The following is a 144179-nucleotide window of genomic DNA, read 5'->3' on the forward strand; positions in this document are numbered from 1 at the left end:
GTACCTGTGCGCCTGCGAATAGTCTCCTCATTTCACACTGGGAAAGGTGCTCAATCACAGTGACGGGGAATTTCAAGTAACAAACGGTTGCTGAGCTTTCGGTCTGTCATTAACTTGCACTATGATCAGTGACGGCAGGGATCACAAGCCTGTCGCTTTTTTCCCCCGAAAAGTAACGTCGCCCCCTCTCCCACCACGGTTCGTTTTACTCAGAAGTACATGCTGTTCCTCCTACCAGGTTTCCAAGCACGCAGAACCACAGACGTCTGGAGGAGAAGGGGACCCTGGTGACCACGTGGTCTGGTCCACAGAGGCCCACGTCTCTCTCGCTGATCTGACGTGAGACCTTCAGTAGCAGCATTCTCAGAAAACGCACTTAGTTTCCCTGAAAAGAAAAGTCCCCTGTACAAGGTCATCTGTTTCTGATGGTGTTTGTCAAACAGCTTCAAATACGGTGACTCATAGTCACAGGTCGGGATAAACCTACTCGCTATCATTTATTAAAAATGAGTTCTCACCACCTGGGTAGGCTGACTGCCTCCTGTAAATCACGTCTCCGGAGCCCAGGGGGGATGAAATCATTTTTAATGACACAGTCTTTAGATAGCCCTGGCTTCATTTTGTTGTTATTTTGTCTATTTTGGTTCATAACACATCCTCTGCTAATATTTTAGCCCCCGAATGAGGTTACAGAACCATTGCCTGGTGAGAAAAATCCGCATTCTTCCCTATCCTCCCAGAAATGGCATGGGTTCCATGGGACAGAGGGCTGGATGAAAGGCAGGCAGAAGGAACTTGAGGAGTGGAGGCGGGGAGTGTGGCTAACATAGGCATGGGGCCACTTGGGCAAACTGCTTGTCCTCTGCTCCGGGCATTAGCCACCCACTTAGTGAATGGAGGGTTCCGGACTGACCAGCTGCCAGTCTCTGGGGCAGATCCCCTTACCAGATCTGGTCTTCTGGTTGGAGTTTCAGATGCAGGTGTTCTGATTAGACATACAGGAACACAATTATTATACTCAAACTCCCAAGAGTAGATGTTTGAATTAGAGTAAGAAATATAACCATGAGGGGACCAGAGGACAGCTTACTCACTGGGCAGGTCGTTTTCTCTCCGTAGACTTGTGTATATGAGAAGCCAATTATAATTTTAAGAAGGGCCTTGATACAGCTAGAATTAGAGGGAAAAGAGTGAATTTAGAATGTACATCCAATTTTAGCTACCCCTTCATTGTTCTTGTGTGTGCAGCAGATTTGCTAAAGTAAAACAAAACAAAACAGCTTTTCAGATGATGTGCTGTTCTGTCTTTTTATTTACTACTTACTATTATTCTTGGATAATAATAATAATAATAATAAACATGCACATGTTAAAAAATTCAAATAAAAAAAGAAGATGCAGTGAAAGCAGAATCACATTCCCATGTATGTTCCCGGTTCAATCAATCCCTACCAATATCTGTGCTTCCTTTGAGACATATTCTATATGTGTAGAGACATATGTGTTTCTGTATTTCTTTCACTCGTATATGAACTTCTGGTAGTACTCTACACGCACCATCATAAGCCTGGTTTTCTCACTTAACATTATACCTTGGATATCTTTCCAAGATGGCTGATTTTTCCATTGTATGGACATACCATAATTTGATGGACATATCTGTTGCTTACCATCTCTTGCTACAACTGCTGAAATAAATGATTTAAGGGCTGTTTTTAGCATGGACTGCTCTAATAAAATATCCATCTCTTCCAATGGAGTAGAACTCTCTTCTGAATGGAATGGTCTTGTTGACCAGACTCGGTGGATTTCTTCCAGGACACCAATAAACACTGGCAAAGTCTGACCCTTCTTTCTTTCTTTTTTTTTTAACTCTCTCCCCTCCACCCTCCTGCCCCACTAAGGTTTCATGATTACCATTACCCTTCCTTCTGAGCACAATGTAGTTAATTAGTCTTTCTAGTTAGACTCCTATTTCACTAAGTGCCTCTTTGAGATATCTAAGCCATAACCAGGTTTTGGCTTTCCCAAAGCTTTTCAGCCATATCTTTACAAAAAACTGTGCTACTTTTAGAGATGTATAATATAGAGATGTAGTGTATGTGTGTGTGTGTGTGTGTGTGTGTGTGTGCATATCAAACTTGTTTTTTGGTGTTTTGTTTTTTTTTTTTTCTTTAAAATTTATTTTATTTTTTAGTTTCTTCATTTAAATTGAAGTTGGTTAACATACCATGTAATATTGGTTTCAGGAGAGGAACCCAGTGATTCATCACTTACACATAACGCCCAGTGCTCATCCCAACAAGTGCCCTCCTTAGTACCCATCACCCATTTAGCCCATCCCCCCGCCTACCTCCTCTCCAGCAACCCTCAGTTTGTTCTCTGTATTTAAGAGTCTCTTATGCTTAAACTTGTTTAAGTTTTGAGAAAAGGAGGTTTACATTTCAGCAATGTAAAAATGAATATTTGACATCTCTGGGTTTTGTTTTGTTTTTTGTTTTTGTCTTCCAAGATTTTATTTTTAACTAATCTCTACACCCAGCATGAAGTTCAAACTCACAACCCCAAGATCAAGGGTCACATGCTCCACCGATGGAGCCAGTCAGGCGCCTCCTGACACCTGTGTTTTTAAGAGTCCCTCCAGCACATTGCCACAAGAAATTTCTTACTGACCACATGTCTGCAAACTTCAACCTGTGCCCTGCCCTCTTTCAGAACCTACCCTGTTTCTTATGGTGTGTTATTAAAAGCTTGTATAGCTAACCCTAACATTATCAACTTCTTCTCTCCCTTCCAAAAAGATTAGAGTATACATCTCTGGGTATTTAGTGCCCTAACAAGAACAGATGTGGGGCCTGAAGGCACTATAATGATACTATCATTTATCAGTACCTCTTAGATACATGCTTGACTCTCAGGAGCCATGTCACTGAAAAATAAAACCCATTAGAATAGGCTAACTGCTACCTTATTGGTTATTTGCTATTTGTACCTGCTGTAACAAATAGACTCCCAAGTACGTAATAGTTCTAACACATTCAAAATTTATTTCTTGCTCATAGAACAAGTGGGGGATAGAATAGTTCAGCAGGATAACCCTCCTCCACATCATAAGTCTGGGACCCAAGACTGACACTCTATCCATTGGAAAGAGAAAAAAAATGGAGGAGCCCTGAATGGCAGGGTTTTATGGGCCGGACCTGGGAGTTTGTGCTGTCTGTTCTGCTCACTTTCTCCTGGCCAGAACTCAGTCACGTGGCCACCTACCTGCAAGGGAGCCTGGGAAATACAGTCTCTGGCCGGACAACCACTTTCTAGCAAAGATTCTATACCATGAAGAAGGGAGTGCTGATATTTGTTGTGTATATATATATATATATACACACACACACATATATATACATACATATATAGTTATATGTATATGTATATGTATATATGTATTGTATATGTATATATATATATGGTGTGTGTGTGTGTATATATATATATATATAATGTAACTCTCTAACAAACAGCTATTTGTTGCAGATATTATCATATTTTATAGCTGAAGAAACCAAAACTCAAAGATTAACTTACTCAAGGTCACACATGTAGTACATTTTGGAAATGATTCAATGATTCAAATCTCAATCTACCTGACTCGAAAACCCCGTGCTTTTAATTTTTATGTTACACCGCTTAGGAAGAACTGGCACTTTGAGGCTTTAATGGCTGAAGCAAAAGACAGGGACCAACCCAACGTTCCTCTTTATTTTGCTCATTTCTAGAGGCACCGTAGAGAAGGCCTGATGTTCTTAGCAATCGTGGTTTTCACACCATCCTGTTATCTCTTCTGCCTTCATCGTCTAGAATCTGGGTTATTATTTTTTTTCATGACTTTGACAGTCTTTTTTTTTTTTTTTTACTTTTTTTTAATGTTTATTAATTTTTGAAAAAGACAGAGACACGGAGCGTGAGCAGGAGGGCCAGAGAGAGAAGGAGACACAGAATCCGAAGCAGGCTCCAGGCTCTGGGCTGTCAGCACAGAGCCCGACGCAGGGCTCGAACTCACGGCCCGTGAGATCATGACCTGAGCCGCCGTCTGTTGCTTAACCGACTGAGCCACCCAGGTGCCCCTAGAATCTGGACTATTTTTAATCATTCTCAAGGTTTCAATTATTATTCATGTAAGGGTGACTCCCAAATATGTATCTTCAGCCCCAACATTTTCACTTTGGCTTACATTCGCACGTCTGACCACATACTCACCACCTCCATTGGCTTCCCAAATCCAACATGTCCCTGAACATTGTCCTCACACCCTAAGACCTGCCCATTCCTCAGGCTTGTCAGTCAACAGCTCTCTGGCTTTGATTAGCTCCCCAGGGTGGGAGTACTGAATTTGTTTTCCCATCGCTCCTCACCTCGTAAAGATTAAGCAAATGCTTGGCTATTTTGCATGTTTTCTAGACGGTCCAAATGTCATCACTCTTGCCGGGAGGGTCGAGGGACTGTTTCGAGATGGCGATGATGATTATCTCAAGAAAACTTCCTCATGTGCCTCTTCTCAATTTCTGTTTGACACCGAGGAAGTTGGGGATGGCTTCGAAATCATGTGCATCCTCAGCCACTCAGACCTGGCCTGAGTCACGGACGCCTACTCATGCAGACACATTCATTCATACCGATGAAAATGATCATGTAGGCCACATGGGTACCTTCCACTATCTCTAATCCCTCCATGCAACCTGTTCTCTGCGGGCATCTCTTCTCGCCCTGCCTCTCCCGCCTTTCAGGTGATCCAAATACAGAAAAGATCCCAGTACGTCAGAGGTTCACTTTCACACAAGTATTCTTGAGGGCTTGTGGGAAGGTGGTACTTGTCCTTAGCAAGCGGGGCCCATGGAAACATAGAACCCTCTCTGAGGCCTTTCATCTCCAAGGAAACCCAAGCTACTTGCTACTTGATCCTGGAACCAGTTCCAGTTAGGGCTGGAAGGCCAATCACTAAATTAAAAATAAACACACACACACACACACACACACATACACACACCAAGATACCCTAGAATAAAGAATCATGTGAAAATGGCAATAATGTGAAAATGGTACTCAGAGGATTTAAATTCTTATTTTCTGCTACCTTTTCATTGTTTGCCCAAAGTAATTTTTTATGAAATGTGAAATAAAATATTTATAGCCGTTGTTTAGTTTCCTCTTCAGGGACCAGGCATTGCTGCCAACCTCTATAAAAACCTTGCAGGGTAGGTATTGTGTGCATTTTACAGATGAGGAAACGGACCTCACAGAGGCTAGCTGACAAGCCACTTTCTACTTAAGTGAATAAAGTTTTTATTTCCCCCACATTTTTCTACCTGCAGCCACAGACCTAGGCAAAGGACCATGTGTGCCCTCTGGGCTGCTGTTTCCCCAGAGTTAGTCCAACTCCAAGTTCAGAGGAGGGCCTCGGTAGATAAAGGAATAAAGGAATGAATGAAATTCCGAAGTGATTTAAAACGACAACTCCTCCGCCCAGGGGTGGTGTTAATTGAAATGGGCCAGGTTACAGTGCGGTAACAAGCAACCCTGAGGTTTCAGTCGTTCAGAACAGCAAAGGTCTGTTCCTTGTTCTCGCTCTGTGTCCATTGCTGGCCGTCTGGGCCACCGCTCACGGTACTCACACAAACACCCGGGTTGATGGAGCTGCTCCTACCCTGAAGGTTGCTGGTTGCACTGTAATTAACATTTAAACCGGAAGTGACGCACATCTCTTTTGCTCACGACTCCTTGGCGGGACCTATTCACGTGGCAACCAATGAGCTGCAAGGGAGACAGGAAGTGCACTTCTCTTGTGTGACTGGAAGGGGGTAGATCTGGGATTATTTAGAAAATAGCTGTAATGACTACAGGATGTAGGATGTAGGACTCCAGTGATAGGAATGATATAAAAATGCTTTTTATCATGAGGGACAGTTGGTGGTTAGTGGTGATAATTAGGGATAAAAAGGCCTTAAGTCGTTGTGTTAGCTTCCGATTAGGTTTTGCATCAGGAATTCATCCTGGGAGGTGATAAAAAGGGCCTGCGACCTGTAAAAGAGAATATCAAGTCCAATCTTGATCTCTTTAAAAATTTCAGGGCAGTCTTTGATTCACTTTCTTATTTTCTTAAGCTTATTTTATTTTGAGAGAGAGAGAAAGAAAGCATGAGTGGAGGAGGGGCAAGAAGAGAGAGAGAGAGATAGGGAGAGAATCCCAGGCAGGCTTCATGCTATCAGTGCAGAGCCTGACTTAGGGCTTGAACTCATGAACCACCAGATCATGACCTGAGCTGAAGTCGGAGGCTTAACCACTGAGCCACCCAGGCACCAACCCCCCCCCCCCCCCACCTATGATTCATTTTAAGTTCCGTTTGTATATGGTGTGAGGGAAGGGTCAGCCTTATGTACCTGTTTATAATTTTACATATGAAAATCAAATTGTTCTAGCACTATCAGTTCAAAAGATTACCCCACTGGATTGCCATGTGTTATTAATCTTCCTACTTACCTGTGTATTGCTTATGTTCCCAACTCAAGATTAAGGCCTCGTTCTTCTTTTTCTTTTCTTTCTGGTTCTTGAACATTTCCTTTACTTTCTGGTATGTCCAACATACATTATCATGATAGCTTTTGTTTGTTGTAAGTTACCAAGGAACTAGTTACATTTCAGTGGGAGCAGGCTCTTCAGAGAGTGTGGTCTACCATACTGCTGTCACCCTCAATTTTCCACCATTCTCTGTCACTTTGTTTTAACTCGACTTCTTTTAAAACACTATGAAGAATTCCCTTGCACCGTTATCCAGTTTCAACAATTACCAACATATTATCATTCTTACTTCATCTAGTTGCATCTTCCCTCATTCTGCTTGGGTTTTTTGTTTTTGTTTTGAGAACGTGAAAGCAAGTCGTTGACATTTTATCATCCCATTCATAAGAATGCTGGTATTGATCTCGCTCCTAACATAACTGTGATACTTACCATACCTTGGTAACAGATGCCCTGACTGTGTAGACATTAATTTTCCACATGCCGTTTCCTTAATCTATTCTCCGAGCCTCTTCTCTTGCCCCCATAATTTTCTTCTCTGTATTCTTTGAGGTGTTCTTGATTTTTGAGGCCATCAACTTAGATAAGAACAGTGAATTCAGCTACTAAAATTTTCAGTTTACAAAGCATATTTTTAAGCTGCAGGATTCTGGAGTTTGAGGGTCGTTATTTTATTTTCCCCCCACCTCAGATGTCCAGCTATCACCTGCAATAACTCTGTTTCACTGGCCTGCATTCTGATAATTTAATCTCATCCTTCCCGGCCGCTCCAGCTTCTCAGGTGGGCAGCTATTTTCTCTCTGGGACATAAGTCTGGTTGATGAAATACCTTTGATGGCAAAAATCTCACAGGCTGTGAAAGCAAAAGTGTCTTAATTAATGCTCGTTGAGTCAGTAATGAATCTATAGCCAAGGATTTGTGTATCTATTACTGTTGTCCTCTGAGTAGACTGAAGAAGTAATACAATTGTCACCTGAACAACTGCTCTGAGTTTTCATTTCTAAAGGCATCCTGTTCCAGGAAAAATGGTCTCCCCTAGATGTGTTTAGTTGTTATATGAGCCGTGCCAAGTTGGTCTTGAAAATGCCTCTTGGGTCAGAGGAATATTTGTCATATAGGGCAATTAAACTAAGGATGTGGGGATTCTGTAGGGATATATTGTGTGTGTGTACATGTGCATGTGTGTGTGCATGTACTACAGTTGTGAGAGGGACAGGTTGAGGCTGCCAATTGCACAACCAGAGGTTTAAAACAATTATAGGGTTTAAGGGGCACCTGGGTGGCTCAGTCAGTTAAGCATCCGACTCTTGATTTCTGCTCAGGTCATGATCTTGTGGTTCGTGAGATCAAGCCCCACGTTGGGCTTAGCGCTGACAGCACAAAGCCTGCTTGGGATTCTCTCCCTCCCTCTGTCTCTGCCCCTCCCTTGCCTGCATTCTCTCTCTCTCTCTCTCTCTCTTTAAATAAATAAATAAATGAATAAGTAAATAAAATAATTGTAGTGTTTTCAAAGGGTGGTTCTTGGGGTGCCTGGCTGGCTCAGTCAGTAGAGCATGGCAACTCTTGATCTTGGGTTCATAAGTTTGAGCCCCATGTTGGGTGTAGAGATTACCTAAACATAATAAATAAATAAATAAATAAATAAATAGGTGGTTCTTAACTTTTAGTTTTCTGTTAAACTTAAGTCTTTTTTCCCCAGAAAAATAAATGAGTGCAAACAGACATAAACATCTGCATGCAATTGAATGGGGTCATGTTTCCAGAAGCTTCTTCAGAGGTACCAGGGAACAATGCAGTTTGGAGATGGGAAGGGAAACGAAGCACTGTCTTCAGAGTGACAAGCATGTTGTGTGAGAACCAGAGTCCTGGGTATTTGGCTGGGAAATACAGGGCTTTGGAGCATATCTGTCGCCAGCTAGCTGTGCAATCTGGGTGAGTCACTTACTGTGAAATGGATATAATCATACCTACCTCTTAGGGTTGTTCTAAGGATTCACTGAGGCATGGCAAATTGCTAAATAAACGTTAACAGAATTCAGTAGTGGGGTCCTAAACACCGTGTGTTTGCTTCTATAAGGTTATAGCTATGTTCTGGGATTCGCCTCCAGTTGTCCCAACACTTCCGGACTTTTGGTGGCAATGGCTTTTCAACCATGCACAGAGCATTCCTGTACAGAATTAACTTGGTGTTAGTAAATAAGTGTTACTTTATATTTAAAAATCCATTTCAATGTTAATGCCCTTTTCTCTTAAATGGGTCTCAGTGGAAAGCCTGTCTTCAGCTGAGTGAATTCACCCTAAGGGGGAAGAGGCATAGTGGGATTCATCACTGTTAATGGAATAATTAATAGACTGTGTTTAAGACTGAGAATCAAATGCTTAAAAAACCCTTGATCCAGGTTACTGAAAATCAGGCCTAGGTTTTCCAGAGAACTGTTTGTGAGTTAGCTTGGTATCATGAGTACCATGTGAGTAGTCTTTGGTAGGTGAGGAGGAGGGTAAGTGAGAAGGAAAGGAGAAATGTGGGCACGGTGTAACAGGAAAGGAAATTGTAAGAGAAAAGGCTGTTTAAAAATAGAGAAAGAAGGAAGTGAGCTGACCTATTGCTTTTCCCCTTTAAGAGAAAAACCAGGTGCCTTAATCTTCCAGAAATCAGAATGTTATGACTTTTCTACACAGATGGGGTGGAAGGCAGGAATGGACGTGATGATGTACTTTCAATGTGACTCACCCTTCTTTTGAAGCTGGGTGTTCCCAGGAAGTACTTTTCCAGAGGGTCTGGCTGAATGGACAGAGCAGGGCACAAGGATTTGCGGGGGGGAGTGGGGGGTGAGGTTAATAAAGACAGAACCTGGAGAGCTTGCTCAAGAGAGAAACGGATGATACGTACAAAGGAATTGTGGATAATTCTGTTGGGTGTGATAACAGCAGTATGGTTATGGTTTTGTTAGTGACAGCACTAAGGGTTCCGGACGTCTTGCAGCATTACGGCACAGAAGCCATGTCCAGATGTTAAAGAGATGCTGGAGAAATGCGGTATCACGATGCCTCTGATTGGCTTTTAAAAACATGAAGTAGACCAAATTTTTAACAGTCATTTTTGTGTAAAAGGTGTGGTTAGCCATGGCCTCTCTGCCAGTCAGGAATATAAGGAAAATCAGAAAAAAAACAAGCATGTTTATGTTTTGGCAAATGGAAAAACAGTAACGCCATTTGCAAACTAAAAAAAATGTCTATGTTTTCATCTCTAGAACCAAGTCCCTCCGATAAAGCTCCGTTGGCTCTGTTGCCACTCAATTAAAAGCAGAAAATATTTGATTGGGTAGCAAGACCCATCGCTTCCTGTTTGCCTGCCAGTCTGGGAGGAGAAGAGCTGTCACTGTGTAGAATCATCCATGGGGCCATAAAGGGCATTCCCGCATGGCTGTCTGCAGTCCCTGGCTGTCGTTAAATGAGGCATTTGCTTTGTCGTAAATTGAAAAACGTATCTTCCATCATTCCCTCGTTCCGCCCACGAATGCAGCCTCTGCGTTTCTCAGAATGCAGCGAATACACATTCTTTCCACAGATCACCATTCCCGGTGTAGGAGATGCAAACACTCATTCATCCAACAAACGGTTTGGGCCGTCAACTATGGATTTGGCATGACGGGACACAGCGTGGTGACAGAGAGAAAGCCAGAGAGAGGCTCAGCCCTAGAGAGACTCACCTGCCATCATAGTGAATTAAAACTTCATCTTTGGCTCAATGGTTCTCAACTCGTGGCTACTCATTAACATCAGGTGAGGGGAATTTAAACATTAGACCAAACCTTCATTTCCACTGAATCAGAATTTCAGGGACTGGGGCAAGGGCATTGACATTTTTTGAAAGGGGCTCTGGGATGGTTCAGTCTGTTAAGCATCAGACTTCGGCTCAGGTCATGATCTCGAAGTCTGAGTTCAAGCCCCGCGTCAGGCTCTGTGCTGACAGCTTGGAGCCTGGAGCCTGTTTTGGATTCTGTGTCTCCCTCTTTCTCTGCCCCTCTCCTGCTCGTGCTCTCTCTCTCAAAAAATGAGAAAACATTAAAACGAAATATTTAAAGCAATCCCCATGATTCTCATGTTTAGCCAGGGTCAGAAAGGACAGATTTCAGCAAAGAGGGGCCAGGGTGCAGAACGTTACACAAATAAAACCGTTCAGGGTGCACTGGTCACAGCTACACTGTAGGAAGGTCTAAAGGAGCTGAAGGGTGAGCTGTGGATGTGTGGTCATGGGGACAGGAGTGAGGACAGTGCTTCTTGGACGCACATGTGCCCATGAATCACACCTGGAGATCTTGTCGAAAAGCTGACCCTGACTGCACAGGTCTGAGGCAGGGCTCGAGATTCTGCCTTTCCAACAAGCTCCCAGGTGATGCTGGGAATGTTGCTCCTCTGGCCGCACCTTGAGGATCCGGGACAAGAGGCACTCAAGGCTTGATAAGAGGCAGTGTGCATGAGGACGGAGACAACCAGGATATCAACCCCAGATTTCCTGGCTTGGTGGCCCAGTAGAAGTTGTAAAAGCTGTTACTTGGCAACAGCCGGACTTGCCTAAGAAATATCAAAGCCGTGTTCCATCGCCACTGACTCTGAACCAAAGAGGACAAGCACCTGGAGCGACACCCATGACCTAACGGAAGTCTGGGGCTGGTTTCTCACTAGTTTTTTTTTTATTGCTTTTTATTGAAGTGTAGTTGACACGCAATGTCACGTTAGTTTCAGACGCACAACACAGTGATTTGACAATTCTAGTGTTATGCTGTGCTCACCACAAAGGCAGCCACCTTCTGTAAAGGGCTTGTTTTTAACTGTTGGCAGATTTCCAAATTCACTTTGGCCATTCCAGAGTAATAGTTTTCTTTTCTTTTTCTTTTTCTTTTTTTTTTAAGTTTACTTCTTTCTTTCAAGAGGTGGGGGCAGGGGCAGAGAGAGAATCCCAAGCAGACTCCAGGCTGAATCCTTTGGCACAGAGCCCGATGCAGGAGTCAACTCAAGAACCCACGAGATCACGACCTGAGCCGAAATCAAGAGGGGGATGCTTAACCGATTGAGCCACCCAGGCGCCCCAACAGTTTTCAATTCTTAATTACAGTGATCATCACAAACTCCTCATCTTCAGCACTTAAAAAGCGTGAATTTTTCCCTGGCAGGGAACTACGTTTTTTAAAAGCTCTATTGGTCTTTCACAACATCATACTACTCGGCGGACAGGGAACACAGGCGTGGGTGGGGGTGTGTGGAGGGATAGGAAAATGAGTTCAGTCTGAATAGGTTAAAATCTGTGGTGCCTTCTGATGGGCAGGTTCGAGGCACACACGCGGATGCACACAGGGCAAGTGTGGGCTGCAAAAAGGGTTCGAGAGCCATCAGGAGGCACGTGGTAGTGGGACCCACGAGAACGAGTGAGCTCACCCTGGTGGAGGGAGGTGGAGATGGGCTGGCGACGAGGCAGCAATGGAAACCCACGCCCGGTTTGGGAGGGGCTTCTCCTCTATGTGGAATTTTCCCAGATGGCCCCCTTGTCCCTCCTAGAGGAGCTCGTACAGCTCTTCACACACAGTTGCCCACCTGTGGAGGATGCACGCCCATGGGGCAGAACTACCACGTGGGTTCCAGAACCACGCTGCCCCTCCTTCCATTAGGTGCTGAGACTAACAGATCTGTCTTCTTCCCTCAAGTTGAATTTTCATTCAGAGGCCTAAAGTCCCCTTTTCTAGTTTGGCTTTTGCCTGTTCTGCAATTTTAGTCTCCTAGTATCTAAATGTGTCCAAAAGTGTCTGGGCCCTAGGGGACCCTCGTCCCATGCAAGTCGGTAGAGACATGTGTAGGATCCCAGTGCCAGATGCATTAAAAGCTTAGCTTTGGCCCTGCCAGCCTCCTTGCTTAATAATAAAGCCACTGAAGCCTCTTGCTGTGAGGTGGCAGAGGAAGGGGGACAAGGAAAGAGCTGAATTCTAAGACCACTGGAGTTTATGAGAGGCCAGAGAACAGAGGATCAGCTAACAGAGTGCCTGAGGTCATGGTCACCAAACTGCCCCCACACTCATTCACCAAGTGAACATTATGGGAGAAAAAAGCAAAGCAAAACAACAGTAATCAACACCCCACCTCAACCCAACATCACCAACCACAAAATCCCAACTGTGGCGTGATCTCCATGGTTATTACGTTAGCCTACATTTTAGCTGCTGGCGGAGGTGGCTGTGTGTTTTCGTGATCCTCAGCCTCGGGGTTACTGGGTGGAAGGGCCACCTAAGAAAGTCTTCTGAGGCACTGTCCCCTGGAGCAGAGATTCCTGGCTGAGTCCCTACACCCTTAGATCGTGTAAAGGAAGAACCTGCAGGAGTCTGGCGTGGTGGGGGTGAGGTCAGCACCTTGAATCGTCATTGACTCATGGCAAGGCTGTGGGTTAACAAAAATCTCAAGATTCCGTGCTCTTGACTGGATTTTTACCGACTCATTCCAGAATTCTGTACATCTCGTGTTCATCAAAACATCTGACGGGCACATACTGATATATTCAATGAATATAAGTGGGAAAAGTAAATTGCGAATGAATGCACTTTCCTTGGAAAGAAACTCTTACGAACATGATTTCCATGATGCTGATAGCAGGGCGGGGCGGGGGGTGAAGCTTTTTCTTGGGGACAGGTTAGAACATAGTGTTGAATGGCTGGTATTCCAGAGCCTCATATGAGTGGCCAATATGATATAACAATTTATGCAGATGGTATTTAATATTCAAGTCAGACAATAACATGCTGGTATCTGCCAATGTAATTGAGGAAGACACGTATCCGTCAGATTAAAAAAAAAAATCACTTACACTTCTCCGGGGGTTGCTATGAAGCCAGCTCATTTCATGGATGATGCCTCTGAAGAAACACTGAGGTAGGTAAGGGAGGCAGAAAACTGTGGATTTAGTGGTTGTTCACGTAGCCAGAGGGTAATGATGTGGTATCACCCTTTTCACATCACCCTAGACATGGGGAGGGAACGGTTGGCTAAGGAAATTAAATATTCACTCACAGACACATGAGAGGACACCTTCCCCCTCACCCTTTGTTTTTGAAACCCCATGACAAATCGATCAGTTTTTTTCTATATAGTCCAAACCCCCAGATGGGTTGTGTTGTTATACAACTTGTGCTCATGCAGGGAGATTATTTTATGAATTTTGTGTCAGTACGTGTCTCGGTTTAATAAAAATAACCCTCTCTTGGAGACAGCTACGGACATCTGAGCACAGCACGGTCAGGGTGAGGGGTCTCCTGCAGGTACTATTTTGTGTTTCCTTTTATGAGAAAACATTACAAAAAAGTAAATAGCAAATATATCTTGCATACTCGTTAGTGGACATAAACTTTTAGTAAAATGCTAACCATCATTAGTTTAAAAAATTTTTTTTAATAAAATTAAAAATCAAGAATTTCAAACAGACTAACTGTACATAATCTAAGTTTAAAGGAAAGTAGTTCACAAAAGAGACACCGGGAAAAATAACCGATAAGGGAATTTGGGGCACGGAGAAGTTTTGAGTCACTGTTTTTGGGCTGGCACAAGTAATATAACTGAGTGGACATCATCCACTGATGAGATATTTTTGGTTCCATCTCAATTTGAGCTCAGGCTCAGGCACTACCATTTACTCTCCACTCACATGCCAGCTGGGCTGATAAATCCCTTTCCTAACGTAAGTCCCTATCTGTAAAGAAGAGTCGGTTCCTTTTCAGGGCAGGTCATTTTCCTCTTGCGCATATGGAGGCTGGGACACTGTATGACACTCTGCTCCAGGAGATCAGAACTCGCCCAGGGTTTTAAAGAACACGAATATGCAGAACCAGGAGAGCCTTTAGAGATGAGTCACAAAGCTGACTTTCTAATGCTGGAGGCTAAGGAAAAGCCAAACGAACTAGAACTACTCAACCCCAAGAAGACCGGACGTTGAATATAATAAACAACCATTCATATTTGAAAACAGTAACAATTCCCACGGAGACAGGTGCATCGCACGGGAGTTAGGAAGAATTTGCAAATAATTATATAAGAAACAAAAAAGGGAGTTGAGCATTTGGGTGCTAGCGTGGGATATTACATTATTATCTGTTAAGATAAAAAGAGCAGACAATCTGACTGATAAAAGGAGGACTTTTTATTCTCCCAACCGATGATGCCACAGCATCGACTATTACTCATGATGAATCACCACCCACGTTTAGTTAACGCCCCACACATGCTGAGGTGATTTCTAGGCAGAAGGGGTACCTCATGGCTAGTTGAGAACATTTACTGTTGGTAAAGAGATCCTCAAAGAGGAAGAAGGAAGGTGTATTTTCATTATCCTATCCTTTTAAGGAGGGTGTAGCCCATGGGACTCCTCAGATAAAAATAACCCCTTTTGGCAGCCTATGCTACATTTTTAAGGAAGTGATAGTTCTCAAAAAGCCTGCCTGCTGAAAGCATTTCTTACTGATCTCTTCGTGTGTGTGACGTGATTCCCTCTAAGGGCCAGAAACTCTCTCGAGGTGTTTGTGTCCAAGAAGAAAATGTCTTGACTGCAGACGCGAGGCTGCCCATGGCCAGAGGACTGGCCAGATTCCGAGTCCGGTGAAGGTCGGAGCTGACGCACGCTCACCTCACGTCCATCGTGGACTCTTGCAGCATTCTCTTTGAAGGAAGAACTGCTCAGTTGAGAGGATTTAAACCTTGATTGGATTATAATGGAAAAAAAGAAGCATGATGCCAAGAATGGTATTTTTGTGTTTTCGTTTTGCTGACAATAAACACTAGTGTAGTAATCAGCCATGACAGAAGAATGCTTCAAGCAGCCTCCAGAGGGGGATTTTTTTCCATCAGATTCTAAATTACATTCTTTATCAGAGTAGAAGAAAATGCATTAAATAGCCCTTGGTGCCCGATCAAGTGGGTGAGCCTATGCCCTTGTCTTGATTTTCACCTACCGAAAGGCTCTTCATCATTGGGTCAGCAGTAGATGTGAGGGCCTGTGTTCACTGTCCCGATGTTTGTGAGTGATATTCATTATGCATGGGATGATTATGAACACGGAGCTAAAAATCCTCCTCAAGCTCTTTTTATGCCATTAGATTCTCAATGCTTTTCAAGTCTCTCTGTGAGAATAACTGTTTTTGTAGAAAACCGATTGGCGTATGGGCGGTGAAGGAAGCCACGGTTAATGTCACGTAGCAAGAGTATTGTCAGACCTCTCTCGTTGGCCCATGTTTACTCAGGATACAGAGCTAGCTGGAGTGGGTTAAGGGAATGAAGCAAATGGTCCCATTCCAGAAAGGGGAATGAAAATCTATTCTTTTGTGCGAGGCTGGCTGAGCCCCATCTCTGGGCGCCGAATGCGCACCTCTGTAAGGTGATCTAATGTAGTGGTTACGATCACAGCTTTTGGCACCAAGTAGGCTTGGACACATATCCCCTTTGGCATCACACAATCTGGGTCTGATTACCAGCTTTCCCCTTCCTACTCTGTGGCCTTGGGCAGATTCCTTCACTTCCTTGACCCCATGTTTCGTCATCTGGACAACTGGGTGAATAGCACCTAATTTAGGGGGTGATGTAAGCATTAAGTGGGATAATGTTGAAAAATGAGTTTAGGACTGCCTGGCACATGCTTGTTTGTTAAATATTCCGGTTAATGTCATCAGAGGGGAGGATGAGCAGTGAGAGTCGCCCCGCAGGATTTAGCCAATAGGCACTCCCGTTCATTTCTTTTTTAGGGTGCCCTTAGTGCACAGGGTAGAAGGCCTCAAACTACCACACTTCCCAGATTCTTTCAGTTAGAAATTTGCTTCCTTTCATTAGATTTACTTGTGTGATGTTTGCAAGGAGGAAGTGAGATAGTAACCATTTTCATGCTGCTTTTCGCTATTTGCTACAGGCAAGCAAGGTCAAGGGATGATGGAATTTTCTGGAGTACCTGTCCAGCTCTGTGGGTGATCAGAAGCACTGACTTTCTGATCCTAACTTTCAGATCCCAGTTTCTTCAGCCCTAGATTGAAGCTCTAGTGCCATGTTCTTGAACTCAGTAGATTCTAGAACAGCCTCCTGATTGCCTACTTTCTTGATTTTAGGAGAGGGAGCCACTCACTGGTAATCAGTTCTTTGGCATTCTAGGAGTTTCTCCTGGAAACTCATCTAAAATGCCACTTCTCTGGCTTTCCCACCACTTCCCTAATTAAATCCCTGTGGATTCTGTTTCGGGCACCAAATCCTAACTTAAAAAGTAAACAAGTCCCATCAGAGAATGAAGATAGAAAGTAAAAGGAAAGGTCATGTTGGGAAAGAGAAGTTTCAAGCAGTAAGAAGAAATTCTTCTTCTCCTTGTCCTTCTCTTCTTCTTTTTTTTTTTAAAGTAGGCTCCACAACCAGAGTGCAGCCCAGGATGGGGCCTGAATTCACAATCCTGAGATCAAGACCTGAGCTGAGATCAGGAGTCGGGATGCTTAACAGACTGAGCCACCCAGGTGCCACAGAAAGAAATACTTTTAATTGATAAAGTAACAACCACAATTGAGGACAGTCCACATGGAACATGAAAACCTTAAGAAGGGAAGAGTAAAACTGCCCGAGGTCAGGGTTTAAGGCCTTAATGTTATCAGGTAGACCATCAAGGATCACACTGATCCCATAGGAACTTGAACAAATTCCAAATGCCTGGTCACCAGATATGTGTAAACAGTGGAGGTCTCCAAGACTCCCTTTGATTAGAGCCTTTGAGTGATATATAGAATCTTTCCACTGGCCGCTTACTCAACCAAGGAAGTGTTAAGAAACAGCTTCTCTCAGAGAATTATCCCATAAATGGTTTGAATAATGAAGTTTGATGGAAAAAGATCACTTTGGTTGCTGTCTTGATTAGACTGGAAATATATCGACTCTAGAAGCATCCCACGGCTGGGAAGTCATTACTTGTTGGTGCTTTCCTACCTGAGGCTTGATGAGTAAGCTGCGTTTCCCCTGGGGCCGTGCTCCTATTTCAGAGGCTGATCTGTCACGAGCATAAAGGGGATTAAGTATTACAGAGGCATTCTCGGCTATTAAGCATAACACGCTGTTCTGATGATGTTTGCATTCAACCATGGCTTGGAATAATCATGGATCTAAGAGCCCTTAAGAAAAGTCTCTCATTAGCACATTTATCCACAGGTGCCTAGAGATAACAACTCTTAGAGAAATGTCAGCATGCTAACTGGTCTTCAGCTAACACTAGTTTATCAGCAAGGGTTCTGTGAAAAAGGCACTTGAGTATAAAAAAGCAACCATTTCCCTGGCAATCTGTCGTGGGTAGCAAATTGGGACCATTCTGCCTCCTCTTCCTACAAGACACTGGCGACAGAGTTTCCGAAAAGGTCTGATGTGCCTGACCTTATCAACAACCACAAAGACTGTAATGAGGCTACAGCTGCCCCATCACAGCTGGAATCATTTTTGGAAAAGGCTTTCACTCCCATCCTGTTGGACTGGCATCACCAACGGATACAGACAGAAAACTAGGCATCGGTACAAGAAAGGATAAAGTTAGATGGATTTCTTGATGTGGGAGATTAAAAACAGCACAAAGCTATTTGTCCCTTGCAGCTTGTCCCATCAAGGGGTGAAACCCATTGCCCTACCCCTTCCACCTGGGCAGCCTTGGGACTGCCTTTGACTAATAAAATGTTGGAGAGGGTTATGTTGCACAGTCTCCAAGCCTAGGCCACAGGAGGTCTTGCACCTTCTGTTCTTGTCCCCCCAGAAATGCCACCACTGCTGCGTAAAGAAGCCCAGGCTAGCCCACTAGAGGATGAAACTATGCAGAACAGAGATGAACCAACCTAGCTAGGACCCCCAAGACCACCCAGCCCCCAGCTGACCCCCCAAGACTGCAGCCTCTCTGAGTACTCCAGGCCACACAGGCAAAAGTTACCTACCCCGTTGACCTCAGCCTACATTACTGACCTCCAGAATTATGAGTAAATAAGATGGTTTTTATTTTAAGTCACTAAATTTTGAATTGTTTGCTCTGCAGTAATAAATAACTGACACAATCAGCTATATTGAGACTGACCAAGCCAAGGAGAGAGGGAGGGACGTACAATGCTGTAGGTCCTGATGGGCAAGCCAAGAGTTAAAATGATTTTATATCTTCAAATTGGACTCTGTAAGAACCATAATTAGCAATTTTTTGCATGCCTTGGGATGAATATACTTCCCCACATAGAAACATATTCTTAAATGGCGCCTTGGAAAATGGTGAATTCAAATACTTTTTTTCAGTTTATTTATTTATTTTTGGGCAAGGGGGAGGGGCAGAGAGAGAAGGAAAGACAGAGAATCCCAAGCACGTTATGGGTTGTCAACACAGAGCCCGACACGGGGTTCGATCTCAGGAATGGGAGATCATGATCTGAATCAGATGCTCAACCGAGCCACCCAGGTGCCCCTTAACTACTTATTTCAGACATCTTCCTGGCCTAGGTTTTTCTTCAACATAGATATTTACAGTTTGTGATAAAGTAAAAAATACACTTGGTCTTTATCCCAGTTCTTGGCAGAAAGCTCTTCAATCCTTGGGGTTTCCTCAGTGATAGAGTGTCTTTTGTCATTCATAAGGAACCCTGTTTGAGCTCATATTAATGAAGTGACTTTTGGAAAGCCCCTCAGTAACCTAAGGCTGGAGCTGGTTTTGGGGGGAACAAACCATGTAACTAGAGGGTTGGAAATTTCAGTCCAAACCCTCTGCCTGCCTTCCCCCACTGAAGCTCTCCTTGGAGAGAGAGGGACTGAAGATTGAGTTCAATCACCAATGGCCAATGAGTAAACCAATTGTGCGTATGTAATAAAGCTTCTATAAAACCCCAGAAGGACTGAGTGGGGCCAGAAGAAGGTTTCCAGTGTGTCCAGGCTGGTAAACACGTGGAGATTCAGGGACAGTGGGGCGCTCAGAACATGGATGCTCCAGGCCCCTTCTCAGTCACTTGGCCCTGTGCAACTCTTCATCTGGCCGTCCCTGGGTTAGATCCTTTTATAATAACCTGGAAATCTAATAAGTAAAGTATTTCTCTGAGTTCTGTAAGCCACTCTAGCAATTAATTGAACCAAAGGAGGGGGTTGTTGGAACTTTCAATCTGTGGCCAGTCAGAAGCACAGGTGAGAACCTGGAGGGGGCCAGTGTTGTAGGACCGGGCCCTTATCCTGGGGGATCAGACACTATCTCCAGGTGGGAAATGTCAAAATTGAATTAACTGCTTGACAGTGTTGGAAAAACACACAACAGACAGGTCTTTTTGACTCTTCATTCCTTCTGTAGTCAACTGTTTCTAAACATCTGTATTGCTGGTAATTCAGGTCTCTCATACTCTATTCTTTTGAACTTGAAGATATGTTACATTCATAACCATTATCTTGCTGTTTTGCTCATTATTCTCATCTATTCCATCAGTTAAAAAAAATTGGTCATGCCTTCCTACTTCATGTTGCATATGCATCTGATGAACACACGTCATGCAAATTATTAACAGTGGAACTGGACAGGTCTGAATGTATCTAGGCAGGAGTGGCCCGTGTATACACATTGCTAACATGGAGGAGACTTCTGGAATCAATGAATGTTAAGCCCATAGCACAGAACTCCTCAGTTGTGTGATTTTCTTGGTATGGAAACGAAGTGGTAATGAAAGCAGGGAGGAAGACAACGGTGGGGCATTATATTTGTTTTATAGCCCATGTAACAATCACCCACAGGCTTGGTGTCTTAAAACAACACATTCATTATCTCAGAGTTTCTGTGGGTCAGAAGCCCAAGTGCGGCTTGGCTGGTTCTCTGCTCAGCATCACACAAGGCTGTGTGATGAAGAGGTACTCTAATCTGGAGGCTTCACTGGAGGATAATCCTCTTTCAGACTGATTCAGGTTGTCATTGGGATTAATTTCTTGGTGACTATATAACTGAGGGCCCATTCTTCTCCTGGCTGGCTATCAGATGGAGGCTGCTAGCCTCCTGGAGGCCACGAACAAGCAGTTCCTTAACAATCACATTACCTCAACATGGCTGCTTATTGCATCAAGCCAGCAAGGAGAAGCTCTCCAGTGCACAGCAGCAAGATGGAGCCTCATCCATGTAGAACCTAATACAATCATGGTAGTGACATCCCATCACCTTTGCCACATCCTATTGGATAGCAGCACCAATGGATTCTGGAGAGAAGCAAGTCCCAGGCACCACCCATATGCGAGGGTAGGGGATTACAAAAAATGTATGGACATAGGGGTGACCCCAGTGTCTGTCCATCATAGGCACGGAGTTTTCCAGAAGGACTCCTATAGGACACAGGCCTGTATTTTTTTTAAAGATGGAAAATAATGAAAGGGAGATGTGAGACGACCTAGAGCCCCAGACTGAAGAATGATGGGAAATAACCTTGGCTGATGTATTAATTCCTATAGCAATAGGCTTAAACCGAATGGTGTGTTAGACTGGATGCATCCTGGCTCACAAGAACGGAGTACTGAATTTTCAGGAAATTTGCAAGTCAGTTTTAAAATACAGCCATTATTATGATTCATTTTTTATTTTTATTTTTTAGGTTTTTTTTTTTTTGAGAGAGAGAGAGAGAGAGAGAGAGAGAATCTCAAGCAGGCGTCACACTCAGAGCAGAGCCTGACGCAGGGCTTGATCCCATGACCCTGGGATCATGATCTTACCTGAAACTAAGAGTCAGATGCTCACCAGACTGAGCCCCTAGGCACCCCAATATGACAATTATTAAAATTAAGTGGTATAAATGTACAATTATATTACAAAGATAATAAATATACAAAAATCCTTACATCCTAATTATTTTAGTACATTTGCCATCATCTGTGCTCCCATGATTATTTGCATCTATTTTATTTTCTAGTTAGAATACTATATACCAGTGTGGTATTATGTATCTCTTCTCATCTTTGCATTCAGGGACATCACATTGGTAGCTTGAAATCAGCTTCAGTGGGAGAATTTATACAACAGAAAATAGCAAATGCTAAAAATCTGGGCTTTTTCTCCCCCGGGGGAGCTGGAAGTTATCATTTACTAATACTCCAAGCCCACAAGTTTGTTTATTTTGATTCCTCATGCATCAAGAAATCTGGGCACAAGTGATGGCTACTGTTAGCTCAATGGCCCAAGGATGTCGGGGCCAAGGTCTCTGCGAACTCTTGGGTTTTCCTTCATAGTTCCAAGAAGCCTCTGCAGTTCTTAACATCATGTCCACATTCTAAGCAGGAAGAAGAAAGGAATTAAGTGGAAGAAATAGTACCCACATTTATGAAAGCAAACATCTCCAAGAAGACTTTTGAGATTCAAGGAGGGATAGGATGTATAGCTTGTTTAGCTGAGCACAATGCCTTTCCCTCCCCAACACACCTGGGTATCTGTTAGTAAATGCAATGGAGACAATAGATTTTAGGTAAATGGCGGTCAGTCTGCCACAGTTGGGTTGTTGAATGGACAGATCATACTTCACAAGAGTGTAATGTTTTATCATTTACATGAATAAACACATTCTTCCTTGTGCAAGCTCCCCGCTTGCCCCATATTACCACAGAATTTCAGTCCCATATTGTGAAGGATATTGAAATCTAGCAAGAAGAATTTATAATGAGTTCTTAAAAATCTGACAAAAATTAGAAGGACAGACAAAATATCAAAAATGGGAGGGCAGTAGAACGAAGACCAGAGGACATGTATTAACACTTTGCTCTATTTTTGCGCCAATACTTGATATTTATAGCTTACTCTCTCACAGTTACTTCCTGCTGGTAGAATCGAGGCCAGTGGTTTGATGCAATTGCCTCAGGGCTTTCACATTTGCTTCCTGAAATTTGTTCTAGGTAGTTCATAGTTCATGGTAATTACCTAAGTCCTATTTCAATGTTGGCCTCACCGAGTTCTGCTTATTCTGGGGATTAGCTAGGGCTCATTCCTTGGTCACCTGTAATTAGAAACCTAGATACTTGAGGAACTGACAACATCAGTTGTCTTCACAAAAACAGCAAGGTGAAAAAAAAAAGTAAATTTTGTTTTCCATGGATACTTACTTTCTCTACTATGAAACAGTATTTTAAGAACTACTTTTAAAGGGGTAAAGCTGTGCTATACCCCTAAAATATTTGGTTTAAGAGCTTAATCTCTTAACCACTGAACTATGTTGCCTTTCAAATTAGTGCATAAAGTGCCAGTTATTTATTAGTATGGCTATGCAATAGTTCATTGAATGAGGGGTACCTGGTTGGCTCAGTTGGTTAAGCGTCCAACTTCGGCTCAAGTCACGATCTCGCGGTCTGTGAGTTCGAGCCCCGCATCCGGCTCTGTGCTGTCATGACAGCTCAAGAGCTGGAATCTGCTTCATATTTTGTGTCTCCTCTCTCTCTGCCCCTCCCCCACTCACACTGTCCATCTCTCTCTCTCTCTCTCAAGAAGTAAATAACTATTAAAAATATTTAAAAAAATAGTTCATTGAATGGAACTGAATATATTTACCAGTTCCCTATTGATGGATTTGAGGTTGTTTGCATTTTTGCTAGTGCAAATAATGCTTCAATGAATAAACTTGTATAAGTGTGTATCAACCACAGTTTCTTATTTTCTGTATTCTTGATGCTTGGGCATCTGGGGCCTTACCAACTGGGGAGAGCCCCTCCGGGGCTAGCCAACTCTCGGAGCGAATGGCCCACTTGTGAGTGTGCTTTTCAACTGCAAGCCCAATAGTCCAGAGTCCATGTCTCTCAACCAGGTCCTTTCTTGAGCTCTTGTTCTCCTGGGCTGCTACCCATCTGCCCTAATCATGCCGGGGCCAAGTGTTAGACAACTAGGGGCCATCTCTATGCCCAGAGCCCACAGAAATTATTCACACTAGTTGATCCTAAACCTATCTATCCTACTTACCTTGCCTCACCCACTCTTGCCCTCAAAAACCACAACAGAGGGGCACCTGGGTGGCTCAGTCGGTTAAGCGTCTGACTTCGGCTCAGGTCATGATCTCGTGGTTCGTGAGTTCGAGCCCCGCGTTGGGCTCTGTGCTGATAGCTCAGAGCCTGGACCCTGTTTCGGATTCTGTGTCTCCCTCTCTCTCTGCCCCTCCTCTGCTCACACTCTGTCTCCCTCTCTTGCAAAAAGAAATAAATAAACTTTAAACAAAACAGCAGCCAAAAAATAGCCACAATAGAGACTCTTGCTTATCTTAGCCTTCACTCCTTCTGCCTCCTGGCAGATGCTAGTGCCTCTCCATATGACCCTGCATGGTGTGGTGTGCCTCCTACTCGAAGCCCCCAGGCCTAAAACCCTTCTCCCTGACAGTCATATTCGCATCTGCACGTCTTAGCATACCTGATAAAAACAACATGCTATTTTGCACACGGGTGAGTAGGATAAATTCCTAGACGTGGAATTTCTGACTCAACAGGTAATGTGCATTTTCAGTGCACATTTGATAGAGAAGAGATATGGCAAAATAGCCCCTCCAAGAAAGTCTATCAGTTTACCATCCTACCAGTAATACATGAGAGGCCTTGCTGACAAAGGGCGATCAACTTACTGATTTGTCCATTACGAGAGGGGTAAGAAAATGGTGTACCTTTATTATTTTAATGTGCATCCTCTCACTTTGAGTGAGACTGAGCGTCTTTTCATACGTGTAAGTGCCATTTGTTTTCCTTTTCTGTGAATTTTGTTGCCCTTCTTTGCCCATTTTTTTTCTACTGGGTTGTCTTTTTCTTCATGGTTTGTAAAGACTGTAAAGCAGTCTTTACTGCTGATATGGATAGTGTCCTATCAATTTGTAGCAGCCCTCTGTGATACAGGGTCTAAAAACAAATGCAAAATCTGAAAAAGCAGCCTGGAAAAAGACACAGAGACTAATTCCCCTAAGCAGAGCAACAATTGGACTGACAGCTGGCTTCTCGGCCACAATAATGGAAGCCAGGGGACAATGGAATGATGAATTCAAAGGACAGTAAAACCTTGGTTTGCGAGCATAATTCGTTCCAGAAACATGCTTGCAATTCAAAGCACTTGCATATCAAAGTGAATTTTCCCATAAGAAATAATGGAAACTCAGAGGATCCGTTCCACAACCCAAAAATATTCACATAAAAATGATGACAATACTGTAATATAATACAAAATAATAAAGAAAATACAAAATATCAAGAAAAATAAGCAAATGAATCTGCAATTACCTTTGAAAACCTTTGTGGCTGGTGTGAGAGAGACAAGCAAGAGGAGGGTTATCGTGTAGGAGGACTTTCACTATCCCTAATGGAACCACTGGTATCTATTAGCTCAATGGAATCTTTTTCTTTTCGTGCAACTTTCATAAAGAACCTATCCAACGACCTAGAATGAAGCAAAGTTTTTGTAAGCTTACTCTCGTATGGAAAGGCAAAGGCCTGTCCATAGGTGCTTTAAAGTGACAAAAAATACACTAGGTGCCAGCTGTGGGCACCTTCAACATCCTGAAAAACCACTGATTTCTGCCAAACACCATGGTCTGAGATCAAGCATCTGAGCATGAGAGACAATCACCCACAATCCCACAGTGAGAGAGAGAGAGAAGAACCATTGGCTAAGTTGTGATCACGTGACAGTGTCACCTACTACTCCTATTGTAAGACATTGCTCGTTTATCAAGTTAAAATTTATTAGAAATTATAGCTTAAAGCTAAGAGATGCAGAAAGAACAACCTGAAAAGTAAATATATGGGTAAATCCAAATAAAAATGGAATATATAAAATAATAATTAAAATGTTTCACAGATTTGTAAGTATGTATAACTCAAAAGGCATGAAACCATGGTACAAAAGCATGAATAATTAAATGGAGTTAAAATGTCCTAAGGTCATTGCCTTGGCCAAGAAGTGACAAAGCAGTGGTTTACATTTGACTTAAGCGAAGGGTAAATGCCTCAATCTCTAGAGTAACTGATGAAAGACTGGTTTTTTGAAAAGTATAATTAGCCAACAAATAGAGCAGAAAACTGGAGTAATGCAAAGCACTTAATACAAAAGAACATATGAAAGAAAAGGAAAGGAACGTAGCATAGGTAGGACCTGGATGCCTGGGTGGCTCAGTTGGTTAAACGTCTAATTTTTTATTTTGGCTCAGGTCATGATCTCACCATTCGCGGAACGGAGCCCTGCGTAGGGCTCTGCGCTGAGAGCGTGGAGCCTGCTTGTGATTCCTCCTCCCTCTCCCTCTGCCCTTTACCTGCTCACATTCTCTCTCTCTCTCATAAAAATAAATAAACTTAAAAATAAAAAAGAATAGGTAGGACGAATAGAAATTAATGGTAATGTAGTATGTTAAAATAATCAAATGTGTCAGTAATGATAGTAAATGTAAGGAGATTACTCCAATTAAAATACAAAGCTTATCAAGATGGATGAGGAAATACTCAAATTACATGCTGCTTATAAGATACTAAAAATAAGGATACTGAGATGTGAGATGTAAAAAAATACAAAAAAAAAAACAAACAAACAAGAAAAACCCACCAGGCAATCCTATTAGACAAAGTGCTGTATCAGACAAAATAGGCTTTAAGGAAAGAAGCATGATTAAATTAGAGGGGATATTTTAGAAAGAGAAATGTGCAGTCAATCATGGAGACATAATAATTCTAAATTTGTAAGCACTAATAACAGTGCACACACACACACACACACACACACACATACATATATATGCAATTGACAGAACCGAAGGGAGAAATTGACAAATAATCATTGTGGAAATTTTAACACTCCTCTCTCAGTAACTGACAGAAGTAGCTAGCAAAACCGAAACCAAAAATTCAGTAATGAAAAATAAGATTTGAACAATATACTGAACAGAATTGACCTAATCAAGATTTCACTCAACAAGTCCAGGAATTATATTCTTTTCAGAAATATCTAGAACATTTACCACAATTGGGCCATAAAGTCATAACAAATTTAAGAATGAAATGGGAAAGAATTTCAGAACACTGTAGAGAAGAACACTCTTAAGTCACAGGGAGATTTAGTAACAACAACGAGAAAAGAAAATCCCTGAGCACTTGGACATTAAGTGATATGTGTGTACATAACCCATGGATTTAAGAAAAAAGCATGTATTTTTTTCTTTTTTTAAAAAAACTTATTTATTGGTGCGCCTGGGGGGCTCAGTCAGTTAAGTATATGACTTTGGCTCAGGTCACGATCTCACAGTTTGTGGGTTTGAACCCAGATTGTGGTTTATAGCTCAGGGCCTGGAGCCTGCTGTGAGTTGTGTGTCTCCTTATCTCTCTGCCCCTCACAAGCTCGTGCTCTGTCTCTCGCTCTCTCAGAAATAAACATTAAAAATTTTTTAATTTTATATATATACATATATATATATATATATATATGTATATATATTTGAGAGAGAGAGAGAGAGAGAGAGAGGGACCTCAATCCCATGACCCTGGGATCACGACCTGAGCCGAAATCAAGAGTCAAATGTTCAACCGACTGAGCCACCCAGGTGCCCCAAGAAGAAGGTATATTTATAAGGAAAATAAAAATATTTTGAAAAGAATTATAATGCAAAATGTATCAACACTTGTGAGATGCACAAAAGCTGTGTTTAAAGGAAAATTCACAGTTTTAAATGTTTATATTAGCTGAAAATCCATGATCTAAGCTGATATACAGGAAGTTAGACAAGTAACAGAAAATTAAAGTGGAAGGAAGGAAGGAAGTAGGGAAGGAAGCAGGTAAAAGGGAATAATAAATGTAAGAGCAGAAATCAGGGCAACAGAAAACAATGTACCTAGGATCAAAAAGCCAAAAGAAGGGTCTTTAGAAAAATCTAATAACGTTAATAACCCCCGGGTGAGACTGATTAAGAAAAAGAAGAGAAGGCAGAGATAAACAATATTAAGAATTTTTCAAAGCAAATTATAATATTCTACAGAGAAAAATAAAGAGATGAAAAAGTACATCATGGACAACTTTATGCTACACTTTTAGGAATTTAGATGAAAGGAATATTCCCAGAGAAACATCACTTGGCAAAATAGACACACACAAAAATTGAAAATTTCAATTGTCTTGTAACCACCAAAGACTGAATCTCTAATTCAAACCTTCCTTCAAAGAAAGCATCAGGCATGGATGATTTCAACAGTGAATTCTTTCAAGTCTGTTAGGAGTAAGGAAGACCAGGCGTTTTCAGAGAATAGAAAAAAAAGGAAATACTTCCCACCTTAACACCAAAACCTGACCAGGACGTTACAAAAGAACAAAAGAAGTAAGCATTGGTCAATATCTCTTAGAAACAGAGGTGCAAAAATTCTAAGCAATATACTGGAATTTGAAAATGAAATTCAGAAATACACAATATAGCTATCATGACCAAACTGGATTTATCCTAGTAATATAAGGAAAATCAGTGCAATTAACCACATTAGTAAAATAAAGGAGAAAAATCATACGATCATCTTAATAATGCATAAATAATATTATATTAAATTTAACACTCATTTAAAATAAAAACTCTTAGCAGAGTAAGTGTAGGTGTATTAATTGTCTCTCTTTTTTTTTAATGTTTATTTATTTTTGAGACGGAAAAAGACAGAGTGTGAGCAGGGGAGTGTCAGAGAGAGGGAGACACAGAGTCAGAAGCAGGCTCCAGGCTCGGAGCTGTCAGCACAGAGCCTGATGCGGGGCTCGAACTCACGGAGTGTGAGATCATGACCTGAGCCAAAGTGGGATGCTTAACTGAGCCACCCAGGCACCCCTGTATTAATTGCCTTGGCTTGGAATAAACCAAGTACTCCAAAACTCTGTGGCTCAATACAACAATCAACACTTATCCTTACATTTTCAATGGCTTCAGAATGTGGGAACATCTTAAATTGGAATTCTCCCTCTGGATCTTTAATGAGGGCTCAATCAATATGTTGGCTGGGGCTGCAGTCGTATTGAAGAATAGCAGAATATGACACCCCAAAAAAGACTGCAGGGGTTCACGACATGCCACCCCCAAATATGCTGTTTTGGTATAGTGATTACTGTGAGCTGTAGGCACCTGGAAAACAGCAAATGAAGGGAGAGGCTTTCATTGAACTTCCCTTAAATGCCCAACGAGAGATCCTTCAAAAAAAGCTCACCTGTTGTAAATCCCCTCCCTGGAAGTATTATCCACCAGGGGGGGACTGACTCCTGCCACTGGAGAGGAGACTAGAAGTGAACACCACACCCACACACTTTTCCACAAACTACCACCCCTCCTCTTTATTATTCAAAGGGCCCATTCATCTTTCCTAAAAATCATTTCCTCTCCCCTAAGTGGCCTACATCCCTTCTTTTTCCCTATTAAGATGATATTTAAGCCTGAATTCCAAGCCACCTAGGGGAGTTACTCATTATTTCCTGGGTACCTCTCATATATGCATAAGGAAGACATGATCATACATTTCTACTTGTTTTTCTCTTTTTACTCTGTCTTTTATTAAGGGTCTCAGCTAGGAACTCAGGTTGAGGGAAAATTATTTTTCTTCTCTGTCAATATCAAGACTTGATTGGGAAGCTCTGCTCTCATGGTGTCTCACATGGTTAAGAAGTTGGTGTTGATTATTAGTGGAAGCATTCTTCTTATCATTGTTATCACATGTAAACCTCTTCACATGGCTGCTTGAGTCTTCTCAGGAAGTAATGATTGGTTTATTCCAGGATGAGTGATCCAAGAGAGATTAAGATTTCCAAGAGGTTAAGTGGAAACTGAAATGCTTCTTTTGTCACTAATTTTGGAAATCACTCATTATTTCTGCCATATTCTATTGAACACACAGGCTAGCCATGATTCTATATAGGAGAATACTGTACAAAGACTTGACTACCAAGAGGGAAGAAGAATTGGGGACCATCTCAGAAGCTGGTTTCTGCAAAAAGGAACTTCCTTAATCTTACAGTGTGTGTCTACAAAAATCCCATAGCAAATATTATACCTGACAGTGAAATTCTGGAACTTCCTCCTGAAATTAGGGCTGAGACAAGAATGCTCAACTGTAACCACTTCTACTATACATTGTCCTGATGCCCTACCCAAAAAAAGAAGAAGGAAAAGATGTAAGAGAGTGACTATATTAGGAATGGTTCAACAGGAAGAAAAAAATGTCATTAATCATAGGTAATACAATATTACATAGAAATTCCAAGTAATCTACAGATGTACTTTTAATATCAATGAGTGAATTAAGATCACTAGATACAAGATCCATATATAAAAACTAATAGTTTTGCCAGCAATAAACAATTAGTAATAATATTGAGTATTCTCATTTAGAATAGTTAAAAAAAATCAACTACTTAGGAATAAATTTAAGGAAGACATGCAAGACAGCTATACGGAAAACTACATTATTGACAGAGGGGCACCTGGGTGGCTCAGTCAGTTAAAACGTCTGACTCCTGATTTCAGCTCAGGTCATGATCTCACAGTTCATGAGTTCAACCCCCACACGGGGCTCTGCTCTGACTGTGCAGAACCTGCATGGGATTCTCTATCTCCCTCTCTCTCTGCCCCTCCCCTGCTCGAGCTCTCTCTCTTGGTCTCAAAAATAAATAAATAAAGATCTAAAAAATATTTTAAAAGACATTACTGAGAGAAATTAAGGAAATTTAAGAATACTGGAATAAATGGAGGACATCATATAAAGATGTCAATTCTCCTTGAATTGATACCTAGATTTAGTGCAATCCCAGTAGCCTTCTTTTGTGTGTGACAGAATGGACAAACTGATTCTAAAATTATGTGGAAATGCAAAGGGACAAGAATAGCCAAATAATCTTGAAAAATGAGGTTGGAAAATGTATGCTACTGATATCAAGACTTTATTTAGCTACAGCAATTAATACAGCATGTAACTGGTGCAAGGATAAGTAGGTGAAATTGATGAACGGAGTCCAGAAAGAACTGTACATAAATGGACACTATATTTATGACACAGGAACACTGAAGATCAATAGGGAAATGACAGTCTTTTCAACAAATGATGTGGGGTCAATTGGATATCCGTGTAGAGAAATTGAAACTTGACCCCTACCTCCTACCCATAAAAATCTATTTCAAGTAGACTATATCTTTTAATGTGAATGGTAATGCAACACATTTTCTAGAACACAGCAGAATATCTTCATGACTTCGAAGTGAGCAAAGATTTCTTAAACAAGACACAAACCAAGTATTAACGGTCAATTGTATTCATCACAGATGTCTCCACAGAAGGGAAGGGCCACTAACACTGTGGGCGAAAGTATTTGCAACACATAAAACTGGCAAATGACTCATATCCAGAATACACAAATTATTGCTTACATGTCAGTTAGAAGAAAAGACAGATAACACAACAAAGGAGCAAAAGAACTGAAAAGTCACTTTATAAAAGAGAATATCCAAATAATATAAAAATATTATTAACATTTGTATTCATCACGTAAGCCATATATAACCAAAATACATATGAAAAACATCTAGCCTCGTTAGTTATCACTCGTCACCAGGAAAATGCTAGTAATGCTTTATTTTATATATCGATATGGGTGGTGGTTCCATGGGTATGCTCACTCTGTGACAATTTATAAAGATTCATACTTATAACTTATGCATTTGTATATTTGTTGTATTTCAATTAAAACATTATTTTAAAAATCGCTTTCCAGTTGAAGGGGCTTTAGATGGCCTTGGTCCTTTTCAGTACAAGAAGTGACAGAGGTCTCACAAACCCGCCTCGTGCACCTACTTACCTGTATCATAACAGGAGTGCAGACAAGCAATGTTAGGAGTCTTCTTTTCTTGGGATGTTTCTGACTGTTTTCATGCAAATACACTGCGTCCAAGAGCCAGAAGCCTTCCCAGATTCTCAGGAGAATGATCTACACTGGGAGCCCAGGGGAAGCTCCCCCAACTGCTGGTTTGCTGGCTTCAGCCGGAATCATAGCTTGAGTAGTGTTGCAGGGAGACTGTCATCTAGTTCAGGGAGCACCAGGTTGATTCCTTTTTCTTTCTTTCTTTCTTTCTTTCTTTCTTTCTTTCTTTCTTTCTTTCTTTCTTTCTTTCTTTCCTTCCTTCCTTCCTTCCTTCCTTCCTTCCTTCCTTCCTTCCTTCCTTCCTTCCTTCCTTCCTTTCTTTTTGGGCTTTGTTGATTGCATTTCCATTTCTCCATCTCACAGTAGTAGTTCCACAACTACTACTTTTTGGGTCTTGGAAAATCCGATGAGCTCTCTGCAACCCATTCCCAAGACAAAAAAGTGCACATCGGTGCTTTCAAAACAATTTTGCCACAGTTTGGCAGATGGAGGTGGGGATAGACCCCAGGAAGTTAAAATAGTAGAGGATTCGTGTAATTGGTTTCTCTGCTAGGCATAGAACTCTTTGGGATTGCTATTTAAATTCCAGCCATCACTTTTTTTTTTTTTTTTAACCTTTTGGGTTGTAAATGAGGCACTTACAGATCCAGCTAGGCAACACCATGTGGGCCGGGGGTGGGGTGGGGTGGGGGAAATGATGAACCGGAAGCTACCTTCCAAACACAAACCCAAAGCCCTGGGTGTGTCCTTTTGCTGCTTTTAGAGAAGAGAGACAATTGCTACTTCTGGCCTCAGAAGCGCCCGTTCATTAATCGAGAAACTGAAACAGAGGGCCCTGAGGCTTTTTCGGGTGGAGGCCTTGGGGGTGTTGGTGTTTCAAAACTCGGTAGCTTTCTCAGAGGATGCTTTTCTTTAATAGGATGTGGGAGGAGCATCTCGGTGCTCAGATCTTCCCTTCTGTGAACCCACCCCAGGCTGGCCCTCTGGAGAAGCGTGCCGGCTTTCCAGAACCCGAGAGCTACCTGACCAAAGGCCAGGGGCCCGGCCGGTGCCAAGTAACCATGTGTATTGAGCTGCAGGACCAACCCCCTTCACCTCTCCCCTAAACCCTTTGCTAGCAAAGGGTAGCTGAGGAGGGATTCATTTGTGTGGTAACTTCGTACTTAAATTTAAGGACGGGTCTGCTTTTTCAATTTTATCCCGTATAGCTAAAGAGGAATTTTAGGAAGGGGGGAAATACTTCACAAGTAATTAAAATAACAACACAGTCCTCCCACTTACGTTGTCTCATATTAAAAGATAAACGGAGACATATTAAAAGTTTTAGGAGTGTATTTGAGCCAACATCAAATCGAATCGGAGAGTTCCAGCCGGAAGTGGGTAGGGGCACGACTTTTATAGAGAAGATGGGAAGCAAAGCAAGGAAATTATTTGATTGGCTACAGTTTAAGCAGTTGCTTGATTTGAAAAAGGCCTAGTAGGCTGTTTGTCCTTGGTTGTCCTTAGATTTAGATTTCTTAACCATGAGGCATTTACCGACTTCGGTTTTAGTTTGCTTACATGGGCTGCTAAGGTTTTAGAACCACCTCAGTCTAACGATCTCCTTGTTTAATTAATTTAACACCCTGTACTGAGTATTTAATGCGTAAGAGCTTTAGAAAATGCTTTTCCTCACCTCCCTGTTGGAGAGTGAATTATGAGCCCACTTCTAATATCTTGAGGTGCCGCCTTAACAAAATACCCGGATAGAGTTAGTCATGAAGCAAATCGACAGTTCCTGATGCTGGTGAGCCAAATTGGTTACAGCATGTTTGCTTTCAAATAGTGTCTGTAATCAGAAGCAGGTTCTCTACCCCAGACAGAGTAAAGGGGTATTTGGGCAATTTAGACACCAATCAAGCAGCTCATTTGGGATGATTCCAGCTGGTTTAGCCTTTCCTCATGATTCTATAACCTGAATACTTGTCTATGTTTGTATGTTTTAAAATCTAGAGAGGCTTGAAATCCAAAGACATCTTCCAAAATTAGTTTGGGCTTCAAAACACGTGAAGAAAATGCTGTTGTTTTAAAAAATATATTCTTTGAATTGGTCATAAATTCTTAGAATTTGAGATGAGCACACACACTCCCTATTCATTATTTGCATTTTATGACCTGAATAATACACTTTGCATGAGGTCGCAGATACATAGGAAGTGGCTGACAAAGATTATGAAAATCAATGGTAATAACAACCAGACCAAAATCCTTAAACATCAAAAAAAAAAAAATCTATAGAATGACTTAGAGACGTTTAATGATACTGGACGGGTAGTTTTCATTTTTAGAGAAATAAAAAAATTTCTTTTGTATAGATGCAAATTTAGACATTCCAGGAATGCAAATGACTTCATCCTTAGTACCTTGTTGACTTAAAAAGTTATTTTCTCTATTTCTGTAAAGGAAAGTCCAAAAAGAAGCTATGACATAGTGAGAACTCTCTTTTTAAGCATTAGGAGTTCAGCAGTAACGATATTACTATCTGTGCTTTGTAAAACCAAACCCAAGCAGGGCGGCAGCCCATGGGCTCAGAGGGAAATGGTTGCCTCAGAAAGGCCCTTTGCTGGATCATGTTTTAGGCCAATGCAGATACATTTCTTACTAAAGATACTGCAGACACTAAATGCAGATACTAAACCTCCAGTGTAATGTGCAGTAAGTATAGCATGAATCTGAGAAGAAGGAGAGCAAGAAAATTCTTGGTCTAAGGCTATTCCTGTTGTAGGACACTGTAGGAGAGGGGAAAAAATCTTTTTCCTATACCCATCTTAGGTTTCAGGCAGTGGTCCTGCAATTAGACTAACAAACTACAGATGCACAAGAGAAAAAACAAGCCGAAGTTTATTAACAGGTGCATTGATCATAAACGTGGGAGCACCTAGTGGTGAGTAACTCATAGGGCTGGTTAGAAACCTGCTGATACAGCATCTTCACAAAAGAACATTTTCGAGAAGTGACAAGACCAAAGAAAAGGACTTTAAGTTTCTTTAGAGCAACAGATTGTGGGAAGAAAAATACATGAGGAAACTAATGGTGGAGACAAGGGCTAGTTTTACAAAGTTTGTTAGGTGGATTCCTCTGCTGTTGTCTCTGGATGGATCAGGGTCTAGAGCTGTCTCTGGAGATTGACTTCTGCCCTTCCTGGTAGAGAGGGGAGAAGGAACGGACACCTTTGTAAATTTCTGTCCTGCTTTTAGGGGAAGAGGGGAGAGCAGAGAGCTTTTCTTGTGTCTGCTTCTTCTCCATTGCCTTCAGCTCAAAATAATCTTTATGCCCACATGGCATGCCACCCTTCACCACTCCCTTGGTTAAAATATTTGTCCGGGGCAGCCATGACAGGGGAAATGGCAAAATAGAGCAGAAGTTTATGTGTGATGAAAGGAAAATAGAGGGCTCTAGTTAAAAAGAAATTACATTTGAATCCCGATGCATATGCTGACCTGGAGCAGGTCGGCTAATCTCTCAGAGGCTCAATTTTCTCACCTCTAAAACTAGGATGTAAATAATATTTACATTATTAACAAAAGATGACTGAGTGGGATAATGTCTGGGAAAAGCCTTCCTAGACCATAAGTGCCGTACAAGTAATAGTACAACGGATTTTTATTTAATTGTATTTTGTAGGGAGGTGGAAGAAAGTTGAAGAGATAGATACGGATGGATTTTCACGTCTCTGTGTGTGTGTGTGTGTGTGTGTGTGTGCTCGTGCACGCGTGTGCCTCTCTTCATGAGTTTGTAAAATATACACCAGAGAAATTAAATGAGATAATTTGTTTTGTATAATTTTTATTTATAAATGATTGAAAGTAGTCACGTTAGTTTTAGAATCATTCGTCTCTATTCTTTCTGGCAATAATTAGATTGTAGGGCCAGATGTCCATTCAAACTATAGTTAGGAATGTGCATTTGTATACAAATAAGTATATAATGACACTAAAGGTATTTTTAGCTTTATGGGAACATCCTTTCTTTATCTTCCAGCCGTTTTTTCCCTGTTATTGCCCAGTCCCTCCAAACCCAAGCCTCAGATAACTGCCCTTATTCTGGCACCACGCATGAGACTGATTCCTAGGGGAAAACCTTGATCCAAACCACCATGGAGCAAATAATAATCCAAGTCTGTGGCTTCCATTTTTAGTTACTTTTAGCTTGTACATTTGGATGAATCACTTCACCTACGGTTAACCCTATGGAAGTTTGTCGAAGAATATTTTCGTTATGTTTATAAAAGACATAACTGAGTGTTCTTAGAAAATCTATTTTGGACTCTTGCCCAGCTACATTTCACATTGCTGCTTGAAAGAAGAATTCTTCTTCTCACATGGCCTGGCATATTCACGGCATCTGGAGGAAATAGTGGGTTTTGGAAGCTCAATGATTCTCTAATATTCACGTACAATAGATTCTGTTTCTTATTTCTGCCCAATAAATTTAGAAAGCTAGGGGAAATTCATAGGTTTTATAATCTGGCACTGCTGTACTGATGAGCCAGCCTCCCCCCCCGCCCCACTGCCTCCTCTACCAGCAATTAGTCCTGATTTGTGCTACATGCCAATTTCCCTGGTACAAATACTTTCACCATGGCTAATTTCAAGCTGACATCAGGTTAACAATGGACTGTCCAGAGCAGGTACAAGCTGGGTTCAGCTTCACCATAACATTTAGTAAGACATCACTTCTCAACAAAGAAAGGCCAGGTGAAGAGGAATGGGAACAGTGGCTGTTTTTGGTCTGAGCTCTTCGGCATAGGCTATATGCATTGGGAAGATGTAAGAGTCACTTTTCACAATAATTAGTTCAGGAAAAGTCAGTGTAGTTCACTCTTTCCAAATTCCCCATTATTTTTCCTTCCCATCACATCTTTTCAAACTTTAAAGAAACTCTAAGAAAGAACTGTTTATTAGAAATGATAATATAGATATGGTTTACTTTTAAAAAAAATAAAAAAGCAGACTACTTAACACATAGATGTGTATAAAAATACAAATCCTCAAAATGTGTGCGATGCAGCAAAAGCAGTGGTTAGAGGGAACTGTATAGCATTGAATGCATATGTTGGAAAAGAAGAAAAATCTAAAATCAATAGTATAAACCTCCACCTAAGGAAATTGGAAGAAGAAGAAATCAAATCCAAAGTAAGCAGAAGAAAATCAATAATAAGAATTACAGTAGAGATGAGTGAAATTGAAAACAGAAACTCAATAGAAAATATAAACAAAACTTAAGTCGGTTCTTTGAAAAGATTAGTAAAATTGATGAACTTCTAGCTGGACTAACCAAAGAAAAAAAGAGAGAGGATACAAATTACTGATATCAGAAGTGAAAGAGGGGCTATCACTACAGATGGACTCTAAAAGAATAAGGAAGAAATACTATGAACAGTTCTATGCCTCAAAATTTGATAACTGAGATGAAATGCACCAATTCTTTGAAAGACATAACTACCAACACTCACACAGGAGAAATAACTTACTGAAAAAGCCTATAGCATTGAAAGAAATTGAACCAACAATTCACAACTTTCCAAAACAGAAAAGATTAGGCCTAAACGGCTTCATTGGTAAATTTATTTTTTTATAAAAAAGATACTAAGTCTGTACAATCTCTTCCAGAAAACAGAAGCAGAGGGGACACTTCCTAACTCATTGAGGAAGTAGACCCCTAATACCAAAACCAGACAAAGACATTACAAGGAAGAAAACTATACACCAATGTCTCTCATGAACATTGATGCAAAACTTCAGCAAAATATTAGCAAATAGCATCCAACAATGAAAAGATATATAAAAACAAATAAAAAAAATTCTCACCATGACCAAATGGGATTTAACCCAGGTATGCATGGCTGGTTCAACATACAAGAATCAACTGATAAAATCTTTTACATCAGCAGGCTAAAGAAGAAAAATTATAAGATGATACCCAATAGATGCAGAAAAAGCATTAGACGAAATCCAATACCCACTCATGATAAAACGTCTCTGCAAACTAGGAACAGGGAAACTACCTTAACTTGAGGAAAAACAGCCATAACAAAACCCTACAGCTAACATCATGCTTCAAAGTGAGATACCAGATACTCTTCCCCTAAGATCACAAACAAGGAAAGGATGTCTCCTTTCACCACTCATGTTCACCATTATACTTCAAGTTCTAATTAACACAATAAGACAAGAAAGTGAAACAAAGGTATACAGATTGGGAAGGAGGAAATAAAACTGTTTTTGTTCATAGATAACATGATTGCTTATGTAGAAGATCTCAAAGCACTAATAAGCATCTTATGGTAAGGTTGCTATATATCCTTGTAAATATCCAAGGTTAACATACAAAAACCAATTGCTTTCCTATAGATCAACAATGAACATTTGGGATTTGAAATAAAAAATATGACACCATTTACAATAGCACCAAAAATTAGCTACACAGGTGTAAATATAATGAAATATGTACATAATCTATATGAAGAAAACTAAAACATTCTGATGAAAGAAATAAAAAATAAATAGATATTCCATGTTCATGGATAGGAAGACTCAATTTTGTTAAGATGTCAGTTCTTCCTAATTTATCTATAGTTTCAACACAATTCCAATCAAAATCCCAGCAAATTATTTTGTGGATATTGACAAACTAATTTTAAAGTTTATATGGGAGGTAAAAGACCCAGGAATAGTCAGCACAATATTGAAGGAGATATACAAGGTTGGAGGACAGACAGTACCCAACTTCAAATCTTACTATGAAGCTCCAGTATCTAAGACAGCATGGTGTCGGGGGAAGAATAGACAACTAGATCAGCAGAATAGAACAGAGATCCCTGAAATAGACCCATACAAATATAATTAATCTTTGACAAAGGGGCAAAGGTCATTCAATGGTGAAAGGATGTTCTTTTCTACAAATGGCAGTGCAACAACTGGACATCCTTAAGCAGAAAAAAGGAACCTAGACACAGAATTTACATCTTTCACAAAAAATATCTCAAAAGAGATCATAGACCTAAATATAAAATGCAAAACTACAAACCTTTAGAAGGTAGCATAGATAAAAAATCTAGATTACCTTACGTTTGGTGATGAGTTTTTAGACACCACACAAAAAAAGCATGATCCATGACACAAAAAATTGATGAATTGGACTTTATTAAAATTAAAAATTTCTGCTCTGTAAAAAATACCATTAAGAGAATGAAAAGAAAAATCACAGACTGGGAGAAATACTTGCAAGCACACATCTGATAAAAGACTTGTGTCTAAAATATATAAGAACTCTTAAAACCTGATAATAAGAAAACAACCCAACTTAAAAATGGGCAAAATATTTGAACAGATAGCTCACCAAAGATCTATGAATGGCAAATAAGCATACTCAACATCATATGTCATCAGAAAATTGCAAATTAAAACAATAATGAGATGTTCCTACATACCTTTTAAAGTAGCCAATAGCCAAACACTAACAACATCAAATACAGTGAGGATATAGAACAACCGGAACTCTCATTCACTGCCAGTGGGAAAGCAAAATGGCACAGCTACTTTGGAAGACAGTTTGATAGTTTCTTACAAAGCCAAACATATCTTACCATAGGATCTAGCAATCCTTGGTATTTTCTCAAATGAATTGAAAATTTATGTCCACACAAAAACCTGCACATGAATGTTACAGCATCATTTTTCGTCATTTCCAACACTTGGAAGCAATCAAGATGTCCTTCAATGAGTGAATGGATAAACAAACTGTGGTACATCCATGCAATGGAATATTTTTCAGTGATGGAAAGAAATGAGCTATCAAGCCACAACAAGACATGAAGGAATCTTGAATACATATGGCTAAGTGAAAGAAACCAGTCAGAAAAGGCTGCATACTGTATGATTCTAACTATATGACATTCCTGAAAAGGCCAAACTACAGAGACAGTAAAAAGATCAGTGTTTGACAGGTGTTTCGGGAGGAGAAAGGGAGGGGTGAAAAGGTGAAACACAGGAGATTTTTAGGGCAGTGAAACTATATGCTGTATGATACCCTAACGGTGGATACTTAACACTATGCATTTGTCAAAACTCATGGAACTGTACGACAATAAGAGTGAATACTAATGTAAATGATGGACTTTAGTTAATAATAATAATATCAATATTGGTTTATCAACTGTAGCAAATTACTACACTAATGCAAAATATTAGTAACAGTGGAAACTGGGAGGGGGAAGCTATGTGGGAACTCTGTACTTTCTGCTCGATTTTTCTGGAAACCTGAAACTGCTCTAAAAAAGGAAAAGCTACTAATTAAAGAAATGTATAAAGTCGACTAACACAGAGACATGTATTTTTTTTCTCCTACAGCAGAGACTGGCACTTTTTCTGTACAAGTTCAGATGCTAAATATTTTAGGTTTTGTTGGCCACGTAAGCCTCTATCATTTCCTCTCCTTCTCTTCCTCTTTGTTCTCCTCAACCCTTAAAAAATATAAAAACCATTGTTAGTTTGCAACCTGAATTGGGCCCAAGGACCTTGGTTTACTGGTCTCTGCCCTAGAACACTTTCCCTCTTTCTTTACCTCTATGCTCATCTACATTTGAAGTGGAAACTTGTGATATTTAAATCCTCTCCATGTGATTCCCCCTAGTATTTGCCACGCTTTTAGACAGAGTAATTTTGAAAGCTTTGTAAGAAAAATCAAGAGTGAAGAATTAACTGGAAGTAAAAGAAAGAGCACTTTTTGTTCTCTGGTTTTCAATTCCTCTTACCATGGGTTGGGATATTCATCGAGAGGAAATCTGCTATAGGTATTGGACTTACCCTGTGCTGAGAATATTTTATTCAAAATGTTTTAATTCAAATTATTTTAATAGAAGCACTATGAAAACATGATTAAAGAGTAATTTAGTAGAAATTGTGAAAATGTAATTCCATAATCCTAAAAAAGCTTGTTTTGCATATTAATTTTGAATTGTATACATTGGTTTATTTTCCATGGTGTACATATTTCTTAGTATTTTGTTACTTTTTATTAGTTTATGATACAAAATGTTTCAAATTTTTAAATGTCTTTAAAAATTATTTTCTTTAATAATACATATGATTCTGTCATATTAACATATGATCATATATTAAACAGCTCTCCTCCCTAGGGAATTATTTATGATGCCATGAATATTTTCATACCTATATCTTTTTGCTTAGCTGAATTAGTTTCTTATGATAAATTGCTAGAAGTAAAACATCCATATTAAATATGATGATTATATTTGTAGTTCATGCTATATATTTCCATTTCTCTTAAGGGACAATCTCTGTATCTTTTTTACTAGAAAATTAAGGATTACATTTAGGGAAATGATTTGAATGTAAATTTAAGTTTCATCTCTGAGAATCACTTCTGAGAATTCAATGAGCACTTGTGTACCAAAGATGAATTAACACTTGGTTTCTGCCCTCATAGTATTTACTGTTCAGTGGGAGAACAGAACCAGGGCAAGGATATGATATTTAAAGGGGTACCAAAAAACTCAGTTAGCAAGATAAATAGTATTTTAATGCAATACAAAAAAATCAGTTTGGCAAACCATGGCCCATGGCTGGCTGCCTGTTTTTGTGAATAAAGTTTTATTGGAACAAGGGCCAAGGTTGGTGTAAGACAAGTGAGGCAAGGTTGTACAAGGGACAGGTTGCATCTTGTTATTTAGACTTTCAATATTTTGTTTGTCATGGATTTTTTTTTGCATTGAATTTTATTTTCATGACTATTGCATTAAACTATCATTTATCTTGGTAATTGAGTTTTTTGGTATCATCTTAAATTTTGTTCCCAAGATGAGTGCCTCACTCATTGCACCCTAGTCCTGTTCCTGTTGGGGAGATCCATGACGCAGTATAGTGAAAGACAGTGGGTCTGATGAAACGTGTGTGCGTGGTTGTGTGTGTGTGTGTTTTCCAGTGGTGATGGTTTGTATTTCATCACCCACAAAGACTGTGGTGCTAGGCAGCATGTAACAGGAGACATCCACTTGTGAACATGTTCTGTCAGCTAGAATCATTGAAGAAGGCTCCGGTTCATCCTCAGCATAGCTGGCTGCAGATGTGCTTACGTCTGTGCAGGATCAATTATGCAGACTGAAAATCTAGGCCAACCATTGCCACCTAGTAAGGGCCATTTGTACTTTTTGATTGACTAGTTGGTATAATCTTTATTGTCCCTTAATGCATTAAACATATTATTATGTTCTTTTAAAAGAAATGTAATAGTGAGAACGATTCATGTAGAGTGTATTTGAAAAAGCTAGGTCAAAAAAGCTCTCGCAAGGCTTATCCTTGTCAAAGATTACTACTTGCCAAAGCATTATCAGGAAATCCTTTCTTTTGCTTAAAAATTGTTTTAAGAAATAGTTTCTAAGTTTGCTAGGAAAATGAACGGTTTTTCTCAAAGTCCAAATAGAGCAGACTCTGGGTCCTTAAACATATTTCCCTTTCTAAAGCTCACTTACTTTATGGTAAAATCAATTTCAGGAAATGCTGAAAACTAAATCGTAAGTACAGCTACTGTTCCATTTTTTTAGACTTCTATTAGAGTATAAGACTACAAATAACCTAGGATGTTATAGAAAGACGTAGACTTTAAGGCTAGTCAAGCCTTTGGAATGAAAAAGATACTTAATATTATATGGTAACCTTAGGAGGGTTCTTGCAATTCTACAATTCAATAATTGTATGAAATTTGGGCTATGGGTAAACTTGGTCTGAGAAACAGAACTTGGCAGAGAGGCAAAACATTCTGGTAGTCCTTCTACTGGACCGTTACGAAAGAAGAAACATCCTGTGTTTGAATAGATGCAGAAGAAAGTCATTTCAGAACTGTTGTAAGGTTTTGTTGTATTTATATTACACTAATGGTACTCCTCACTTGGGAAAAAACTTCCATCAGATTCCTGTGTGCTTTCTCCCGGCTCAGCAGTTTGACATGAATGGATAGGGTTGAATATGAAAGTCTGTGGAAGGAGAGTCAGTCTGCCTTTCCCCAGACAGGAAACAGAGAAGATTAAAGATGCACTGGTGTCTGTCCCGGGCTTCCCTTAGGCAATGAAAACAAATAGGGCACAGAATTAATATTCTTTCTGCAGCTTGTGGAAGGCCTTTAGGCAGAACATCAGTGATCGTTTTACTATCTATATTCAGGCTACGTTTTGATGCATGATATTTGGGGAAAGTGGCAAGCATTGTGTAATCTGGGATCATCTGTAAACAAATGTCAGTTTTCTAAACTAGATGAAGCCAGTTGGGGGTTGCTCTGTAGTCAGGGCCTACCTGTTCAATCTCAGAGATGTGCAGAGAGGAAAAGGAGTGGCGACTGGTGGTGGATAGAGGGAAAGCATCTTGAAGGGGCCGGTTACTGTCAGGGGCCATAGCCTGCCCACCGTCTACTCTGGTCACTTTCACATCAGTTCAATCACTACATCTGGAGCACTTCCTGCATGCCAGGCTCTTTGCTAGTGTGAAGATACAAAAATAAACGACACACGATCGTTGATTAGTGCATAGTCTAATGGTTGCAAGGTAAGAGGAAGAAGGTTTCTCCGAGATTAATCACATCAGAAGCCCCACCACCAAACTCAAGCTGCAAAGTCCTTCCCCAATTGCAATGTCACTTCTGACTCACAGGATTCAAGAAGTTTGTGGGTGACCAGTGAAGTCCCATTCCTTCTTACCATGTGTGCTTTATAAATGCAGTGAGGAAAGCATGGGGTTTGCTTTACCCCCAAAGTCACAGTTAATAACTATGGGAACCAATTTCCTGGTTCCGTCTTTGCTCATTAGGGAAGGAAGAAACCAAGAAAGGGGCCTTGTTGCTGGGGTCCATGTTCACCCACCCTGGGCCCCCGGCCAGCAGTTCTTTCTTTTTCATATGAGGGTGAAAAGTATCCTGGGCTGAATGTCTAGCCCTATTTACATTTTATGAGAAAGATAGATTAGCATAAAGGTATAATACTCCGCACGGGCACTGAGGAGGGCACCTGTTGGGATGAGCACTGGGTGTTGTATGGAAACCAACTTGACAATAAATTTCATATTAAAAATAAATAAATAAAACTGTGCACGGAGTTTCCTGATTAGTGCGATTAACAGGATCGAGTACCATGTTAACACAGTGCTTTGCAGTGTGAACTAGAAAGCATGTGTCCAAGGTTTACTGGCTGAGACTTTAGGGCTAGTTAAGCCATGGTGCTTTCCCTTTGCAGTTGTAGGGCAAAGACAATAAAAAAGAACAGCTCCCAGAAATCTCACGAGTCCCGTCTCAGCAGATGGAGAAAGACGTGTTAGGTCTCCCTTTGGCCGATCAGAGGTTGCTTTAGAATTCTGCTGTGTCTGGGTCTGTCATGGTAGATGGTGCCTATTTGACTTCAACTGAACTGGCTACTAAGAATGTGTGTATGTTTGTGTGTGTTTATTGGCATGTCCACACTTCAGATTCAATAGTCCTCCTGGTAGATGATGCTAGATGAGGTTCCTCATCTTATGAAAGGAGTCCTTCCATAGATTAAAGTTCCTTCTAGCTCTCAGATTCTGGGAGCCTATGATTCTATATTAAGTTTCATGGTATGCTCAGCTTTGTTTGTTTGTTTGTTTGTTTTCAGGTGTGGGGAAAGGACAGACAGGGAGTAGGTTTATACCATTTATCATCAGGAAGTTTATCAAGAAGAGAGACAAATACATATGAAACACCTATAACAATGCAAGTTAGTCTATAACTAAGTTGGGAATTATTTAAGAGGCTTAAGAATTCCAAAAGGCAGGGTATCCATGGGATCTGGGAGTGACTAGTAGGAGACACTTTGCAGAAGACATGGTCATATAGGACCTTACCTGGGCAGAACTTGATGAATGAAGATATGAGCATTCCCAATAACTAAATGTATAGCACCTGAAAACAGAGTTAGATGGACAATATTTATAGATATTCATTTAGTTGTGTGGCTGTTGTCCTTTACCTGTTTATTTATCCAAGGAGATGCAAATGGCATATCAGTTGTAGAATCTTCTTTTGGGCTCACTTTGGTTCATGGCATGAATCAAATAGCATGTGATATGGTGGCTCCAAGAACAATACAGACCGTGTCCTGAAATATAAGGAGTGCTTCAGACCTGGTTGGTTAGCTTTATGAGTTGAAATAGTATAAAGCTTCTTAAATTTGCTAAGGAAAATTCCAAGACTTTGGTCTGAGATGTTCCCTGTTGAGAATGTCTTTTGTCTCCACCACCTGCCCTAGTGCATAATTTTTCTGCAAGACCTCTAGGCTCTCAAACCCAAGCCTGCATGGGAGAGCCAATTAGGGCAAAGCTTTCATGTACTGTTTGTTTTGACCCCATGGCCCTTCCTGAAGAGATCCATGTATTTTCTTTTTTTCTTTTTTTAAGCTTATTTATTTATTTTGAGAGAGAGAGAGCAGGGAAGGGGGAGAGAGAGTGGGAGAGAGAGAATCCCAAGAAGACTCCACGCTATCTGCACAGAGCCCGATGTGGGGTTTAATCTCACAAACTCTGAGATCATGACTTGAGCCACAATGAAGAGTTGGATGCTTAACCAACTGAGCCAACCAGGTGCCCTTTTGTATTTTCTTTTTTTAAGAATAATTTTATTTTTAAGTAATCTCTACACCCAATGTGGGGCTCGAGCTAACAACTCTGAGATCAAGAGTTGCACGGGAGGCAGTGGCACCTGGGTGGCTCGGTCGCTTGGGCACCCGACCTCGGCTCAGGTCATGATCTCACCACTGTGGGTTCGAGCCCTGCACTGGGCTCTGTGCTGACAGCTCAGAGCCTGGAGCCTGCTTCGGATTCTGTGTCTGCCTCTCTCTCTGTCCCTCCCCAGCTCACACTCTGTCTCTGTCTCTCTCTTACAAAAACATAAAAAAAAAAAAAAAAGGAGTTGCATACTCTTCTAACTGAGACAGCCAGGCGCCTTGAGAGATCCATGTATTTTCCAGACACAACTTTGACCTCCAATAAATTGTAAAAATTATTAAAGCAATGACCACAGATCAAGAATTAGTGCCACCATTTTCTAAATATGTAAGGAATAATATTGTTAGTAACAATAGCAAACACTTATATAGTACTATGTTCAAAGTATTATTCTAAGATTTTTATATCTTTTAACTTGTTGACTCTTCATGAGGACCCTATGGGGCATATACTATTATTTTTATGTTTTCCGTTTTGTAGATGAAAACGTCAAGGCATGGAGAAGTGAAGAAGCGTGCACCTGACCCAGTTTGCAGAGCTGGAATTCGAATCCAAGCAGTCTAACTCCAGAGTCTGTGTTCTGAGTCTTTCTAGTAAAAGGCTGCTGTTTAACATAGAACATTCTTCACTTCTATTCAAACCAATGAAGTTTTTTCCCCCATCTTTCATAATATTGTCTGTAGTCAGAGAAAACGGTACTGACCCTGTCACCGGGGTGAGGGCTGGCAGCTGCTTTTCTCTCTGTGCTGGCTGCTTTGTTTCTTGCACGATCCCTCCCATGTCCTAGCTGACACTGAGGGCGTTATGCAGGACCCCCAAGGGGTACCAGGAAGGTGCTGTGGTCCTAGAATCCGCTGTCTATCCGCAACCAGGCCAGATCTTTCCCAACCCTAAGCATCAGAGGTGAAGTCATGCCCACAGGACCTGTTTTTAATTTTAGCAAATGCCACCTATAATTTAACCGTCACTGTTGACATTATGGCACTTTTTCACCCAATCTTTTGTCTGTACATTTCCCCTGACTGTTCCCTTACTATTGAAATTTTAATATGTAAGCAGGTTGATATACTGCTCTTTTGTTTAATACATCACCAGCCTTTTCTCCTTGTATTATAAATTATTCACAAATATAATTAAGTTTTTTTGACAAATGAAGGAATCGCATGCCCACGACAAATATTTCAAACTGTACTGAAAGATATTTTGATGCAATACTAGCATATGTGTGAATGAATCATTTTCGTTGACATAAATAGATCATATGATATACACTATTCTATCCATTGCTTCCCCCTTTCTCTCTCCCTTCCCCCCAAACACAGAGAAATATGCGAATTTGGAACTAACATTTCCCTTTTCCTTTTCATCTAATTTCCTCTCCTGACGGTTTTTGATACAAAAGTTAAGACAAGTTTATTGTAACAATGGCAATGGTACAAAGATTTATAAAATGAAAGCGAGCCCTCTCTTTTGGCCTCCTCGCCAAGCCCATCCTCTTGAGCTACCAGCACTAACACCTGCTATCTACTTTCCACGATTTTCCCTTGCTCATTCAAACAGATGCAAATGCATATTTACATAGAGATAGATTCTTTTCTGGTTTGTTTTTACTTAAATATAATTAAAGTAAATGCATTAGTCTGCAACTTGTTTTTTGGTTTTCTTCCCTTGACAACGTATCGGGAACATTCCTAACGATTTGAGAGATGTAGCTCCGTTATATTTTTAATTATTTTCTAATTGCCCCACCCCCACCCCACGTGTGTGTGTACGTGCGTGCGCACGCGTGCGTACGTGGTCTCACAATTCTTCTGTGCAATTCAGCTTTGCAGGCACCTCTGCACCCTTGCTAACCAGCCTGTTGAAGTTCCAGGAGGTTCCTGGATCCCAATCCTATCAGTCTGGTAAAAAAGGGCATTGCCTTACTGAATATACTTGAGAGACCCAGTCCAACTGGATCCCTGTTCCTTGAGGGAAAAAGGAACGAGGGTCCCGTGGCCCGCCAGCTTCTGCACACGGAAAGCCTTTGAGCATTTGTTAGGTGAGTCACTGGGTCTATCTCCCCTGTCCTCAAACTCACAGCCTTTGAGGGTGAATGTTATGGTTTTAAGACAGCCAATGAATAAAACCCCTTTCTTCCTGTGAGTTCTGTATCAATCAAAAGATCAAAACAGAAGTCTGATGAAAATATCCTCTGATTAGCCAGACTGAGTCAGCCTAGAACTAGGGCCACAGAGATACTGAATCCGTTTGCCCATCTATCCTCAGACGCGTGTGGGCACATAGTCAGAGCTGGACCGGGTCAGGCGCCTCCTGCAAGGTGTGCACCCACACACCTGACAAGGCAGCCTGGGAGGGTGGCGCTCCAGGCACACCTCTTCTGGGACAGGACCCAGGGGTGGCCCTTCCTTCTTGCCAGTCCGACCACTCAGAGGAGCCAGGCTTCTTCTTCTGGTGAGGAGACAGAAAGGTGGGAAATTGGGTAGACATACTGACAGGGAGGGAGTTCTGACTCTAACGGCTGAAGTAGGAAGGCTGGGATGGAGAGGGATGCTCCCACAGATCACATGCTGAAGAGTGAGTCATGCCACGAGAGGTAGATTTATACCTCAATCTGTTGTTCAACAAACACAGTGTCATCATTTTGTCCAGCCCCGTGCAGGTACCACATATTTACGCTGGGATGACGTACATTGCGTGAACACCTCTCACAGCCTTGGTGGCCGGCCAAACGTCCACAAGCAGGTCCCCTCCCACCCCGTACCGAGGTTGCGTTAGAAAGACCCAGAAGTTCTGGATGACTGATGAACACCCACATCTCACAGAAGGATGGGGACAGGGTGATGCACACCCAGAGACAGCATCCGCCCACAGCTCCATTTGCTCATCTGTCAAAGGAGGAGGTCGATTGCAACCATCTCCCTGGGGACCCTATTGTGCCAACCTTCTGTGGTTCTGAAACAGCACCTCCCCCGTAACTGCTGAAGACCACCTTGTCCATAAATAAACTGGTGGAACTGTGAACTTGCTGAATTTCTAATGGCCAAGAGCACCAGAGAGCTCTTTTAGTCAAAATGGAAGCCCAGGATTTTACTTCCTTAAAAAAATTTTTTTTGATGTTTTTATTTTTGAGAGTAGGGGGAGGGGCAGAGAGAGAGGAGACACGGAATCTGAAGCAGGCTCCAGGCTCGGAGCTGTCAGCACAGAGCCTGACTCGGGGCTCGAACTCATAAACCACGAGATATGACCTGAGCCGAAGTGGAATGCTTAACCAACTGAATCCCCCAGGCACCCCAGGATTTTACTTCCAAGCCTAATAGGCAAGATAGGGATCTCTCAACACCTGGAGCAATAACACACTCCACATCCACAAACACCATCTCTCTGGGAGGATAGGCTGGTACAACCTTTGAAAATATTCATTAAAATACAAAACACACATACACCCCCTGATCTGGCGATTTTACTTCAGGAAATTTACCTTTAGAAATAAACCATGCAACCGTGCACGGATATCTGCATGAGGATAGTTTTGTAGCATTCTTTGCAAAAGCAAAAAACTCAAAATAACTTAAATGTCTATGAATAAAAGATGGATTAAATAAAGATGGTTCATATATAGAACGGACTAACCATGCAGCTATTAAAAACTATAATAAGGGAAATCTGTAAGTGCTGGCAGGAAAGGTGTTCAAGACAGAGTATCGATTGAAATAGCAAAATGCCTATACTATGGGTGGTATGATTACATTTCTTGGTGTGTGTGTGTATGCGTGTGTGTGTGTGTGTGTGTGTCCGTGGGGGCGGGGAGGGGTTCTTCAATATACTTGGAAAATAAAACACGTACCCCAGCCTCTTCACAGAGTCTATTTTGGGGAGTCTGGATCGTCTGCATGGGAGTAAGTTCTGTTGGAAAATAAAGAACTTTTTATATTTTACTTTTATGCATTTCTATAATCTAAGTTGTTGGTTTTTTTTTAACAATAAGTACTAATGATTTTTATGGCCCACACAAAGAAAGCCCCCTCAATCCTCAGAGCCTTCCTGCAGAGAAGAGTTAGCATTCTTGTCCCAGAATGTAGGACAGGACTCTACTGAGTCAGTGGAAAGGAAGCATGCTAAATGTAGAGCACTAAGGTGATATCGTTGTCCAAAGTCTTCAGGGCAATTTTTGGCAATCTTTGGAGGTCCACACCAGGGTGCATTGAACTTGGGTAAACTAGAGGCCAAGGTAGAGGCCCAATAATCTGAGTCCACATATACACAAAAAATGCTGCTCATTTGAATAAGAAGAAATAAAAGCGTGCACACCATACATCACACGATTTAGAATTCCTCTTGGTAGGATGATTTCTGTACCTCCCTGTCCTGTAGCAAACTGCATTTCCCATGGTGGGTTCACATGCCTGCTTGGTTCTTATGATTTACTTCTTTTATGTCTGTATCTATGCCAAATCATGCACAGTGGTTCACAGAGAAATGAAGAGACCCCTCTTCTGTGAATTGTCCAGAGCTGTCTACAAACTCTTTATGTTGTTAAACTTCATGTTGTCCAACCTTATGACTCTCAAGAAAGGTAAGATCACATGCCTACGCAGGCCCAAATGTGGCTGGATCTTTCCACTTTCTTGACTGCGGGACCCGAGGCCCCTTTCCGTGTCAATCTCCTCCGTTCGGTAGAATGTCTGAGTTCACTGGAGGTCTTCAATCTAAATGATCCTCTTGGCAGATTTTCATCTCACCACGCTGTGTTGGTCTCTTGGCAGATCGCCCCTTGGGACCCTCTGGGGCTACTGTGGCTGCAGACCTGCTCACTGATCTGTAGGGACTGTTTCCTGCAGACCCCTCAGGGCCACTCGAGGGGGGCCGCCCACCCCACGGTTCTCCCCGGGTCTGCCATTCCAGCTGACAGGCACACCCAGCACGAGAGCTCCCTTACCCCAGACTTCTGCTCAGTGCCCCGCCTGCTGCTACATTCCAGACTGCTGATATTTACTGTTCTTCTGCAAAATACATAGGGACAGGGCTTCTCTGCCTCTGTCTTCCACAAAAGCTGTTGGAGTGGTGGAATGGGCAAAGGATCCCAGGAAACAGTCCCCGTGTTGTTCCAGGGACCACTTCCCTCCACCTCTTACTCAGCTGTTGAGTCAACACTGGCCGCCACCTTCCCTGGGGCTAGAGGCTTCCTTGAGTTCTCCTTGTGCAGTTTGGTTTCTGTTCATCTCTTGCCAACTTGCTGAACATGTCTGTGGTTATCTGACCCCTATCCGTGGACATGCAGTTTTCCCCTAGGGTTCTTCTAGCTGATGAAAGCAGCGAGCAGGGTACTAGAATATGCAACAGACTATCAGCTCTACATGCACACTGCGTCTGAACCTCTGCTCTGGAAAGCGGAGGTCCACCACTACCCTAGTGAGGCACGGAAAGACCCTACAGGTTAGACAAGCAAGGGAAAAGAGCCATAATGAAGGAGAAGGAATAGGGCTGAAGACTAAGAGGAGATGGCAGGTAAACTGCCAAGAGAATGATGGAAGAATTTCAGGGCAAGGAGAGAACCTGGGTGGCTTAGTCGGTTAAGCGTCTGACTTCGGCTCAGGTCATGATCGCACAGTTCATGAGTTTGAGTCCCATATCAGGGGAGGTTGTGTCCTGCTTTGGGTGAGCCCTGCTTCTCTCTCTCTCTTTCTCTCTCCCCCTCCCTCTCCCTCTCTCTTTCTCTCTCTCTCCCCCCTTCATGGGATTCTCTCTCTCTCTCTGTCCTTGCTCATTTGTGCCCCCCCTCAACAAACAAACAAACAAATCAAATTTGTAAATAAACAAACAAAAAAGAATTTCAGGGCAAGTTGATCAAAGGATTGTTCTTCAGTCTTCAGCCGTGGGCCAAATGAATATCTCTGAGGGATTCCACAGACAGGTCTTGCAGAGCAGATCTTTGATGGTTTGGAAAAACACTAGAGCTCTGGAAATCCTCACATATACAATACCATTCTAGCATATGCTGTCATGTCAGAAGCTGGTGTCAGAAGAAAAAGAATCACGGCCAGTGAAGTAGGAAAGTTGGATACTGAGCTAGGCCCATGCTTTAGCCAAGGGGCTGACTTCTTCACAGTCCCCTCAAAGCATGTGATTCAAACTGGTGTCTCCCCAAAGTTACAGATGAGTATGTCATGGATTGTGGGATCGTGTGTCCACGGCTGAAGCTGAGAACATTAAGCACCAAAGTGCTAAGGGCCGAGGGTCCTGTGCAGGAAGCCATGGCTTAAAGCTTCCCCAACTTGTTTCCCATCGAACTTCATTCACCTGAGCGACTTCCCTACAAAAGCTAGCTCTTCAGTCTACACCCAATATGGCTGCTTGTCACTCTGGGAACCCTCTAGAGGGGCCCATTTCCTGAAAACTGTTCTCAGCCTCCCCCTGGCTTCAGCCAGGCCTTGAGGAACCAGGGACCAGTTCTGCATTCTTGCAGTTATGGAGAGCCTCTTCCTTGTTCCTTCTTCCTGATGTTCTGTTTTGTTTTGTTTTGTTTTGTTTTGTTTTGTTTTGTTTTGTTTTGTTTTGTTAATAGAGGACAGGGGAAGGGAGATTAGGGAAGAAAGTCTGGCAAATGAGATTCAAGTTATTTGGTGGTAGCACTCGGTGGAAAATTCTGGCTATAAGCCCAGTTACTTAAAATGATGTTTCTAGATATTCAAAAATATAATTCTAAAGACGCTTCTATTTTACAGATGGTCAGCCCCCCAACCTTCACACACAAGAGATAGAAATGAAGAACCAGGCCAGTGGTGAGTCACTGAGGTGAGTGCAGGGAAGGATCTGAGGGCATCTAGGAGGTGGTGGGGGTAACGCTGAGTCCTGGCTCACCCAGTGTCAGAAGCTGTGGGTTTCCTTTTAGCTCTGTCTCTAACTAGCTACGTGATCTTGGGCACATTATTTCTTTCCGCACCTCGGTATTCTCAATAAAAAGATAGGGAGTTAGATCAGATATTCTAGAAGATTCCTTTTAGTTCAATATACTCATATGGATTATTCATATAGATATGAATCTATAGTTTTGATTGCTCCTCTACTCAGAAGTTCCTTATAGGATGATGGTTTAAGACAAAGTCACTGATCTATAGAGATGACTAAATGGTGTCAGATTTAATGGTGGATGATTGATTCAAATTTAATCAGTGATTTGTCTTTTAAGTTGTGGTGTTATTTTTAAAGAATATTTTAAAAATATTATTTATTTATTTACTTATTTATAGAGCACAAGCAGAGAGGGGAGGGGCAGAGAGACAGAGAGATTGAGAGAATCCCAAGCAGGCTCCACACTCAGCGCAAAGCCCTGTGGGGGGCTCGATCCCACAACCCTGGGAACATGACCTGAGCCGAATTCAAGAGTCGGATGCTCAACTGACTGAGCCACCCAGGCTCCCCTAAAAAATCTTTTAATTCACTTTTCAAAGTGCTTTCACTTGTATAATTTTTAAAAATCCTCTAGTTACAAAGAAGGCATTAAAAGAGGCTGAACTAAGCCCACAAATTTTCATCATATCCTTCCCTGTCTTTGCAACAGAGAGTTCCAAGAAGTGTTCTTTTAGGGCTCGTAAATTCTTTCCAGGTAGCAGGTGGCCACCACAGAGTGTGCCTGGTCATCTTGTCCTATTGTCCTGCTTCGCAAGGGGAGAGGTGGCCCCAGTGACCTCCTCCTCCAGGCCGGCCCCACTGCTTCTGGTTTCCAGACAAAAGTATTGACCCTTAGCAGTACCTAGAAGCCTCAACAATGTACTGGACTTTAGCCTCTTCTTGAGAGGAGTTATTTTTCATGGAGCGTGTTTCTAGATTAGGTGGAATTCTTAGCAATGGTTTCATCACACACTGAATTCGCTTCTCCGTCAATGGCTTTTTGGCCAGCGGTCTCTGTATAATTGCTTATGAGAGTTTGCTAATAGGCTACACAGGCCCACTTGTTGTGTCGGGTTGTTTGCCCGGGATGTGGCGTCTCTGGCTGACTTCAGGCCCCATGTCTAGCATGCAAGGCAGACCAAGCCATTTCATCTGGTGCTCTAAAGGTTAGGAACCATTTCACACACTGTTGAGACAGTCACTTGCTTCCTTGTGAAGACAACTTTTTTTATTCCACTGAGTCTGGGTATGTGGAGAAATTGGAGAATGACCAAGAGCTATTTCCTTTTATTTTTCTTCCAAAAGAGTTTCATGGACTAAATTCATTAATTTATAAAAACTTCATAGAACAAAACTTGGTAAAAGAAGCCCTCACATTTATCATCATCATCATCATTACTTTCATAGACTACCCAATACTAGTGAGGGGCAAATTGCATAGCAACTGAATATAAAGGGAGAATCTATGTATCTTGTAGTCTAGATTCCTGCTCTACAAATGGGGGCACTCAGTTTCAGAGAGGAGACAAGATTTGCCTGAGGTCAGAGTTGACCGAAGCATAAAATGGGATTAGAACCCAGGTTAAAAATAGCGATTTAGAAATTTTATATCTTTGAAGCCAGCCAGTACATCCCAGAAGTTTTTGAGACAGATAAAGTGACAGGATAATCCTGGAACCCTCAGACAAATTTTGGAGAGTTTTTTTCTTTTTATTATTATTTCTTATTCCACTGGCCCTTAAGGTCCTATCTACAGGCCCCCAAGGAGCCCTCACTTATTGTGGCCCTCGTTCCATCAGAGGCGGCTGGTCATGCATCGCTGGGAATGGTTGTTGCCATTGGGAGTGATGGAGGCCAGCTTTGTTTATTGGAAGCTGGATCCCTCAGCTGGTTGAAGGAAAATCAGGAAAGCTTTTTCTAATTTTTCATGAATTCTTCCCTTTTAGGTGACATTATTTTGTGGAAGGCATACATATTTGGTTTCTTAGGGCTGCTGGAACATAGTACCACAAACTAGGCAGCTTAACCAACAGAAACGCATCCCTTCATGTTATGGAAGCTAGAAGTCCAAGATCGAGGTGTTGGAAGAACTGGTTCCCTCTAAGGCCCAGGTGAGAAAATATTTCTATGCCTCTTGCCTACTCTCCAATGGTTTCCTGGCGATTTTCAGGACTCCTTGGCTTATAGAAGCATCACCCTGATCTCTGCCTTCATGTCTGCCAGGCGTCCTCCCCGTGTGTGTGTCTGTCTCCATATTTCCCCTTTTTATAAGGACATTGGTCATATCGGATTAAGGTCCACTCTAATGACTTCATTTTAACTTGGTTACCTCTGTAATGACTCTGTCTCCGAATCAGGTCACATTCTAAGGTACTAGAGATTAGGACTCTGACATCTGAATTTGGGGAATGGGCACACAACACACTGAATGCTTCAGGCAAGTAGGGATCGTCTGTCTCACATACCACTGAGTGCTCCAGGGTCCGGCACAAAGCATGGTGCCTATCAGACCCTCAGAAATGTGTTGAACTAACGAACACACTTAGCTAGCCTCATCTAATTATACTAGGGGTTTTCAGATTGGCTTTTCATAAGGTGTTAATTTTCCCTCCAAGATGTTGATTATCCTTGGTGATGTGGGGATTGGAAGCTGCATAGGCAGTAATCCCCAATCCTCAGTGGAGCCAATTTAACATCAGAGTCTTCTCACATGAGCACTTTCAATTGCACTGTTACCAAGTAGAAAACCAATGGACATTGACTTTTGTCTGTCCTGTCCGGAGCCTGGGGGAAGGTGTACTGGGCAACAAATCGATCAGAAAGCAGCAGTAGCAGAAGGCAGAGGAAAAACGCCTGAATAACAGAGTTGGCGGACCTCTCTTCCTGTCTGGGAGATCCTATTCTGCCTTTGACTTCTGATGATACCAGGATAGGTTGACACATGAGCATCTGTGTGGCACCAGCCATGGGAACGCTGCCCGGGCAGACGGCGAAGTTCTCACAATGTCACTGGGGCTGGGGGAGAGCCAGTTCTGAGATATCTGTGACCCATCTGCAAGAATAGTAACTCCTTACAAATGAAAGCTGGACTCAGAGGCCCAAGTAGTAAATCCTGTGTCAGTCCTTTATATTTCCCACTAGAATTGTTCATGCACATAAACAACAGATGGAAGAGATTAATGAGACACATTATATTCAAGTAGAATAAATTGGTCTGAAATGTGGATGTACTGCTCTCATTTGGCCGAGTGTAATATCAGCTCAAACGGAAGATTGTAGCACACTTCAAGGCTGCCTGGGCAATTGTGGCACAACCTTCTAGCACCCATGCAAGAGGACTGAGTCAGGAAGCAAACCCATTTAAAATATCTGTGCCCTTTCTGCAAAATATTGGAGCATCCAAAGCCTGTCCCTTGAGTTGCTTCCAAAAATGGATGCCTTTAATAAAAGCAAAAGAGCACATGACACAGGATCTAGTCACTTGTTTATTTTTGTGTGTTTGCTCTGTTATATTTTGAAGTGGGCGAGTTGGCTTGTGAGTGTGTGCCTACATGGCCATCTGGGCAAAAACGAGAACAGATTTGGGTCCCCTTGGTTCTTCTGTTTGATTGGAAATTAGCCTCCTCCTTGGACTCTAATTTGCAATGTTTAATGGAATAGAAATGATTGGAAGCTTGTTGTTGATGGTGCGCGGTAGAGACAAAGCTGTACTTAGTGTCACAAACGAGCTCTTTGCCCATTTATTGGTTAGCTCAATGAATGTAAATAGATCACTGCATCTAATCACTTAGACACAGCACTCCAGGGCTCAGGCCAAGACCAAGACTGATGATCTGAACGGCCACAAGATACCCTGAGTTTGCTCCTGGGCTGCTGTGCCTTTCAGGGGATCTGCTTTAGGACCACAGGGCAGTCAGGGCATCTGTGCCTTTCTGGCAAGGCACAGAAGGCTTGACTCTGTGCAGCTTTACGTGGTGATTCTTTTCACGATGAATCTGGATTGCCAGATCTGCCCTGCAATGAGGGTGAGGCCGAGAACCGAACAGCATTTGTCTCTCATCTGAACTTGTATCCTTTGTGGAATACAAAGTGGTCGCTGGCCAGCTGCCACTTTCTAGGATGACATTCCATGGGCGGCTGGCATGCCCCACTGCTTGTAAAATGTCAGAAAGTCTTTTGACTCCGGGCTAACCATCCCAGGTGCATCCTTCTGTTTTTGCTTTTTTTTTTTCCCCCGACCTAGTTTGTGTTTGTTGACAGGTCTTGGTCACTGCTTACTTACTAGCCAACCACCTGTTCGTCTGTGGTCCAAGTACGCACATGGTACTTCCTAAGGAATCTGCCTAATACAGCTTAGAGTGGGAGCCTTCTTTCCACTACTCTGGTGCCACGTTTCTATTAGCACCCTTTAAGATCATAGTAGGTTTAAATATTTTCATCACGAAATACTTCACACCTACAAAAAAATACAAAAATCACAAATGCTTATGTACCTGCTTCCCAACTCCGTTGAAAGCTTTTTAATTTTTTTTTTTTTTTTTTTTTTTTGCCATAAAATCTTAAGAGCCACACTTGGTGTCTCCTGGGAATCCCATTTCATATCCCTCCCCTACTCCCTGGCTTCCTGACTCACACTCTCCCTCCCCGGAGGTAATCATTATCCCAAGTTTTGTAGGTTTCAATTGTATGTGCGTGTTTTTTTTTCTTTTTTCTTTTTTTACGCTGTTACTATACATGCATATATTCTTAAAAATTTACAGTGGTGTTTTGCACATTTTAAAACTTTACATACATGTTGTCAGTTGGTAGGATCCTTTTCTAACTTGGTTTTCATCTAGCGTTTTGTTTTTTGGAGATTGTTCCGTGTTGCTGCATTTTTTGTTATACTGTTAAATAGAATTGCATTTTATGAATATAGTGTAATTTGTGTATCCATTCTCCATCTGATATTTATGCTGTTTCCTTTGCCTTTTACAAAACGCTGCAATACATCTTCTAGTGCCTTTTCCCTAGTTTGCAGATGAAACATTTTTTTTCCAGCATATACACCTCTTGGGATTGCTGGATCTACGAATATTGCCAAATACACATCTGTGAGTACGCGTACGAGGTCCCGTTTCTCCGCAATCTAACCAAATGTTGGTGTTACCCCATCAACATTTCTTTTTTAAAAAATTTTGTAAAGTTTAGAGAGAGACAGAGACAGCATGAGTGAGGGAGGGGCAGAGAGAGAGGGAGACAGAGAACCCCAAGCAGGATCCGTGCTGCCAGTGCAGAGCCTGACATGGGGCTTGAACTCACAAAACCGTGAGATCAGGACCTGAGCCAAAAGCAAGAGTCGGGCGCTTACCTAACTGGGCCACCCGGGTGCCCCCATATTACCATTTCTTAAGACTAATTTTCTTTAGGGCAGTTTTAGGTTTACAACAAAACTAAGAGGAAGGTCAGAGATTTCCCATATACCTCCTGCCCCTACGCATGCATAGCCTTCCCCATTATCAACATCACTCACCAAAATGGTATATTTTTTACGCTGACACCTCATAATGACCCAAATACCTGAGGGTTCACTCAGTGTTGCACACTCTCTGGGACAAACAGGTAAGGAAAAATGTCCAGGATTATAATATCATACAGCATATTTGCACTGCCCTAAAAAATCCTCTGTGCTCTGCCTCCGCATCTCCCATCCCCCACCCCTGAAAATCACTGATCTTTTTATTGTCTCCATAGTTTTGCCTTTTCCGGAAGGTCATGTCGCTGGAGTCATACAACATGTAGCCTTCCAAGGTGGCTTCTTTCACTTAGTGATGAGCCTTTGAGGTTCCTCCACGTTTTCATGGCTCCATGGCTTATTTCTTTCACATTCACATTCTTCACCAATCTGAGGGTATCTCAGGGTTGTTTTAATTTGCATTTCCCTTGGGGCACTTGGGTGGCTCAGTGGGTTGGGCTTCCAACTTCGGCTCAGGTCAAGATCTCACCATTTGTGAGTTCAAACCCCGTGTAGGGCTCTGCGCTGACAGCTTGGAGGAGCCTGGATTCAGCTTCTGGGTCTTCCTCTGTCTCTGCCCCTCCCCCACTCACATTCTGTCTCTCTTAAAAATGAATAAACTTCAAAAAAAAAATTTAATTTGCATTTCCCTAATTATCAGTGCTGGCGAATATGTTTTCCATATGTTTATTTTCAGTGTTCTTCTTCTGTGGTTTGCCTCTTTCTGTACTTCGCCTCTTTTGCCCTGGATATGTTTGTCTTTTTTCTTATTCATTTGTAGGAATCCTTTATAAATTTTGAACATAATCCTCTGTTAGCTTTAAATGTTGCAAATATCTTTTCCCAGACTGTGCCTTGTCTCTAACTTTGTTTATGTGTCTTTTGATGAACACAAAGATTTCAACTTAATGTCATTAAATGTGTTGTAAAAGGTTTGCCCTCCTTTTTTTTTTTCCTGTCTTTTTAAGGAAGTCTTCCTACTACCCACCAGAGGTCATAAATCTATTATTCTATATTTTCTTCATTAAGTGTTATGGGCCTGCCAACCTTAATTTAGGTTTCTAATTGACCTGGAATTGAGTTGTGTGTGTGTGTGGTGCAGGGATTTAATTTTATTATATTTTTCATAAGGCTTACCAGTTGCCCCAGAACATTTTCTTTGCATAACACCCCTTTTCCCTCCTGATCCGGTTCTGCCTCAAGGTGCAAGGATAGGGGATGGTGTTAGAGGAGACTGGGTGATTCCTGGAGCTGAGGAAGAGGGGCCACCCACAAGAATCACGGTATAGACAGACGTAGCCCCTGACAGAGGAGTGCCAGAGTGGGAGGGGGTGTGGGAATAACCTCCTTCTCTCTCTTCTCAGGCCTTCTGTTCTTTGGCCGTTACTTCCTGTTGGTCAAATCCCAAAGGAGGTCAGAGGACATCAGCCAGAGGGCTGGTGCCTCAGCGTATGGGATTGCCTCCCCAGGGGTCAGAGCAGGGCAGCGAAGGGATCTGTCGGTGGTGCAAATGGAGACCAGCCAGGCCGGTCCTCTATGGCACTCATCTACCTCATTTTATTGGTTCTCCCAGAGAGACACCACTCGGTTTCACTAGAGTTTTCCAACCTGTACACATCCCAGTTCAGGACAGTTCAAAAGCAGATTTTCCAAAACTGGGTAGCCAGTCCAAAGCCAGCCGTGCAAAGAAAGAGCAGTATTTCCCCTGCCAGAGAAGACAGGCTAAATAGAATCTTCAAGTTATGCGCGGGCTTCAGATTGCTTGAGAGTTTATGAATCCCTTTGGGAGGACGTGATCCTGGGTACCTGCTCATATTTAACAGTAGAGATCTAAAAGCTGGTTGGAAGTATTGAGAGAATAGTGAAGCTGGTCAGCGTTTATCTTCACTGCAGAGTGATCTAGGGGAGCTGTTGGAGAAACACCGAGGTCCTCTCAGACTGTCAGGCTCCCTAGAGAAAAGTTTTATTTATTTTTTTATTTTTTAAAACGTTTATTTCTTTATTTTGAGAAAGAGAGAGAGAGAGTAAGAATGAGAATGCGAGGGGGGAGGGGGAGAGAGAGAGAGAGAGAGAGAGAGTCCCAAGCAGACTGCACTGTTAGCACAGAGCCCGATGCTGGGCTTGATTTCACGAACCGTGAGATCATGACCTGAGTGAAATCACGAGTCGGATGCTGAACTGACTGAGCCACCCAGGTGCCTTTCTTGGAAAAAAGTTTTAGAATTGCCTGTGTTTACCAAGTGGCAAAAGAGGGCTGGGACCTCAGTGTTCAGTTCCATAGGTCACTTTATCTCTCTTTTTGGGGCAGGAGACTGGATCATTCCCTCCCAGCTGCTATAACAAAATCACCATAAACCGGGAGGTTTATAAACAGTAAACATTATCTCACGGTTCCGGAGGCTGGGAGGTTCAACATCAAGGTACCAGAAGATTCAGTGTCTGATGAGTGCTTGGCTCCTCATCTTCTTGCTGTGATGTCTCATGGTGGAAAGGGTGGAGCTCTCTCAGGACTCGATCTGAGGCTCTGCCCTCATTACCTCATCAAGTCCCAGAGGCCCCACTTCCTAATACCATCACCTTGGGGGTTCGGGTTCAACATATGAATTTTGGGAGGGACACAGACATTCAGACCATCCCAAATACCCATGCCTTCCACTGTGTCTCAGTGGCCCCCAGCCGAGAAGACTTTCTGGTCAACCACCTGCCTGGTCATCTGCAGTGTGGAGAAGAGGAGGGGCTCTAAGAGTTAACTTATTCCCAAACAGCTTTCACCAAATCCTCCTTAATGTAGTCCCCTTTCTTCCCAAGTCCAAGGACCTGGTGCTGCCAGTGTCTGAGCCCATGAGGGTGCTGGCCTGTGAACCAGCCTTGCTCACAGCTCCCCCCACGGCCAGTGGAAGATTTGGGCTGAGGCTGGTCTGCAGAGTCCTCTCTCATTATCCACCTGTGTTCCAGCATCCACATCTTAACTGCTATTCCCACCTCTCCTGTCTCCCTGTGCTTGTGCATTTTTGCCCTTGTAAGCAGTCCCTTCTCTGCACTTTCATAGTGGATCCTCTGGAGGGGGAATAATTAGGTGCATGGGCTCAAATATCATAACCCAGAATCCTTTCTTCCATTTTCTATAAAAGTATTAGCTTTGGGGTGCCTGGGTGGCTCAGTCAGTTAAGCATCTGCCTTCAGTACAGGTCATGATCTCACGGTTCATGGGTTTAAGCCGCACATTGGGCTCTCTGCTGTCCGTGCAGAGGCCGCTTCCGATCCTCTGTTCCCCTCTATCTCTGCCCCTCCCTGCTTGCACTCTCTCTCCCTCTCTCTCAAAAATAAATTAAAAAAAACTTAAAAGTATTAGCTTTGAGACGTGAATGGTCTATTCATTTATTTCAGTCTTTCTTGCCTTTTTAAAATAGATGCATTCAAAACTATCAATTTCCCTCTGAATATTCTTCCTACGGGTTTTGATATTTAGTACCACCCATTGCTGGTGCGTTCCAAATATTTTGTCATTTCTACTGTGATTTCTCCTTAGGTGTGCAACTTACTTTAAAAACAGATTTTTAAACTTCCAAACATTATAAAAGAATCTTTTCATTGCCGATTTCTTATCAACATGTGGTCAGAGAAGATGGCTTATATGACATGGATTCTTTGAAACATGCTGAGATTTCTTCTGTCCCTGTAGTCATGGTCAGTTTCTGTGTATGCTGCCTTCTGTGCTTGGAAAGAATGTGGTCTCCATTTGTTGGTGAACGATTCTATGTCTATTAGCTCACATTTGTTGGTTTTATTCTTCTAATTGTCTACGCCCTTACTAATCTTGTATTGGCACAATCAATTTCTTCTTACGTGGGTAGATTGGCATGAATATACATATTTGCAATTGGTGGATTTTTCCCATTAAATTATATATAATGTCATTCTTCGCCCCTATATTAAGGCTTTTGCCTGATTTATTCTCCAGCATTCTTTTGTTTTTTATGTAGTTTTTCATAGTATATATTTTCCATCCATTTATTTTCAACATTTCTCTCTCTCTCTCTCTCTCTCTCTCTCTGTGCGTGCATGTGTGTATTTTTGGTATGTCTCTTGTAAGTAGTGTAGAGATGCGGGTTTTTTTTTTTAGTTTAAATTTTATGTATTCTTTAAATATGTAATCCAGCATAAATTACCAAATTCTAAATATACTAAAGAGGAAACAGTAAAAACTCTCCTTCTCATCTTCCCAGATTCTCTCTTCAGAGGCAGCCAAAAAATTATTAGTTTTTTCCAAGTAAGATCACTGTGAATACAAATAAATATAGTAGCTACATTTATTTATTTTACAGTGGCATTATATGTACTGTTCTGTACCTTGCCTTTTCAGATCTCAGAGATCTACCCTTAACATACATAAAGAACTTCCTCATTCTGTTGAGTGACTGCAGTTGATTCACTTTTGAATGTATCCTGGTCTGTTGAACTTATCTCCCATCAGTGGATTTTTAGGTAATTTCCAAATCCTTTACAAACAACGTTGTGATGAATAATCTTGTACAAACATTATTTAAATACGTGTGAGTGTACGTATAGAAGAAATTTCCAGACGTGGAAATGCTGGAACAAAGGGTGCATGCTTTCATAATCCTGACGGATCTATAGATGTCACCCAATTACCCTCCACAGAATTTTGTCAGTTTACGCTCCCGCCAGAAAAGAATGTTCTACCTCGTTCTGACGCCCACCTGCTGGTTTTCCCATTTCATCACCAAATCAGCCAAGGACCAAGGACCAAGAGGACCAAGTCAGCAAAGAGTCCTCTGTTGGGATTTTAAACATGGTACTGATGAGCTGAGAGATGGAAGAGTGAGCGAAGTCAAACTTGGGGTGGTGAGGCGGGAACCTGTAGCTCCTTGAGGCCTGGCAGGGAGGCAGTGTGACTGGACCCCAGAAGCCGGGCCTTGGAAGCAGCTGGAAGGATGACAGGCCTGCCTAGCAGGAGCTGGGAGGATGGGAGGGGGGGTGCTGTCAGGAGAGAGCTGGAGGATAAGTAGCTGCCCGCAGATAGAGATAACCCCCGGGCAGCCAGGGAAGGGGAGAAATACCCTGGCTTCTCCCTTCCACTGCCTTCCAGACCACCTGCCAATGCCTCACGTTTCTGAAAAGGACCCGGATTCAGCCAGAGCTTAGGAAATGCATTTTCCCATGAATACAGACCAGAGCAGAGAAAGAAGGGGAGCAGCTCTGAGAGCAAATCAGGCCAGTGACTGGCACAGCCCAATCTTTTTGTGCTCAGTCCCGTTCTCACCAGCCGCCCATATTTAATGGTCATGCGACAATGATGTCCTGTGCAGTGTGACAGAGCTCAATGATCCTTTGTACCAGCACTCAAGCCCTTCCCCCCAGATGAGGACGTATAAAGCCCCTCACTTACCACAGGTGTCTCAAAAGCCTAGATGTTCAGGTCTGGATGTTTCTTCTGATTGTGAACTTAAGTACCATTGGCATCCCTCGTACATAATCATCAGGGAGTGAGAAAGAAAAAGAAAAAAAAAGTTAGCTAATACATACCTACAAAGGCAGACACAGCTGTTCAGTCTTCATATCTGTAGCTGGCCACGAGGCTGCAGGTGATGTTTATGACTTTCTCCTTCCATGACCCGTTCAACATTCCCTTTGTCCTCTGCCAACACGTGGCTGTTTGGGGAATCTTTACCTGGTAGAGTGGCAGGAATCTTTTCTTTCCCCCAAGAGTCTGATTTCTTAATAGTCCCGCCTTTATTGAGTAAAATGCCTTCCATTTACTACGGGTCATGTGGTACTAAAAGGCACCAAGAGATTGCTTTCTGCTCCAGACATAGCCTTCCCTACCCATGGTGTATCAGAAAGCCTATTTCCTCTGGGTAAATGAGATTATTCCCTTCCACCAATCTGATAACCTCTTTCCCTGCCCATTGGTTCCAAGTAGCCCAATGGCAATCTCAACTTCCAGTTCTGTGCAACTATTCTTGTGTTGCTGGTGGACACATTCCTCTCTTGGGAGTCAATACTCCTAATTGGGCAGAGCCCAGGGTTGCAAGACTGGAAGCTTTCTGTGATGGGCCATCAGGTATAGTGAGAAGTCATTCCTCTATCTCTGCTCCTGGGCACCATGGGGGAAACCACATATATATGGGTTTCTGGTTCAGACCACGTACTGCATCCTGTCGGGACAGTATCCCAACTGTACAGTCTCAAGCTTCCAGAAGGCCGTCCTGCCAGATGCTTCTTGGTGATATGGTACATATTAAAACGAGCCAGGAAGGAAAGAGTTGGCAATGGATTTGAGAGTAAAATAGGCGAATGACTGGCAAGCTCACCGATGTGGTGCATTATCCAATGTATTGGATCTTTGCCAGTCTTGTAGATGAAAACCCTTAATGTGTTTTTATTTTTCATTTCTTTTGAATGTCTTTTTATGTATTTAGGAGCCACTTAGATTTTCCTTTTTGTGAACTCTTGATTTTTAAACAATTTATGTTTATTTATTTATTTATTTTTTTTAGTAAGTAAACTTTACCCCCAACATGGGGCTTGAACTCATGACCCCCAAGATCAAGATTTGCATGCTCCACTGCTCCACTAACTGAGCCATCCAGGCACCCCATGAACTTTTGATATTTGTGCTTGTTTTTCTTTGGAATATTGATGCCTATCTATGTTTTAGTGAAGTCAGCCCCTGTCTATAGATTTTTTCCCCCAGATTTGAAGTGCTACTTTGTCATATACTAAATTAAAAAAAATTATATTGAGTTCTATTTCTGGACTTTTAGACCTGTTATCTTGGTCTATCTTCTTATTAATGTATTAATATTACCTTATTTTATTTCTTGTGCCTTTCTATTGTAATGTTTGCAGGGCTAATATCCCCCCTCCCCCACCCTTGGTCTCCATTTAAAAAAATTTCTGGATAACCTGGCTTTAAATTTTTACCACATTACCTTCATGATTAGCTTGTCTAGACCCCAAAGTAAGTCATGTTATTTTTGTGTTGGGATCACATTCCCAAACACCACTGTCTACTGGGCCCTGTACAACATGGCCCCTGGCTTCCCCTCAACCTCATCTTCTTTCACGGTCCCCATATTTCCTCTCTTCCACTCTGGCCTCCTTGCTGTTGCTCAAACAGGCCAATTCCTTCATTTGCTGTTTTTACTTCACTCTGTTCGGCGAGTTTGAGAGGCCCCCACAGTGAACCACACTCCCGTCCGCAGTCATCCGGAAGGGAGCTCTGCCTGCCTGGGATTTTAGGGGGTAGCAGGTCCAGCCTCCCAGTCAGTGAGCAGTTACTTCTGTTCCTGGCCTTGGGGCTGAGTCTTAATCCTCTCCGGGCACTAGAGCCACCATTGCCCATGAAGCCACAGCCACAGCCCCGGGCAGCGGGCTGCCCCCAAGTTCTCAGCCACGGCACCACTTCTGGCTCAGGCAGGAACCCGTTAGTCCCTGTTTCTCCAGGCAGCTGACCTCTTAGCTTCCACTGCCTGATTCAGACCCCAGAACCCAAGAGGCTCAAGGCTCCAGTTCCACCCGTTGCTTTGGTTCCCATCTGCTTCTGGTCAGTGGAGATGTTTAGTTTGTTTCTGAGGCCAGCTGTGTTTTACTGGATTTCTCTTTTGATATGTTGTTGCTCATTTTTATGTGTTTGGAGCAGAGGGGGTGTGACGAACCATGAACTTGCAGCCCCATCTTGAACAGACCATGCACTTAGACTTGCAGCCGCTCAGTTACAACACTCTGAAGTCAATTTCACACAGGCTACTGCTAACATAATACATCGTCTACCCTGTACCTGTGGGGTGGTTTGGGGCACAAATGCTGGAGCTTAGATCAACTCCTCGGCAGAGCAGTCGATGTGGAGGAAATGCAGGTGGGCGTGGCTGCAAATCTGAGGTCCCCAACCTTCTGCTGCCCTTATGCTTGGCTGGCTTCCTCTCTGTTTGCTTCAGCCCTTGATCTGGCCCCTTCCCACAGCAAATACTAATAACAAAACCATCACTGTTATTATCATTATGATCCAGGCTGTCAGCTTAATCTCCTGTGGCAACTTTCACTCTTTTAAACAGGACGCATTCTTCCTTCTTCGTGTCTCAGGGGATTCTTTTCTTATCTAAGGCTTATTCTTCACATTGTCGTCATTCCTCCCCCTGGCCACCACCTCAGGTTGCCTGAGTCATCAATTTCCCCTTCATTTTATGCATGAAAACTGTACAATCCATATATCACGCCTGGCTCTTTGATCTCAGCATATTACCACGGGTGAGTGTCTCTCATCTTCAAAACAGTACATGACTCCGCACCCCTTTCAGCTATGACCTACCTTCCCCATCCTCTGTGGATCATGCTCCACAGACCAATCTCTGCTTGCCACTCCCCAGTCCTCATGTCCTTCTTTAGGTCGCTGCAATCAGGCAGCGATGGAACTCCCATTGTTCCGCTAAAACCATGCAACAAGTACGTCATGAGCTTTAATTGCCGCATCTCCTGGTGCCTGCTTGGGTTTTATTGCTTGGCTTTTCTGCAACATTTGCCACTTCTTCCCTCTTGAAACCCTACGATTCCATGGCTTGTATGGTGCTCTCACCTCTTGTTCTCAGGACGGGTCTCGAAGAGTTGCATTTTGCCTCCTTTATGTTTGGAATGCCTCCTCCCAGCCCCGGCTCTAGCTTTGATCGTCTTCTTTCCTCACCCTGCACACGCCCTCTAGCTTTCTTGTTATGTGCAACAAGTGTCCTGTGGCATTTGTGTGCACGTGACACCTGTACTGGATTGCATGGTATTCTCCCAAATTTGTGTTCACCCGGAACCTTAGAACGTGATCTTACTTGGAAATAGGGTCTTGGCAGGTGTAATTAGTTAAGACGAGGCCATCCTGGGTTGAAGTGCTGCAGTTAAGAGCCACCCAGTTTGTGGTGTGTCGATACAGCAGCTGTAAGAAATAAATACATCGGTTCTCTCCGCACTTGGGGAGACTTCCCCAGGGTGAGGAGGCTGTGCCCATGCAGGGCAACCCAGTACCTCCTTATAGCCCCTTCGGTCTGCTGGCTCAGCTCTCTCACATTTACAGTTTTAGATCAGAGATCTTCTATTTGACAGAGACAGTAACAGAGGGAAAAAAGACAGGACTTGTCTTAAGTGCTGTGAATCCCCGAGCAAGGTGCAACTCCTTTCATTGTTCAGTGGGAGGCTTTAGTTTCTGTCTTCCTGGGTTTCAAGATTCAGTGAGATGTCTCAGCATATAGTCGAGCCCATAAATGAGCCTTTCTATGGAAGGCACCTACAGAGCAGCAGTGGGTGGGGTTCTGCTTTTTCTTTGTCTTTCATTAACTTGACACCATCAGACTCAAGCTTCAGTTGGCTCTTGTCACTCACACAACCTTCGAAGAGCCCGTTTGGAATGTGATACCTTTGCGGGAGTCCTCTTTCTGGGCTAAAATGCCAAGGCATCTTTTGGGTCCATGACCTTGAGGTTTATGCTAGGTCAAGTGCCCCTGTCATCGCCATTTCCCCCCACCCCTTTCCATCTTACAACAATTCTTACATTTTCTTAAGAATTCTGAAGTCGTCAAGAGAGCCAGCCTCCTGCTTCTGTAGTGATACTGTTTTCTCCAGATGCTTGCTAGCTCCCTTCTAGCTCTCCACACCTGGTGATTTACTAGCCTGACAGCTTCCTGGGTGAGCTCGTTTTGCTCCTAGAGTTGAATGACAACAGCTACGAGAACACTGATGACCCACTTGTGTAGCATGTCCTATCTGCCAACATATATGTCATATATGTTCTTACATATATGAACTCACTTGTTAATCTTTTGTGCCTTCTTTATAATCGTCTTTCATGTTAAACATTTTTGGTGTGCCATTTTAGTGCCTCTGTTAGTTCTGTAGGCAATTTTTTTAGTTATTTTCTCACAGTGGCCCCACACTCTAGGTAAATACCGACTTAATTCTGGCAAAGTAGAGCAACTTTGTCTCACTACATCCCCACCCCAACCCTATGCTATTATTGTTATATATTGTACATTTATATATATTACAAATGCAGCAACAGTGTTATAAGTATTGCTTTATACAGTCTTGTGTTGTTATAAAAAGCCTAAGAGAAAAAATATATTCATTCCTTCCTGTGGATTCAGGTTAGTTTGGTGTCATATTCTTTTAACATGAAGGACAAGGAGAGGAAAAATCCATTTAACTTTTGTTGACCCCAAAATATCTTTATCTTGCTTGTATTCTTGAAGAATAGTTTTGCGGGATATAAAGTTCTTGGTTGACAAGGACAGGCTATTTATTTGTTGCACTTTAAATATGTTGTCTCACTACTTTCTGGCCTCTGTTGGTGTGATGTGAAGTCAGACATTAATTGTATTGTTCCCTTGCACACGATGTATCACTTTATTCTTCACTTCTTTTCTTTTCTTTTCTTTTTTGATTTTTAGCAGTTTGTGGTGTATGTGGGTGTGGCTTTCTTTATGATCATCCTATGTGGGGTTCTTTGGGCTCTTTGGATCTATAGGTTAATATTTAAAATTTTTTTTAGCGTTTATTTTTGAGAGACAGACAGACATACAGAGTGCAAGTGGGGGAGAGGCAGAGAGAGAGAGAGAGACGGAGACACAGAATCTGAAGCAGGCTCCAGGCTGTGAGTTGTCAGCACAGAGCCCGATGCAGGGCTTGAACCCACGAACCATGAGATCACGACCTGAGACGAAGTCGGATGTTTAACTGATTGAGCCCCCAGGCAACCCTGTAGATTAATATTTTTAGAATCAAGTTTGGGAACTTTTCAATCATTATTTCTTCAAATGTTTTTTCTGCTTTTTTCTCTCTCTTTTTCTGGAACCCTCATTACATGTATGTTGTCTTTCTGGATGTTTTCTCTCAGATTTCTGAGACTATTTTTTTTTAATCTTTTCTTCTCTCTGTTCTTCAGATTGGAAAATTTCTATGAATCTGTCTTCAAGTTCAAGTTCACTGATGGTTTCTTCTGTAAGCTCAAATCTGCTTTGAATCCTACTTTCATTTTACACGTGGAGAAACTGAGTACTAAAGAGGTTAGACAATTCCTTAATGCAAAGGTGGGCAAAATGTTACTTAAAGGGCAAAATAGTAAATATTTTAGGTTTGCATTCATATGGCCTCTGTACAACCATTCAGCTCTGCCACTGTAGCTCAAAAGCTACATAGACAATATATAGACAAATGATCGCAACTGTGTTAAAAAAAAAAAAAAAAAAACTTATTTACAAAAACATGGGACCAGCCTGTGGGCTGTAGTTTGCTGACCTCAGGCCTGAGTTTTGCAAATAGCAATTAGCATAGCTGGGATCCAAGTGTCCTTTCTTCAAAGTCTGTGCTCTTTCCATTGTCTCACACTGCCTCCTACGAATGGATTGTTCTAGTCTTTTCAGTGGTGAAATCATCCTGGGGGAACCACAACTAGACAGAGCATCAGATTTATTTTTCATCACTTTCTTTACTCAAGGATTTAGAACATCTGTTGTAATAATAGATTCTTTCCCTATCTTTCTTTCTCTCTACCTTCTTTCCTTCTTCCTTGCCATTCTCTCTCTTGCCTTCCTTTTTCCTTCCTTCCTTCCTGCCTTCCTTCCACCGTTCCCTCCTCCTTTCTTTTTTACTATCAGTCACCTTTGCAGAGTGACTGTACTACCTTTCTTTTTTTTTTTTTTTTTTTTTTAAGGATCTTTATTCTCCACTGAAATGTTTTCATTTTTTGCCTGGGGGAATTGCTGGTGACACTCTGTGTTATAATCCTCACATAGAAAAGTAGTAATTAGAAAAGAAAGTAAGGATGTGAACGGTGCTGTTGGCGTTCCCACCTATAAGCTATAAATAGAATAGAAGTAATCTATTTTACTTTGATGATCTTTGATTTTTTTTTTTTTCATAGCCTCAAGAAAAATCTCCTGGGGGGGCAGAAAGTAGCGAAGGATGCAAATTTCAATTTCTTCTCAATTTTCTAAGGATGATTCCTTTCTAGAATAATTTCTTTTCCTCAACCTGGCTTTGTCATTCATAACCGGACATGCACTGTTCCGGCCAATCTTGGGCTGTATCAATGGCTGCCCTGGGCTTCTAGGGAAAAACTTCCATCCCTTGTGTTAAAGATCTGGTACCAGCTCCAAAAGGTGAATTGGATCCTAGAGTCATACCTGTCACAGCCCTCCTGTGGCCATGAAACTTGGGTACATCCAATAGAATGTTTTTAACAGAAAGCAGTAGAATACCCAATTGAAAGTAGCTTAAATAATACACTTTTGAAATCATGCATAATAAAAATTTCTTCATTAGGGCATTCCAGGTCACTTCTGTCATTCAACAGTATTACCAGGGACTGTATTTTCCCCATTTTTCTCCTCTACCCTCTTCCCTGTAGTGGCTGCATCCTTAGAATTATCTCCTCAGGGTTAAAAGTTGGTGGCCAAGGTTGAAGGGATCATCTGTAGACAAAACACTTTGACTAAAGAGAAACCCTTTCTAGAATGGGTCAGACACTCAAGCTCTCACTGCAGAGGCGGTTGTTAAGAAAACTGATGCTTTAGCTCTCTAAAATGGAGTTGGTTTCCACTAGAATAGAAGAAGTGGGTGGGAAGCGGAAGGTTAGGCTGATGACACCATCAGTTTTGTAGGAACCTATTTAGTCCAGATGGTTCTGCTCCAGGAATGTTTTCACCAGTGGGTATGGGATACAGCCTTTCCCTGTTAACCACACTCAGCCATATTGTTGGCTGGGCATGAGGTGAAAGGGAGACAGCATCTCCACTGTTCTTTCTGTCCTTTGCCTCCTTAGCAATCCCTGGTGAGGTGTCTTTCCTTTTAGGTTCCTTTTGATCTCTATGAAGTGTTGGCAATATGTTCTCTCTTTGCAGAGAATTTCCTTTTGTTTGTACCAGCAGTAACAACTTAATGTAAGCCCTGCGGTCAGTCTTTCAGAATTTGTTTCTTCATTCAATCATGTACTCAACGTCCGTCACATGCCAGGCACTGTGTCAGCCACTGGGGTTACAAGATGAGTCAAAGAAATGCCTACCCTCAGGGTCACAGTTCTGGGCTTTGAGTGGTGCTAGGTTTTCTTTCTGGGCCCATCACTCTGTGACTCTGAAACTTTTTTTTTCTTTTATGCTCTGGACAAGGGCTGATATCCTTCAGATGGTACTGCAGGAAATCACCACTAGTCAATTCGAACCAGCTCATAAGATGAGAAATATTTGTTCTTCTTGTCCAATCTCTTTATCTTTCAGTTGGAATGCCCACACGAGTCTAGTCAGCTCTGAATCTTCCACAGGATATAAGGCGGGACTAGAAATGGCCACAGTCCTCAACATTAGTTGGATTCCGACTGGAAGGTTACGTGAGAGAGGCATTACCTGTCCGGCCATGACTTGGCCTCCAGGACAGTGGCGTGAACGATCCTGAAACAGACGCAGTCTGTAGTCGCACCCAGAATACCAACACCAGAACATTTTACAGTAGAAAGGTTACCAAAGCTCTCTGCCTCATCCTGGAATCGGATGTCCTTTCCTCAGACCAGGAACTCAGCTGGGTTGGGACATAGGAGAGAAGAAGCAGGTGACATTGGTGGGAAAGGACCCCCTGCATCTTCCCTCACCACTTCCCTTATCTCAGTGCTCAGAGCAGCACATAAAATGATGTCACAAAGATCCCTTTGGCATCTCAGAACAGAAGCTTCAGGCCATTGGAGGATCTGCTTTGGTTTTTCTTTGTTTCAGCGAAAAGGGAAAATTAAAAAGGTAGCTTGATTTCAGAGATGGCTGAATGTCAATGGACCTGTAATATACATCGTGAAGAATGTTCTATCAAGTATGGGCAAGCAGGGACTCATGTATATGGATTTCATTAGAAAAAGAAATCTGTTACTTAGTTTGGGATTTGGGTCATCTATATTATTTTTCTTGAATTTGAAGTCACTTTCCTAGTGGAATATGTGTTTTGAACTTGCTGGGGAGAGGAGGGCACTTCTTTTATTTAGATTTAAGTGCACTTTGGCTAAGAACAGGGCTGGTGAACTCAACTATGAAATGCTCTTTGGTTCAGACATCTTTATCTCACCCACATGGGGAGATAACATGGAAATTGATCATCTCACGCCTTCTGTCAGAGATTGGCAGCTCCAATCTGAGGTTTGTGATTTGTGAGGGAACCTGAGTGAAAATGGCACACACGGCTGAGAAGATGATCCCAGGCATGCCACTCGCTATACTTTTTTGCCCAAACTTCACCTGATGGTGAAGACAACGTCTGTTTCCCCATGCACCAATTCTTACTGAGATTCATGTCTAGAAATATTTATCATCGTACTATTTGTAATTCAAAATAATTTGCAAAGGGCCATAACATGCACTGATTGGAGAATGGTCAATAAATTATGGTTCAGCCATACGATAGAAGAATTTTACAGCTATTAGAAATATTATTAGGGGCACCTGGGTGGCTCAGTTGGTTAAGTGTGCAACTTCGGCTCAGGACATGATCTCACAGTTCGTGAGTTCGAGCCCCACATCGGGCTCTGTGTTGACATCTCGGAGCCTGGAGCCTGCTTTGGATTCTGTGTCTCCCTCTTGCTGCCCCTCCCTTGCTCATACTCTGTCTCTCTCTCAAAAATAAATAAAAACATAAAGAAAGAAAGAAAGAAAGAAAGAAAGAAAGAAAGAAAGAAAGAAAAGAAATATTGTTATAGGAGGATATTTATTGACAGGGAACAACCTTTTTTTAAAATTTATTTATGATGTTTATTTTTTAGAGAGAGAGAAAGAGTACTAGCGGGGAAGAAGCAGAGAGAGAGGGAGACACAGAATCCAAAGCAGGCTCCAGGCTTTGACCTGATCTGACCTGAGCCGAAGTTGGACACTTAATCGACTAAAGCACCCAGGGGACAATCTTATGCTATAATCTTAACTGAAGAAAACATTAAGTGAACTATAATGGCATGACTTCAATTTTTGAAATCACATAAACATAATTATATGCACATATACATATTTATGTAGTCATTTATTCAACAAGGATGGATGGAGTGACTTTTATCTGCCAGATACTGTGCTGGATGCTGAGGATATGAGCCAAACAAGGGTAATTAAATCCCTGCCTTCATGGAGTATATAGTCTCTTATGCATAGGAAATGCCATGGCAGCAAATACATCATATGTTCATGGTAGTTTTTCTGGTTACTGGGTGACTTAAACTTTTTTCTTTATGTATTTCTATATCTTCTAGGTTTCCTGATAAAATTAAATATCTTTTATAGATTAAAAAAAGACAACAGATGTCTTTTTATTCAAATGAACAGAACTGAGGGGCACCTGGGTTGGTTGAGCATCCAACCCGTGATATTGGCTCAGGTCATGACCCAGGGTTGTGGAATCAAGCCCTGTGTTGGGCTCTGCACTGAATGTGGAGTCTGCTTAAGATTCTCTCTCTCTCCCTCTCCCTCTGCCCCTCTCTCCTGCTGGCACTCTAAATACATACATACATACATACATACATACATATGTAAGCAGAGCTGAAAACCTGCCTCCTGGCATGAGACGCTGTCCCTGAGACTGAAAGGTCAGCTCGACAAATTGAAAGAGCTTTGCCTGGGGACCAGGAGACTGTCATTAACCCACTACATGACTGTGGACAAGCGACTTTCCTCTTTGGGTCTCAATTTCTCTTCCCGTACGATGATAGTCTGACCCAGATGATGTTTAAGGTCTTTCCAGCTCTAATGTTCAATACATGAAACAGTACTTGCAGAGACTTTAGATGGGAGGAGAATTTCCATAGAAGCAAACCTACAGGTCAGTATAGCACCTGCTCTTACCATACCAGCACAATTTTGTTGTGGCTTCTTATCCCACACGCAAATGTTATCTTTAATTTATGTGCAAATCATTTTTTCATGCATTCTAGTCTCTTCCTCCTCTATCCTTTGCCTTTTTCATACCCGGGAGAAACTAGGGGGAAAATGATAATGATAATCCTAATCTTCTCTTTGTCTAATTCTCCGTGTGCTCTAAAGCAAATAATTTTTCATCCATTACTGACTATCCTTCCTGGTCCCCTCATAGATGCAAGAGACGATACAAAGTGAGAATCAGACATGATTTTGACCCTCGGAGCTTGAAACATCCATGGAGAGACGCGGTGAGGGCTTACGAAGCAAGGTGAGAAGGGCATAGCAGTGCATGCCAGGCTGGCCCGTGTTCCATCACAATATGGCACAGGTATTGACAAAAAGGAGACAATGGCATGAGTGAGACTAGTCAGGAGAAGATTTCTGCAGCAGGCAAAGTGTGAGCTAAGCCTTACAGGATGGGCATGATTTAAATAGATGCAAGGAGAGGAGATCATTTTTAGCAGCAAAACCACAGTGACCAGGGAGGAAAAGCCATTGACACTAGGGTTGTGAGACTGGGCAAATAAAATTATAGGATGCCCAAGTAACTTTGAATTTCAAATAAACAATGAATGATTTTCTAGTATAAGTATGTCCCGTACTTAGCACATACTTACACTAAAAATTTTTTGTTGTTTATCTGAAATCCTAATATACCAGGTTTCCTGTATACTATCTGGCAACTCTAATTGGCGTTTGTTCATGTGAGTATGCATTAACATCTAAGAAAACCTCAACTGTTCCAAGAAGATGATTCAAATTCCTATCCCACCATCTTGGACATTTAGGGACCTGTACTGGCTCTGCCACTGAGTGTCTACTGGGTTCTCTTGAGTGAGTAATTCCTGGACTCCATTCCTTGTTGCACCATTTACAAAATGTAGCGTGTTGTACAGATGTCTGTGTGTTCCGGGCAGGGTATTAGCACGAGCATTTTGATATTAGATAAGGGAACCAGATCATGCCTGTCATTGCCCAGATAGGAAAAGCTGATGCCCCTCTCTTTCATTTCTAGCCCGTGGCATTCACCGATCCATGCTAACACTTTGTCTCCTGTCCCTTTGTCTGAGCACAGCTGGAGTCACTCAATTCACTTGCGTTCTCAGAACTGTCTGCATCTTCTATGTGTGATGTGACTGCCTTTTCTTCACATTGTTGTCCCGCCCTTCTCAAATTCCTCCCCAAATGCAATGGTCCCTGTGACCTCTCTTGAATGCCTGCTGGAGAGGAACAGAAAATATTAAGATCCCTGTTCTGTCTTCTCTGTCCCTCAAAAAAAAAAAAAAAAAAAATTGCCACCACCATAAAAGTCAGCACAAGGGAAGGCAGCAGGGGCAGATAATCATCTGCTCCTTCTCGACAGGATGGAATCAGCCAGATTTTCACTTGTGGAAGTCACCCATTTTCCAGACGTGAGCATCATTTTTCCTTCCACGAGAAAACTGCAGGAAAGGCCACGCCTTGTCCTTGTTCTCTGCAGCACCTGTGTGGTGTTGGCAAAGGACTGTTTTTCCACAGTAACAACAACAGATTTTGAAATGTGTTCCCTCTTCTCAGTTAAGTGCTCATTTACATGAGGTGAATTCTCTTTGTTCAAGAAAACTGGGCCTCCAGAAGAGGTCATTTGCTTCCATGAAGCTGCTCGCCCACTTACAACTCTCGAGCTCTCCCCAGCACTCTTGGCCTTGGTGACCCCATGGCCTGGCAGGACCACCAAAGCCTCTGAAGCGGCCAAAGCACAGGCTCCGCACCAGGCAGAAACGCGACTTTGATGGGATTTGTTCAAAGTTGGCTCTGGAAACAGGCAAGTCATTTGCGTATTACCTGCTTCCGGGTCAGGATTACTTTACAGTAGATCCAGATGACCCCATCCTATCGTGCATTCTTTTTGGATCACAAGCTCTTTAAAGAGGGCTCATGAGGTTCTAAGTGGCTGAATTCTGTACCCACCGTTGGAGGTGCTTTAGAGTTCAGCTGGAGCTCAGTTGAACCCCCAGCAGTGAGTATATTTTGCCCGCTTTGCTCTGACCCGGGCTTGCATCCGGTAGGAAAAGCGGCCTCCTGAAGCCACCGAACAGCAGACGTCACTGGGCATCCAAGAGCTTGTGTGTAGATTCTGGGGAAGGACCTCAGAGTCCATCTAATCCACGTGACTCCTTGCTCAGAAAAGAGATTGCCTCCTCTTTAGACCATTAGGAAAGCTCCACTTTCCCAGACAGACTTACTTTTCACCTACCCAATGCCCGCGGCCCACGCGTCCAGGTATGTGATAGGGTAGCTGCCTGGAGGAGCGTGGGCCTACTGGCTTTTGAGAGAGGCCTGTGACTTGGCAGGGTGGTGGCACCTGATTTGGCAAAGGCCACATACTTCTTTTGTCTGTATTGAGGCCACATAGGAGAATTAAGGAACATAAATTCTGAAAGATTAGATTGGATAAGAACAAGGCAGCTGTTGTTTTGCCAGGGCCTGAAGGGTATTGCAAAGTCTGTTGGACCCACTCCTGTTCTATTTAGCAGTTTCCCCCGTCTTAGTCAGCTCTGGCTGCTAAAACACAATACTATAGATGGGGCGTATGAAATACCATAAACAGACACATCTCCGAGTTCTGGAGGCTGGGAAGTCCAAGATGAGGGTACCAGTGTGGCTAGGTTCTTGGTGAGCGCTCTCTTCCTAACTTGCTGTTGACTGCCTCCTTGCTGTGCTCACACATGATGGAGAGAGAGAGAGACAGAGACAGAGACAGAGAGAGAGAGAGGTTTCTCTGGTATCTCTTCTTATAAGGGCACTAATCCCAACATGGAGACCCCACTCTCATGACCTCATCTAAACCTAATCACCTCTCAAAGTTCCACCGTGTTGGAGAGTAAGTTTCAACACAGGAATTTTTGGAGGGCATGAACATTCAGTCCATAACACCTCCTTTCTGGTTCAAATATTACTGCTGTTGTCCCTCCCCTGCTGACTAAGTGCATGGTGTGGCTCATGAAAAGGGGCGGAAGCTGTATCTGAACTTGGCTGAAAGGAGGATGGACAGCTGTTACACTCCTGGGGACTCAGCTGGGCAGTGGTCAGGGCAGCACCAGAAAGATGGTCTCCCCCTGCTCAGAAGATCCCAAGCCTGTGAGCCTATCTGACTAGTCAAAGATGGCTCCAGACTAACTTTCTCTCCCAGATCTCATCTGGACAGTTAGGACATTTCTAGAAAAGGATGGAGTAAAATTTTAGTATCTCCTCTCCCCTTTCTTTTATCTCTAGTGAAATGAGTTGAGGGTGACTAAATGGATGCACTCACTCTTCCAGAAGCTCTCTTAGTATTGACTTAAAATCCATGAATATCACAGAAACTGTCATGGTGTCACCACTCCTGCATATTTCATTGTCTCCCCTTATATTGGTCTCTTCCAGGTGCTGCTGTCTTAGCCTAGATCAGGCACCTGAGGCAAGTACCTTCTCTCATTCTGGGTCTTCACCAGAGTCTGAGGCACTCTTCTTCATTCAGTGTTGGAATGTCGCTGGTCTGGAAAGGTCCTTAGAGACATCCAGTCTGTTTCCTTTAAATTAAAAAAAAAAAAAAAAGTTTATTTATTTGAGAGGGAGGGAGAGAGAGAGGGCATGAGCAGGGGAGGGACGGAGAGAGAGAGGGAGAGAGAGAATCCCAAGTATGCTCCAGGCTGTCGGTGCAGAGCCCGATGTGGGGCTCGAACCCACGAACTGTAAGATCATGACCTGAGCCGAAGTTGGACGCTTAAACGACTGAGCCATCCAGGCACCCCAAGATCCAACCTGTTTCCTTAATTAATTAATTTTTAAAAAGTCTTAAATGTTTATTTATTTTTGAGAGAGAGAAAAAGAGAGAGAGACAGAGACAGAGTGTGAGTGGGGGAGGGGCAGAGAACAAGACACAGAATCCGAAGCAGGCTCTAGGCTCCAAGCGTCAGCACAGAGCCCAATGTGGGGCTTGAACCCACAAGCAGTGAGATCATGACCTGAGCCGAAGCTGGATGCTTAACTGACTGAGTCACCCAGGTACCCAGGAAATTCAATACTTTATTCTGATTTTCAAATGCCATAAACTTAGCCAGTACATGGCTACACTGTTTAAATATGACCAATGGGTCAGGGCCTTACCTGGTCTCTCCCTGCGGGGTTTTAGAATATTCTTTGAAGCCAGGAGCAATCTGGATGAAGGGAGTTTGGGCACGTGGGGGTCATGAGTGTCTGTGAGAACAGTGGTTAAGTTTTGACCCTCTTTGAGAGGGCCACGCACAGTGCAGGAGGAGGGGGCTTTGGGCTCAGTGCGGTGTACTTGTTTCCTGAATTCTAGGTGTGCAAATCATTCATGGCCAAATGTTTACTGTTCTCTAGGAAAATTCAACCCTGTACTGAGCTCAGGGAAGGTGTCTGTTTGCTTGTTTGTTTCTTCTTGTAAAATTGTAAATTCCTTCTGTTGCATAGAAAGCTCTCCTAAATCCTCCACATTTTAAAAAGCTTAAATTGTGTGGTTGTGTTTGGAAATCATCTCAGGAAAGCCTCTGCAGGTCTGGATAAAGGATTAGTAGAAGACTTTTCATTTAGATGGAACTCATTAAAAGTCAGGCATGCGAAGGCTGCTTTCACTATTGCACTGGAATAGTTAACAAATAAGTCACAACCACAGCAACCACAGTAAGTCAAACCTACCACTGCAGTTAACATTTATTTAGCCTTTGCTGTGTGCCAGACATTGTGCTAAATGCTCTGCAACCCTTATTTCACTTAATTCTTGAGACCCATCAAGTGGTTATCTTGGCAAAGAGGCAGCCAAGGAATCTTGTCTCTTAGATATTTTCCAACTTCTTAGCCCAAATGGCAGAATTTTAAGTCATGTGGTAGAGTGAGGTGAATAAGAGAGCCTGCTCCTCACTCTTTTCTCAAAGGAAGAAATCATTTGATTCTCTGGAAAGGGCATTGAAATCCATTTGGCTTGGGTATACAAAAACAGTGCATTCTGGGCTTCCCGCTCTGGAAAAGGACAAATGGGCATTCAAGGACTGGCCATGTGCTCAGTCATTTCCTGAACAATATTTATTAGGTGTCCATGGTGCCAGGCATGACATTGGATACTGATCCATTGTTGTCCATACACCTAGTTTAGAGATGCTCTTGGATTTGGAGCACGAATTGAGTTCTAAGACCTTTATCTAGGGCCATGGAAAACAATAAATGCTTGATAAGGTTTCATGAAAAAGGCTAAAGAATACGGAAAAGGATAAATCAAATGGGCTCAGAGGCCCCTCCCACCCTCAAGAATCTGTTGCTGGAGATCCACTCCTTTCACCCCCAAAGTGTGATGTTCTTAGGTAATGTCTCTTAGCACAGCACAGATCTATGTAGAAGGCAAAGCTGTCCTGACAGGAGGGACCATTAGGACAAAACAGTGTTGGAAGTTACAGAGACATAAGTTCAGTCACACCAGCTGCAACCCACCTGATTGATATCCCTTAACGCATTCACCGCATCTCTGTAGTTTCTCTTTCTCGCTCTGGGTTTCCATTTTCCTTTCCTTTATTTCCCAGATAAAGCCTCTTCTTCCTTTTCCCTGGCCAATAAAGAAGTCCGATCCATTCTGGCTGTGTGCTTGGGCCTCACCTTTGAGGTCAGATTACAGCCTAAGTACCTGAGTCTTAATAGTTTCTTGTTTTCCCCTGAGGCATTTCCCGGGATTAGTCTTTGCTTTGCTCACTGCCTCTGCTCTTTCTCTTCTGGTTGTTACTTTTTTTTTTTTTTTTAATACCTGACATTTTAGGTCTTTATTTTATAATGAATATATCTTATGACTGTAAAAATGCCATCACATCATACTTTGGTCTTCTGTAGTTTTCTGAAAAGTTCCTTTCATGCCTATTTTTTTAAAAAAATGTATACCATTTGAACTTATTTAGGAGGTATGGCACGGTGACCTAGTTTTTGCTGTTGTTCAGGGACAGAGTTGAATTGTCAAAGATAATACCTTATCATCTGGTTTTTTTGTTTGTTTGGTTTTGTTTTGTTTTGTTTAGCCAGTTTCCTAAAAAAAAAAAAAAAAAGAGCCTAATGCACAGCTACAGTGCTAATACTTTATTAAGAAGTGCAAATCCAGGGTAACCAGAATTGGGGAAAAGAGAAGTGAGGTAGAGAAGCTGCTACGTCATAAGGGATACAGCTAGCTGCTCAGCCACATGGGATGAATCAAGGCAGGTGACACAGAAATATCGTGTTCGGAATAGTCCCCTGGAGGAGGAATGGAGAAGCAGTTTATTTGTTGGCTCCCTTCTATCTTTTGTCTCTCATAGATCAAGGTTTTTCTCGTGGGAAGTTAAGCCCTGCATTTGCAGGTTGCACAGCCCAGCTCCAGGGGAATCCAAAGCTCCTGCCCTGGGTTTGAACTTCAGGCAAATGCAGGCATGGGGGGAGCAGCTCTGGAAGACTCCAGGGCTAGCCTCAGATGGAGCAAATAGTGGGGGTGCCCTAGAGAGGGGAGGCCGATTAAAGGGGGTGTCCTAATTCCATGGTGGGTCCAGCCCAATCAGGAGGTGGGAGATGGCCCGGGTGGGGAGGGAAAAACACTGGCTACCGTGCTGCTTAAAAAATGTTAGGGGTCAGAATTGGCTCTGTCTTCAGGACCTTCAGGACAGCAAGAGTCAGTGAACTTTTTCTTAAAAGGTCAAATGGTAAATATTTTAGGCTGCAGGGATTATGTGTCAACAGATACAATGAAGGCTATGATGCAGGTACTTATGTAACTATTTAAAATGCCATCATTTGAAAGTGTAAAAATCATCGGTGGCTGGCAGACCTTAAAAAGTAGGCCCAGTTTGGCCGAAGGGCTGTGATGTGCTGATCCCTGTTTTAGAGAACAGATGTCTAAGGGTTCCACTCAACCTCCCTAGAAGGTCTCGGATCTTCCCAGGCACCAAACAGAATTATGTTTTTCTAGGACTTTTGTGAGACCCAGGTCTTGGAGAGGAGAAGTCACCTGGGGTTGGCCTGATGGGCCAGTGTGGTTTGGACTCTGCCTGAAGGCTTCACTGATGGGTTTCGGTTTTGCTGGGGTGTGTGCAACGCCGGGCTGCCATCGGCTCACGCTGGCTTGCCGAAGCTGAATCTGCACATACTTCCCAAGTCCACATCCGGAGGTGGCGCCTCAGTATCTCGACCTTGGCCACAGCACGAAGAGCTATACCACGGAACTCACCGAATGGTCCCCGTCGGGGCTTCCTTGGGAGCGGGAAGAAGAAGCACTTGTAAATATTTACCAGTCCACCACTGGCCATTTGCCTTTCATTCATTTCTCCTGGAGCGTTTTTCAGCGATGGTTAGCCTGTCACTCGGGGGGGGGGAAACACGGAGAGCTGACGGGAGGGCTGAACGAACAGGGCTGCTGGTTTAACCTTGTGGGGAGAAGCCAGATGACCTGAAGGAGCTCAGGGCCTGTTAGTCATTTGCCTACTTGACACGGTCCCTTGCGTGTGCCACAGTGCCTCAAAGTCAACCAGTCCAAAAGGGTCTCAGAGCTTCCTCACCCTCAATAAATGGCACCACAGCTACCTGGATCGTCTCTCTCCCTCTCCATGTCTTTCTAACTCCTGCCCGCCAGTCAAATGAACCCTCACGTCCTGCTGACAACGCTTCTTCTGCATGGTACCCTCATTCCCGCCCTGCCTGACCTGTTAGCTGGTCTCCTCTCACCGGTTATACCCCCTGCTGGCCCATTCTCCTGCCCAGAATAATTCTAGAATGTCAGTGTGCCCTTTCTGGCTTGAAACCTTTCAATTATGCTGCTTCTAGAATCAAGTCGAAACTCCTGATAATGCTTTACAAGTCCATTTGAGTCAGCGAGGCTGCTGACCCAGCCCCGTCTCTAACTCCTGGGGTTCTCACCGTCTTTCTCTATGTTTTGGTCCCGCTGAACTTCTGTCACTGGAATGGACCACGTTCCTGCTCACACGCTGTTCTCTGCCCACGCCAGTTTATCAGGCGAATTCTTTACACCCTTCCCATTTTAGCTCACTGAGTCTGACTTTCTTTGAGAAGTGTCCTTCACCCTTCTGCTCAGGTGGCAGGGCCGGCTGCTTTGTCTCCAGTGGGCAGCAGGTGTCCAGGGCCTGCTACTTAGCTGCCCCCGGACCCTGTGCCCCCTGAGCTTCCAGCCTAGCCGTGCTCACCGCACGGTTTATTTGCTCGCTCTCTGTGAACCCGAGAGGGAGACCCCAAACTCTTAAAGCTGCACCACAGTAAGACATCAGAACACCTTTAGAACTAACCGAGTGGCTCCCGGAGCCCAGCGCTTTGTAGCAGGTGGATGTGGCTAGTTTTGGGGGATCCCTGGCATTACGACACGGTCCTCAGGCTAAGCAAAGGCAGCCGGAATGGTGTACCGTGCTGTCCGACGGTTTCTGGCCCATGGGAGCTGCTTCCATCCTTCTCCCAGCGGTCTGTGCACTTGGGTTTAACACTCATGACTTTTTGGTGATTGGGGAGGATCAAGGTAACAAGGAGCCTCCGTACATGGGACACACGCATAATACATTTGGGGTGTTGCTGTTGCAACTGTAGTTCTAAAAACGGTAGCACTTGAGACCCTTTCAGAGGATCAAGTTTGAATGAAAATGAAAACAGTTCGGGGGCGGGCAGTAGTCTCAAGGGCACAATCCTGCACGTCCCACGACGGTGACCGGGATTAAGGTAGTGTTTGCTAGTCCAGGCTGCCTTCCTCCTCGGTGCCGCTCGCCATCTGTCAGCTCACAGCACTCTCTAGTATTTAAACAATTTCCAATTGCAAGCTCTTAAAATAAAGCTTAATATATTCACATCTGGTGGTTTCCTGCTCCAGTTATGCTTAGTTTTGGCCTTCATTTTTAAAAAACTATTCTGTGATTGCTTTGTGTTGCTTTGGGAGGGTTTCTGGATTAGGGATTTGTGACTCTCTTTGATTGCATTGTGATTGCATTTGCAAGTGACAGAACAGAGAGGAAATCTGAAGGCTGTTTTTACCATGCGTCTGTGGGTACCAGCCCTGGCTGCAGATCAAAACCATTAGAGTGATTTTTTTTTTTTTTTTTTTTTTTAAAGTACAGATTGCTGAGCCCTGCCCCATACATCCCGAACAGAATCCCCAGGCACGGAGCAGGACATTTAGTTTATAAAGCTCCCCGGGTGAGTCCGATGTGCAGCCAGGAATGCTAACCATAAATACTAGTGATTTTCAAGTCTTATCAGAAATTGTCAGTTTCACAGCTCTCTCTTGAAGAATCCTTTCTTCTGTGTTGACAGTTGACATTTTCATTCTGAGTATTAACAATGTGGAAATATCTGAATTCACTGTCTAAACATCAGGAAAAATGGCTCAATAATATGAGTCTTCAAGGGGACTATGGAGAAAAGCATTTGCATTGGGACTGCCATTCACATTAATTCCTAAAGGTAGGAACGAGTGGGCTTCCTATGGGAACACTGGTAAGTGACAGTGTACCGAAGGGTATACACTCTCCTCCTCCCGCCTTCACGGAGCAAAGGAACACCAGTTGTGGAATCAGATTGAGTTGAGTCTTGGCTATACCAACTTGTCAGTAAGATAGTAGTCTCCACAACTGTAAAATGGGTCTAAAAATAATTTTCTTGAAGGATTACAGTAATTTCTAGAGATATGAAACACGCCTGGCATTATACTAGTTGCTAAATAAATAATAGTCATTCTCCCCTTGGGTGTAATGAAAATCCCAGAGTTTATGGGTAGCTGTGAACACTTAAGTCCACCCATTCTTTCCTGGGGGGGCTGGTGGCTGAAGTGCTGAATAAGGGTCTTGCCTCTACTGCATTCTGTTTCAACTTTTTCAGGTCCAGTGTTCCCATTTGGTATTTTCCCCAAGCATTTGAAGATGGAAAGAAACTAGTGTTATACTTCTGGACAGTAACCTTTTCTGGTGTTCTCTCAAATTTAAAGCTAACAGCCGGCCAATGGGGTGGAACATCTCAGTTTAAAGCAAGCTTTGGCATAAGAGACTCTTAAAAACGGCGAACAAACTGAGGGTTGATGGGGGGTGGGAGGGAGTGGAGGGAGGGTTGATGGGGGTGGGAGGGAGGGGGGGTGGGTGATGGGCATTGAGGAGGGCACCTGTTGGGATGAGCACTGAGTGTTGTATGGAAACCAATTTGACAATAAACTTCATATTAAAAAAATAAAAAATAAAATAAATAAAAATAAAGCAAGCTTTGGGGCAAGGCTGTCTGTGTTGCTGTCCCTCCCCTCGATACAGAAAGACAATTTCTGTATCTGGGATTTCTCCGCTAGCCAAGGACTCTCTCCCATCTCCTCTGATCTTCAAAGGCTTTCCTCCCTCACCTGTCTGCCTCACCTGGGAAAATGATCCTCCTCTTGCCTTGCTTAAGCTCCACGGCTTCTTTTAATTGCTCTTCTGAAACTTGGAGCTTTTTTTCTAGCACAGAAGCCTTTTGAACAAAGCAAAAGTTCTTTTTGCAAAAACTCACCGGAGAGGTGTTACAAACCTCAGCAGTTGAGTGAATGGAGCAGATTGCGTATCTTGATAAGACCTGTTCTCTTTCCTTTGACAGGGTAAAGCCCCTTCTGAGGAGGAAGGGAAGAACACATTCCCATTCTTGCATGAATTTACATTCATGAATTATAATGTCAGACTGTTTCTCTGGATCTTATTTTTAAAAGCTGCTACCTGCTGTTATTCACATACTCCACCACCCTAGAGGAAAGGGTGTATTTGTTAAAGCAGAGCAGTGGTGACAATGTTGCAGGGCAGATGGAAATTTTGCAAGATTTTACCAGATGGGGAAGGGGAGGAGGGGAGCGGGTGGGTCTGGGGTAAAAAATCTCCCATGAGAACACTTTGGATAGGACCTTACAAATGTGGCTGAAATGAACAGATGAAGAAGGAGGAAAAGGCAGAGCTCAGCAGGGCAGCAGCAAAGGGGGTAGGGGGCTGGAATTCATGGGTAGCCCAGCAGTGGTTTGGGCTGAGACTAAGAAAAGAGCTCTAACTCATCTAGGAAAGGCAAGTGCATTAGACCTAAGACAGTCTGGCTGGAGAGAGGTAGAGCAAAATGAATGGAAATGGCTTAAGTTGAGGAAGTACCCAGAAATCTACGATGGAAGACAACTTGCTTCTTGCTGACTACAAGATAGAGACGTGACCCTGGACGTGACACACTGGGGTGAATTTCCAAAGGACAGGAAGGGAGTCAGAGAGAGACCGAGAGAGACAGAAACAGATAAAGACAGAGAAAGAGAGGGTTTTTAAACATTTTTTTCTAAATGTTTATTTATTTATTTTGAGAGAGAGAGAGAGAGTTAGCACGAGTAGGGGAGAGGCAGAGAGAGGGAGGGAGAGAATCCCAGAGAGGGAGAGAGAGAATCTTAGGGAGAGAGAGAATCCCAAGCAGGCTCTGCGATGTCCACAAAGAGCTTGACTCTGGGCTCAGTCTCACGAACTGCGAGATCATGACCTGAGCTAAAATAAAGACTTGGACACTTAACTGGGCCACCCAGGCATCCTGACAGAGAGTTTTGTAGATGCAGTATTTCACAGAAAAACAAGAAATAATGAGATTCGGTATTTGGAAAAACTTAGAAGAGAGAAAGAAAGAGGTATTTACTGACACTAACTTGCATATCTGGGTAACATATACACACTGTTTATAATACAACAGCCAGGAAATTCACCTGCTGTACAATGTCACAGGAAGAGCAGGGCCATCAGGGATGATTAGATGAGTGACTGTCAATACAGTAGAACAATGTTGACTCAGGGCTAGAAAGGTCCAAACTCCAGCTCAGCTCTCCTGGAACTTCAATCTCCCTTGTCTGCCAAATGGGGACAGCAGTTCCCCCCTATCTCAATAAGTTCTGAGAGATGGAGTGAGAGGTTGGTCCTTGGGTCTCAATCAGTGCGCAAAGATGCACTGGTTGTCCAACAGGGCACCAGATATTTGTCAGATTTCCAACAATCAGTTCAACACACAGGGTAATGGGGATTCAATTTGCTATGTGCAAGCTCTTGCCAAAAAAAAAAAAAAAAAAAAAAAAAAAAAAAAAAAATCATGTTTTTACAGGGACGTGTAAGAACTTTGCCTCCTGAGCTGTAAACAGTTCTTTTCAACAGTGACTCAGAGTTGGAGAGGGTGGGGGTGGGAATCAAACAAATAATTGAAAGCTAGAGATGCTTTCCAAGGCAACGTTGCAATGTTGCAATGATTGACAGCTTGCTTTGTGCTGGTTTCCATCTTTGAGTATTGTCGACTGCTGCATCAAAACATTTGACTGTGAAAATGTTTGACTCTGAACTACCGTCTGAGCACTAAGTAATGGTAGCCATATGGCTTCATAAGGTTGCCCCAGGTCTCATAGATCATCTTAGGGTGCTTTATTCCACACTGATTTAATTAATGACCTCTTTTGATACAATGTGAATTGATGTTCTACTTTCTTTCTTTACTTTTGATCTTTGACTTCACGTTTATTTCCTGGCATTTTCGTGTCTGTTAATCTAGAAGGTATGTTCTACCCATTGTATATCCTTTTTATTTTGGTTTGCTTGTGGAACAGGTGGAATAATGGCCCCCCAAAAGAGGTCCATATCCTAACATCTGTGACTCTTATGATACATGGCAAAAGAGAATTAAAATTGCAGATGGAATTAAGGCTGTTCATCAGTTGACCTTAAAACAGATTATTCTGAATTATCTGGGTGGAACCCATGTCAACACAAGGTTCCTACAAGTGGAAGAGAAAAGCAGAAGTGACTCCATTCGAGAAGAACTCCGTCTGTCTGATGGCTTGGAAGATAGAGAAGGGGCCATGAGCCTAGGAGTGTAGGTGGCTTCTAGAAACTGGAAAAGGTAAGGAACGGATCCTGCCGTAGAGCCTCCAGAAGGAACACAGACCGGCTGACACCTTGGTTTGGGCCCCTGGTAAAACCTGTGCCCGACCTCTGACTTCTAGAACTGTAAGATAATAAATTGTATTGTTCAAGCCACTAAGTTTGTGGTAATTTGTCACAGCAGCCTTAGGAATCCAGTACCATTTGCGTCTCCCACAATGTTAGCTTGGTCAATGCTGCAGCATCGGAGAAAGGGCAGGAGTCTAAAAATGAGCTCCTGTGGTTACAGGGGTACGAGGAGCAGCTTTATCCAGGACTCTCATAGCCGAGGAGCTGAGGGGGAGAAGACCCTGTTGTGGAGAAGCCGTGGCTGGAAGAGCATGAGCCGTACCCCTAAGGAACCTTCCTCATCTTTCCACACCATTCACACCCTCTGCTTGATTGTCATGGGCTCACTTCCTGTTTCGGTCCTTTATTTACCAGAAGTGGCTCTCCTTTTCTGAGAATAAGTCCACTTGACCATGTAGAGAGAAGCTGTTCAGGAAACACGTACTGAAGTTTCACTTTGAAAATCTTAATGTGAGAGTTGACGTTAGAAACCTCAAAGACCCCCAAGTTTAGTAATGGTTTAGAGAACTGGTAAGTGTGAAATGACCCAAAGGTAGGTACACTTGACTTTTCAGAAACTAGTGATGAAAATGGCTATTCTAGCCTTCACTCTAAACGATGGAAGAGTAAATCATTTTGAATAATTTTAGCCTTTTGGCCTGAGGCCAGCCACATTTTTCAGACCTGTTTTTCCTCCTGGGACTTACTTTCACAGAACTGCTCCTCATCAGCGCCTTGTATCTGGAGCTCCCCTGAGGTTTGTTGGAAATGCTGGATCTCTGCCTTAGGGTTCCTGAAGTGTCATGAAGTGGATACTTGAGTCATTTGCTGTAAGTTAGGAATTCCATCACCAGAGCGATCTGTGGCTCGTGGCCTCCTAAGGGCCACATAAAAGTGTGAAGGGAGAGATCTCGGCTTCTCCAACAGAAATGGCACCACCCAGTCACACAACGTCAGCCCGGGCCCAGTTATCCGTGGACGGTCCACGGAGAAGTCTCAGAGATACTCTTCCAGAAGGATTAGCCCTGTGAGTCACTTTGGGATGTTATGGCTTTCAGTGACCCATTGATACATGTTAGAATTCAGTGAAAATCGAAATAAAAATAAAAATTAAAAAAGAACACAAATAAACTAAAAAATAATATGAAACAAAAGCCTACAAGGTAGATCCTGGACTGTCTATAAAGGGGAGAGAGTATTACACAAGCCATTATATTACAGTATGATAAATGCCATGATATGAGAAACACAGGTCGCCTCCCTTCCCTCTCTCTCTCTTCCAATTTCCTTTCCTGCTCTTCTTTCTTTCTCCTCTCCCCAGTTTTTCTCTTTTCTCTTCTTTGCAGAGACCCAGAGCTACTTGAGGACAGATGATATTTTAAGGCCTTGCTTTGTAAGTGCTCAGAGTATCGTTTGTCTTTCCCTCCGTGGTCTGTCTTTTTAGAAAGTGTTTTATGTTTTCTACTTTAGATGAGGGTGGGTGACTACCTATTCCATTTCATTCTATTCTATTCTATTCTATTCTTTCCAGCTTTATTGAGGTCTGACAAATAAAATTGTATACATTTAAAGTATACAACATGATGATTTAATATAGGTACACATTGTGAAATATTTAACACAATCAAGTTAAATAACACATCAGTCATTCCGCATAATCTCCTTTTGACTACTTGGCATTTTAGAGGGACTCCCAAAAACACTGAAGTAAGTCTTTCACTGAGAAATGTCACATACTTTCACAGGTAGGGGAAGATTTAAGGGCCAGTGTTTTAGGATCTCCTCCGATTATGACCCTAAGCCTATTTATCAATCCAGTGGGAGTATTTCTCCAGGCCAGGGTTAAAAAGAAAGTCCTTTTCTGCTGTGTATTATATGTCACCGAAAATAAAGGACCCAAGTCTGTTTTTTCTTTGGTTGTTGCTATTTGTTTGTATTTGTTGTTTAGATTTCACATATAAGTGACATTGTACTGTATTTATTTGTCTTTCTCTGTCTGACTTATTTCACTTAACAGAATACCCTCTGGGACCATCCTTGTTGTCTCAGACAACACAATTTCACTCTTTTTTATGGCTGAGGAAGGTTCCATTACGTACATACATCACATTTTCTTTATCAAGAAAGAAAGAAAGAAAGAAAGAAAGAAAGAAAGAAAAGAAAGAAAGAGAGAAAGAAAGAAAGAAAGAAAGAAAGAAAGAAAGAAAGAAAGAAAGAGAAACAGACCCATAAATAAATACAGAGAACAAACTACTGATTGCCAGAAGGGAGATGGGTGAGGGGATGGGGAGATGGTGAAGGAGATTAAGGGATACAAACTTCCAGTTATAAACTAAGTAAGTCACAGAGATACAAAGTACGGCATAGGGAATAGAGTCAAAATATTACAATACCTTTGTGTGGTGACAGGTGGTAACTACACTTGTGAGCACAGCATAATGTATGTAGTGGTCAAACAATACGCTGAAACTAATATAACATTATATGTCAGCTACATTTCAATAAGAGATTTAAAAATAAAATAAAATTTTAAAAGTCCCCAATGAAAAAGGAAAGCTCAGAACTTAAGACATGTTCCGTTCCCCAGGGGAGGGTAAGTTCTTTTTTCCTGCGTCAAGCAGTAGCAGGCATCAGCAGGCCGGCAGCAAACATCCGGGAGCTTTGGGATTAGGTAGGATGTCCGTCTGCCAGCTTCATGGAGGAAAGGAACAATGGCTGTTTAATTTGCTTTTTATAGCAAAGCCCATTTGGGAAGAACGAAGACAGGAGGATCTCAGAAGAGCTTCCTTTCCCTGAGGGTTGGCCCATCTGCCTGAGCGTGCTGAGTGCCCCGAGCGTCGCCTCTGCCAGGATGCTGGCCCACGCGGCCACTGAACAAATGACGTGCCCTGGGTGCAGGGAGGGCTGTCAGGGGCTCCTGCCTGGGGCTGAGTCAACTGACTTTTGCCCCTCGGGCATTACAGGGACATATGTCCCCTTAACATCATTAGTACTTTTCCTCCTAGAAAGCCTCCTTTGTCGGGTACTGTTGGGGGAATGAACCAGAACTGAAGCTCACCCCTTGCAAAAGATAAAACATTTAAGGAAAATGAACCAAAATATTTTTAAATATCACATATCTTTGAGCCTTTGAAAGCAGAAAACGGAACAAATTATAAACATCCATGAATGCCCTTTGAGGCATTAATATGAATAATAATTTTTAAACGCAATGAATTGGATTATCACAGTTCTTTTATTTTGGTGTTATGAATACCACATGGAGACTCACAGAGGTATGCCAACTAGCTATAAACTGCTGGGCTTTTGGTTTGCAAATATTTTTTATCATCTTCCCCTTCCTCGAGTTTTGACATCTTTTCAGAGTCTGTTTGGAAGTACTTCCTTGTTTTGTTTTCTTCTTCGCCCTCATTTCTAGCGAAGCTATTAAATTGCTTTGTTGTAGTCATATGTCAAGTCCGAATAAATAAGCTCTGGAAAGAACCTAGTGAGTTTCCTATGAACTAACAGCCCTTCAAGCTGTTGACAGACTCGTTTATTTTATTCTTATATCAAGGTTCCTGCCTGTCTCGCAGTGACCCCAAGATAAGGAAGGTATTTCAGACTCTGTGGGCGGGTGAGTCAGGGGTCTTTCCTGAATGGCTCTGACGGGGTTGAGGGTTTAAGGGCACAGGCAAGATCAGAGAAGGACCTCTCTGGTGAGAGGGTGATCCCCACACAGCAAAGTCTGCCCTACTGGATGCTGGTTGTCTTTGTGCGGTCTTCCCCTCCTCAAGGCGGAGACAAGGTCACTTGAGGTGACCTATCATTGCCTCGTGTTTTTACTTGGATGCAACGCATACCTGAGTGAGTCCCGATGCAAGATAATGATCCCTTCAGTACCTCAGGGGACATCATTTGGGGATTTGTTGAGTGACCTCAACTGTGGTTGGCAAAAAAGAGATAACAGAATGAAAATATTTGTCATGTGAATCTTTCACTATCTTTCTGAGTCAGACGTGTTCTGATGTGGTAGTGGGAGTACAGAACACTCTTATGACTGCTCTAGACATCAGGGATGGAAAAGTCTTAGGTCATTTAGTTTACCCTTTAAGACTTGTAGAGGATTATGGGTTTCTGTTCATCCTCTGGGCTGACTTAATCTCCACATGCTTTCTTCTCAGGAGAAACCAAGTGGTGGATGAAGATTTTGGAGTTGGGGAGATATTTTCAAAGAGCCATGCCAAATGGTGCCATTCCTATGTCATATGATTATATGCATCTACTGGTAGAGCCCTGCCTGGGCTGTCTGACTCTCCATGGAACTTAGAGCAAGCCACTTAAAAATATTCTGGTCCCTCAATTTCTCTTCTTTGCCAGCACTGTCTGATAGAAATAGAGTGTGAGTTGCCAATGTAATTTAAAATGTTCTGGAGTTAACATTTAAAGAGTAAAAAGAAATGGGGCGCCTGGGTGGCTCAATCATCTCAGGTCATGATCTCACGGTCATGAGATTCAGCCTCATGTCGGGCTCTGTGCTGAGCGTGGAGCCTGCTTGGGATTCTCTCTCTCCCTCTCTCTCTCTGCTCTTCCCCCACTTGTGTGCTCTCTCTCTCTTAAAGTAAGTAAATTTAAAAAAAAGTGAAAAGAAATGAGTGACATTAATTGAGTAAATTTTATTTAGCCCAATACCTCTACAATATTATAATTCCAGGGTATAATTAATATAAAAATTAATGAGACACCTTACATTCTCACTACTTATACTAAGTCTTTGAAATCTGTTGTGTTTGAGTATTCCACAGCCACATGTGGCTGGTGGACAGAACAGTTCTATATAAGGGAACTGTTCAAAATAGCACAAAACGACATCATACTATAGTAATCTTCAGTCATGGGGGTTACTCTCCAATAAATGATTGGGAACCATTCCCAGAAATAAAAGAAGTTAATGTCTACTGCTTTTTGAAGAATATTACATAGATTTTGGAACTGAATGAATATCTGCTTTATGACAGATGCAGGTAAGGATATCCAGTGACGCCAAGATAAAATATCGTCTTTTTTCCCTTCGTGGGCTGGAAGTTCAGATAAACTTCAAAGGATCAGGAGGGGAGCTTGTTGAATCACAAGAGACCATTGAGGCGTGGCCAAGAATAGGTCAGGGCAGTCAGACATGGAAAGATAGATGCCCTAGAATTAGCAAAATCAGCATATAAGGGCTGTGAAAAACTATGAATATGTGCTAGGAGTAATCCATTCTACTTTGAGCCGTAGTTTACCAATGAGTCCAAGTAGCCCCCTAGATGGCATTAACTCATCTCGAAAGATGTCACGAAGATTGAGCTCATATTTAGAGATGGAGGCCTATTCAGAAAGACGTTGAGATGAAGAAAAAGGGGTTGCTGTCATAACAAGTGCAAACAGGAAGGTGGTGGCTTGAACAAGAATTGACAAATCCTTCGTTATCTTTCCAGTCTTGTCCAAGGCGGAGGGTGTTCTGGCCACGCCGTGCACACATTCCAGGCCACCTGGCAGGCACACTATGCCAGCAGAGAAGGCTGGCTCAAAGGGCAGCCTCCAAACACAAAACAATCCCACGTCCTTGGTTCTGACTGTGGAAGCACAACAGCTAACCCTTTTCAAATACCTACTACGTACCAGGCTTTTCAAGGATTCTTCTGGAAAACAGACTGTATTGGTTTGCTAGGCCTTCCATAACAAGATGCCACCGACTGGGTGACTTCAACAAGAGAACTTTATTTTCTCATGGTTCTGGAGGCTGGAAGTCCAAGATCAAGGTGCTGACAGGGTTGTTTTCCTCTGAGGCCTGTCTCTTCAGTTAGCAGAAGGCTCTCTCCTGTGCACATGTGCCCCTGGTGTCTCTTTTCCTCTTTGTTTTTTTAATGTTTACTTATTTTTGAGCGGGAGGGAGGGGCAGAGAGAAGGAGATACAGAATCCGAAGTAGGCTCCAGGCTCTGAGCTGTCAGCACAGAGCCAGACGCCGGGCACAAATTCATAAACCATGAGATCATGACCTGAGCCGAAGTCAGATGCTCAACTGACTGAGCCACTTAGGCGCCCCTCTTTTTCCTCTAATAAGACATCAGTCATACTGGATGAGGGTAAAGCCTTCATTTTTACCCAGTCACTTCTTTAAAGACCTTATCTTCAAATACACTTCTATTCTGAAGTACTCGGGGTCAGACCTTCAACATATGAATCAGAGGGAACACAGTAGCTGCTGTTACCGTACGTACATTCCAGTTGAGGGAGGAGGCTCAGAGGGGTAAAGTGACTTATCCAAGGTTGCACAGCCAATAAGGCCTAGAGCCAAGACTCAAATCCAGGTCTGTGGATTCCACAACCAGTACAGTTAACCATTACCAGAACCAGGAATGAGGCCCGGGGTTACAAAATCGCTCACTTTTCAAGACAGGGAAAATCTGGGTTTTAATGTAACATCTCCAGAGTTTTAAATGCTGATGAATTCGAGTTTCTTTAAAGACACTAAGCAGGCCAGACAAAACAAATGGGGGAACTTCATGTTCACACTGTTTTGCCCCTCACTAGTATATGAGGAGTCTGGACTAGATAAGGCCAGAGTTCTTACCTGTCCTGATAGTTCATGATTCTCTGACACCATTTGGAATTTATGAAATAGATTTTGGTGGGTACAGCCTTTGGGCTTGGATGACTGGACGTGAATCATCTGTACCTTGACGCTTAGTAGCCATATGCAGAGGCAAAAATTCCTTAACCTTTCTGAGCCCGGTTTTCCTGTCTGGAAATTGGAGATTGTACCTCCCACATGGATGTGAAAATTGAGATGTTTGTGCCTGGTGAGCACATAGTAGCTGATGAGCAAATGGCTAGTACTCAACACCACTGGTATCTGTCTCCATGGGATCACGGTCCTACGTGCAGAAGGCCCATGTGGCCATTTGAGGGCATACGAGCAGGGTCACCACCCTGACAAGTCTCCAAGGTTCTGCCATCTTAACTTCAGTTTTGGAATCTTCAAGAGTCTGTGTGTGTGTGTATGTGTGTGTGTGTGTGTTTATGCCACCCCGTAATGAGAGGGATAGGTTAATACCTTAGCAGGAATTAGTTGGTGTTTATTCACTCAACCTGCATTTAGTGAATTCCCAATGTGGTGAAAGAGATGTCATTTTTCAAACTCAAATCTGCATAAGAAATACCTGGGGAGGTTGTTGATAATATAGGTACTGAGGGGCGCCTGGTTGGCTCAGTCAGTTAGGCATCCGACTCTGGATTTCAGGGCTCAGGTCGTGATCCCAAGGTTGTGGGACGGAGCCCTGCTTTGGATTCTCTCTTTCTCTCTCTCTGTGCCCTTCCCCCCGCCTCAAAAATATATGAATTTTTAAAAACTTTCATAAAAAAATAGTAACATAGATTCTGAGATGCCACTCCCAGAGAGTGGGAACTTAGACTGAATAGAATCTGCATTCCTACCGCTGTCGGATACTGATGCAGGTGGCTTCCAGCCCATATACTGGGGCACATTCCTGCCTGGAAGGACCTCCGAGCTGCCTCCCCACCCACGGTCTTTCCCCCAGGGTGACTGCACCTGGCCAAGCTGCCACTCAGGCTGTGACCCGGCATCAGGCAGCGGGGTTGGGGGGGGGGGGGGAAGGCGGGAGGTGTCTGAAGAGGAGCGAGCTGAAGTCAAATTCCTTCCAGTGGAACCAGCCAGTTCTTTGTTAATACATTTAAGTTGAAAAAAAAAAAAAAAAAAGGACCGTTTTTCTGTCCTGAAATAAGCCATGATTGGCAAGATCAGAATTTGGTGTGTTCTGATCTCCCGGCCTCTAGTTCCATCTGTATAAATAGCCCAGTGTGCAAAAGCTGCCGTGAACGACTGACTTCCTTTTCCACCAGAGACCTTGGGCAGGGCGGCGGTTTTGCCCATAATAAAGTCATCAGTATGTTTGTGGCTGTAACCGGGCCAGTCATTTCTCGGCTTCACGCCCACGCACCTTGGTGCGGCGGAGCTGCAGTATCCCTGGTCGCTCGCTGCGTGGACTGGCTCAGAGATGCAGGGGGGAGTGGAGATCAAGGCAAGGAGCAGGGGCCCGCGCGCCCCGGGCCCGGCACCTGCCTGCCTGGGGTCAGCGCCACGCGCCTGAGCTTCCGCCGCGACACAGGCTGCCCAGGTTTTTTTCCAAGGGCATCTGGAAGAGACTCTGGGAGGGTCCCGACGAACCACGTGGTGATCCCTGGAGGCCGAGCTGAGGCGCGTGGGCGGAAACGACCCCTGGTCTCTGCTTTCTGCTTGAAACGCTCGCTCTGCACATACCACAAGTTTTTCAGAGGTTAGCCAAATTTGCATCTTTCTCCCCCAAGCTAGAGGAAGTGCTGGAGGAAGTCACGGATTAAAAGAACGGGGCGCAGGCTTAGGTTAGGGGCTCTTCTTGGCAGCTTTCCCTTTTAGCTAGAAACCCCAATTACCTTTATGCTGTTAACCCTCGACGGCACGGGGCAGTGGTGTACCCACTTGGAGTTCCTTATCTCAGAAAGCCCTTTCTCTCCCTTTAAACACGAGCTTTAAACTAATCAGCTGCCGTTGTCCAGTGATTCAGCTCCAGCTCCCTGGGGGGACACTAGCAAATCACAGGACAGCTGCTCTTAACACGGAGAATGTAGAGCTGCGCACAGGGTGTTGGGGGAAGGTCATGGCCGTGGCACTGGAAGGGAGGGCCAGAGGAGAGAGGAGGTCTGGATGGCCCTTTCGCTTTCGCCTTGGGAACGAGGATGAGCCTGTCTTTGATGCCTTGACTGGTTCTGCACTCTTTTCCTCCCGTCCTAAATTCAGCGACGTGATACGTATTTAAGGAGTCGGCCAAACCTCAAATTACACTGTCTGAGAACCGAGCCACTGCAAAGAAAGCAGTTCGATTATTGGCATGAAACAACAGGACGCTGGCGCGTGGAGAAACCACTAGTAAAAGTGGAAGGAAACGGCTTCGGAAGATACGGTTACCTGTGTAAAGGAAGCTCAAGTTCCTACCATCCATTTCTGATCAAGCCTGAAAGTAAGTCTGCGCGTGTGGGCGGCTGTCAGGAGGGCTCTGGTGGCCCCCTGCTCTATCTAAACGTTCTGCCTCTGTTCAGCCTGGGCCGTGGGATGCTGAGAGCCACCTTTCACGTGGTTTCCATTAGGGACTCTCTTGTGCCAAGCACATCCTGAGTCTTGTCGGGCTTCCTCAAAGTTGGGGGCGTTTGTGGCCATGGTGTCTCACCAAGCAGTGCTGAGCTCTCTGCCATCTCCCCTCTCCTCTGGGGCTCCTCCCGCAAACTCTGGGTCTCATTCACTGCAGTCTGGGTCGGCCCCTAACGGCTCCAAATTTTTCTCCACTAACAGTGCGCGTTACATGCCCCTTTCCAAAGGGCTTGGTGCCGAGGCCAACATCTCCGCCCTCAGCTTGCTTCCACAAACCAACCCACACGTTTGGCACAAAAAAAGACCTTCCCAGTAACATCTTCTCCCCTCGTTGGAGTGGCTGGGGGAGATGGAAGGCAAAAATGTGTCCTTGCTGTGATAGAGTGCATGGATTCCCAGGTTTTCTCTGCCCCCTGAGACAGTCTGAGCCTTACTCCTGTGACAGTGTGGGAAACCCAGCCCCCTTCCCCATATCTTTGGGGCTCCCTCTGGGACAGCTGAGAGCTGCTACCAGCCCACTGGCTCGCTCCAGGAGCCCACTGCTCAGGGCTCCTCCCTGCTCAACTCTGGCCATTTCGCAGCCGCCAGTCTGTGCTGCAGGGGCTCCCTCCAAGTCTGCTTCTCAGGGAAGGAGGGATCCCGGGCCCTCCCTCCCATTCTCCAAGAAATGGTTAACCTAAGGCTCTTGTGTTTAACGAACTTTCCAGAGCTTGAAGATAGTCCAATGGAATTACAATGCAGAAAACAGAAGCAAAATCAATATGAGGTATTTATGGACTGAATGTTTGTGTGCCCCTCAAATCCATATGTTAAAGCCTTAACCCCCAGGGTGGCCAATTTGGAGTTTGAGCTTTGCAGGAAATAATTAAGGCTAAATGAGGTCATAAAGGCGGGACTCTGATCCCATAGGATGAATGTCGTCTTAAGAAGAGGGTCCAGAGAGCTCGCTGTCTCTGCACACGAGTGTGCTCACAGACAGGGAAAGGCCATGTGGGTACACAGCGAGAAGGCGAGCCATCCAAAGCCCAAAGGGAAAGCTCTCACCAGGCACCAACCATGCCAGCACCTTTATCTCGGACTTCAGCCTGTGAAAAATAAGCTTCTGTTGTTTAAGCCACCCAGTCTATGGTATTTTGTTATGGCGGCCCCAGCTCTCTGGGTCCCCGCCTGCAGGCTATCCCACACTCCCTACGGGCCATCGCATGGTCACTCTTGCCCGCCCAGAGCAGCTCACGTGCTGGCTCAGAGACCCTCTGTCTCTTGCTCCTCCCTGTCTCTTGGCCCCAGGCAGAGAGAGGAAAATGCCATAATGTCATAAACGAGCTCTACAAAGACCTCCCTGTCCAAAATGAAGATGGGTTTTTATTTAACATCTCTGTCTGAAGCAGTTTCATCTGGATGACACCGCTGGCTTTTCCAAGAACCAGCCTTGTTGGGGAAAAGGGAGCATCTCTCTATCAGCCTTTTACCCTCGAGTGTAGAAGGCAATGCAGCTTCTTTTTCCTTTAATAATAAGAAAAATTTTAGACATTTACAAAATTGATAGAATAGTACAAGGAATGCTCACATACCCTTTACCTAGCCTGAATAATTGCCAGCATTGGCCTTGTTTGCTTTATCTACATACATGTAGCTCTGTGTGTGTGTGTGTGTGTGTGTGTGTGTGTGTGTATGTATGTGTGTGTGTCTGTGTGTGTCTGTGTATGTGTTTGGCTGGTTCATTTAAAAGTAAGTTTTACAGGAGCACCTGGATGGCTCAGTCGGTTGAGCGGCCGACTTCAGCTCAGGTCATGATCTCACTGTTCGTGAGTTTGAGCCCCATGTTGGGCTCTGTGCTGACAGCTCAGAGCCTGGAGCCTGCTTCAGATTCTGTGTCTCCCTCTCTCTGCTCCTCCCTGCTCAAGCTCTCTCTCTTTTTCTCAAAAATAAACATTATTTTTTTTTAAAGTAAGTTGTACAAATTGTGACACTTTATCCCTAAACATTACAGCTTGCACCCCCTAAGAATAAGGACATTTTACAAATCACTATACAGGGAAAGCAACAGTATTTCCATAATGCACACAACTTTTAAAATAGCCTTTTCATTGTTTCTGCTATTCCGTCCTCACACCTGAGGCCATAAAACAGCAAGAGGTGTCAGTACTTGGGAAGGCCAGTGCCCAATTTCCCCAACCACATTGGGAAATAAAGTTGCTAGGATCTTAGGTGTAGGATTAATTTATGATCAGAGCAGAGATGGGTAAAGTTACCCATCTGCAAGGGCTGCCAGATCTTCAACATATGACTGGGTGTCCAGATGAAAGGTATTAACATATCTAAAGAAAAACCCTTTCTGGTCAGAAAAGGCCAGGATCCGGAGCAAAGACGAGATCCACAAGCAGACGTTTCAGTGGCCATCACGTGCCGTTAAGACTGCCTGCTCTCCTGGATTGAACCAGACATCTGGCTGTTTCAGCTTTCTGTCTGATAAAACAAAATGGTGCTTTTCAAAGGAAACCTGAAAATGTCTATGAATGTCAAGAGGCTGTGAGTGGGAGCTCGGTGTTTCTGATCCCTGCGTGGTGAGAGAGGCACAGAATGGATACTCCAACTCGCTGGAGATGCTCTCCCTGTGGCTCTAAAGTCAGAAGTAAAACTTGGTTTTCAGGACAAGCTCTGTTCTGCTGTGCTCTCTGTCGGTCATATGATGTGAGAAAAGTGTATGTTTATGGTGTAGGTGGTAGTGCTGGGTATAGGTGAGGCACCAAATATAAATATTATAGATAGGGCTGTTAGGTGTTCTGAGTTACAGTTTTCTCCCTGGGAGGTTTTGAAGGCAGCTTTTGTGGGGGCCCTGGATGGGAGTCCAGGGACAGCAGGGAGGGGAGAGGCTCTCTGTTCTGAAGATGTCATCTGGATTTAACTGCATGGGTGGTGATGGGTCATAGACGTGGTAGCTGATCAGTCTGGGATTTTTTCACTTTTGGTTGTGCCTCACAAGCAATCACTCCTACCCACCCCTTTTCAGAAGAAGGCCTGCAGGGCTCTTGGTTATTGCCCCCATCATCCCCTCGCCCAGACAGGAGAAGAGATCTAGCTGGCCAGAGGTGGTGGCAGTGAGCATGCGTGACTGGAAGGGATGGGAGGAAGGCACTGCCAGGGTTTATGGACGCCTGGGGGAAGCTGGGTGCCCAAAGGGGCCCGTTCATTGTTTTACCTTCCATTCAAACTCAAAATTCAAACCAATACTTAAATCGTTAGGAACAAAATTGTGCAACATGTTTAGTTTGAGGAGTTATTTGGCCAATGGTCTATTGACCCCTCAAGGAAGCCTCAGAAGCCAGTGAATAAGAGCTGTGGAAGTGAAGCCCAGAAAGATTTTTCTAGGACATTTGCCAGCTACACAGCATTGTCAGAATATGGTTGTATTTCCAGGAAAAAAAAAAAAAGCTGGTGGCAGGGAATACCATTAATTAGTTATTCCCGAGTGTCTTTGCATCTTCTGGAGGATTGTACTACACCCTACTTGGTCTGTTTGCTGTTTGGAAATGGGACATGTGCCTCAGTGTGTGGGATTCCTATTAAACATGAAATTTGACCCCGCAAGTACTATTGAATCCCATAAGTATTGTCCATGTAGGAGTGGGCCTCAGCTAATGGACTTCAAATATCCCAGTCCCATTTGAAAGGCCCTCTCTGTAACAAGAAAGGTGAGCTGGCTCTCGTAGCATGATACCATTCAACGTGGGATTGTTCTGATTTCCCTTCATTCAGATTCCATGCCGGAAAAACAACTCTTTTTAGCTGCCTAGGGCTATTGTAACAAAGTACTACAAACTGGATGGTTTCAAACACTAGAAACTTATTTCTCTCACAGTTCTTGTGGCCGGAAGTCTGAAATCAAGATGTCTGCAGGGCCACACTCCCACCGAAATGTGTAAGAGAGAAGGCTTCCTTGGCTCTTCTAGTTTCTGGTGTTTTCTGGCAATCCTTGGTGTTCCTCGGCTTCTAGATGCATCTCTCCAATCCCTGCCCCTGTCGTCACATGGCTGTGATATCTGTGCGTCTCTGTGTCTCTTCTTATAAAGACACTAGTCAGAACGGACAGTCACCCTATGACCTCAATATTAACTTAATCAGACCTGCAAAGACCCTAAGTCCCAATCAGGTCATGTTTACAATGAATGGGGGTTGGGCCTCAACACATGTCTTTGGGCGGTGGGGGGACTCAGTTAAACCCTTAGCTTATGCTGTTGTGTCCATGGAGACTCCCTTCTGGGAAAGTATGTCTTCGTCATACGTCCTTTAAGTATTCCAATTCCTGTGTCAATGATTTCTTATTGTAAAATGTCTACATTTGACTTAGAGAATGGTTTCGCTTTCCATGTAGCTGGGCTATAGGAAAATAAGGCCCTGACTGACTATATGTGGACGGGGGTTTTCCATTTCCAGAGAGAATAATGTCTCAGTGTAAGCTAATAAACTGGCTTTCCACTTTGATTCATCTCATGATCTATCTCTGCAAAGAGAGGAGCAGCTACCACCTCTGTGCCAACAAAACCAAATTTCTGAACTTCTAGAGGCTGAGGAATAAACTTTGTGCTAATTTACCAAGATAACGACCAATCATAAGGACCACAAGGCAGCTGTGGCATCTGGGTATTCCCCGGGCCAACGACCCAGTATTACACTTGCCATGTGGTCCCATGTGAGGCCTGTTATTTGTCTTGTTTTGGATTTCCAATATATGGGCTTTTGTTCTGTGTGAGGAATAAGTATTCCAAAGAGCGTTTGGCCCCCTTGGTAAAGCAAACAAAACTCCCAACCACAGACAAAAAGAGTTGATTAAAACCAAGAATGTTTCAGATCTTGTCTCAGATTCAAACTTACTAAGAAAACAGATAATTTTTAAAGAAAATTGGTAGGATTGTTGGTATAATGAAGTAACCCAATGCATCAGTCAGAAGAATCCTGATCATGGCAAAGTCTCAAATCTCTGAGGTTATGAAATCAAATTTCAGCAGATTCATTCTAGAGGACAGCAGGGTTTTCTTTTTCAATTTTAAGTGAATTAACTAGTGAGGAAATGCAGTGCAGATGTATAACGTTTATGACAGGCAGTGAATCTGGCACCTTCCATGGCAATAAAACAGAGACACCTGCACCCTGTTCAGCTAAGGCAGAAGACACTGGCGTAAACAGTGGTTGTGCGAAGATGAGGACCAGATGACTGATGGGGCTCTTTCAAGGGAATGGCTGAGGTAGGAACCGACCAGAAGTGGGGGAGGTTATTTAGTTGACCAGGGTCCAGATGGCAGGCAGGCTTGCCTGAAGGGTAGCACTGTAGGGCAGCGGGGAGGAAAGGCAGGGTTAAGCTGACCTGGAGCAAATCTCTCAGGACAGTGCTTCTCAGATGCCAGTGTGCCCAAGAGAATCACCGGGAGAGCTTTTTAAAAACACAGATTCTGATTCGGTACATCTGGAGTGAGGCCCATATATCTGCATTTCTATCAAGGTGAGGCAAATGCTGCTGGTCTGTGAACCCCATTTTGAGTAGCACAGTGCTAGAAAACACCTCAAAGCTGGGAGTCGCTACTGGAGTTAGTTTTCTGTGGAAACAGCGAGTGCTCAGAGAAAGAGGAGCTTGGGAAAGCAGTGTTAGGCTGTGTATCTGTTAGCACGGTGCAGCTGCTAATGGCAGGCATCTGAGAACCCAATGTTAATCACACCTAGCGAGTAGAAAGCTTATAAGGGTTTCCCAGGGTTTTTCCAGTTGGGCAACGCCTCTCAGAAGGTAGAAAAGCCAGATGGTTTTAAATAGCTCACTCTTAAAAAAAAAAAAGTCTGGGGCACCTGGGTGGCTCAGTCAGTTAGGCGTCTGACTATGGTTCTCGCCATTCGTGAGTTCGGGCCCCGCATCAGGCTCTGTGCTGACAGCTCAGAGCCTGGAACCTGCTTTGGATTCTGTGTCTCCCTCTGTCTGCCTCTCCCCTGCTTGCACTCTCTCCCTCTCCCTCTCTCTCTCTCAAAAATAAAATAAACATTAAAAAATTATATATACAAAAACAATGTCTGAGTTAGTTGGATTCTAAGTTACAAGGACCTATCAGGGAGAATTATTTTATCATCCCCTCATTTGGCATCTTTGAGTCAGTTAGCATTATTATTATTATTATTATTATTAAATAATGATGAAAGTTGTAACTACCCTTTACTGCATGCCAACTGTGGGTCACATGAGGTGCCCACCATTTACAGTGGGGCCATTCTCGTTAAACATCTGTGGGCATGTAGTATTGTGCCAGGGTGTTTGGAGAATCACAGGATGACACGGTACCTCTCCTGGGAGTGTGAATACTACTTAAACATGTTGGAGAAAACCAGAATTTTTCATGTTAGAATAAGCATGCAAATATTACAGCATAAAAGGCAGTCTTTCATCCCCTTTGCTCTTACAAGGCGACATTGATACTCTTCCCATCTAGTGGTAGGGTCTATGTCTCTTCTCCATGGACCTAAGTGGGCCTTTATGACTATACCAACAGAGTATGGTAGAAATGACACTGTGTGACTCCAGAGGCTAGGTCATAAGAGTGCCATGTTGGCTTGGGATGCTCACCTTTGGAACCCATCCACCATGATGACAGTAAGTCAAGTAACCGAGGTAGAAGTCCATGTGGAGAGAAACTGAGGCCCCCAGCTCTCAGCCCTGACCTCCCATCCTACTGTCAGCACTAACTTTCCAGGCATGAGAATATGGCATCTGGGGAGTGATTCTTTAGTCCCTACTCGAGTCCCCCCAGTTGCTACTGTGTGAAGTAGATATGAGTGTTCCCCTGTAAGCCCTGTCCAGGTTATACATGTGTGAGGTAAAGAAATGGTTGTTTTAATCCATTTGGTTTTGGAGAATCCACTTTGCTTGCAGAAATAAGTAACTAGATGGATAGAGGCCGATAGATTGGCAGTTCTGTGAAGTGCCATGGGAGTAGTGATTTACAGGCCAGACAGGCAGGATCCCAGGCAGCCTGTGACCTTGTCACTCCTCTACCTATGAACTATGGATAGAGGAGTACCGAAGCATGTACCAGAGCACAGAAGAGGAGTGCACTGGGGTTGGAGGCCACTGAGGCAAAAATAAGGAGAAAGTGTATTCTCTACACTTGAAAGGGTCAAAAGGTCTTTTAATGTTCTTGAAGACCAGTTTTCCCTAGGAAAGAATTAAGTAAAAAAAAAAAATAATAATAATAATAATAATAAAAAAGAGGAAATCCACTTGGATTCACTTGAAATAAAGCTGCTGGGATGAAATCAATGTAAAAACAAGACTTGAGAAATGGTAACCGTGGAGAGAAGAGATCAATCTTGGTAGAGGCTTGCATTGCAATGTGAAAAACATGTTAGAATCTAAATGAAGCAATTGCGGTCATAAGCACTGGATGTTAACTTTGACAGTGGAGGAAGCACACAATTAGGATGATTCTGATCCAAGCAAGGGGGTTGCTGGAGGGCAGAAGGATGGGGAGACCAAGAGTATTTGCCAGAGAAAAACACTGCATGGAGCAGGGAGGGCAGATACTCAGATGGAGACACACTCATTCAGGAACGTGGGAGACACAGCTCACACAAGACATGGTCTGGGGGACATCATCCTTCCATTAGCTGTAGGAACTCTCAGAACAAACCGTTTCATCTCCTGAGCCAACGGCCTTAAAGCTTTAAGTAGCCTGAGTTCAAACTCTAATGTGTAAAACACGACGTCAGATGTGTCCCCTCGTTCTCTGGTCCCCTGTCCTTCTGGTGTCCCTCTTTGAAGGTCAGAGCCTGTTTCTCTTACTGTGCCGTGAGCCCCACTGGAGGCAGGGAGGTATCTCCTCCACACCTCGGATGCTGGGAAACAGCTTGTTGATTGCCTGGATGAGTGCAAGCGTATGGGAAGGAACCCAGCACCCATTGGTGGAGGGGAGCGCCTGCGGAAGGAGAGGGCAATGGGTGTGCTGGGCTGGGATACCAGGGGTGGGGATGCCAGGAGGTCAAGTTTCAGGAAGTCCAAAGCCGTGCTTAAGACCTTCTAGGTCAAGTGCTGATAAGACAGGAAGTCTAACCGGTCTTTTTCAGTTTCCCTCGACCTCCTCTGGCGTGGGGGTGGGGGGTGCCTATGAGCAGGAAAATGACCCACAGAAGAGGAGGAGTTGAAAGAATCCAGATGACTCCCTAACTGGAGCCTGAAAGGGGCTGGGCCACCATCCTGCAGAACCGCATTCCACACCCTTCTAGGGCTGCCCCTTCCTTTTTGCCAGTCAGGGCTCTGGCCCTCCAGCTAGGCAGCCCTGCGTGAGGGCAGACAGGACAGCCTCTTGATCCTGTGGCCTGCCTGCCACATGCCCAGTCACCTCTGGTGACCCAGAGTCCCCGATGGTGGGGAACCCCAGATGTCGCCCTGAAATCAGAACATTTGCAAGCTAGGGACGACCCAGGCAGTGTAGTTCAACCCTTTCTTTTATAGCCAGGGGAATCCAGGGATCTGAAATGCTAAGCAGCTTATTCGAGGTGGTGGTGAGCGGGGCGGGAGGTAATGTCTCCTCGCCCTGGTTTCCACCACAGCCCATGCCGTCCACGACTGCCTCCCTCCAGAGAGAACTTTGATGGTCGCAGAGCAGGGTTCTCTGCCATCTCCCTGCTTTGTCTCTGTTCACCCTCCACAAGGTGGAAGGAAGTAGGTTTTCTACCCTCTTCATCCCTGTGTTTATCTCCATCCTCCCCTGCAAAGCAGCGGTGTTTTGGGTGGGGTGCGGGGAGGGGTGGGTAAACATAAGTTCCCATCGAAGTTTGGCTATGAGATATCACCCGCATGACAAATAAGACTTGGTACAGTGGAGATCCCTCTCTGTAGAATGTGGGGATCCTGGCTGCTGTGGGTTCAGTTGTGCTCTCCAAAAGATAGATTGAAGTCCTAACCCCAGGTACTTGTGAATGGAAATAGGGTCTTGGCAAACGTAATGAAGATGTAAGTTAAGGGGCACCCAGCTGGCTCAGTCGGTAAAGCATAGGACTCTTGATCTGAGGGTCATGAATTCAAGCCCCACTTTGGGCGTGGAGCCTACTTACTTAAAAAATTAGGGCACCTGGGTGGCTCAGTCAGTTAAGTGTCAGAATTTGGCTCAAGTCATGATCTCACGGTTTGTGGGTTCAAGCCCCACTTGGGGCCCTGACAGTTTGGAGCCTGAAGACTGCTTCGGGTTCTGTGTCTCCCTCTCTGCCCCTCTCCTGCTCATGCTCATGCTCTGTCTCTCTCTCTCAAGAATAAATAAACATTCAAACAAAATTTTTAAAAAAGTGTTAATGTCTGTTTAAAAAAAAGTGTAAGTTAAGATGAGGTTGTGCTGGAGTTGTGTGGGCCAGTGCACAGGCCAATGAATATTTTTCCTTTTTAAAAATTGTTTATTTACTTTTTGGGGGGAAGGGTAGAAAGCGAGAGCTAGAGTGAGACTGAGAGAGAGAGAGAGAGAGAGAGAGAGAATCCTAAGCAGTGTCTGTGCTGTAAGCATGGAGCCCAACGTGGGGCTCAAACCCACAAACTGGAAGATGATGACCTGAGCCGAAATCAAGAGTTGGATGCTCAACCGACTGAGCCTCCCAGGCGCCCTAATATTTTTCCTTTTGTAAAATTTATTTTTCTTGGGTGACTTGTAAAAGCAGCTTTATTGAGTTACAATTGACATATGGTAATGAATTGCACGTGTAAGTAAATACCCAGAAACAGTCACCCCATCAAGACAGTGAGCATATACATCACACTTGGAAATTTCCTCTTGCATCTATATTTTCTTATTAGCTACTGAGACAGAACAGATTGATGAGTTGGGCTGCAGACGTGTAACAAGCTGATTTATACCTTCATGGTTACTTCTCGAGGCATCTCTAGTTTCTAAAAAGCCAGGAGGAAGGTGACAAAATTTAAGGCTTTTCTACTATGAAGTCTTATTAATCACCTAAATTTCCAATGATTAAGTATTTGACCTCAAGGGGCTTTTGATAAGATTAATTGGAAGGTATTTGCCGTAGAAAATTTATTTTGCTACACTGTAAAGCTTCTAGTGTCACAACATCTGGTCCTGGGAATTTGACTCAAAGAATCAAGGACTCTTGGAAAAAAACAAACAGAACTTCCAAGGAATTTTAGGATTTCCTTTGTTTATGAGCCATAATTCCAGGAGGAAGGAAATGAACAGTTATTAAGTGCCTTCTATATGTCAAGCGCTTTACATAAAATAAATAATTTAATCCTCACAAATAACCAGAGGCAGAGAGGGGATTACCACCACGTTTACAAAAGGGGAAACAGGATCTGAGAATCTAAGCAACTTGCCTGAGGTGACATAGCAGGGGGCATGAGCTGGAATTAAAACCCAGAGCTCTACGATTCGAGACCATCCTTTTCATATCATGAATTTACCCTCTGCTCCCCACCCCTGGACAGATTGACTTAGATAGACATAGCTACACACACACATATATGCATACATAGGAGGATGTGCTATATGTTACATTCTTAAAACCTCCAGAGGCACCCAGCTGACTCAGTTGGAAGACTATGTGACTCTTGATCTTGGGGTCGTGAGTTTGAGCCCCAGTTGGGTGTAGAGATTCTATAATAAATAAATAAATAAATAAATAAACAAACAAACAAACAAACTAAAAAAAAAACACAACCCTTCCAAATGGCTTAGGAAAAAATACAACGGTCTAAAACAGGACATGGAAGTAACGGGTCAAAATACATGGATAATTATAATTTGTTATTGATATAAATTTACATACATGGAGCCGTTCCCAAGTTTTTTAGTTAATAAGACCTGAGAAGTTACCACGGCCTGAGAATCGTACTCTGCACTTTGGCAGTTGAAAAGTAGCATCGATTGGCAAAGACTGCTTCGTGTGTTTGGAGAAGCGAGGCGCTCCGTGGGAGATTGTGTGTGGAGACCGGTAGGGCAGCAGGGTTCTGGAAAGGGCTGACTGGAGGGCGGGGAATCAGAGCATTGGGTACGTAGTTGGGGATCTGAAGACCCAGAGCTTTAAAAGCCAGACAGTGTAGTTTTGGCAAGTTGCTCATGTTTACACAGAGAGCTAATAAAGAGCTAGCACTGAGCTAGGACTAGGTGTCGGGCGTCCTGCCTGGTATCTACATCTATCCATGTCTGTATTCTCCAAAGATGAAGTCTTCATATTGCAGAGCCAACCTCAATTAACTACAAGCGGAGAGGACAAGGACTGTGGCATCCATCGTAGTCCCATAGGGACGCTGTGACACTCAAGGTAGGGGACGGAAGAGTTCCGTGGAGGGTCCCTTCGCTGAGGTGGAGCAGATTCAGCACCACGGCAGGAAGTCGTTATCATCCCCAAGTGCAGAGGGCAAGGGTGCAGAGAGGGTGCCGGGGACCGGTGAGAGCAGTAGCCAAAGGTCGGGGAACACAGACCCCATCCTCACTCACCCTGCGTCCTCTGCTGCTCCTGGTTCCTCCTATTGGCCCAAAACAGAGGTCACAGGAGTTGTGTGGGGACTATGCTTAGAGATGGGGTCCCGGGGGTACAGGGCAGAGTGGAGAAGGACAGAGGGGGCATTTGGAGGGACAGATGGAGAACATCCAGGGCAAAGCCTGTGCCGGGGGGATCTGGGAAGGCTTTTCTGGGCAGTGCATCAAAGGAGCTATTCCAGGTGCCCTAGAATCTCAGAGTTTTACATTCACTGCCTTTCATAATCCAGTAGCTTGCCCTGGTTCACAGCAGAGGCTCTATAAACCAGGACCTTATTCTTATTGTAGTCATCTGTTCCCTGCAGCCCCAGATACAAGTGCCAGCTGTTTAGCTCAAGCCCTTGCTAAAGAGGCGGTAATGGGTCTATTCTTAGTGATCACATAGTGATGGGTTAGCGACTTCATGTTCAAGGTGGTGGGTGCCCAGATAACCCTGAATGACAGTGTTGTTTATTGGTTCGAAAGAAGTCCTCCTCATTAACTCATTATCTTACTGGAGAGGCAGTTGCATTTGGGCTCCAGCTTTTCAATGAGAATGGCTCTATTTCCGACTTGCTTGGAAACTATTATTAACTATTATTCCAAACAATACGTTTGCATATTTGACAATCCGGAAACCAAATTTAGCTGTGCAAATTATAGACAACTGCTCTCTTGTAATGTCACTGTGATGTCCCAATTTTTAAGAAATGGAAGATTAACAAAGCTGGCTTTAAGTGCTTAAAACAATATTTTATGTAAAAAACCATTTCCCTTCGAAGATTCATGGATCTCTAAAATATTCCCAGAGCGCTCTGGAAGAAGATAACTATGAAATGTTTCTTTGAAAGGAAGGGGAAGCTGTACAACATCGAATAGAGGCCCAAACCCTTCAAAGCAATAAATGACATCAACTAACAAAGGAATTATTTTGAAACTAAGAGAGACTTAAGAGGTAATTTAAATGATTTGAACACCACCCTTTTCCCCTCCTCAAAAACCCCCCAAGACAATGCTCATAATGTTAGACTGACCTTTAGCATATGTGATTTTAATGAAAGACAAGACATTTTTCAGGCGCTGAATATATCTCAAACCTCCCTTTAAAGCAGTGATTTCTTGTACAAGCCCTTACACCAATTTGTGCAGAAGGGACATCTGACCTTTGAAAAATATTCCACGAATCTGAATCATCTAAATATATTATAGTTTCATTCTTGCATATAAGAGAAACCAACCACAGTTGGCTAATGGAGAGGTTAGTATCACAGTTCAAATGGCACTTACTGGGATCCCTCTGTGCAATTTTAGGCAAGTTACTTACCCTCTCTGAATCTATCTTTTCATCTTTAAAATAAGGATGATAATACTATCCTGCACGTTTACTGTAAATGGTGAATGGATTTGTGTGTGAGCACAGAGCACAGCGTTCAATACATGAGCATTAAGGCATTTTTCCTATGGGAACTTGTTACATGGAGCACAGTGAGAAAAAGCCAACTGCGTAATATGAGAATTCTTAGAGCTTGGGGCTCTTACTGAGAATGCAGTGGACCTAGGAGATGAAAGGACAGGGTCATATACATGGAATATGAAAAAAATACCATGGTTTCTGACAAACCCATCAACCATATGCCAACTTAAAGGTGTCGTGCTGTTAATTTCAAGCTCATCTGTTGGGGTATCACAACCAACTTGCTTTTCTTGGGGTTTCCTAACCAGGTAGCTGAGGAACCATGATAATTGGGACAATGATGATATACCTACACTTCCTGCCAAATGATTAGTATATTTGGGCTTTTGCCCGCAGGGTGGGAAATGATACTTCTAGACCTAGGGAGGATGTTGATATGAAATTGTGGCTTTGCTCTGATGGTAATGTTTCAAGATTTAAATAGCCTCAAACTTAAACAGCCCCAATAGGTCAGAAGCTCTACAAACCCAGGGTTTTTGTAGATCAGTAGTCTTCAAACCACTCTGCCCTGGTCTAGAGATCTGCCAAACTTGAAACTTCAGGGGAAAGAGTAACCTCTTCCATGAAGAAGAGATTTTTATAAATCATACATGATGGGTTATCCTCAGTTTATGATTTATACAACTTGTAGTCTTCAAAATGCTTACTTTTTACAATTATTGTCAATAAATACGAAGTTTTTGGAATATTTTTAAAAGTTGAAATTTATTTTTTTATTTAAAAAATTTGTTTAATGTTTATTTATTTTTGAGAGAGAGAGAGAGAGGGAGGGAAAGAGACAGTGTGTGAGTAGGGGAGGGGCTGAGAGAGAGGGAGACACAGAATCTGAAACAGGCTCCAGGCTCCGAGCTGTCAGCACAGAGCCTGACGTGGGGCTCAAACTCGTGGACCGTGGGATCACGACCTGAGCCAAAGTTGGATGCTTAACTGACTGAGCCACCCAGATATCCCGAAATTTATTTTAATACATCTGTGTGCACTCTAATCATTGAAACTAAATAGAGCATAGACTAGAAGAAAGGGGGACGACAGAAGAAATCTCAGGAGTCTGCTGTAATATCTCCCCTCAGGGGCAATTAGTAGTAAATTGCATGGGCAGATAGGGAGTATGACTTAATTCTTAGCTATATTTATTACCTCACTCGGAGTCATTCTCTAGAATATTTCTGATGGGTGACAATTCGGTCTTTATTTTATTGTACGTCTTTAGTTTTAACTACTATTCAAATTTATCAAAATTGTACATAACCTGGTTAAAAATCAAGCTGTATGTAAAGGGTAATAATGAAGTTTTTAAATGTTTTTGTTTATTTTTGAAGCAGAGAGAGAGACAGAGACAGAGTATGAGCAGGGGAGGGGCGGAGACAGAAGGAGACACAGAATCCCAACAGACTCCAGGCTCTGAGCTGTCAGCAGAGAGCCCAATGCGGGACTCAAACCCACAAACCGTGAGATCATGACCCAAGCGGAAGTTAGACGCTTAACTGACTGAGCCACCCAGGCGCCCCTAAAGGTTAATAATGAAAAACAGCTTTCCCCATCTCTACAACAAATCTGGGATCTTGCTGTCTGGAAGTGGTCATTTCCAATCTATTCTTTTAGCTGGTTATTTTGGTATTATCTCCTTGGTGCTAAATAATACACATATACTGCTATTTCTTGATTACCAATTTTAGACATTATTAATTTCTATTGTAGCAGTCAAGTTTACTTGGTATACTCTTCTATTTCTCTAATTCTCCCAAAGACTGAAGGGTTAAATCATATCGGTGTTTACTCTGTTACTGTTGTATGTATATTGTTCACCTCTGAACCCAGGGATGTGCCATAGTTACAGTTTGCTTAGAGAGTTTTGTCTGTGTTGGAGATAATTGATTGCCTTGGTCTTTTTTATTCCTTAAACTTCTTTGACCCTCACCCCCCCCACACACACACAGACACACACACACACACACAGACACCACACACAGGATTGTTCAGGTCTGTCAAACACCTCCTGTTTCACTTTCAAATGGTCAAATATCTGATACTCAGCTGCAGAGGCATCCCTCCATGAGCCCTTTATTCTCCTCCTCCAGCCTGGGTTGGTTTTAAGCCACACCTGCTGCCCAGCTATGTGTAGGATTTTCCTCACACCTTTCCTGTGCATGACATCAGCATGTCATTCACTCCCTTATTTCCCTGAAGCACATTCCCCAGGAGCTTCTTAAGAAAGGGTGCGTCAGAGGTAAAATTCTTGACTCCCTGCATATTTGAAAATATCTTTCCTCTACCTTTACACTTGGTTGTCCATTTGGCTGGTAATAGAACTCCAGCTGAAAATAATTTCCCTCAGAATTTTGAAGCTGGTGTTTGGCGTGATGTGTTCTAGCTTCCAGTGTTACCCCTAGAGCATTCGGACGCCTTTCTGATCTCATTTCTTTTGTATGCGACTGTTTTTGTTCTCTCTCAAGGCTTTTAGTATCTTCCTTTTTATGCCTGGCATCCCTTTTTCATTATTTATTCATTCATTGTGTTGAGCACTTTGTGGTTACTTTCAATCTGGAGACTCAGATTATTGAGTTCTGGAAAGTTTTCTATTCTTTCTTTGACAATTTCCTCTTTCCGTTGTCTTCATTTTTTTTAGAACAGCCATTAGTTGATGTCAGACTTCTTGAATTGATTCTCTACATTTCTTACCTCTGTTCTGTTTTTCTTCTCTTTTCCTTTTGTTGCACTTTGGAGTGATTTCCTCACATTTATCAATCAGTCCCATTACTAAGCACTTAAAAATGAATGTGAATAATATATGCTTATGCTAAAGGTTCAAAATTGAAAAAGAGAATGTAGGAGTAAGCTTCCTCTGGACCTCGTTCTTCAAACACCCAGCTCACCATGTTGGTAGGGACATTTGGCACAGGAGAGGATGGGGCTGGAAAACAGGAGCATTCTATAAAAGTTTGCATACTGAATAACGGAAGTCTCAGCTCTCTTTCTTCACCCTGCTCCTAGAATGCAACCATCCAGGGCGTATATTCTCCTGGATAGAAACTGGCTAAGAGGTTTGCTGGAGAATAGAGCCTTGGCTATCAGCATCTTTGGGTCTTTCCTCCCTGGTTGGTAAGATTCCCTAACATAGTACATTCTAATGTCCTGTTTCGAGAGTATAAGCCTGAAGCCCAGCTGCTAACACTTTGAGAAAAGAGAGTGGGTGTGGGATGGGGTGTTGGGGGCTGGGGCTGTTAGGGGAGCTGCCTCAGTATGTAAATTTCTACCTCATCCTCTTTCTGTTTTCCATATTGTGCCACCACCCCTCAACCATGCCTGGTCTCTCAACCCAGAGACCTTTTGTTTCGCCCTCTCTGGAGCATAAACTCTTAATCTTCTGCTGGGGAAAGGGAGCAGAAGTCATCTGGCTGAGTTGAGTAAGGGAAGGGTTCTGTAGTTCTAACCGCTTTTTCTGGTCTTTAGATTGGATGATTTCTATTGATCTAGTTTCTTGCTTACTGATGTTTTCCTTTGTTTTCTCTACCCTACTCTTACTTGTCTACCTAGTGAATATTTTATTTCAGATAATACTATTCTGCTTTAGAATTTCCATTATATTTTTTTTAGTAGTTTCCATATCTCTGCTGAGATTTCCTACCTGTTCATATATTATGAATATATTTTATTTTATTGAATATAGTTATAATAGATGCTTTGAAATCCTTGTCTGCATCTTCACAATATTAATTCATGAACATAGCATGCCTCTCCATTTAAGTATTTTAACATTTCTTTTTAACAGTGTTTTGTAGGTTTTGGTGTGCATATATTACACATCGTATCAGATCTATTCCTAAATATTTCACATTTCTTCATGTTATTTATTATACATGATGCTTTTCAAATTTCAATTTCCAATTATTTGTTGGTAGTGATAGAAATAAAATGGATTTTTTTGTAGCGAATGACTTCACCCCTTGTAAACATGCTAATTAGCTTTAGTAGCTTATCTATAGATTCCACTGGATTTTCTATATATGCAATTATGTTGTGTCAATAAATAAAGAGGGTTTACTTCTCTCTTTGCAATATGAGTATTTTTTTTCCTTTGTCTTGCCTGATTGCACTGACCAGATCTTCTACTACAATGTTGACTAGAACTTCCCTTGTTCCTGATGTTAGGGGGCAAACTTCAATCTATAACATTAACTGTGAAACATTAAATGATGACAGTATTTCATGTTGAGAAACTTGTGTTACTAGTTTGCTGAGAAGTTTTTTAAAAATCTGGAATAGGTAATGGATTTTATCAAATACCTTTTCTATTAAGATGATTATATAGTTTTTCTTTCAAAATTTGTTTAGATGGTAAGGTACATTGTTTTTCAGTGTTAAAGCATTCCTCAGATGAACCCCATTTGGTCATTTGGATGAATTGCTCTTTTTGTACATTGATGAGTTTGATTTGTTAAATATTATTAAAATTTTTGTGTTTATGGTCAAATAAAATAAAATCCTTGTCTGCCACTTCATTTTATTTTATTTTTTAAAAAAATGTTTACTTATTTATTTTTGAGAAAGAGAGAGAGAGGAGAGGAGCAGGGAAGGGGAAGAGGGAAAGGGAGAGAGAGAATCCCAAGCAGGCTTTACACTGTCAGCACAGAGCCCGATGTGGGACTTGAACTCACAAACTGTGAGATCGTGACCTGAGCCGAAACCAAGAGTCAGATGCTTGACTGACTGAGCCACACAGGCTCCCCCTTTTCTGCTACTTTAAACACTTGGATCATATCAAGGCCAGTTTCTGTTGATTACTTTTTCCCTTGAGTATGAGTCACATTTAAAAAACATTTTTTTAAACGGCCAACTAATATTTGACCAAGCAGGAAAGAATATCCAATGGAATAAAGACAGTCTCTTCAGCAAGTGGTGCTGGGAAAACTGGACAGCGACATGCAGAAAAATGAACCTGGACCACTTTCTTACACTATACACAAAAACAAACTCAAAATGGATGAAAGACCTAAATGTAAGACAGAAAGCCATCAAAATCCTCGAGGAGAAAACAGGCAAAAACCTCTTTGACCTTGGCTGCAGCAACTTCTTACTCAACACATTTCCAGAGTCAAGGGAAACAAAGGCTAAAATGAACTACTGGGACCTCGTCAAAATAAAAAGCTTCTGCACAGCGAAGGAAACAATCAGCAAAACTAAAAGGCAATCGATGGAATGGGAGAAGATATTTGCAAACGACATATCAGATAAAGGGTTAGTATCCAAAATCTATAAAAAATTTATCAAACTCAACACCAAAACAACAAATAATCCAGTGAAGAAATGGGCAAAAGACATGAATAGACACTTCTCCAAAGAAGACATCCAGATGGTCAACCTACACATGAAGAAATGGTCCACATCACTCATCATCAGGGAAATACAAATCAAAACCACAATGAGATATCACCTCACATCTGTCAGAATGGCTAACATTAACAACTCAGGCAAAAACAGATGTTGGCGAGGATGCGGAGAAAGAGGATCTCTTTTGTACTGCTGGTGGGAATGCAAACTGGTGCAGCCACTCTGGAAAACAGTATGGAGGGTCCTCAAAAAAAATTAAAAATAGAACTACCCTATGACTTGGCAATTGCACTACTAGGTATTTATCCAAGGGATACAGGTATGCTGTTTTGAAGGGACACATGCACCCCCATGTTTATAGCAGCACTATCAACAATAGCCAAAGTATGGAAAGAGCCCAAATGTCCATCGATGGATGAATGGATAAAGAAGATGTGGCATGTGTGTGTGTGTGTGTGTGTGTGTGTGTGTGTATCGGAGTATTACTCAGCAATCAAAAAGAATGAAATCTTGCCATTTGCAACTACATGGATGGAACTAGAGGGTATTATGCTAAGCAAAATTAGAGAAAGACAAATATCACATGACTTCACTCATATGAGGACTTAAAGACACAGAACAGATGAACACAAGGGAAGGGAAGCAAAAATAATATAAAAACAGGGAGGGGGACAAAATACAAGAGACTCTTAAATATAGAGAATAAACAGAGGGTTACTGGAGGGGTTGTGGGAGGAGGGATGGACACAATGGGTAAGGGGTATTAAGGAATCTACTCCTGAAATCATTGTTGCACTATATGCTAACTAACTTGGATGTAAATTAAAAAATAAAATTAAATTTAAAAAATAATAATAAATAAAAACAAATATTTTTATTAATGTTTATTCATTTTTAGAGAGAAAGAGACAGAGCATGAGTGGGGAGGGGCAGAGAGAGGGATACATAGAATCTGAAACAGGCTCTAGGCTCTGAGCTGTCAGCACAGAGCCCTACACGGGGCTCGACCTCATGAACCAGAGACCATGACCTGGCCAAAGTTGGATGCTTAACCGACTGTGCCACCCAGGCGCCTTGAGTATGAGTCACATTTTAAAATTTCTTCATACATTGAATAATTTTGGATTATATTCTGGAAATTGTGAATATTATGTTGTAGATAATCTGGAAAAGTGTTGTCGTTTTCCAAGCAAATACCTCAGTTGCACTCAACTGAAAACTCTGATTTTTAGGTGATAGTTCAGATCTCATTCTAGTTCTTGTACCTTATTTGGGCTGTTTGCACTTTTCCCTGTGATGTGTAGCTTGAAAGTCACCTAGATATTTGGTCAGAGTTTATGCATATCATTTGTGTTTCCTTGTCACTGGCCTTCACCTTTCCAAAATTACAACTTCACTTTCCAGGGGCTATGGTTGCCCTATGCTCTGCCCTCTGGTTCTTTAAGCCTGGAAGACTAGATTTTCTGCTGGAGTTTTAACTGTGCACCTGATCACCTTCCCTTCGTCTAAGAAATAAAAAGGGATGGGGGAGCTCGCCCAGCCATCCTGTGCCATCCTCTTCTTCCAAATGTCAACTCCCCTCTCTAGAACCTGTTTGCTTTTGCTCACTGGACAGTGCCTTCGGAGAGGTTATTTCTTCTAATCTTTATGGTTATAGCCTGTGGGAGAGCAGGTCTAGTAGGAACTCACTCTACTAAATCAGAAGTAGACTGTAACTGCTTCTCAAACAACTTTTTAAACAATTCTATCGTCAGTCACTAACTCTGCTTCCAAAATAACTGGGTGCCACCAGTTTCTGGGATTTTGGAGTTGATGTGCACGAATGACAATACCACTGCTACTATATTCATCCGTAGAAAATCTTTTAGTGAGCATTAATGATTATTTGTTTTAGAGAGAGAGAGACAGAGACAGAGACAGAGACAGAGAGCAGGGGAGGGGCAGAGACACACACACACACACACACACACACACACACACACACACAACCCAAAGCAGGCTCCAGGCTCTAGGCTCTCAGCACCATGAGTGGTGAGATCATGAACTGAGCTGAAGTCAGACGCCACCCCCCCCCCCCCCGCACCGACTTAGCCACCCAGGTGCCCCGACTTTTAGTGAGCATGAGATAGCATACAAATAAAATAGGAGATAACAGAAAATTGTGTCATGGAACATTCTAAATCGGACATAACCTATTTAGCCTCATGTGGCAGAGGTTAGGTTTTTCAGTCTCAGGTGGGCCAGAATAGGAACATTCCTTTAAATCGGTATTTTTAAAAATGTGGCTAAGGACTTGTAACATCAGAATTACCCGGGGTGCACTTAAAAATGAGTATTTTTAGGCCCACCTGAATCTTCCCAAAACAGAATATAGGGGTGGAGGCTAATCATTTGTAGACAGTGCTCCATAAGGGCTGCCCGTCATTCCAATGGTCTTAGGCTGTATAATCAACAAATAGCCTCCTGATGTGTGGGTGACCTTCCAGGGGCCAGGCTGCCGGAGAGTTACTGCCAATCACAAGTCTGACTGTTACCAGCAGCACCTGATTTCAAGGAAGTCAACGCGTTCAGGATGGTAAACACAAATAGTTTGGAAGCATATTGTATGATAGGTAACGGTTTGTTTGTTTTTTTCTTTTTATAGCATCCGTTCGAAGTGAGGTTTTAGAATAAGACTTCAGGGCTGAAATTTGGAGGTGCTTTTAACATTTATATTCTGTAACTTCCTGTCAAGAAGTCACTCTAATGGAGAACAGATATGACCCCTTTGCTAGAAAGACGTGACCTTGTCACTGGTCTCTCTGACTTCCTCTGACCTTCATTCAGTCAGACAATATCAAAGGTTTACTCTATCATAATAATCTCATAGCACCAGTCACTGTAGAACACTACATACATACCGGAAAGCTTTATGAAGGTTATCTCATTAATTTCTGGAAGTTAATTTTTATTTTTACCTTGCTATCAACCCAAGGGCACAGAGAAAGTGTAATTGGTTTGCTAGGTCCATTTAATTAGGAATTGGCCTAATTCTTAATTCATTGGCTAATCTAGTCAATCACCTTAGGTCCCAGTAAACTTGTTCTAGAGAAGTTAGTGTACTTTTTATTTTTTTTAAGTTTATTTATTTATTTTGAGAGAGGCAGAGAGAGCAAGCAGGGGAGGGACAGAGAGAAGGAGAGACAGGGAATCCTAAGCAGGCTCCATGCTGTTACAAAGAGCCTGATGCAGAGCTGGAACTCACGAACCACAAAATCATGACCTGAGCTGAAGCCAAGAGTTGGACACTGAACCAACTGGGCCACACGGGCGCCTCTAGTGTACTTTTTACAGGATCCCTTTATCTATTGAGGTACAAACTGTTTCCTGAGAAAAGCCCCCCCCCCCCCCCCCCCCCCCCCCCCACCCCCCCCCCCCCCCCCCCCCCCCCCCCCCCCCCCCCCCGACAGCTATACCTTAAACTGCAGAAGAAGAAGATTTGGACATAATCCAGCAAGTCTTTACTTTCAATTGAAATAAAATTTGAATCTCTTTAGGGCCTGAGTCAAAAGTTTTGGCTTCATTCACTGGTTCAGAATTCAAAATAATTTCCCCCTCTGATCTTGTACTCCTTTCCTGAATATTATTGAATTCAAATCCCCTGAAATGGAGCTAATCTGGTCTAGGTGAAGTTTTAGAATTCTTTAAACCCTCAAACAGGTTGAGTTTATCTGGGGCTCGGAAGTGGTGAACCTCAACATTACAAGGTTTTCTCTGAACTCAGACCACCCAATGATTCTTCTCCTGCAGAACTGTTGTTTAGCCCTGAGGTGCAGATTTTCAATTCCCCTCCCTCCTTTCCTCTCTCCCTCCCTTGCTTCCTCCCTTCCTTCTTTTTAATTGTTTGTTATTCCCACTTTTCAGACAGGGAAATTGAAACACTAGAAAGATAAACACTGTGCTCATGTCTCGGTTACACACACCTTTTTTGGGGAGGTAGAAAAAGGAATAAAAGGCAGGTCTCCCTCTCCAAGGCTATATAACCTCTCTCTCTGGGCCCTTTACAAGGCCCCAAGTCATATACCCTTGGGGTATATGAACCCTTAGAGGGCCTTTGGAGAAAACAAGAGAGATTTTTGGATTATCTTAATATTTCAAAAAATCTAACAGAAATTGCACATGTCTCAAAATAAAACTACATGAATTAACTAGAATGTCATGGTATTTTTGCTTTTGATTAGGGTTAAATTAATTCAGTTTGATAACATTGATTATCATGCTGATCTGAAGCTGTGATTACAGTTATATATGTCTTAGATGATTAAAATGTGAAAATAGGCTAATTATGTCTTAATAAATGCAGTTTATTTGATAGGCAGAATCATAAAATCTGAAACTAACGAGAAAAAAATGTGACAAATTCTGGGAACTCTTTACATATATCTAGAACAGGTAGAGTTCCAACAAATATAAAACTCCAAAACATATCTGTTTCAAAATTCTTTCAGAATCACAAAACCCCATATACTTGTTCTTTCTGCTTGCCTTAACACGAACAGTGTAAGGTCAAATTGCCCATTCTTACACTTTGGACAATGGGATGACTATGGTCCATTGACCAGCTAATGCCCATAAATGACAGCTATTTCATCTTAAGTACGTGTGTGTTAACTTATCTAATTTCAGATTATTGGGGTGATGTCTATGGATGCTACTGGTACATTAAAGGAAGGGTTTTGAGGGGCACCTGGGTGGCTCAGTGGGTTAAGCATCTGACTTTAGCTCAGGTCATTATCTCATGGTTGGTGGGTTCGAGCCCTGCATCGGGCTCTGTGCTGACATCCCACAGCCTGGAGCCTGCTTCAGATTCTGTGTCTCCCTCTCTCTCTGCCCCTTCCCCACTCATGCTGTCTTTCTCTCTCTCTTTTTCTTTCTCTCTTCAAAAATAAAAACGTTAAAAAAATTAACATCAATCGATCAATAAATAAAAGAAGGTATTTGAAATCAACAACACAATTATTATATTGAGAAACAAACAGGTAAGTTTAATTTATCATTCTGCTAAAGCTCAATAGATCTGTTTCCCATGTGCTAACAACTCGTGGCAGTTGTTCAGGGCAGTTACGCTAGTTTGCAAAGTATAAATAGACGCAGAACATATTTTCTGATCTCTTATGAATCATTAGACTAGTCGAAAGACATTTCTTTGAGGAAATACTCAACTCGCTTCCCTGAGCTAATTCTATAGACTGAGGTTTTCATAATCATGTTACAATCACTGTGGCTTTGGGCGTCACTTTTGTGACTCACCTGGCTCAGGCTGCCTTGGACACACGGTCTGGAGTTCACGATGCTGAAGGGCATCTCAGCAGTGGCTGAGATCATTGTTTCCCCAGGGCATGGCCTTTAAAGGTTAAATCAGTGGGGAGATGGTACAGGCTCCGGGGCTTAGGAACATGTGGCTTGCTAAGTGTAGGCTGCGTTCTTGCCTGGTATGTTCTGGTTCCAGAGATCTTTCTGGAGTGTTTCTTGGCCTTGAGGAAAGGTCAGACAACATTGCCGTCTCCAGGCAGGTGCCTATGAATTTCGACCTAACACCGGAAGAGGCTAGCTGTCAGTCACAGGGGGTTATTTGTGTGATCACTGCCATGTCTGTTGGAAAACAATACACAAGAACAACAACATGTGACGTAACAGAAGCTTAATCTATCTGGGTTCCTCGTATGTAAAGGAGGGGAGGTGCAGATGGTCCCTGGGGGGGACCTCCCAGGCTCTGACCAACTTTCTATATGTCTAAGCTACCTTAATAGCAAATCTCAGAATAAAGATTGCCCTGCACAGCACTCTTGGCCAAATTAAACCAGACAGGTGGTAGTTCACATGTGTGCGAGACTCTCATTTCCGGGTAGGGGAAGCTAGGTTGAGACAAAGCTATGCCTCAAAGTACATATTAAAAAAAAAAAAAAAAAAAAGTCCTCCTGTGGAGGGTGACTCTTTTCCTTTGGTTTCTTCACACGAATACAGAAAACAACCAGCTTGTGACACTTGTAAGCATCCGCATCAGAACATTTCATCCCAGGATTCGAAGGGTTAATGATTATAAAATTTTTAATTGTGCAATTTTCTATGATCTCAGATGTGCCTTTAAAGTTCTTCCTTTCCAGGGGCACCTGGGTGGCTCAGTCAGTTAAGTGTCCGACTTCGGCTCAGGTCATGATCTCACAGTTTGTGAGTTGGAGCCCCGCGTCGGGCTCTGTGTGGACAGCACAGGGCCTGGAGCCTGCTTCGGATTCTGTGTCTCCCTCTCCTCAGCTCCTCCCCTGCTACACTCTGTCTCTCTCTCTCAAAATAAATAATGATTAAAAAAATTTTTTAGGGGCGCCTGGGTGGCGCAGTCGGTTAAGCGTCCGACTTCAGCCAGGTCACGATCTCGCGGTCTGTGAGTTCGAGCCCCGCGTCAGGCTCTGGGCTGATGGCTCGGAGCCTGGAGCCTGTTTCCGATGCTGTGTCTCCCTCTCTCTCTGCCCCTCCCCGTTCATGCTCTGTTTCTCTCTGTCCCAAAAAAAATAAATAAAAAACGTTGAAAAAAAAATTAAAAAAAAAAATTTTTTTTAAATTCTTACTTTCCATTTGTCTTTCATCCTGAGCTCCCTCCCCTGCATGAGATGTGTGGGGCTTGGCATCTGTGAGCACTCTAATAAGTATTTCTTATTAATTTGGCTGTCATTTATTTGGACTTCAGTCTATGCTAAATGCCATTGTTCTAAGCCTATATCATCTAAGCCTCACAATAACCTAATGATTTGTTCTTGTCTTTATTTTACAGATGAAGAAATGGAGATTTTTGAGGGGCTGAGTAACTTGCCTAAAGTCATATAACGTGAAAAGACAGGATTCAGACTAAAGCATGTTTGACTTGAGAGCCTGTGTTCTTAATCACTATGCCATACTGTTTCCCTAGTTTTTGTTGAAAGAATGATAATATGTGCTCTCTCACACTAGGGAGAGCGTAGTATGAAAAGATCTCTGCTTGAAGACGTCCTCTGTGATGGAGAGGAAGGGTCTTGGGGTGGGGGTTCTCTTGCCAGTTTCCCCAGCAAAACCAGACATAATGACTCAATACTACTTACAGAAATTCAGAAATACATACACACAAAGCAAAAGTCCACACTTCACAAGAGCACATTCAAGCAAATGACATATATTAAACCCATTACAATGGTTGTTCTTGGGGGTGAGGAATAGCAGTAGGAAATAAGGCTAAAAGGCAACAAATAAATACAGAAGACAAGAGGAGGGACCCTGTGAGGGCCCAGCGATGACCATGGGGTGTGACTGAGAAGTATCACAGATGCAATCCTTTGCACTTGAGCATCTCCCCTCCCCCCTAAAACAGAGTAAGAGCCAGGACAAGGGGAAAGTAGATCATGTTAGGAAAAGATTTGGAATGGGAAAGAAAACATGAGTGAGTGTCTCCTTCCTCACATTCAGAAATCATTCATTTAGTCTTAGAATGGAACGGCTTTGAACATCAGCTACACACAGGCATGAGGTTGGCTCCATCAGACATTTAATTTTTGACAGAGAATAAAAGGTTTGAGGTCCTATCATTTATGTATTGAAGGGGAAACAGTCTCAGAATGTGCAAGCCACAGGGATGGTCAGAGTTATTTCACAGATAAGAAAGCCAAAGTTCAGAATGGTTGAAGGACTAGTCCAAGATGTTACTGTTGCTAGGGTCAGATCCCCATGCTCTTCTCAAGGCCTCTCTGCCTCAGCTGGTCTCTGGCCATCCCCTGCATGGTGATATCTCTCTGCTTCTCTTGCTGAACTAGGGATGGGTTTTCTTGGCCAATTTTCCTCCTCTTCATTACCTTGACTCAGAAGAGCCTCGACTTTGGGATAGATAGATGTAATTGAATATGGGCTGAAAAGCTCAGTAAATGCTGATGATAATGATCATTGATATTAAATATTAAGGAAGACGTTCTTTGACTCTTCAAATGTTTCAGTGAGGAAATGAGTTTTGTACTACTTGTTCTGGATTGTTGTGGCTTTTCATTTTATTCTAGTTTCAGCCCTCGTGTTAACTAACTGTATGAATGTGAAACTATCACATTGATCTTGGCTTTTGTATCTTCATTTGTCCAAAGGAGGACGGTTTTATATTCCCCAAATAGCCTTCTAGCCAAGGCTTCTATGGTCAAGGCTCCTTTGGGGCCCCAGAACTAACATGCCTCACCAAGACATGCACAGGAGAGCTCGTGCTCACAGGATAATCTCTACGTAGGTCTTCTACATGTCAGCTCTTCCTCTGGGCGGGAGTCCTGTGTCATTTCACCCATAAACGAGCAGTGAGGTGCTCGTGAAGAGCCAGGTGCCAGTAGAGACAGACAGTCCTTGCCTTCCAGGCACTGTCATCTTATTGGAGGAAGAATGACAGATAGACAAAAGCACACTAAGAGCCAAACCATGACAGGGAGAACAGGTGTCATGGTGCTTGTCCTACATCCAATCTGGCTGTGAGCAGTGAGGGAGAACTTCTCAGAGGAAGAGGATTTTGCTTGATTTTGAATGGAGGTAGGCCTCTGAGAGCAAAGGCATCAAAGTACAACAATTGACGGTGATGTCATAAACAGACGAAAGACACAGTCAAGGGGGCCCAAGGCATGCTGGGGCATCTGCAAGGAACTGTCTAGAGCAGAAGACAATAGTGTTCAGATCTCAGCTCCCAGATGAGTGTAAACTAGGAAGGTGACCAACTAAAAGGCATTCTTTACAGCATGTTTTGGTGAGTAGGCATTGGAGTGTGTATCCGAGGTTAAAAGTAGAAGAATGTGAGTTAACAAAGGTGGTTAGTGAACCCCCAAGCAGAGTGTGGCTGTGTGGAGAGAATCAGCACCAGCCGGGCACTTCCTGGGGGAGCCTGGAACCAGCTGACCATTTGAATATGGACGGGACACAAACTCACCAGGAGTTAACACAAAGACAAAGAGGACGTCTAACCTACTGAGAGACAACACAAAACTGTGAATAACGGATACGTATTGAAAAATACGAGGTGAGTGGAGGTCATTGCAAGCCAGAATGATTTTAAAAGGTAGCTTAAAACTCAACTTTTCTTAACAAGAAAGAGTGACTCTATGAGAAGACAATGCTGCCAAGAGCTTTTTCTGCCCACATTGAAAATGTACGCATGCGACCTGAACAATTTTGGTTTGCATCTGAATAAGTTCAAGTGCCTATCAGAGTCAATAAATCTATAAATCAATATGCTGTTTCAGATACAATGTACATCAGTGTGTCCCCCTGGAACCTGGAATAATGCCCTCCTATATAATTATTTACACATGTGTACAGGTAGATAGATGATAGATAGATAGATAGATAGATAGATAGATAGATAGATGTAATTGAATATGGGCTGAAAAGCCAGATTGGGAGTGAATTGTGAGGGGCCTTGCATGCCTGTCTATGGAACTGGGGGTTTCTCTCTGGACAATAGAAAACCATTAGTGTTTCTATTGAGAAAGTATGGAGTATGGAGTTCAGATGAGGACTTTATGGATTGAGCTTCTGTCTGCTTTTTGGAAACTAAGGGTGAGTTAATAAACTATAAACTAGGAGGCATATAGTTGCTGAAAGCCATCTGTAAGGCCAAATGGACCTGTTCCCATAACAGCCATCAGCTTTGCTCCAGGGAGTGGGGATCCTGAGTGCAGGACAAGGCATACAGGGATAGTAGTTGTTTAGGTACAGCTTCCTCTAAGGGCTCTCCATGACATCAATGTGGCAATGCTGGGACACACTTAAGCTTTGGGCTTCCTTCTCTGACCTCACAGATCTTCCCTCCTGAAGGTCTCTACCTCCAGTAGAAGAAAAGAAGACAGATTTTTGGAAAGAATAAGAATTGAGTTCAGGCTGTGGTAAGCAGTTTGCCTAAGGTTAACTGGTATTTATATGACATGAGATGGAAGCAGGATGCTTAAATTCTTAATAGAATTCACAAATAATTGCCTGTCTCTCTTTGTTGGGCATGCTTCTATTTAGTAGTCACCCTTTTTTTTTTTAAGTTTCTTTATTTATTGAGAGAGAGACAGAATGTCCAGGAGACGGCCAGAGAGAGGAGAGAGAATCCCAAGCAGGCTCCACGCTGTCAGCACAGAACATGACTTGGGGCTTGATCTCATGAACCATGAGATCATGACCTGAGCTGAAATCAAGAGTTGGACACAGCTGACTGAGCCACCCAGGTGCCTGTAGGTAGTCACGCTATACTCATACATAGAGGAGATGGTAGGAGACAAACAGAATGACAACTAGACTACTTGGCTTTTCTAAATATATTGTTCTGGAGACTTATCTGAGATTATTAGACCAATACTGATGGCCACCTCTAATTTTTTTTTTTAATTTATTTTAGAGAGGAGAAGGAGCACATGAGTGGGGGACAGGGACAGAAGGAGAGTAGAATCTTAAGCGAGTTTCACGCTCAGCACAGAGCCTGACATGGGGCTCCATCCCACGACCCTGGGATCACGACCTGAGCCTGAATCAAGAGTCAGATGCTCAACTGACTGAGCCACCCAGGCACTCCAGGAATCTCTAATAATTTTGGTGCATTAGGCAGCCCACAGCACAGTTTCAAATATGTCTTTAGAATCTCACAGCACTGCTTTGTCATCATCAGAGCTGATGCCGTTACCACCCACTTCCGTTTGACGACAGGAAAACTGAGGCTCAGAAAACTTACGAAAATTCCCTGGGAACTCCCAGCAAGTGAGCTGCAGATCTATGATTTAGATTTAAACCTTCTGACCCCCCAGTCCAGTGTCCTTCACTTTCTGCCACATGAAAAAGCAGTCTCGATTTTGATTCTGCATCAGTAAAGTTCCTTTCTACTAGCTCATTCTGCTCCTCAGGCCTTGAGACGCTGCTGACCTCCAATAGAACAGTGGTCAAGGGCCGAGGCCCTACCCGACTCCCAGGACAAAGGTTTCGGTGAAGGAGCACACCGCCCAATCACACATTCTTATTTGCTCAGAGAGGATCATATTACAGGGTCATCTCTGTTCCACTCCACGCTTCCGTGTTCATTTACATACACAGAGAAAACTGTGTTTGGGATTTTCAAAGTCTAGCAGAACATTTCCCTATTTCATCACTGACAGGTTTTGTTTTGTTTTGTTTTGTTTTGTTTTGTTTTTGACCCATTGATATAATCTGTTCTTTACAGCTTGAATATAAGAGCGGGAACTGTGAATGAGTATGAAAAATGTTAAGGATATAGAAGGGTCCAGACTGGTGTTTCCAATAGAGGAAAATACCCCAATGATGTCACTATATCAGCTCCTTTGTTTATTGAGAAGGGTAGCTGTTTCAAAGGGGGAGAGAGGGAGAGATCGATTTTCACTTGAAGGCACGGACCTTGAGTTATTTACCTTTGCATCTTGCCCCTGTCCTTAGCTCAGCTTCCAGAAAGGTGCTATCTCTAGAAGATATGCTAAGTATGAATGACTAAGGACCCCGGTGACCACCTGCTCATCCCCTACATTACTTGTTTCCATTCCTATTCGTGGTTTAGGACTTTAAATAGCTTTGAATAATCCCTCTAGTTTAAAATTAGATATGCCAAATAGAGCCATGGAATGGGGTCTCCTCTGAACCAGCTCTGGGGGAGGGTTAAAAATAGTTATATTTAGAAATACAGCTATTAATAGCTTCATTTGCTCACTCCTGGGTGGCTCAGTCGGTTAAGTTTCTGAATCTTGATTTCGGCTCAAATGAAGACCTCACGATTTGTAGGATTGAGCCCTGCATCAGGGTGTGTGCTGACAGTGTGGAGCCTGCTTGGGATTCTCTGTCTCCCTCTCTCTCATCCCTACCCCTGCTTGCTCTCTTTCTCTCTCAAAAATAAATAAATAAACATTTTTCAAAAATAGCTTCATTTTTCTAAGGCTCCTCTGCTCACAGAAAATTAAAAAAGGGTGTCAGATATTCTCAACCCTATGGCCCCTCTTCAGGGTTTTGGCAACTATTTCCTGGCTTGGCCTGTGAAGTGACAATGGTGGTCTTACAGGTGTGGTGATGCTAGAAGGAGCGGCTGCAGTGTGGACGGAGGACACTAGTGTTCAAGAAGCCGGAAAGCCAGCCACCTGCATTCTTCCAGCCAACATTCATTCCAGTTTCCTGTGACTTTTCCAGAATCCTGACTCCTCCAGTGAGAAGGCCCCTGGAGCAGCGCTTCCCAAAGTATAATCAGCAGTGTGACAAAGGCTGCTCTTGATCTGTCAAAACTTCGGTTTTCTTACCCATAAATCATGGACTATGGGAACAAATAAGGCTATGTGAGGATTAAATGAAATAATACCTGGGCTTTCCTGCCGGGAATATTGGTTCCCTTGGCCATCCCCCCTTGTCTTCTCAATGGCCAGAAGATACAACACATCCTCGAGTCCCTGTAATATCTTTCTACCCTCTTTTCTATCTGTGTGGCTCCTTGGCCTCAAAATCCCATTCAAGTCCCACTTCATATGTGAGACTTGTGTGCATTGTCTGCCTAGCCTTGTGAACTTCTTGCGTTTCTTAGAGCAGAGTGGTCCTGGTTGAGCCAACATTCGGAACAGGCATGTGGGGCTCCCACATGTCCCTAGGTGAGTTGCTTTGCATGGGAGGAGGACCCACAGGGGATCCCTGAGTAGAAAAATCTAGGTGCCAAGACACCTTGGGGGGGACAGAAGAAAGAAATGGTGCCAATAGTGTGTATGTTGGTGGGAGGGGCAGCCCAGTACCTTTGGAAACGGGTGGCATCCTCCCCATATCTATATTTCCACAGGAATCAGGCTGGCTCTAATATAGTGAAGGATGGGGGTATACAGCTCACATGGGCAGTGTTGGGGGGACAGATGTGGGGACACAGGAACACAGGCTCTGGGCAGGCAGCCTTTCCCCAGCAGAGCCCAGTGAGAGAACAGCAAGCCCAGAACTGTTCATAGACATGAAAGCTGTTCCCAGAGGGCTCTGCGAACTACCTGGGGACGATTTTGAAAGGATTTTACGTATACAAAAGGGATGAGGAGACAGTAGAATTTATGACTCATTCATACTCACCAGCTGATTATGCTCCTAAATAATGCAGACCCTCCCACTGCATAATGTCAACTTCCCAGGTAGCAGAGTAGATCCCGCACAGCGATGTGGGTGCTTCCTGTTCAATATGGATTGCCTAATATAGCATTTGGTGTCTGGAACTTCGCCTGCCAGACTTTGAGCTACTTACTGTTGCTTGAGATTCAGAGTAAGAAGGAAGGAAGAGAACAATTTACTATTTGTTGGAACTTCGTCATTACCAACAGATCCTGTTCGGTAACTCTATCCCCTAAGCCCAACCCCCATGGCCTAGGCCATGTGTTTTTTTTCTTTACTTCCTGAGATATTTATTTATTTTTTTTTAATTTATTTTATTTTATTTTTTAATATATGAAATTTATTGTCAAATTGGTTTCCATACAACACCCAGTGCTCATCCCAAAAGATGCCCTCTTCAGTACCCATCACCGATATTTAATGATCACAAGGACTTCTGCAGAAATGGGTCAATTCAGAATTGAGTTGAGAAACACACTGAAACAACTTCATGGCTCTACTGCATTGAGGAAAGGGTTTTAACTTGTCTCAGTCTAACTGAACAGAACTGAAACTGTGATCAAGGATTATTCATTTTAGCCATATTTGCACTTGGCTCCCTTTTTAAAATAATAATAATATATTTATTTATTTGTTTGTTTGTTTATTTGGAGAGCAATTCAGGGAGAGGGCAGAGAGAGAGGAGAGAGAAGAGGAGAGGAGAAGAAAGAGAAGAGAGGGAAAGAGAAAGAGGAAAGAGAGAGGGGAAAGAGAAAAGAGAGGAAAGAGAAGAGGGGGAAAGAGAAGAGAAAGAGAAAGAGAGAAAGGAGAGAGAATCTTAAGCAGGCTCCATACTCAGCTTGGAGCATGATGTGGGGCTTGATCCACTACCCTGGAATCATGACCTGAACTGAAATCAAGAACTGGAGGATCAACCAACCAAGCCCACAGGTGCCCCTGCACTTGGCTGTTTCAGAATGACAGTTCTTGGGGCACATGGGTACTCAGCCGGTAAGCGTCCAATTTAGCTCCTCAGGTCATGATCTCATGGTTTGTGGGTTTGAGCCCCGCTTTGGGCTCTGTGCTGACAGCTCAGAGACGGGAGCCTGCTTCAGATTTTGGTCTCCCTCTCTCTGCCCCTCCCCCACTCACACTCTGTCTCTCTCTCTCCTCTCAAAAAAAAACATTAAAATAAAAATAAATAAAAAAGAAAGAATTGCCACATTGAGTTACTGAAACCATTACTAATAACCATAAAGATAAGGGCCCTGAAATTCACAGAATTTCTGAATGATGCCTTGAATGTCTTTAGGTGTTTTTCATAGGATGCTCAAGGGCCAGGTCATCATTTTCTGAGTTAATTCACTGAACTTGGGGGTTATCCAGCTGCCTCCTTGAGGTCCTTGCTGGCCAAGGAGTCAGCTGATGTCTGGGTGAGCCTTCGGGTTGGCAGTGTCTGTCATTAAACAGCCTTTGCTGATGGCTTGGAGAGTCACATTTTGGCCACAGAGAATGGACAGTGTTTACTCTGTAGTGGTGGGATATGCTCCCAGGAGGATGGTTGCCTGACAAGTGTCCACTCCAGTTCCCAAGCAAGTGGCTGGCAGTGCATTCCTTCCCACTAAAACAGGAGAGGCTGTCCTTCCTTCTCTCTCCCAAGGGATTACCATTGCTTCCCTAACCCACAGCTCGCCTAATTCTTTTCCAAATCTTATAAATGCAAATGACATGGAGGATGCTAGGGTCGTGGGGACAGTACTCGTTGCCCGTGTGTTGTCACCTTCTGTCACCCAGGTGCATGGCCTGGCTTTCATCAATGCCCCATGTTCCTGGCACACGAAGAAGCTTAGTGTGTCTGGCGGGGCGTGCTGGCTTCCTGCTTGTGTCAGTGCTGCCTCCACTGCCCAGGAGGCAGCCAAGCCCCCTACCCCACTGGCTGAGGCTTGAGATGCCTTTGTTCCTTACCACTTGGCCCTGAAAACAGTTGTTTCTGACAGGCTCATCGTGCAGTGTGTGTTCCCATTGTTCTGTAGCTCTTGCCAGAGAAATAAGAGTGACCTGTTCCTGATCTTTCTCTCTCCAGGATGCCTGTGAGAGGCTCACAGGGGGCAATCAATAAATATTTGTTGAGTGAATTGGATAAATGGAACAGCTTCTGGATCACTTACCCACTCATAAAAACTCTTCATGTGGCCATAAGTCTGACTACATAGAAACTACACTGAAAGTGAACTGCAATGCCTAGAAATCTTTATGTTGCCCCAGTGCAGCGGATGGATGACTGGATGGTTGCTTGGGATGGAGCCATATAGCGGAGCACTGCCGGGTCAGGGGATGTTGGGGAAGTTGGCAGGTAACATTTCTTTTCAAAAGTTGCCATGTACTAGTCACTGAACAAGGCACATTAAAATGCCTTGTTGCACTTTATCTGCACATCAGCCTCCTAAGGAGGAAGTATTGTCCTGCTTCAGTGATGAGGAAATGAGGCTCAGGAGAGGAAGTCACCTGCTTGAGCACCACAGGCAGTAAAGGGCAGAGCCAAAGTTAGTTATGTCAGAGCTTCTGCTGTTCCCATCATCCCACAGCTGAGTGGCTACCACGCTCAGGGGGACATCAGAGCGATCCAGGTTTTGGGATGCGTCGCTCTGGACTCTTCAGAGAAAGATTCAAGTCACAATATGCCGGAAGTCTTATATTTGCATAGCACTTGAGCGTTTAGAGGATGATTCTACATCCACTATTTCGTTTGCCCCTCACAGTAATTAGTCTGTTATTAGCACATGTCACAATGAGAAACTGGGTAGGAAGACACAGAGAAGCGTTGAGTCGCACTTAGGGTATTGATTATGAATCTAGAACTCTTTTCATTAGGTTTCAGAAAAGAAAGCACTTTTACAAAATATAGTTCACCCTTGAACAAAACAGGTTTGAATTGTGGGGTCCGTTTCTATGCAGATTTTTAAAAGCAAATATTGGAAAAAATTTTTGGAGGTTATGATTTGAAAAAAACTCTCAGATGAACTGCATAACTTAGAAATACTGAAAAAAATTAAGAGAAATTTAGGTATTATAAGAATACACTATATAAAATATACAAAATATGTGTTAATCAACTGTTTATATCATTGATAAGGCTTCTGGTCAACAGTAAGCTATTATTTATTACTACTTAAGTTTTGGAGAGTCAGAAGTTACACACAGATCTTCAACTGTGTGGGTGGTGGCCACTCTTAACACCCACGTTGTTCAAGCATTAACTATATGTGAACAATGTCAAAATGGGTTTAATTTTACTTTTTAAAGCTTTTATTTTTTTTAATTTTTACTTATTTATTTTATTTTTAGAGAGAGAGAGCAAGCAAGCACGGGAGGGGGCAGAGGAAAGAGAGAATCCCAAGCAGGCTCCATGCTGTCAGAGCAAAGCCTGATGTGGGGTTCAATCTCGACCTGGGATCAAGACTGAGCTGAAATCAAGAGTCTCACAATCAACTGAGTGAGCCACCCAGGTGCCCCAGGCTTGATTTTAAGTACAAATACTGGCTAAAGCTCTTAAGCCAGGAAATATATGATTTGCTTTGTGTCCCCAGCACCTAGCCTGGTGTGGGGCTTATTATGGGTAATCAACACGTACTGAAGGAATCAAGGTCATTGGTAATTGTGATGCATCTATGCATCTGTGAAGCAATGAGCCTCACAGTCCTTGTTTCAGGTCATTCCTTCACCATAGCTGAGTGTCACCCTTCATGTTCAGTGCAGCAATTGTGACTAGGGCAGTGGCTAAAAATGTCTTAGTGGTAGCACTCCTCTTTTTCAAAGCAAATCTGAGGCAGAATCTTGACGTAGTAATTGTTTTTAACAAATGGTATATTGGACAATTTATGACTTTGGCATTTGATGGAAATTTCCTTCAGTGGAAAACTCCTGCAAGGTGTCTGTGTTCTCCTGGTTTCCAAGGAGAGTCTGAAGATCTCTAAATGAAATGAGTAGATTGACCACAATACTGATCATTTCCTGACTGTCAACATGAAGCACTATGGGGGTAGAAGCGACGAGGAACAGACAGTTGGGGGAAAACAGCAGGTGCCCTCTTCTGGATGTCAGAGTCACATACATTGTGGATGGAAAGAGTTGGGGAACACAGGGTCAGAACTCAGGGTTGAGTGACAGATATCCTATATATTAGTTAGGCTTCTTAGATGCAAACAACAGAGTCCACCTGGGCTAGTTTAAGCACTGAGAGTTTTATTAAAGTGTATGCTTAGCTCATAGAACCATTGAGCGGTCTGCTGAAATCCTTTAGTGTAGGCAGCACTTTCAGGAACAATTCCCTAAACCACACTGCAGAACTAGACTGCCAAAGGGCCTGTTGCCTCTGCATGGTGTGATGATGTTCATTCTAGAATTACATTGTCCTTGATATGACTAAGGAGTCACCAGACTCAGAAGCCAAATCCAAGGGACCATGCCTCTCTATCCTGATGCACATCAGAAAAATTAAAGTCTTGCCATTGGCCTTTCTTCCTACTTAATTCAATTTGCAAATGAAGATGAATACAAGTGCAATTTGATGGTAGAGGCTATATCACATCCAGAATCTTTACTACTAGGGCATCTGAGAAATCTAACATCCACAGGAAGGTTGGGATGGATGTTGAGCGAATCCCCAGTAATGCTGCCACCTGCCACCCTGGTACTCAAGGTGCACACACATCTTCCCCTTCACTTCATTTCCAAACAATGATGGCAATGACAGATGCTCCTGCCCAACCAAAGCTATTAGGTTGGATATAACGAAATTGCTATTTAAAAAATTTTTTTTTATCTAGAAATAGCAAACCTGTGTGGTTTAATAATAACTGGCTCAGGTGTGGTCAATCACGTACATGTTTACCCTCGTCCCGAAAGCCTTCTTGGTTAGGGCATCCACCTCTGAGTAATACTCATTTTCCCTTTAGTTCAATTACAATCCAGTCATTGTCTGCTAACTTATGGACTAACTTAGAAAGATAGTCATCACAACCTCACAGTAGAAGAAAAAGAGAGGGATAAAAGAAATGAGAGAGAGAGAGAGAGAGAGAGAGGAGAGGAGAGGAGAGGGATAAAAGCAGAGGAGGCAGAAAGAGAAAGAGAAAAAAAAATGAAAGAAAATATGGGCAGCTATTACAGTTCTCTTTTCTACAAATGGTCAAGCAAGGTTATAGTTGGTATTTATAATTTCCCTTCCTCTACTACCAAATCCCTTCCAAAGTCAGTACTTCAACAGGTCAGGGCTCTTCACTGTAGGATGCCCCAAACAGTTATTCCTGGGGACTGAAGCCCATGATAATCTTGCCTGTACAGGGTTGCTACAGACTTGATAATTTGTTACCATAGATATGACCATTTTGGGAGGTGCCCCAGAGGATCCCCTGCATTCCAGACATATTTATCCCTGCCCGTAATGTGTAAACAATGTGCTTTTTTCACCTTGATCACCAAGACCAGTCACCCTGGCTACAAAATGATTCCTTGTTTTCGGTTTTTTGGCCTACTGTCTCAGTGGCACCAAGAACCCAAAGTAGCTAGATGGCAGTCTCAACGTCCACTTCGATGGCACAATTATTGCGTCCTCTGGTAAATTAAGAGCTCCAAAGCTGAAAAGCTCAAAGTCTGCGGAGTAGGAAGCAGATATTTCACCAATGGGTCATCAGATGTAGGATTGAGAGACATTTTGCTGCTTAGTTCCTGTGGCCATGCACTCCGGCTTTGGGAGAATCATCACCATTTATTTGTTGCTGATTTGGAACATATACCACGTCCCACAACCTTGCTCGCCATTGTTTCCAACTAGCTCTGTAACTGGGCCTTAGTGAGCCATTCCCCCATTCTATGAGGCCATCTGTTTCTGGATGAAGGGCATATGGTAAGACCAGTAAATCCTCTGAGCATGAGCATGAAGCCTTACTTCTTTTCCCATGAAATAACTTTCTTTGACAGAAGCAATACTGTGTGGGATACAATGATGATGAATAAGGCATTGAGAAAGTCCATAGAGAATACTGAGTAAGCCCATAGATGCAGAAGCATAGCAGACAGGGAAGACAGATTCATGTCTAGAACAAGCATACATTACAGTGAGTACAAATTCTGTTCAACAATCCAACAAGTAAACTCCCCAAATTATTTCTCTACTCCTAAATATGGCATGGAGAAGTTGCTGATTACAGCTACAGAAACTCAAGACAGCCTTGCATACAGTTTATGATTGGGAGACACACTGTCTCAGTGGGGCCTTGAATAGATGGACTGATAATTCTGTTCTTGTCCTCAGCCAACCCTTCTTCTATTCCCTTATGCTTTTTCAAACCATCACCACTTTCCCCAAACTCACAACTCGCCCCTTTCCTTCTCATTCCCAGAAGATGACCTTTCTTCCTTCTTCAGGAAAGATGCTGAAGCTCTTAGGCAAGAACTCTCACATGTCAAGTAACCCTGGGCTGCTTGTCTTCAAGGTTCAGAGAAGTAGGAGGCTAAACATTCCACCCAAATTCTAAATTCCCTTGTCTTTCACATTCCTGCTCCATCAACTATCCCCTTTGGGATTGTCACCTTACCATGTCTACAGGCTTCTGCCTCCCATATTGTTAATATGCTCAGAATTAACCCATCTTAAGCAAGAGGAACACTCAGATGGGGAGCCTCCCTTAATACTACATGGCCCTCTAGTCACCACCTGACTCCTTATTTCTGGTTAAAACTTTTCAAAAGAAGGGTCTATAGCCGTGTCTGGCCTTCTCACTTTTCTTTCACTCCTCAGTCTATAGAATTAGATTCTTGATTCCCCTCTTCTCTGAAACTGCTTAGGTCACAAATTTCAGCCCCACAATGTACTGTCCAAACTCAGGGGCCACTACCATGCTTATCTCATTTACTGTCTCTGCGGTGGCTGACAGTATTTAATTCTCCCTTCTCTTTCCTTCCATGACTTCCCTGACTCCTTAGCCATCTGGTTTTCCTCTTGTTTCTTTCAATCCAAGTAGCTTCTCTTCTACCTACCCACCTCTTAAATGTTTGTGTTCCTCAGAATTGCCACTCTCAGCCCTTTTCTCTTCTTCTTCTTGCAGTCCCGAAGCAATCTCCATTCACTCCAGAGTTGTTTTGTTGTTGTTGTTGTTTTTTAACTGTCCCTACATGTCGATGACTCTCAGGTCGATGCTTTTGGCACTGACTTCATTCATGAAGCTCAGATCCACATATCTAATTGCCTATGAATCATCTCCACAGGCATCCCAACCTTAACAAGGTTCAAACTGAAATCATCTCCCTTAAATCTGCTTCCTACCTGACTAATGACTGATGATGTTGTCAGAGAAAGTAAAGTGCAGGCTGGAGAACAGTCTAGGGGACATAGGCATAAGAACACAGAACTGATAGAAGAATTCAAGACAACACTTCTAGAGAAGCAGGAATCCTAGGGCACAGCTGAGTCTGAGAACCAAGGAAAGGGGCAGAGACCTCATGTCTACAGCAGTGCTTGCTGATTTAATGGACTGAAGGGGCAGGAGCCAGGAGGCCATCTGGCGGGATGAGGTGTGGAATGTCTGGGGAGGGGTTGGGACTGTGCAGTGCTCCCATCAGTGTATAGAATTAACCAGCCCCAAGCTTCTGATGAGATTCAGTGGTGGAAACACCAAAGATTCAGGATGTTCGGCCCTCTTTACTGAAACTTTCTAAGAGGGACCAGGCCAATGGAAAGGGCTTTGAAACTCAGCAGGTGCTATAGTTGCTTTCTGCACCAGAGCCTTGAATCTTGCATTTCTTGCAACTCCTTTAGCACTGAATGATGTGCCAGACACACTGAGGAGCCTCAGTAAATAATATTTGGAAAGAGCTATGTATGTTTTATCCCTAACACCTGCTTTCTATCATCTCTGTTCTTTTCACTGAGCCAGTAACATTTGCCATCAGAACTGGGGAATGACTGGGAGTGGGAACTTGGTAAGAAGGAGGAGAAAAGAAGAGAAAATATACTATTACATGCTTGTGAATTTCTCTTTTGTAAACTTATTTGAAAGTTATGGATTTTTATTGGAAAACATAAAAAATGGGAAAGCACACATGTTCTAGTGTTTTCTTTATAGTGCTAGATACATACAACAGGCAAAGCCATCACAGAAAATTCCAGCACCTCCACCCAGTGTCAGGTTATCAGCCCATGATCATGTGAATGGAGTCAGCCATACTCACAGGGAATTTAGTGCATCTCGAATCACCTTGTCACCATTTGAATGGAGCATCTGCCTCCATGGAGCACAGATGGCATTTGCCCCTACATCAACAGCACAGAATTTCATTTTGCTCATTCCCTATTACTACGTTGGCTTCATTTTATCACAACCCTCTTTTGTCCTGCCCAAAGCAATCTGCATAACTCTGTCAAAGGTATGATAGGTTTCTGATTTTTATCTCTAAATTGTGAAAGGAGAGTTGGCATTTAAGAGCTGTAAGTCCTTCCTTTAAATGTGTGTTAAATGCACAGCAAGGAGAGAAGTGATTTCATCTTCTGCACTATGGGGCAATAGACTTAAACAATAGGACTTAGGGGAGAATGGTGTAAAGTGAGTTGCAAATTAATTGCATAGCTAAGAATTAACTTCTCTCTTATCTTCTCTGTAGCCCATTTCCTTCCTCCAAACCTTGCCCCTGGTCAGTGGTCTATGCTTCTGTCCCCATCCCTGACCATGGCTGGGCTGCTTCTGGGGAACCGTGGTAATGGAGCTGATACCCTGTACAACTCATGTCATGAACACAGCGTGTCTTGCCCGAGAATGTTTGGCTGCTTGGGGTCTTCATGACCCTCTACCCCTCCTGGGATGGGCAGCCTTAAAAAGAACCCAAATGGAACCCCATCCCAGGAGAGCTGCCCTGTGACACAATCTAACCTTTAAGCCTAAAGAGACCAAGCCTTTCTATGCAATTACCTTGCCTGGTCAGAGGTTAAGAAAAAATTGGGGGGACGAAAAAATCTTCCAGCCTTCTGAAGTCACACTATGTAATTTTAACCTTGTTTACTCAGGTTTCTACCTGTGAGATCTCTTCAGTTCAATTAAGCGAGCATTTTTTTAAAGCCCTAATATGTGCCAGACCCTAGGCAAAGAGCTAGGGACACAAAGCCTCAGCTTTTTTAGGGAAAGAAAGCAAATGTGTAACTAAGAAATCATGACACTATTTACAGATAATCAGTATCATTGTAAGACCGGTAAATGAGAAGGCTAGTTTGGCAGGTACCACAGAGGCAGTGGCATTTAAAGGATGAATAGGATCCTTAAGCAACAGTGGGGACAGAGTGTCCTTTAAACAAAGGCAATAACAGAACAAAGTATCAAGGAGTTTGCAGTCTGTAGCAGGACACATACACACATACACACATACACACACATATGCACATTCACATGGACATGTTTATTATTCTAAAAAGCAGAAAATGGCCCTCAGCTAGGGGTAAACTTTGACAGAGGGCTGCATACCAGACAAGTGGATGTAATGCTGGTCATCCAAAGAAGGAGAAGGACAATTCCAAGTGCAGACTGAATATGATCTTCGCACCAAGAGGAGGGCACCAAGACTATGAGGGCAGAAGGGTAGGGTGGGGAGTAATGTTTTAATTTAGAGAAGAAGCTCTCTCTTTGGATGGGATGGTCAAGGGAAGTAAGACTTCAGAAATCAAAAAAGAGGGAAGGATAGCCACTCTTCCATGCATGCTTGCCAGGGACGCCTCATCCTCTTGGAGTCTGTTCCTTGTACTCAAGGTAGCACAGATCTGAACATTCCCTTACCATCAACAAGAGAGACTATGCCAATGGCAAGGGCAAGTCTACACTGGGAAGAGTACCCCTCCTCCACAACGGCCCCCTTCTCTCCAACTTTCAGAGACCTGCCCTGCTCTCCTACCTACCTTGGCTTTTGCTGGTTGTCTGCATTGCTCAGACTCATTAAAAATCTCCTTTGAAATGTCAGGAAGACACAAAACTCCAAGCCATAAGCAGGGACTCTGGGGTAAAACTCACAAGTAATGCTCTCTGTATATATACCAATGCAGTTTCTTAAGAGTAGGAGTCTTTATTGGAAGCATAAAGTAACTGTAACAAAACTGAGGCAGTCCCGGAGTTTATGGATTGGGATCAGACCAGTATTATCAACCACCAAATGTTTATTGTGCACCATGGGTATACAAAGGACAACCTTCTCTCCAGGAGCTCATAAGTAGGTTCCAGGTGAAGATGTTAAGTACCTAAAAATGCAAATAGCAATATAAGTATAAACTGATGCTGTAGACTGAATGTTTGTATGGCCCTCAATTTCACATGTTGAAACCTATTCCCCCAATGTGATGGTATTTGCGGTGGGGCCTTTAGAAGGTGATTAGGTCATGAAGGTAGAGCCCTACAGAATAGGATTGGTGTCCTTATTAATGTCCCAGAGAGCTAGCTCCCTTGCCCTTCTCCATGTGAGGACATATTGAGAAGACCGCCATCTATGAACCAGAAAGTGGCAGGCCTTCACCAGACCCTGCATCTTCTGGTTTCTTTTAATCTTGGACTTAACCTCCAGAACTGTGAGAAATAAATTTCTGTCATTTGTAAGCCACCCAATCTATGGCATTTTGTTAGAGCAGCCCAAAGGAACCAGGACAACTGAGATTTCCCAAGGTGATGTGTGATTAAGTATTGTATGAGTGGTAGATTCTCTGAAATGGAAAAAGGAAGCCTTGGATTACCCTGTTTTTAGATCCATCATTGTATAAATCTGACACAAGTGCTTTGAGGTCAGAGTTTTATCATCCAAACTGGTTTTCTTCTTTCCCTCTGTTTGCATTAACATCAGAAAATAATTCAGAAGAGCAACAGTTATGTGGAGTGAAAGATTAGTTATCTGCAATAATAGCTATGTTATATTATATTTGCATCTTATAATGCAGGACAGACGTTGAGGATATTGAGTAGCGAATTTATGGAGTATATCCAATCTTTACTTGCAAACAGGTTGTGTGCTCAAGGTCATTTTTTTAAATCTTATTTTATTATGGTAAGAAAACATGACACATTTTTAAGTGTACGATGTTGTACAGCAGATTTTTCTGTATTCACGTGTATTCAGATCCCTCAACTGAAACTTTGTGCCCTTTGATTAGGAATCCCTATTTCCCCCTCCCCAGCAGCCCCTGAAAACCACCAGTCCACTTTGACTTAAGGCCATCCTTACATCTAGTTGTTTGCAAGATCAGGTGTCTCCAGACAAGCAACATCGGACATCTTCTCACCATTCTTAATATATTCTTCCTTCTATATTTGTTTCATTAGAGATTCTGTCTCATCTTACTAGGACCTTTAACACTGGTAATATTTATGGGTATGTCAGAAATGATGGGGTTAATGCTATTCGCAAAATTTCTGAAAAGCAATAAGTCTGACCACTGACAGAGGTCAACAGGAGACTAGGTCTTAGAGCAACACCCAACTTTCTCAAATGTATGTAACTTTATCTACAAGGCTCAAAGGGGAGAAGGGAATACACACCACCAGGGCTTACTTGTAGGTATTGAGGATGCCTTCTGAGCTCAGGAATGAAGACCTTGTCTCCCTAGGCCTTCTATCCCAGCAATTTTGGGGCCTGAGGTACCCACTTCTCCTACCTTTTAATACTTGAAGCTTCACCAGCAATACTTGTTTGGAGTTCAGTGGGACCAGTCTCACTATGGTGTCTCCTGGTTTATCCTAAGAAGGCGCAGCCTCCCAGGTCGCACCTAACTCCCATCCTCTAATCCCTATAGGCTCTGTATACTCACTATTCTATCCCCATCTCTTTCCCAGTCCTAACTCCTGAACGTCTCCTGCCATGTTTTTACCACTCCTGGTCCATCATCAGCAACATCCACATATCTTAATCCCTTATCTTTGCCTGAATCTTCCCTGAGGACAGTGCAGCCCCCCCAGGGGTAACTATTATTCTCCAGTAGTCTTTGTACCACTGGGCCTGGAGGAGAGCTACATGTCTTCCATGAATCCTGTTGCCCCTTGAGGTCCTTTCCTCACCTTCCCAAACTCAGATGTCACTGCAGTAGATTATACCACTCAGTGCCCTTAATTGTTGCTGCCATGTAGGAAGGGGGTCACTCCCCATGGTTTCTTCAAGATCTTAGCTCTTAATTTGTGGTCATTCTCTCCCATTTCTCTCTTGTCTTAATGTTGGGTGACTTCAGGATTCTCTTAGGTGGTCTTTCCAATGCCCTAGCCTCTCAGTTCCTTGACCTCCTCTCCTCCAGTGCTTTCGTCCTCTGCTCTACTCCTGTGACTCATTCCCCTGTCATATGCCACACTTGGTCATCACCAACAAATGTGAGCCCTCTGTATTTTGGGTTCATGCATCCCAATCTCAGACCATCACCTCCTATCTGCCCAACTCAGTCTCTCTAGCAGCCTGATTCCAAGAGTTCACAGCCCCCTGGAACCTCCAATCACCTTATCTTACCATTTTTTCACTGTTCTGCAACCCCTTGGTGTCTTCTTTTCCTTGCTTATTCACTTATGTCCCAAGGTTAATCATTACTAATCATGGCCCTGCAAAAACCCTCCACACCCTTGGCCTCTCTTACAAAGTATTTGTCTGAGAAAACCATAACCCTGAGAACACCTGCTCTTCATCTACCCCACATCTGCACCTGTTCCAGGGCTGGAGAAACCCTCAGCCCACTGGCCTCACATTACAGTCATGACTACAGTCCTCAGGGTGGCCTTCAATGCTGTTGGGGAGATAGATTACAGCACACATCCATGTACTTTCCCAGGATTCTAGACAATTCCTTCATGATTTCTCTTCTCTCCCTAACTTTCCTGTTTCGTCCCTGCTCAGCTGATGACCTTGCTTCTATTGCCTGAGAAAACTGTAGCAATCAAAAGAGATGACTAGTGACCCCATCACCCCATCCAGCTCCTCCACATCTGCCCTGTGTCCCCTGCCTTCCCATCTGCACAGATGGGCTCTGTGCTCCCGTCTGAAGACGACCCCTTAGTGGGTGGACTAGCTCTTACAGCCCACTGAGGTCTCAAGATCGTTATTCTAGAACTTTCCCCCTCTTTCGCATCACTATTTTTCTCTCTTAAGAAACTAAAGTCTTCTTTCAACCACTTTGCAGCAGAATTCCTTGCAAGAAGTGTCTATACTTATTGTATCCAATCTCTCCCTGCCCCATTCTCTAACTCTCTCTAGGTGGGCTTTCTTGCCCATGATTCATCAGAAGGGGCTCTCACTGAGGTCACATCACTGAGGCTGACAATGGTCAGTTCTGCTCCTCACCTCAGTGACTATCCACCGCATGTGACGCAGCTGATCACACCATCCTTCAGGGAGCAATCTCCTCAGTCAGCTGCTGGTACCCACACACTCTTGCCTTTCCTCCTAAGTTACCAGATGCTCCTTCTTGCTCTCTTGTCCTTTGCAGGCTCCTCCTTTTACTCCTGACACTGGCTCACTTCCTGTCCCTCTTACCTATCCACATTCCCTCCCTTGGTGATCTTATCAAGTATCAAAGTTTTAAATATCATCTACATGTCCAGGACTCCTAATTTTGTAAATCTATCCCAAACCCTGCTCTGGGACTTCATACTGAAAAACCAATTGCCCCTTCTTAGCATCTCCACTTGGGACTTTGTGGGGCACATTCCATACTTGAGCTCTTGATCTTTCTGTCAAGCCAGCTTTGCTCTACTGTCCCTAATTTCAGTTGGAGCAACCCAATCTTTCTTGTTCAGACGCCAAAACTTCACGTTTTTACTCAAATTACGCCTTCCCACAGGGCCTATCTTGACAATGTTTTTCAAAATTGCATGTCATTGTCCCCTTGCTCATCCCACTCTCCTTACATGTTCTATTTTATTTCCATAGCCCTTATCTCCTTTAACATATTCTATAATTTAGTTATTTATCATGTTAATTGTTTATTATCTGTCTCCCCACTCCCACCCTCACTTCTGCCTAAATTATAACCCTCATGAGGGCAGGGCTTTTTTTCTGGGCTGTTTCTTGATGTATCCTGTGCATCTAAAATACTGCCTGGCTGCGGGGTGCCTGGGTGGCTCAGTCGGTTGGGCGTCCGACTTCAGCTCAGGTCATGATCTCACGGCTTGTGAGCTCGAGACCTGCACCGGGATCTGTGCTGATGGCTGAGAGCTTGGAGCCTGCTTCAGATTCTGTGTCTCCCTCTCTCTGCGCCCCTCCCCTGCTAATGCTCTATCTCTCTCTGTCTCTCAAAAATAAATAAATGTTAAAAAAAGTTTTTTTTTTTTAATACTGCCTGGTCTGTAGTCTGTGCCCAGTATTGCATTTGTTGAATGAATGAAAATGAGCAAATTAAGTCACAATGGCCCGAGCCAATGGCAGGGAATGAAATGACCTCACGTGATCACTGATGTTGTCTGTTGGCAGCACACAGAGTGACATGATGTTGTCAAGCATGACACTCTGTCCATGAGAGTTTGGATGTTGAAGTTTGCAAGTAGGGAAGCTTCTCTGATTCCTTCAGATGAAGTTGAATAAATTCAACTTCAAATTCAGTGATAATGGGAGGGCTTAGCTCTCTTTACGTTCATTGAGAATAATGGACACATGTTCTTGAGCCTTGTAACCCTTGCAGGCATTTATGAGACTATTACTGCATACCAAGTAGGCTGCCGAGCACCAGGCTATGGGTTTATTGCTCTACCACTAGCCCAGGGGCAATTGATGCTGATTGCTACCCACCTCCCTGCCCTTTCCAGGTATAGAATCCATGGCTATTATGATAGTCTGTGAGAAGTGGGCTAAAGGTCTGCCTGAACCTCTTGGGCTGCTAAGGGAACGACAGAGTGGAGCCAGTCTGTCACCTCCCATGCGTGTTGTTTATGGTCTGTTTCAGGCTGCAGCTCTGAGCCGGTAACTGAACCCGTTCTGGTGGTCTGAACATGGGACCTCTGGAGAACCTCAGATAAATGATCTACCTCTGATTGTGACTCCTCTAAGCCACTCCTCTGGGTCTGGTCGTGGTGGTAGATGGAAATGATTCACTCAAACAGGTGACCTGGCTAGATGAACCCACAGAATTCTTTGGGTTTGGTTACAATTACCCTCTTGATAAAATCCAAAACACACAAAGTCAGTCTTTTGGGAGCAAGAGAATCAACTGATATTCCCAGCACTGTCCACTGTGGACAGGAGGTTGGGTGTTGGGCACACCCAGCTAGGGGCCCGGCTTTGCTTGAGAAGCAGGCAGCCGGTACCGTGAGACTAGAGAAGCCGAGGGGAGGGGCAGATGGCACTGCCAGCCAGTGCCTACAATCAACTCATCAGCTGAGGCACATACAATGGGACCAGCAGAGAAAGTGGAGAGGTGGAAGAGGGCAGAGAGGGACTGGAGATTTGGCACATTACTCCCTATTCTTTGACCCCAGAGTTTCTTAAACTGCAGCTTTTGGACTATCTGCAAAAACATCACTTGGAAGGGTGCCTGGGTGGCTAAGTTGATCAAGCGTCCAACTCTTGGTTTCATCATGGTCATGATCTCATAGTTTTGTGGGTTCGAGCCCTGAGTTGGGCTCCACACTGACTGCAGAGCCTGCCTGGGATTTTCTCTCCCTCTCCCTCTCTGCGACTCCCCCACTTGCACTGTCTCTGTCTCTCTCAAAATAAATACATAAACTTTTTTTTTTTTTAGAAGAAAAGTATCACTTGGAGGTTGTGTTCAAGATGTTGAGTCTTAAGCCTTAGGTTCTGACTCGGTATGAGGTCTGAGCTTATACCATCTCCTTGGGTGATCCTGTCCTGGGTGAAGTTTGAGAACGCTTGTCTGGGGGATGGTCTACCCTTCTTCCCCTGCAGGCTGCCCTGGTGGGCTCACCACAATGTTGGACAGTGGCTGTGTTCCAGGGGATGGCTCCCGTTGGACTTGGCAGCTCTCAGCCCATCTGTCTGGCCCTAAACCACCTATACCCAGGGCATCTGAAGCAAAATGCCTCATCCGTCTCTCCCAACCCGGCTTCCCTTCCTGATATGCTCATTCCTTTTCCTCCACAACCTGGCTCACAGACTCTGAAATATTCTCAAATCCTTCTTGCCCTTTACACTCTCTCCACCTAACCAGTCCCCAAGTAGGGTAGATTATTCCCACACTGTGTCCCTCGTCTTGATGAAATTCATCCCTCTCCATTTCCCATAGCCAAGTTTAGGGTGCCCTTCTCTCATGCGGACAGGGTGACCAAGGTGACCAACCATCCTGACTTGCCTCGACTGACGGATGCAGGACTTGACATGCTGTAGCTGGGAAAAGTGGGATGAGTTGGTCACCCTGTGCCTGACCCACTGCAGCAAGGGGGCGGTCTCCCTCTGCCCCCACTGTCTCTCCATACATCACCACTGCACTGAATTCCCCCATGCATTGTTGCTCCTAACCCCCAAATCTTCAACCTTCAAGCATATAACTTGCTTTTAATTAGTTTAGATGAATTACTGTGCCATTCAAGGCTCCCAAGTATCTGGCTCTACCTGCCTTACTAGTGTCATCTTTCCCTACATATAACCTTATTCAACAGAGCTACTTGCCATGGAAGATCTCACTTGTCAGCCTTTATGTTGTTTTCTGGCTCCAGCCCCTTTTTTGCCCATTCTCACCCTTTTGAAATCTTACTGGTCATTTAATTCCCGGCTCAAATGCCTCCACCCCTGGGACACCACATATCTGATCAGCCAGCCAGAAGCAATGTCTGTCCTCTCAGCTCTCATCATGACTCCCTAACACCACCAGTGGCATTTGCCATGCACTGCCTTGATATATACCTACTCATTAGCTGTCCTTCCCCCTGACTTGACACTAAGTGTCTCCACACAGGGACCTTCCATATTCATTTCTTATACTTCGAAGCTCACCGAACTTTGTATATGGTAGATGATTAGAGAGCATACATTCAGGTTGAAGGACAAATAAGCAAACTCTCATTATACTTTATCAGGCTGCAAGTGTTGGCTCATGAAGGGGGAAGGCATCAAGGTCACACATCACTGTGGGGATGGCCCTGCTCCCAG

Source organism: Lynx canadensis, chromosome B1 (genome assembly GCF_007474595.2).
Source record: "Lynx canadensis isolate LIC74 chromosome B1, mLynCan4.pri.v2, whole genome shotgun sequence".
NCBI classification, from domain to species: Eukaryota; Metazoa; Chordata; class Mammalia; order Carnivora; family Felidae; genus Lynx; species Lynx canadensis.